The sequence below is a fragment of the Brachycentrus maculatus genome, unplaced genomic scaffold, assembly GCF_059751285.1.
Source record: "Brachycentrus maculatus isolate JH-2025_06_01 unplaced genomic scaffold, ASM5975128v1 h1tg000658l, whole genome shotgun sequence".
Lineage (NCBI taxonomy): Eukaryota > Metazoa > Arthropoda > Insecta > Trichoptera > Brachycentridae > Brachycentrus > Brachycentrus maculatus.
Window position 1 is genome coordinate 1 of NW_028281393.1, and position 115000 is coordinate 115000.

Here is a 115000-nt window from a genome sequence, read left to right on the forward strand (position 1 = left end):
TGATAAGGAGAGTGTTAAACAAAAATCCACGTGGTCTATAAACCTTGTACAAAATAAGCAAGGTAAATATGAAATGAAATTTTCATCTAAACAATAAACTCCTAGCGGGCGAAAAAGGCGCATAGCGGATACGGAGAAATGTCAAAACCCAATATGATCTTATCACAAAAATGAGAGTAGCTCATAATGGACCAGTGTTGCTACTGAAATCGCTGATGGCTATTTTTTACAACCTCAAACTGGTTCTGTACACTTTGCTTCTGTTCTCGCTAAGGTAGGCACCTTATAATGCTTAGATAAGTAGGTACTGTGGCATTATTAGGTACATAGCGACCTGCTTGTGAGTAATTTTATGAAATTTATTCACGGCACGAGGGATTGATGTTTTTTTTCCTCGATGTAATGCAGATATTACATCTGAAAACGTGAGCAAAAAAAAAAGTACTATTTTTAATGAATGATAAAGATGAATGATAAGGAGAGTATTACAAAAGACTTCGTGATTTATTCAACTAGGTATAAGTGTGTTTTGTAGAAAAAAAGCATTAAATAACCATCACGCCGCTTCCATCAGATCACGCCACATCGATCTGTCTTTGCGAACAATCTTCGCCTATTCCACATTCATGCGTCTCCTAATTTTTTAACACTCATTTACACCCGATGGTGCATAGGGTACTGCATCATATAAACGTAGGGTAATCTTGATCGTTAACACACGAAGGAAAGGTGAAAAGCCCTCTGCTTCAGGTACCAGTCCTGGGTAATATTGAATAAATATTAAATTGGAAAAATCACTTAAATTTATTTGACACCCCGCCCCCGGGAACCGAACCTGGGACCTCCAGAACGGTAGCCGAGCGTGCTAACCATTACACTAAGGAGGCGGACAGCAAAACATATTATTACCTGTAAAAATATATTAACGAATATTTGGTAGAGGTAACAGATCCTATATTTTAATAGCTTTTGATTCAGTATTAACTTTGTGGAGTAACACGATGAAAAATTGATGAGAGAAATCTATATGAATGTTACAGTATCGAACAGATTAATTAAAATAAAACATTTTTTCTTTTTTTTTCGATTTTATTTGCAACACAGCTGTCATTTTGACGTTTTTCAGAACGACAGCCGTACGTGCTGACCATTACACTACGGAGGCGGACAAAATATATTGAAAATTAGTTGCACTATTTTTTTGAGTATTTATTTATTATGTTTTTGTATTCTTTTTATCAAGGTTTGGTTACCATAGACTTATACAATACACCTGACAAATGTTTTAATAAATTGTACATGTAGATATTGCCGACATATATACACGTATGTATATGAGATACAAGTTTCACAATATCTCCATATTGTAAATTGTAAGCGAGAGACAGAACAATATTATTCTTACTTACGCAATATGTAAATGTTTGACATCGCACTTGCGTTATATTTTAACTAATTATTTCACACAAACAACCATGTGTTAGAATCGTATGTTACTTCCAAGTATCAATAACGTATTATTATGTATATGGAGTGGCGTGCATAGAGTTTTTAATTAGGGAAGGCAGTGGGAAAAACAGCGCTATGTTTTTTTTAATGTTTTATATGTATGTATATATATATATATATATATATATATATATATATATATATATATATATATATATATATATATATATATATATATATATATATATATATATATATATATATATATATATATAAATATATATATATATATATATATATATATATATATATATTTATATATATATATATATATATATATATATATACATATATATATATATATATATATATATATATATATATATATATATATATATATATATATATATATATATATATATATATATATATATATATATATATATATATATATATATATATATATATATATATATATATAAATAAATATATATATATATAACGTGGTAATATTTTCTTTGTAAATTGGGTGTAAATAATATGTAAAGTAGGTGTATAATAATAAAATAAACAATGTGTTGCTTTGTAATTAAAGTTTATTCTTAATTTATCTTTACAATAATTTTCTATCTATCTATCTGATTCTGACAGTTCAGAATATTATATTGTTTCTATCGGATGTCTTTTGTTTTATTCTGTGCGACGCATGCGACATCTGGTGGTAGAACTGTTTTATGTAGGTACTATTTGTAAGTACTTAATAAAATGTATAGGTAGGTACCCAGGTATTTTATTACACATATATATATATATATATATATATATATATATATATATATATATATATATATATATATATATATATATATATGTGTGTGTGTGTGTGTTTATGTGTGTGTATGTATATGTGACTATATGTGATAGTAATATACTAAACTAAAATAGTTGAATAAATAATTTATTCAACTCTTTATAATATAATAGTCAAACGCACATTTTTTCAGTTTTCCATATTATTTCAATTAAACTGGGGTAGGCACTGCTAACGTGCCTATATGAAATGCACGCCACTGGGTATATGTATATATGAACTCGAGTTATGAGTAGGTGTGAGAATTAAATTCTATTTTGTATTTTTTATTCATCTTTTACCTGGTAAATACACTGTTTCTTAAAATCCGTTGTAACACGTGTTTCGTTGGATTAATAATCAATTTCAAACACCGGAGTGAAGCTAAGTCAAAATTTTAGAGTTGTGTCCTTGAGACGTTGAAACATGGAGATAGGTACGAGTACTAGCTGTATATTGGAGAAAGCGAAGATTGTTTGTAAAGATAGATTAATGTGGCGTTCTATTCCTTTGCCTACGTCTGCGGAGAACCAACGTGATGTTTATTTAATTCAATAAAGTCTCTAAAATAAATTAAAAAGTAAAGGGTACGTATGTCCAGTATTGATTTTTAATGTGTATATTTTTTTATTCTTCAGTAAATTGTAACAAATCATGTCGGTGTTGCTATAGCAATTATCAAAATGTGATAAATTAAAAAATCAGAGATAAAATTTACCACTACTCCATCCTACAAAGATAAAAGATAGACACTGATTTATTGATTGCTTTATCTATCAACGAGTTATTATTTCGCAGAAAGAACTAGAAAAAATCCTAACATACATGTATATTTGATATTATCTCAAAAGGCGAAGCAAGTATTGAAAGTAGACATGGAATAAACAACTAAATATTCGTATGATTTTTTTCATCTCAAAATAGATGAATAAGAATATGGAAGTCTGGGGATTTACAGGGCTTACGACCGTCATAGGGTGGTTTAAGTTATCACTTTATACAGTTGTAACATTCACTAATTCTACCCATGACTAATACAACCACACTACTCAAATTCTTGGAAGTTCTATACACATGATCCAATTTTGAAACATTGTACAATAATTACTTAAATTTTACTAGAGATACATATTGGTGAGGTGAAAGGAGCTTTTTATTGAGCAGAAACTCTTTTATTTGTATGTGAGGCCGAATTCTGGATTATAATCACATACATGAGAAACGATAAAAATATTTTATTTTTTATTTTTACATATTTTAGGTCCGCCTCCGTAGTGTAATGGTCAGCACGCTCGGCTACCGTTCTTGAGGTCCCGGGTTCGATTCCCAAGGGGGGTAAAATAAATATAAGTGATTTTTTCACTGTAATATTTATTCAATATTACCATGGACTGGTACCTGAAGCGGAGGGCTGATCACCTTTCCTTCATGTGTTAATATGACACAGCGCCCTATGCACCATTGGGGTGCGGATAAGGGTTTTATTATTATTATTATTATTTTAGGTTACAATAAATCAGTTAATTAATTTACAACATTTATGTAAAGATGTTAAAAAATAATATGAAAAATTGCTCCTATAATTGGAGATAATCCAGATTTGTGAACAAGTATTTTGACACACTCAAAATGTTGTATTTAATTTTAGTCTATTTAAAAAAAGGATTATATTTCAAATAATACTATTATCCTAATCAGTGAAAAGTAAAACTTAAATTAAAAATGGATGGACGTTGCCACAAAGTGACCGCTGAATCAATTAATGAAATTAAAAAAAAAACATGGTTTAAAAGTTCGTCATGTAAAAAACGTCTTGCATATATTAGACGCATTATATAAATTTTATAAATTTCGTCTACGAAGAACTCGTTTATTAACATACCACAGATTTCCAAATTGCTTTGAAATTTAACAAAGTATCTGTGGAATTCAATAAATTACAGTATGCACAATTTGATAAAGGAATTCAAATACACTTAATTCATTTAGGTCACCAGTCATTAACATTTTTTATACTTGGGAGATAAATATGTAAATAACGTTAGGAAATATGCTATACTTAACCCTCTCGTACATATTATAAACAAGTTCACTCCGGCTTCGTATAACACGGTTATATGGTTCCACAAAAACCCGTGTTATACAAGGTTTGAAGTTCGTACAAAATTAGGGTTTGCGCCCCAAAAAAAAATCTATGACAGTTTATATGAATATGTACTTATACGAACATATTGTTTAATTAATTTATTTTATTTATTTATTTTATTTATTCGGGAATTGTACAACTTTCATATAAAAAAATATAAAAAACAAAAGTTACATCAACAATAATAAACATTACATTACACTAACAAAAAATAGTTACGTTAAAAAAAATAAGCCAATTAAAAAAAAAACATTCAGAGAATAAACAAAAAACAAAAAACAAAAAAGGGTATTATATAAAATAATAGATTTAGCAGGAAGGAGAAAGAAAGGAGACGAATTAATAAGGGTGGTTAAAGGGGTTTTTTTTCTAAGTAAGAAGCTTAAAAATATATTTATAAATATATATACATACATATACATACGCATACATACATACATATATATATACATAAACATATTCATTATATAAACAGAAAAAAAATTGTCATGCACCGTTCACCCCCCACCCATAACATAACTAGGTTATTGGTGGAGAGTAAACAGAGTATGAGAACTTTCTACTAACCTCTTTTTTTATTATAGCTATACTTTTCCCGAAAATATCAATGTCATTAAATTAAGTGTCTTTTTCTGAAACAGTGTTATAAAAAGCGTGTACAATAATGTGTATACAAAAAATATGCCACAATTTATACATCCGCGTTATATAAAACCGCGTTATACGAGGCCTAAGTGTTTTTAATAATCTATAGTGGGAAACTTATGTAAGTAATTAGACTTAATTTTTTCAGGAATTAAATTTTTATTAATATCAGAAGGATCTCTCATATGAGGCTTATTTATATTTGATGGAGCATATCTGATTTGATCTATATTGATTGATTCAAAACAAAAATACAATTTTTCTGTTATGTGGCATTTTAATCAAACAAATCTTAAGGGGGTACTCGCAAAAATGCAACTCAGCAAGCGAATACCTGTGGGAGGAGCCAGACGTGTCTCCACGTATATTTTTTTTAAAAATAATATTAATTGGTATTTTTTTTACATATTCTCTGTTATTGTAAAAACCATTTATTTATTTCAAAAAAAAATTTTTAGTACAAAAACAGTGTTTTTAGCACAATAAATTAGAAAAATGACATTAAATGTTACCCGAGTTAAAAAAAAAGTCACGATTATCTTATATTGGGCCTTAAAGTAATTTTCTGCAAACAAATTTATAAGACAAGCACTTTTTCAAACAATTTCTTGGCACTTTTAAATAAGCAATTTTTAACACTTATGAAGGCAGTGTGCAGGAGAGGGTTAAATACACTGATAGTGCTATTATTATTATAGAGGCGATGACAGCATTGGAAGTGGTATTTAGAATTTAGAGAGCCGGTTTTTAAGATAAGAGAAAAACTAAACTCAAATTAATTTTGTTGTTCTCCGAATCTCAATAAAATGTTATCAGTTTAAATTAATTTTATTAATCTTATATTTAAAAGAACAAAGTTGGATTGTTCATATTTTATGCGGTGCTATACCTACACGGCTGTCCAAACTCAAAACACAGTAAGGGACATTTTTTTGTAGTATGTTTTGTTTATTTTGTAGTATGTCGTTTTTGGACTAAGTAGATTCTACTTAGTCCAAAAATAAAAAAAACGTACTACAAAAAATGTCCCTTACTGTGTTTTAAGTTGAACGAACTGAGATAAATCTTTTCAACGTATTTCTTGTACGTGCACTAAGGTTGTATGTATAGTAAAATAAAGTAGGTCGCAGGGATAGGCAGAGAGAATAAATCGCCAAACGAATCTGTCATTGCACACAATCTTCGCCTCTACCACATTCATACGTCTTCTCATACATGCACGTCGATTATTCCGAGTCTTGACCTGACCTCTTTCAAGTATTTGAAACAGTTGATCATGCCATGTTTTCCTCGGTCTTCCCCTACTACTAACCACATTCGCCTCATAAATGTGTTTAACTACATATTTCTTTCTGCACTCATTTGATTCATATGCCCAAACCATCTCAACACACCAAACCATCTCAACACACCTTTCTTAATTTTATCTCAGCCTTGCATTCAACAGCAGTTTTCAGAACGCTAAAACTATATTAAGAATATGTTATAATATGATAAAAACATGTAGATACTATTATACACTATTCTCTTTGTGTGTAGCATTCGTGCGCAGCGCATGTTTATACTCGCTTTGAGACAAGCGAGTATAAACAGGAGTCGCCAAAGGAACTAAAGCTGAGTTACACTAGCAAATTATACATGAATACTCGTACATGAAATCAAATGATTTATTTGTGTAATTTTTTATGCACTATGCATTTGCATAAAGGGTTGTGTCAAGACTGTAAGGGTACCTTTTGTCACTTTTATTTGTTTTGATCTCCCAAGAATCGATCCATGAATCTCTCGATAAACAATTGGATTTAATAAAAATATATAACAAAATAGTCATTTGACAAATTTTAGTCTATTATACAGTAGTTTCATGTATGTACTGATTTTAAAAGTTACGTGAGACTTGCCTCAAGGTATTTAAGTAATAGTTCACTGAATGGAGTTGGAGTATCTAGCAAAGTTCTTGAACAATCCTCTGCTTTCTCGAGCTTTCTGAAGCGCATTTAAAAGCGCTTATTTTTTTCAGTCAGTTAGCTCACTTTTCCCCATTAAAAGTTCTGTTTTATCCTGTGTCTGGAACATACCTCGAGGCGCAAATTAGATATCCCTCCAAGATGCATTTATCAAGAGAATTGAGCGTATGAAAAAAGGCGGTAATGAAGAGATAGGATTACAGGGAATGGAGTTTTAGAGATGTTGGTTAACGATTATGATTTTTTTTGACATCTCAACAAAGCTGATATGAAACGATATGGAAGTCTCGGCCTTTACGGGGCTTACGACCTATCATAAGCTAATAAGTGATCACTTCACACACGTGGAACATTCACCAATTCTACCCATGATTGACAACCGCGCCTCTCAAATTTTTGAAACACAAACATCATAAATCTTTATGTTCGAGTTTATGACGCTTTATGTTTGAGCGCACAGGAGACATCAATGGTTGGTTTGAGAAAGTTTTTATTCAGAATATACCCTTTTATTTATCTAAATTTTAGATGTATGCAAGATCGAACCCCGAATTATTTTACATACCCTTTTACAGGCCTTTCAACCTATCGTAGGCTGGTTTAAGTGATCACTTAACACACATGTTAAATTCATCATTTTCCCCATGATTGACAATTCCAACCCTTATTCGCACCCTATGGTGCATAGGGTACTGCATCATATAAACGCAGTGTTATATTGATCATTCGCTTGATGATTGACAATTACACGTCTCAAATTTTGTAAATCTAGCTCCTATATGTATATATGCTTTGATGTATACTTTACTTCATGAGTGAGTTCGCGGTTGTGGTTTTCAAACATAGGTAGAAGTGTCAATGTCACACGTGTATAAAGTGATCATCTAAACCAGCCTATGAGAGGTCGTACGTGGCGTTCAAACGCCGTTGAAAATGATGCGGAATGCATTAAAACACGTGTCGCAAAGTAAACTTTAAATTAAAAATGAATTTTTCAATTTAAATGTCAGCATTAATATATTACATATTACCAATTTGTCTTTTGAATCTGAAATATATTACTGATTATTGGGATATACTATATTATACGAATGTAAATCTTCTGCCTACATAACTACATGTATTAAATGTTAACAATATTTCTTTATGTGACAGAAAATAATGAATAAATCAGGTTTTACAGCTAACGAGAGTGCGTGGATGTCATCAATGGCAAATGAAGCTGTAAGCTTCGCCGGCATGTTTGTGAGTAGGTAGGATGATGGTAGCTTTACTTATTGGTACGCAGAACTCTACAATATATGAATATTATTTATGGATTAATTTGTACAAAACCCATTCCCCAATTATAGGAGTTATTTTTCATACATTAAAAAAAAAATAATATGAAAAATAACTCTAAATATAATTGGGAATAATCCAGAGTTGTGAATAAGTATTTCAACACACTCGAAATATTGTTAGTACATTATCTGGTCAAATAATAAGCTGAAATAATAGTATGAATTGCGTATAATTTTTTTGACATCTCATCAAAGGTGAAGAAGAAAATGGAAGTCTGGGCATTGACGGGGCTGACGAACGTCATAGGCTGGTTTAAGTGATCACTTTACACACGTGTAATATTCACCAATTCTACTCATTATTTACAACCACACTTCTCAAATTCTTAAAATTCTTATATTCTTCTTCATCTTTGATGAGATGTCAAAAAAATAATATGAAAAATTAATTCCTATAATTGGAGATAATCCAGATTTGTGAACAAGTATTTGGACACACTCAAAATGTTGTAAATGAATTAGATATTGTCTGGCGTTTTTCATGTATGTGACTACAATCCAGGATTCGGACCTCACAAACAAAAATAAGAATTTCTGCTCAATAAAAAAAGCTTCTCCATCTCACCGATAGATGTTTCTAGTGAAAATTCTAGTGATTCATCTACACTGTTTCGAAATTGGTTCTATATATATATATATATATATATATATATATATATATATATATATATATATATATATATATATATATATATATATATATATATATATATATATATATATATATATATATATATATATATATATATATATATATATATATATATATATATATATATATATATATATATATATATATATATATATATATATATATATATATATATATATATATATATATATATATATATATATATATATATATATATATATATATATATATATATATATATATATATATATATATATATATATATATATATATATATATATATATATATAAATATATATAGAACTTCCAAGAATTTGAGTAGTGTGGTTGTCAATCATTTTTAGAATTGGTGAATGTTACAATGCGTAAAGTGATCACTTATACCAGCCTATAACGGCCGTAAGCTCCGTAATTGCCCAGACTTCCATATTCTTATTCATCTATGTTGAGATGTCAAAAAAAATAATACTGTAGGATTGATAAAGCTATGTTTTGATATGTCTTCCTAAGCTTTTCGTTATTAAGTAAATTTCTTAATTTAAAAATACATAAGTTACGTAAAATAAATATCCTGGGAGGTTAAATTGAATATTTAAGGACTTTAACCGTAAATTTAAACACTCCCATAAAATATTCGCGTGCAATTCCCGAGAGTGTAGCAAATTTTATGTAAGTTATAAGCGTAATCATTCTCAAGATATGCCTCTGTATCCCTTGAGAACATTATTTTACTTAACTTACTAGCTAACCATCGCACCGCTACTTTAAGGACGATCTGAAAACATACAGCCCATCATTGGAGGAGGACTACCAAGGACAGATAGTAACGAAAAGAGAAGAGGAGACCTCTGTCTAACACTGCAGAAGATGAAGAAGAGAAAATACATAAATACATTCAAAATTATCCTGTGATTCAAAACAAATAATATAACAAAACGACTTATGTAAAGAAGCAATGAAGTTTGGCGTGACGCTTGCCAACTAACTTACCAATTAACCATCACACCGCTTCCCCAAAGGGGTAGGCAGAGAGAATAGAACGCCATGCCAATCTGTCTTTGAAAATAATCTTTACCTCTTCCATATTCATGCATCTCCTATACTCCTGACTCCTGTCCTGATCACCTTCAAGTATTTAAAACACTTGATCGTGCCAAGTTTGTCTTGGTCTTCTTCTGTTTCTATTCCCAACTACATTCACAATTTTTTAAATCTTGTTTTTATACTCGTATATCATAATGTAAGTTTAAAAAAATATAAGCTGCATAAATTTTTTAAACCATGTTTATATTCGTCTTCCGTAGTATGTAAAATCATCAAATTAGGATCTTACATACGTTTGAATAAAAGCGTCTCTTCTAAATAAAAGATTTCTCAAAATAACCATAGATGGCTCTTGTGAACTTAAAAAGATTTATGATAAATATAAGATGAATAAAATCACAACTTTGTAATTTTTCCACATTAATTTTATTTAACCAGCAGCAGGGTTTCTTTGTAACCGACATTATCAGACTGGTTATGTCGGTCACGACGAAACCGGGTTGCTGGTTAAATAAAATTCATGAGGAAAATATTATGTAGTTGTTATTTTATTAATTTTATTAATGTTTTACTTAATAAATACCACTATTTCACACCCTATACGGTGTTTGAAAATGACGCGGAATGCATAGAAACACGTGTCACAGTAGATTTCAAGAAATTGTCTAAATAAAACATTTAAATTTCAAGATATTTACTAAATAAAACATTAAAATTTCAAGAAATTTACTAAATAAAACATTAATTAAAAATGGATATATTTTACCACAAAGTGACTGCCGAATCAATAAATGAATTTATTTCATTCTATTAAATGCAGTTCCACCAAAAAATGTAAGTAGTTTCGCTAAAAATTATCTATTATGGGTAGCATGACATATCTCTGTAAATACCCAGACTGTCGTATTCTTCTTCATCTATGTTGAGATGTTAAAAAGGAAAATGTTAGCTGAAGAAAATAATGTTGCGGGCAATTGATTATTCTGCCTTAACGAAGGTTATATTCGTATGAATCTTTCGGCGGTAGGAACTCCCACTCTCGACACCGACGTTCCAAATTACAGTACCTACTTCTGCATCTTCGAGGAATTCGTGTAGGTAAACGAAGGTTGATAAGGCAATATTGATAAATGCACACGTGTGATATTTCCAAAACGTGTTTCTAATTACGATCCCAAAACGCACAATTACGCCTTTAACCTTTTCTTTTCTGATTATCTAAAAAATATCCGTGATCCGAAAGGGGGTACCGAAAGACCCCAGTTCATATTTGTATGGAAATCGTAGTACGCAGCTCGCAGTATCAACTCGCCGCCTACTGAGTTATAGGGATATCATGTCCGTTCCAACGTGCCGTCATGCGGAGATTGAGTGCGGGTAAGGGGACACTAGATCAAACGAAAGCTAAGTAGTTTAGCTGTCTCGCTCGTTCGTTATGGCAGTACCAAATGTATTAAGGTGAAATAAATAAAATCAGCTAATCATTTTATTATTGTTGCCTACTACGTTATGTCAATTTCTCACTGTATTAAACTGTACTTATCTTGTTAATATAACTTTATTTTATGTTTTAATATTTTTTAATTACGAAATAATCTTTTTTTAATAATGTAAATGAACGTCTCGTCACGGGTTCTGCCTAGTGAGATGTTAATATAAAAATAAAATATGGATTGTTAAAAGTAATAATAAAAAAAAAAAAAAAATACATGTGGCTAGATCACTCAGCACTCACTGATTGTGGTTTTCATTTGAAACATTTAACGATTTGAAATTGTACAAATAAAAAAGGGAAAATTTTCCTTAATACTATTGTAAAGATAACAAAAAATATGGAGTAAGCCGCTCTTTTATACTCAAGTTATCGAATTAGAATTTATATATAGGGGAATTTCGATCCCCTTGTTAGATCCGGCCAGGTTAAAAACAAGTTACTGATCACACGCACCGCGAAGCTCGGATAGCGGCCCGTTTCAGAGGCATCGGTTCGGCTCCTCGTCTTCCAAGATCTTGATCACGGTAAATAAATGAATCTGCGTTTATTAAACGGTAATGCAGTGAACTTCGTTTTCAGGGGCGGCCAGTGACTGAAATTGTCCGAAGTGCATGACACTTAAAAAAATGTATAAAATAGGTCCGCTTCAAAATTTTGCTACAATTTTACTCGCGATAAACAAGAAAATGTCTCAGACGTTTCTTAAAAATTATCAGAGAAGGTGTTTTCCTTTTTACAAGGAGAGGTAATTTATTTCATAGTTGCTTGGACAGAGATGGAATTACCGAAGAATGATGTGTTATGTTAGAATAAATTGATAGACCATGATCTGAGAAGTATGTAAAGTTTTCAGCACGATATTTCGGTGCATTGGTGTTGTGAAGAATATTATAAAATAGCGTGAGAGATTGAAGATTTACGCGCTAGTTGAAGTGAAGCCATTTTAGTTCTGTGCTAGAAGGTTATACATGGTCATATTTTTTTTAATTGAAAATGAAACGAATGCTATGATTTTGTAGACGATCAACGTTCACGTCAGTGTAGCAAATGTTAGCAAAGCATATGAAAGACAGAAGTAAAGATAGATGTACGGATGAGTCCGAAAGGAAACCAAGAGCTTCTATATCGGTTCTGGGAATGTGGCAGGAGCTTTCTAACTTTACACACGCATAAACTGAGGAACAGCGCGCGCTTGTTATGCAAATGGATCGATGCACTGATAAGCCTTCTTCATAAACACCTGCGGAGGAAATGCCTGTAGTATGCGGGCAGCAGCCGCGCCTTGGGGGACGCCTTTTGTGTGTCGCACTCGATAATTTGTTACACTTGTCACTCTGAGGGCGGTTCTAAAGGGTGAATTTGTCCCGCTGTCTGTGGGCTGGAACAGCATAGAGGCTGTATGTGATGCACCGTTAGATACTACAGTTGAAAGATGATCGCTATTTAAGTTACGACAGATATGATATTACCATTCCCCTTTTAGGGTAATGTAAGGATGCAATAAGGATCTCAAAAGGATAATAATAACACCTTATGTTTATGTATTATATTATTCACATTTCGAAACGCGGTTCGTGGGAATGTCGTGCAATAAAATTGATATATCATCACTCTCTTATCATTCATCTTTCACTGAGTAAAAACACAATTTTTGAAGTGGTATTTATTACACAGTACCTACGATGAATGACACTCCGATATGATGAATGATCGATAAGGAGACTCCTGACCCAGCCGCTTTTATCTATTTGACATGCTTGATCATGCTAAGTTTTCCTCGGTCTTCTTCTGCTCCTTTTTCCAACTATATTCACCTCATAAATTTGTTTTGCCCTTCTTTCATAACTCATTCATTCCACATGTCCAAACCGTCTCAATGCACCTCTTAACTTTATCAAAATTATTTATTTTAGTTTTGCATTCTTTTCTCATTTCACAAACTAAGTAAAATGGACAATATATATGTAATATAATAAAATAACAAGTACCTATATAGTTTTTCTCACATTTTTAGTTTTTCTCACATACCAGTGAACGGGTTTTATCGTTACCGACATCACCAGATCGGTGTCGTCATCATCAGATGTCAGTAGCGATGAAACCCGGTCACTGATCAAATAAAATAAATGTGGAAAAAACTATATAGTAATTACTTTATCATAAAAAATGCAGTTCCACTAAGAAAAACTTAAATCGAATAACTTTGAAAACTTTTTTAAAAGCTCTGAGTTTGCCGTGAATAATTTTACAAAGAAGATAAAGGAAGCTTTATTTAGTCACTCAGCAGAGATTAAAAGAAAATACACTCAGGATTTAAAGCTCCGAAATAACAAGACTAATTCTTATTTATCCAAGTCCCCTTCAGAGGTGGCACCGTAATACGACATCTGACATTATGAGCTTTTAACGCCGCATTGTTCCTCGACTCTTTTTGTTTCAACACATCGTGCGGTCCGACTGCGGACGAGTGGGTGTCTAAGGCCAGATGGGGCTACCTGCCATCCTTTATATCAGGCTTGGCCAACCCAAATTTGCTCCTCGGGACGCATAAATAACCTGAAATTTTCCCAAGGGCCGCACATAGACATTAGATCTTTTTTTTATAACAACGAATTTCATATTATTTTTTGACATCTCATCAAAGATGAAGAAGAAATGGAAGTCTTGGCATTTATGGGACGACCGTCGTAGGCTGGTTTAAGTGTACACTTTACACACGTGTGATATTCACCAATTGTACCCATTATTGACAACCACACTACTAAATTCTTGGAAGTTCTATAGATATATATGAACCAATTTAGAAACCTTGTTCTTGAATCACTAGAACTTCGCTAGAGACATCTATTGGTGAGATGTAAAGAAGCTTTTTATATTAGTATGTGAGGTCCGAATCCTGGATTACAATCACACACATTAATGTAGTAACGTAGTAACGCCAAAATATCATTTTCATTTTTATTATTTTAGCTCATAATTTGACCAGTTACTTTATTTACAACATTTTGAGTGTGTCCAAATACTTGTTCACAAATCTAAATTATCTCCAATTATAGGACTTATTTTTCATATATTTTTTTTAACATCTCATCAAAGATGAAGAAGAATATGGAAGTATTACATTTTCTTCATCTTCTTTGATGAGATGTCAAAAAAATAATATGAAAAATTACTCCTATAATTGGGTTTAATCCAGATTTGTGAACAAGTATTGGGACACATTTAAAGTGTTGTGAATTTCATACTCATTAATTTTTTGTAAGTGTAATAAATTATTTGAATGCAGAGGTAAACAGAAAGTTCAATCAGTGTAATTGTGAAAAAAAACATTGCTTTGACCAGATGTGAGAAGAAAATACACATTGAACCAACAAAAATTGTATTTGTATGGTAATAAACATTTTGAAAAATTTAATTAAAAATTGTTGATTAAGACACATAAATCAAACAATATTACCAATTTTATTTTAAATAAAACCAATTTATCAATGGCCACTCAGAGCGAGATTTGAGTTTCTTTTCGCTTACCTTATTTTTCTACATCTATTTCAATAGTTGAAGTCGCACACCTTAACTGGTTTTCGAGATTTTTCGAGATCTCCTTAAATTGGCAATGCTGAAGAGCGTGAGAACGGATATAGTTCACTGTTTTAATAACAACGTCCGTGACTTGGCTTACAGATAATACTTGATCGCACAAATTTTGTTAATGTAACAAACCTTGTATCACAAATATATCACTGGTTTAAAATTACATTCTTTAAACATGACCGCGGGCCCCACGTATGGGCGTCGCGGGCCGCATACAGCCCGCGGGTCGCAGGTTGGCCACCCTTGCTTTATACCATATATTGTTTCAAGGATTTTTTGTCCGACCCAAATGGTTGGGTCCTTCTTAGGTCTCCTTTTGTATACCTGCTAAATACCTCAGATCGTCGAGGATCTCTCAATTTATGACTTGGTTTTTTTTTGCGGAATCCTCCCGGCTTCATCATTGGACAAACTGGGTATAATTAATTAAAATCACGAACAGAGTCCTTTGTTAGATATGATAATTAGAAGACATTATTCTTCTTAAGAATGCTTGGGTCCATTTCTGGAGCGGCTCTTGAATGTTTATTTGCAAAAACTTAGGTGGACCGAATGGAACTTTTATAAAGCTCTCTGCATACTTGCGAGAAAGCTTCGCATAGCCAAATAATTTGAGTAGAGGAGCATATTGTTTCAAATGACAGGTGCGGTAGCGTAGTTGGGAAGACGCTCGACTACGAATCTGGCGTCGTGGGTTCGATTCCCGCCAAGTGCAAAATAAATTCAAGAAATATTTATTTTCAATCGGTCTGGGTGTTTGTGATGTATTTTTTACATATACCTTCCCTATCCTTACTATCCTACCTGCAGAAAAGGCTCTTATAGAGACTTTGTGGGTTTTTCCTTTTAAAAAAATTGTAATAAATTGGTTATAAATTTGTAATATTCCATTATAACAGAACAGTGTCCGTCGATGGTTACTTAACATTGGAAGGGACAAGGTGGAAAGTGAATTAATTAAAGTCCAGGTGTAATTATCACACTAAAAAACCTTAAAACATAAATTATTTTTGTATCTCCTGTATGTTATGTTTATAATCTAATCATTAAAAAAAATACATGTATATTAAAAATTTAAAAAAAATACATATAAACTTGTATTACCATGTTAGTATTCGGCTCAACACAGGCCATGCCTAAAGAGCCGTAATACGTATAATAAATGTGTATATGAAATGAATATGTATATTGAATGTATCTATGTATTATGAAAAAAAAAAAATAAAAAAAAAAAAAAAAATAATAATAATAATAATAATAAAATCATTTAATGATTAGGCAGTCACTTTATGGTAAAACCTATCCATTTTAAATTTAAATTATAAAGAAACAAAGAGTAAATAAAAATAAGAAACAGCTCGTACCTCTTGTTCATTGATTAAATTTAACATTTAGTGAAAATTCTAGAGATTCATGTACAATATTGTTCATGGTTCATATATATGTATATAGAATTTTTAAGAATTTGAGTAGTGTCGTTGTCAATCATGTTTAGAATTGGTGATTTTTACAGTGTGTAAAGTGATCACTTATACCAGCCTATGACTTCTTCTTCTTCTCTATACCAGAGAACTTCACTAGAGACATCTATTGGCGAGATGTAAAGAAGCTTTTTATTAAGCAGAAACTCTTATATTAGATTCTAGTGATTCATGAACAAGGTTTCTAAATTGGTTCATATATATAGAACTTCCAAGAATTTGAGTAGTGTGGTTGTCAATAATGGGTAGAATTGGTGAATGTTACACGCGTGTAAGGTGATCACTTAAACCAGCCTATGACGGTCGTAAGCCCCGTAAATGCCCAGACTTCCATATTCTTCTTCATCTTTGAAGAGATGTCAAAAAAAAATTTGATTACATTCTGCTAAGCTTTTGTAAATTAAGTCTCCACCATGACGGAGAATTCGATTACTACATTTTTATTTATGTATTATTTTTTGACATCTCATCAAAGATGAAGAAGAATATGGAAGTCTGGGCGTTTACGGGGCTGACGACCGTCATAGGCTGGTTTAAGTGATCACTTTACACACGTGTAACATTCACCAATTCTACCCATTATTGACAACCACACTACTCAAATTCTTGGAAGTTCTATATATATGAACCAATTTAGAAACCTTGTTCTTGAATCACTAGAACTTCACTAGAGACATCTATTGGTGAGATGTAAAGAAGCTTTTTATTAAGCAGAAAATAGTAGTATGTGAGGTCCGAATCCTGGATTGTAATCACACACATGAGAAACGCCAGAAAATACCATTTTCATTTTTATTATTTAAGCTTATAATTTGACCAGATAATTTATTTACAACATTTTGAATGTGTCCAAATACTTGTTCACAAAATCTGGTTTATCTCCAATTACAGGAGTTATTTTCATATTATTTTTATATTATCTTTGATGAGATGTCAAAAAATAATATGAAAATAACTCCTGTAATTGGAGATAATCCAGATTTTATTCATGTACATGTGAGTTATTTATTAGTTTAATATACCTGCATATGATTAAAGTGTACATTTATTTTGACTAATTAACCGAGTGATTAAACCGGTGAATAATTATCCCCGCTCTAAGGTACAGCATTTCGAAGAAAAGAAATAAAACACACACTTGTTTGTATAATATTAAGACGTGCACCGACTTTGCGTCTTGTATTCTTTGTGTTGGGATAAAATCTCGGCCATTAATTAACTTCCAAGTTATGCTTTCAAGTTTAATTAAAAATCCGCCCCGGTTTGGTCGTTTCGCATTCATCTCATCATCCTGTTTATAAAAAAAGTTCGTAAAATATTTAAGATATACTGTATACCTCCGCCGATAAGGAGCAGGGTGAATGAATTCCAGGATTCGTGATTCAGGACTTTAGCTTGAAATTGTACATCTTTATCTTCTTACCTGTAACGTATATCATTCCTGTGTTGTGTTATAATTTATTTAAAAATATTACATGTAAGTCACATATCGCTCACTCCTTTCAACAACGCCTTATATAAAAAAAAACTAAATTTTTCAGGAGATCGGTTTTAAAGTTTAAGAATATAATAAAATGTATTAAAAATAATTATTAAGGCATTTATTGAACTTTTTAAGTGAGTGAGCGATATATAATATTCCCGATAAGTGATTTACATCACTCATTTTGGGATACGGGATTGAGGTTAACAAAACTATAACTAGAAAATAATGCATGACATAATACATTATAAAAATAAATTAACGAATATTTTGTCATAGGTAACAAATTTTACATTTTAATAGCTATTGATTCAGTATAAAATTTGTGGAAAAACATAATGAAAATTTGTGAAATTTGGTGACAAAAACCTCAAGAATATTATATGAGATGAAATGTTATTTATTTTTTTAAACATATCACATACATAAGTCACATGTATAATATTTCCGATGAGTGATTACCATTACTCATTTTGGGACATGGGATTAAGGTTAACAAGACTGAAAAACAAATAAGAAAACACAAGGCAAAATGTAAAATACAAATCAATAAAAGGTGCAGTAAATATGTTTTGTCCGCCTCCGTAGTGTAATGGTCAGCATGCTCGGCTACCGTTCTGGAGGTCCCGGGTTCGATTCCCAAGGGGGGTAAAATAAATATAAGTGATTTTTTCACAGTAATATTTATTCAATATCACCATGGACTGGTACCTGAAGCGGAGGGCTGATCACCCTTCCTTCATGTGTAAACGATCAAGATAACACTGCGTTTATATGACACAGTGCCCTATGCACCATTGGGGTGCGGATAAGGGTTTTATTATTATTATATTATTAAATATGTAGGCATATAAAATAAACATAAGATAAGAAGCATATTTAAAGGAGAATATAAATAATCACCAACATAAATACCATTTTTTTATAGATTTGGCGTTTAATTTGTAGAACTCCATTTTATTACTGCACATGTTACAACTATCACTTGAACCTAGAATTGTATAGCTATATAAGGACCCTCAGTCCATTTAATTTTCACATTAGTTTGAAAATGCCTTAACAAGGCAATTTTTTTTTAATAATAAAAAAGACAAGTTTGTTTTTAAAATACTTTTCCATAGAGTATTTTTTCAATAAATTTTCGTCCGCCTCCGTGGTGTAATGGTCAGCATGTTTAGCTACCGTGCTGGAGGTCCCGGGTTCGAATCCCAGGGGGGGAGGTGAAAATAAATATTAGTGATTTAACACTGTAATATTTATTTAATATTACCCTGGACTGGTTCCTGAAGCGCAAGAGTGATCACCTTGCCTTCATGTAAGTAATGATCAAGATAACACTGCGTCAATTTGATGCAGTGCCCTATGCACCATTAGGTGCGGATAAGGGTTACAAAAAACATTTTTTCAATAAATTTATTTTGAATCCCTGACTGTAAAAAGTAAGGTAGCTGATTTCTTTTGGTTACAGGCAATATATTGCAAGGACCTTACTCCAAATTTAGTGCTGCTTATCCGCTCCACGTGTATTTTAATATGTAATCAATGAATCATGTTTATAATGATGAATTTATCTGTTACAAATCGGTTTGGTGTTGCTGTGAGTCGTTATAAATATTATTTAAATAATTGTATTTTTTCTCATATGTTGGGAGTATTTCTAAATTCGAAATGAATTCCAGGACTCAGGATGCAGGACCTTTGCTTGAAATAATACTTTTTTTTATCATCCTACCTGTAAAGATTATCTTTCTTCAAATGGACTTTTGTTGTATTATAAAATTAACCCGACATAAGTCATTACCTTCTTGGTTTTAAAAATGCCTTCTGTCTTTGACTACCCTTCGTTATCGGGGCGCAATCTTTATCGACGAACATTACTTTTAAAGGCCTAAGACCATTTACATGAAAAAAAAGGTTTTGTTAAAATATTTTTTGGAGATATTCATGAAACATTTTTTAATGCATAAGCAAACCTTATTTTTTAAACCTTGACCATATAAGATAAAATCTCATTGTTTATATGCATTCACAATATTGTCAAAACTGAAAAATAATGCATACCGTATTCTTCTTCTTCAAACCCTTATCCGCACCCTAATGGTGATAGGGAACTGCACATATAAACGCAGTGTTACCTTGATCGTTAACACATCAAGGAAAGGAGAAAATGCTAAGGAGAGTATTACAAAAGACTACGTTCGTGATTTATCTAACTACATAGGTATAAGTGTGTTTTGTAGAACAAAAGCATTAAATAACCATCACGCCGCTTCCAGCAGGGGTGGGCAGAGAGAATATAAAACCACATCGATCTGTCTTTGCAAACAATCTTCGCCTTTTCCACATTTATGCGTCTCCTCTTTTTTTAACACTCATCTGCACCCGATGGTGCATAGGGTACTGCATCATATAAACGCAGTGTTATCTTGATCGTTAACATATGAAGGAAAGGTGATGAGTCCTCCACTTCAGGTACTAAGGTCCAGGGTAATAATGTATAAATATTGAAGTAAAAAAATTACATTTATTTATTTGACCCCCCCTTGGGATTCGAACCCGTACCTCCAGAACGGTAGCCGAGCGTGCTGTATACCTGTAAAAATATATTTATGAATATTTGTAATAGGTAACAGATCTTATATTTTAATAGCTATTGATTCAGAATTAACTTAAAATTGAAAAATTTTATGAGAAAAACCTAGAAAATGTTTCAGTATCGAACAGATTAATTGAAATAAAACATTTTTTGTTCTTGGTATTTTCAACTTTTTTTGAGATTTTATTAACAACACAGTTATCATTTTGACGTTTACTTTTTATTGGCATATATTACAGTTTATGTTAACACGTTTTTTGAGATTGTTTAAGATATTCAACTCCCTTTTTTGTCATTTTAATAAAAGTTGTTAAGTTCTGATATTTTGAAGGTCCTTCAAAGATACAAGTAGATAAGCGGACATTTAAAGCGATAATGTCAAATATGTATGTATTTCAAAGTAACCATATAAAAACAAATATAAAAGGTCAATTTGGGTATAGCTATATATAATATCCGCCTTTATATTGTCAATATTGTCCGCCTCCGTAGTGTAATGGTCAGCACGCTCGGCTATCGTTCTGGAGGACCCGGGTTCGATTCCCAGGGGGGGTAAGAATAAATACGAGTGATTTTCTCACTGTAATATTTATTCAATATTACCCTGGACTGGTACTTGAAGCGGAGGGCTGATCACCTTTCCTTCATGTGTAAACGATCAAGATAACACTGCGTTTATATGACGCAGTGCCCTATGCACCATTGGGGTGCGGATAAGGGTTTTATTATTATTTATATATAATATTAAATGTCAGCATCATATTCCACACAAATATAAAAGTAGCTTTAAAAAATGCGACGCATGAAAGCAGATGTCCTGGAAAGGAAATAGTTCGGTTCACATCCTGCGATATCCTCAAATCGTTAATAAGGGATGAAATTCCAGCGTAATGGGGGATGAAACCTAATTCCTGCCGAACAATTTTAATTACAGTAATCGTTCGTAACTGTCGCGGCAGAGTGTAGAGTACCTACCTCTAATATAGTACCTAAGCCTCTTAAAGTGGCGTCAATGAGTCCGTGTGAAATTTTTCGTCTATTTTTTTGTTGTCGATGTTGGCGCCAAATAGATGCACCAAGTTGGTTTTCAGTATTATTATACACGAACCGATACGATCGGGGACTGCAGTATCTTGCTCCTGCGGCAGTTTTAGTACAGCCTATGGTCACATTATTATAACTAGTCATCGTTTGTTTTCTCGACGTTGCTAAATTGACTGTCCGATTATATGGTCATAAATATTATGCTGTTTACATAAAGTTAAAGGAATTAAATTTTAAACAAATGTGATTTTAGTGCACCATTCACCGTGTTCTCGGCATTCACTGTCCATAATAAGATATTTTAAGGAAAATAAGTACACTTTGAATTACTAAATGCTTTATCAAAGATGGACAAGGAATATGCGTTGATTAATAGTTTTTTTTGACATATATAATGAAGAATATGGATGTCTGGAGAATAATATAGAGGTCGTTTTCATCTACATATGTTGAGAGGGTTTTCAGGCATTTCTCAGAATGTAAAATATTCCGGGTTCGCGTCTTGCATCTAAATAAAGGTCTCAGCTAAATAAAAGCTTGCTAAATCTAATCATTGATGGCTGTTGTGAACTAAATTACAGAATTTCATGAGATGATTATAAAAATGACCATATAATAATGAATTTAAAAAATTGCATAATGTAGTTATCAATCAAAGTGATTTCTTAACCAGCCCATGACAGGTCGTAATCCTTGTAAATACCCTGATTTCTATATCATTCTTCATCTATGTTGAGATATCAAAAATTAAAAATAACTCCTTAGTGGAAAAACTCAGATTTGTAAACGAGTATTTGGACACACTTAAAATGTTTATGTTTACAATCTGAAAATAATATAAAAAGGTAAAAAATTATTTCAATAAAAATTAATCGTCTAATTGAGTTATGCCTTTTAAATATGCCTTTTTTGTCTTTATTTTTGTCTTTTTATGTCTTTTTGTTTTTTTTTAGCCTTTTAAATTTTTATCATAATGATGAATATCAAATATGTATAGCGTGTTTCCAATATAAGGGGTCACTACTGTACCATTTCTAGATCTGAACGGATGTAACGACAAACCCGACTCGTGAGAATTTATAGTGGGACTTACTGTAACTTATAAATTTATGATTGCAACCCTATTTCGGTAGTTCACGAGATCGAATCGAAATTCAAGCACTAATGGATTGAAATCTACGACCATTACGATAAATAATATCTTCAACAAGATATTTTTCGAATTGGATGCAGTTGGCAGTCAATATAGAGTAGGTTTTATCTTTAAAAGTAGCTCGTAGCTTGCCGATTTAATACGTTGCATTTTTGTTCAATTGGTTTTATACACTAGCCAGGAAAAATGAAAACCTTATTTGTACGAATTAAAATAGAACATATGTGTTTTATATTCCTTCTTCTTCTTATTCTTCCTGGCTCCATCCCAACTTATTGTCTTCGTGGACTATTGGGGTCAGCTCTCCTCGTCTTCAGATTGTAGGTCCTTATATCATGGACAAGGTCACCTAGGCCATGCCTTTCATGGATGATATAACGAAACACGTTATATGTCTGTTGCATCCATGAATTTTTCGGTCTTTATCTAGATGTCTTTCATTAAATATGTGTTCGAGTCCTTTGCGTCCTATGTACCCACATCATCTCAAATGCCTTTCAGAGGAAAAACCTTACTATTGATATTTGTTACACTCACGAATGCGTGTAAGCCTGGTTTTATATTCTTTATATAAATATATATGTATATATATTTATATATATATATATATATATATATATATATATATATATATATATATATATATATATCTATATATATATATATATATATATATATATATATATATATATATATATATATATATATATAAATATAAATATAATTTTAATTAATTAAACCCTTATCCGCACCCCAATGGTGCATAAGGCACTGCGTCATATAAACGCAGTGTTATCTTGATCGTTTACACATGAAGGAGAGGTGATCAGGCCTCCGCTTCAAGTACCAGTCCAGGGTAGTATTGAATAAATATTACAGTGAAAAATCACTTATATTTATTTGACCCCCCCTGGAAATCGAACCCGGGACCTCCAGAACGGTAGCCGAGCGTGCTGACCATTACACTACGGAGGCGGACAAATAAATATAATGTTTGAAATTTAATTATACATATATATATATATATATATATATATTTTTATATATATATACATATATATTTATACATATATATATATATATATATATATATATATATATATATATATATATATATATATATATATATATATATATATATATATATATATATATATATATATATATATATATATATATATATATATATATATATATATATATATATATATATATATATATATATATATATATATATATATATATATATATATATATATATTTATATATATAAAAGAAGTAGGAATCGAAATTAAATTTCAACAGCTGTCATTAATTTAAAAATATCACTGAATAAATTGTATGTTTATAGTTTTAGAAGCGTATTTAAATGAATTATTGCGTTGACCCAGAAACATGAGTTATTGGAAAATAAACGCGTTCGAACGTTGATTTCTTTTTTTTCCTCTAGAATTTAGACCTTAACATATGTGTGTTTCAATTACTGGACTAGTTCTGTTCAGTTGCTAGTTTTTTTTTTAGTTATTATTCATTAAAAACCGAAATCGCGCCCGAAGCAATATCGTGTAAATAAATATAATCATGTTGCAAGGTGGCTATTCTCATCCATTATCGATCCATAAAAGGATTGATGAGGTTAGTGCTCATCAATTTGTGGGACTCACATAATGATTGTATTTGGATATTTGTTACTACAGTACCTGACGAAGTCGTACCACTCAAATACCAGTCACACAGTGGTATGACTTCGTTAGAAATGAAACGTGGGGAGAAGAACCCAACAGCCCTTCATACTAGATGTCCTGAAGAGGAGTATATGGACATGGTTGGGACACGTCCTCAAAATGCCACCTGAGATCATTAAACTGTCATCTCTCTTCTTCCAACCCGCTAATTCCGGCGCTCCGGATAACCGCTGACGACCATTCACCTACAGTGTCAGAAATGAAGACTCTAAGGAGTATATCTGGTAAAAGTCTACGAGATAGATTAAAGAAAACCGTCATAAGAGAAAGTTGCAATAAAGGAGATGTCGTTAGGTGGGGAAGGCAACGAAGAAAACAATGATATGCGCATATGAAGAGATTGGTAGAAAATGAAGACTCTAAGCAGGATATCTGGCGTGAGTCTACCAGATAGAATAAGGAAAATCAGGATTAGAGAAATATGTGAAATCGAAGATGTCATTAGATGAGGAAAGTGACAAAGTAGACAATGGTATGCGCATATGAGGAGAATAGAACCATCCTGATATCCCATATTGCACTGTAACGCCGACTCAAGAAAGACCACCAAAGAGATGGATGGACAGCTGGGAATTGACATCGCAGAAGGCTAATCCCTCTTCAAAATAAGCCGCACAACGGAGAAGAAGAATAAGTGATAGTAAGAATAATAATATCAGTGATCTCTTAAATGGGGAGAATACAGTATCATATTATTTATTTGGTAATAATGACTGTGCCAGACGCCATTAACCCCTATTACAAACTATTATAACACACATGAGCCGGAACGTTCACAGCAAGTTTCCCCGACTTCACACATCGTTTCCCACTCTCGGGGGTGAAACCCGGAATACAATGACTTCTAATTAATTCTTCGCGGAGGAAGTGGGGGAATTAGTTCTAGATTCGGCAGGTGAACTTGTTGCCAGAGAGGTAGCAGCTAATTGCATTTTATGATATGAATTATGTCTTACGCTTTTCCCACAGCCGAATATCATTATTTATGTACCTTGTTCACCAATCTCTCTCCACTTAGTTAGGAGTTATTTTTAAATTTTACATCTCAACATAGAAAAAGCAGGATATCACTAATAACCTATCGTAGGCTTGTTTAATTGATCAATTTATACATTTAGCTCACTCCTTTCAACAACGTCACATCAAAATACTTGATTTTTCTGGAGATCGTTTTTAAAGGTTAAAAACATAATGAAATGTATTCAAAATAAATATCAAGCCACTTTTTGAACTTTTTACTATGCAACAGATCTTTTTAGGTAAAAGCTGAATGTTTTTTCTCCATTTGAAAAATATTTAGTATGTTTAAAAAAATAATTGAACAATACCTTTTCTTCAAAATGCAAAAACACCTTCTGCCCTGTAGCAGGTAAATATTGGGTTTAATATATGCCGCTTTTGCTGGGATATGGTACATTTTCTGGGCATTTCGAAAACATGCATAACTGAAAATTGACGTTATTGAAATATGACGTTCTTGAAAGGAGTGAGCGATTTGTGTAACATTCATTATTCTGCCCATTATTGAACATAAAAATTTTAACCCCTAAAATCCTCAGTCTTCCATCTTCTTTAGTGTAAAAAGATAAATGTTTCATCTTAATTTGATACACCTATTATAAAAATAACAATATTTTAATATAATTCAGCTATGTAGTTTTTTCTATATATATTTTATTTGACCATTGATTGGGTTTGATCGTTATCAGACTGGTGTGAGGCTAGAAAAATTTCTATGTTATATACACAACGAGGCAGGGTTTGAAAACCATTTAATTTTTTATGACGAAATGAAGTCAAATTGAGCGAATTTAAGTAATATTTTTTTGTGATAATTACATATAAATTATAAATAAATAAATAATCCTACACTGTAGAATAAACTAATATAAAGTTTTTTTTTGGACATCACTATTATTTTAATGGGAATATCCTCGAAACACTGTATTCTGTAGTACCTACAGGTAATGATGCCCTTTTATGATTGGACCAGGTTATGCAGAAACTATCCAACCCGCGATTTAGAAAAATCTTTTCGATGAATGCATTTAATCAATGGTTATTTTTTGATCTGTTGAAGACCCAAAAGATCAAACAACTTTTTTGTACCAAAAAGATTTTGGTACAACATTCAGGTTGTACCAAAAAGATCTGTTGTACAGTAAACAGTTCAATAAGTGGCTTGATATTTATTTTTAAATTTTAAAAATGATCACCTGAAAAATCTAGTTTCTTTTATATGTTCTACTCGATATTATCTGCACTGAGATCGCGTATACAGTATGTCGATATTCATATCGTGGTGTGTCCCAATTGTCACATAATTTGTCTGTGACTTGACCTTTTTATCTTTACCTTTTCCCCTTTTCCTTCCTCCCGTCCCCCTTCCAGGTATTTTCACTAACTTACAATTGTGAATTTTTGTAACTGGAATGGTACAAATACCTGTTTTGTGTTACTCGTCAATGTTTATGTAACTGTTCTGTTCGATTTCCAAGTAAAATAAAATAAAATAAAAAAATACCGAGCGATGTATGAAAACATGTTTTACAATTGTAGTGGCAGTAGAAGCTAATTTGTGGGTTGGAAGGTTTCTGCACAACGCGGTCCGATTTCATGTATTACCTATCACAAAGTGCTTAGTCATTTTTAGATGCCTCGGATAGCAGTATAGTATTAAGCCGGTGTCCGTAATGACGACTTCCTCTGGCATTACAACTGATAATAATTATTTTTATGTTCTTACCATTACTGGCTGTAACTTTAACCAATAGCTAAAAGCCCTATGGCGATGTTCGCCTATACACATATTCCTGAGCAGTCCCGGCTTAAGACGAGATAATCGATAGCCCGAAACTTAATTTTCTATAAACCCATTTAACATTTGACAAAATAAGTTTTTCTTCGAAATAATTATAAGGTTTTGAAAAAAAAAAGAATTATTGAAAGGTAAGGAGTTGAAAATTCGCCTCCTTCACATCCACACATCTAGTCATACATGCCCTCCGATTACGCAGACTTTTGACACCGCCAGATTTTAGGTTCCGATTGAACTGACCGTGCCTTTTTCGGTCTTTTTCGGTCGTTCTCGTCCTGTTTTCCCTCTCACATTCGCCACATATATTTTCTTAGTCATTCTCTTGTTATCCATTCGCTCTATATGTCCATACCACCGTAAAGAACTCTTCTTAATCTCTTCAATTATTCCTCGTTCAGCCTTACATACTTTTCTATATCTTCGTTTTTAATTATGTCATACAATGATTTTCCACATATCGTCTAAGGGAGCGCATTTCAAGAGCGTATGTATTTTATATGCTTGATCATGCCAAGTTCTCTTCGGTCTTCCTGTCCTCAAATAAACCGGTTAGGATATTGAATACACCCAAACCAAAGGGTTTCCGCTAAATAAAAGCTTTCTCAATCCAATATACTCGTAGATGGGTGTTGTGAACTCATATGTACCTACTGTGTCATGAGGTTGATCATAATACATCTAGGAGTTCCAAAAACTTGACCAGTGTAGCTGTCAATCTTGGGTATAGTGGTTAATGTTGCACGTGTGTAAAGTGATCACTTCACCAGCCTTAATTTAATTTACTTCACCCATGTTGGTTGCGTCTTACGAAATTAGAACATAAGCAGCCTATGACGGACCATAAGCACTGTAAATACCCATACTTTTCTATTCTTCTTTATCTATGTTGAGATCTCATAACAACTCCTATATGTAGTAAACCCTAAATTTAGACACACTCAAAATGTTGTGGATTTATATTTTGTATACTATAGCATTGTTAACTTTGTGGTATGGTAATAACAGAAACGCTCTTCTTATCGTTCACCATTCACTTGTGTAATACAACTTAAAAAAACACTAATTCGTGACTTCCGGTTTTGCAATAATCATTCCACCATAAGATCATTAAAATTAAATTGTTACGGTCTGACATTTAAAAATAAAAATACAGACACCCCAAAATAGTTGAAAGAGAGAAAGAAGACAAATGAATTACAATAGGAACGTTTTTTAAAGGGATTTTTTGAGGTTTAGTTAATGATTTTTTTTAAAATTGTACGTTCCTGTCTGGGCGTTTTTAGTCCTAGGTAGACTCTGCACCGAAGCTTGCCCCAACCGCAGAGAGACATCTCTAGGAATGTGAATACTCCCCGTAAAACAGTCTAAAGCTCCGACGACGCGGAACAAGTTGGAGAGTGCACTACGTAAATCCTGTTTGGTCCAGTGCGGCGTTTGGCCCGCGTGAAGTGCACTTGATGCGCCTCTAATCGCCCCGCACAGTGACCACACGCCACACATGCAGAGACTGATGTGTTCTCGAGTGTGTGTTCATTATTCGGCTTGCCTCATTGTGTCAACCGCATGCTGGATGCTCCTACTCCACATTCGTCGACATACGATGCTATTTTATACAAATATGTGTACAAAAAAAATTAAACACTTGTATAATATCATTCCGCTACCGTAGTGCAATGGTAAGTGTGTTTAGCTACCGCGCTGGAGGTCCCAGGTTCGATTCGAGGGGAGGTTGAATATGTATAATTGATTTTTTCACTCTAATATTTATTCAATACTACCCTGGACTGGTACCTGAAGCGGAGGGCTGAACATCTTTCCTTCATGTGTTAATGATCAAGATTAACACTGCGTTTATATGATGCAGTGCCCTATGCACCATCGGGTGCGGATAAGGGTTAAAAATAGTAATAATACCACTTCATCAGTTTTATTTCATCTACAGGTGAAAAGTAAAACTTTTACTTTTTACCTGTAGATGAAAACATCTTTAAGTTTTCGAAATAAGTAGTTTGTAATGAAATAAAACTGATTAAGTGGAAACTTAGATTAGTCCACCTTAATTCATTTTAGCTGGTATTTTTTACACCTGTGGAGACGGATAGAAATATCTTTCGCGTCTGATAATGATCGTATGTTTTTAGATACGTCCGCCTAGTGTAAGCCTAGTGTAATGGTCAGCACGTTCGGCTACCGTACTGGAGGTCTCAGGTTTGATTCCCTGGGGAGGGGGGTCAAATAAATTTAAATGATTTTTTAACTCAAATATTTTTTTAATACTACCACGGACTGGTAGTTGAAGTGGAAAAATAAATAAATTGAACATTCTTATATTTAGTATGATTTATTTTTGTTGGATGGTGTTAAATTCTGAAATTACAGATTTGTCAAAATGGAATTTCTTAGTGAAATTGGTGGTATGAGAAGCAATTATTGAGTCGTATTCGTGGGAAAAATCTATATTTTTTCTTTGTATCCACATTATACAATTCTTTGTCATTTTCACAGTGCTGATTAGGTACTCTAAATTGATTACATATTTGTAATTTCGGTTTTATTTTGTACTCGAGTATTCGTTCCGGAGATTGTTAATATTTTAACGAAGAGCGAGGAAAATGTATGAAGTGTATTTTAATTATTATTTTTGATTTGGAAATCTATTTTGACTAATTACATAAATTGAGGTCTGAGAAAATTTCATTAAACATTGTTACCAATTTTGTTTTAAATAAAACAATTATGAAAGATCCTGCAAAATGATGAACGTAACAAGGTGTGTTACATTCATCATTTTGCATGTTATTATTTATTTGGTTTTGTATATTATTATTTATTCTATTACACTGGATTATTCACCCTGCGGATGATATATCAACGTTGTAGGTGACTCAACATGAGATAAAATATCTATTGTTTAAATACGAATGAAGATGGAAGTCTGAACATCCTTGCGTATTTCAGATAGCATTTGGCTGGTTTAAATACTTTTAAAAAAATAGAGGCCTCTCTGCTTGATATGCTACATGTATCGTTCTTCCCTTTCTCATTTTTAATTTATTAATATTGTTATTTAATCAATTGGTCGAATAGATGGTATGTTTACAAAATTATGTTATTTTGTCTCCTAAAAAATAAAGTGAAATAATTCAGAATAATCTCACCTATGTTTAAAAGTAGTTACCTTAATAAATACTTCACCAATTTCTCAACTAATGGGAAAACCATCATTCATTATTCGAAAATGTATAGAAAACCTAGCCGGTATGCGGAGGGATCTATGACCATTGATACTCGTAAAAAAGATTTCAAGAAATAATGCAATATGGATGTTCAATAATGGGCAGAGTGGTGAACGTTACCCAAACGCACAAAGTGATCGCTTAAGCCATCCAAATGCTAGGTCGTAAGCCCTGGGATGCTCGGACTTTTAAATTCTTGATACGTTAGCTTAGATGCTTACGTATCAGATCCGGTATTGTAGTCAGAATTGTTTCAATGTAAGATACTGTCAACCATCCTCTTATTGAAATAAGAACTAGCATGTGAAAGAAATCTAGTTCCATGGACATATTTAAAATATAAATGTACAATATATCCTTCTCCTTCCTGTAAAATCTTTTTTTTTTTACCATGCCCTTTTTTAAATCTCTATTTTTTAATAGTTATTATAACATAATAGTCGGTTGAATGTTTTTTAATAGTTATTATAACATAAATGTGGAATTGTTTAATTGGCTTTGTTTTTATTAATATAACTGTCTTTTGTTAATGTAATGTAATGTTTATTATTGTAAATGTAAAATTTGTTTTTTACTTAGTTTTTTAAATGTAAAATTGTACAATTCCTTCATTATCTTCATTATTTTCATCACATTTTGTAGCTGAGTCAGTCAGGGGTGTAGTTTGTTTGCGTGAGGTTTCTATCAATGTATGTAGTTTCTCATTCCTGCCCGATGTTTTTGTCTGTCTGACCAAGTAATGGGCTGTAAAAGGATTCGTCGTGTAGCGGAGATGCTCGGTCGGTCTGACCTGCCTTGTAATTTACATTCTTAAAAGCACTTGCTAATAACATGTTTCGAGCGACTATTAACTCCGAACGGGATACACAGTCCGAAAGGATCAAGATTTTATAGGTCCTTTGCTAGTTTGGGGTCCTTCGTATTACGTTTTTAACATCTCAAAAGAGAACGACAAAGCCCGGTAACTGGACAAATTAAATATATGTGAAAAAAATATATATAAAGGCGTTTCTCATATCGCTCACTCCTTTCAAGAACGTCATAAATCAAAATACTTGATTTTTCAGGAGAACGTTTTTAAAGTTTAAAAATATAACACAATGTATTAAAAATAAATATCAAGCCACTTATTGCACTTTTTACTATGCAACAGATCTTTTTAGGTTAAACCTGAAGGTTTTTTCTCCATTTGAAAAATTACTACTTTATTTAAAAAAAATAATTAAACAATACCTTTTCTTCAAAATGCAAAAACAATAGTTTCTGCCCTGTAGCGGGTAAATATTAAGTTAAAAATATGCCTATTTGCTGGGATATAGTACATTTTCTGGGCATTACAAAAACACGCACAACTGAAAATTGACGATTTTTGATTTATGACGTTCTTGAAAGGAGTGAGCGATATATGTGATTATAATCCAGGATTTGGACCTCACATACTAATATAAGGGTTTCTGCTCAATTTAAAAAGCTTCTTTTCATCTCACCAATAGATGTCTCTAGTAAAGTTCTAGTGATTCAAGAACAAGGTTTTTAAATTAATTCATATATACCTATAGAACTTCCAAGAATTTGAGTAGTGTGGTTATCAATAATAGGTAGAATTGGTGAATGTTACACGCATGTTAAGTGGTCACTTAAACCAGCCTATGACTGTCGTCAGCCCCGTAAATGCCCAGACTTCCATATTCTTCTTCATCTTTGATGAGATGTCAAAAAAACATATGAGAAATAACTCCTAAAATTTGAGATAATCCAGATTTGTGAACAAGTATTTGGACACACTCAAAATGTTGTACACCTTTTATTTTATTTGCAAGATCCTAACTGGATTATTTAACATACAAGGAAATGACAGGATTTAAAATGTTTATGCAGCATATACCTACATTGACAGCATATACAGTTATTTTATTTACAACATTTTAAATGTGAACAAATACTTAAATAATTTAAAATAATCTGGGTTTCTTGACTTAATGAGTTATTTTACATTTTTGACATCTCAACGTCGATGATGAAGGTAATGGAAGTCTGGATACTTACGACCTGTCGTGGGCTGGTTAATTTATCCTTCGTATTACTTTTAAGTTGACAGGAAATATTTAATGTGGTTAGGACGACTCTACTTGACAATTGACAACGCGTGTTGCGTAGGGACTAATTGGGCAGTGCAACATTAAATGTGAAATATGAAACTAAATGTCCTGTGTTCATTTTAAGTGGTATGTCATTAAGAAAAATGTACAACATTTTGAGTGTGTCCAAATACTTGTTCACAAAATCTGGATTATCTCCAATACAGGAGTTATTTTCATATTATTTTTTGACATCTCATCAAAGATGAAGAAGAATATGGAAGTCTGGGCATTTACGGGGCTGACGACCGTCATCGGCTGGTTTAAGTGATCACTTTACACACGTGTAACATTCACCAATTCTACCCATTATTGACAACCACACTACTCAAATTCTTGGAAGTTCTATATAAATGAACCAATTTTGAAACCTTGTTCTTGAATCACTAGAAATTCAGTAGAGACATCTATTGGTGAGATGTAAAAAAATAAATAATAATGATAATAATAATAAGAAAAACGTAAATTCTCATTATTGTTTTAAATATCTATGTAATAAACCATTAACTAAATAATCAACTATAACGCCACTTCTCAACAGGGGTAGGCAAAAAGAATAGAATGCCACACCACATTGTCTTTGTAAATATTCTTTACCTTTTTACATTCAAGTATCTCCTTATACATACCTGCCGAATATTCCGACTCCTGACCTGATTAAATTAAAGTGTATCAAATACATGCTTAATTTCTCTCGGTTGTCCTCTGATTCTATTTTTTATAAGATTCGCCTCAAATACATAAATTTGTTTTACCATTGCTTCCTCACTCATTCGTTCCACATGTCAAAATCATCTCTACACACGCTTCTTAATTTTATCGATAATGCTTATCTGAGCCTTGAATTCCTTGCATGTCGACTGCATCCAGTCTTCTTTCATCCTTCTTTTGCAAACTCCACGTCTAGTGAAGGAAATTGGAATTATAAGCCAAGCTAGGACACAAAATGCCGAATCTTCTTCTAGTGGAACGGAAGGTCCGATGACGACTGCCACCAGTCCGGCTTCTCCTAAGGAGTTTTACGTGATTTCCTCCCAGCAATGAGCAAATACTAATAAATTCCTGATTGGCCCACACTATATTATCCCTCCTGTTCCCAACACAGATAAAATAAAATACGTTTTTTTAGCTAAAAGAAATAAAAATCCACTTATGGATCTATATAAACCCTTATCCGCACCCGAATGGTGCATAGGGCACTGTGTTATATAAACGCAGTGTTATCTTGATCGTTTTTACACATGAAGGAAAGATGATCAGCCCTCCGCTTCAGTTATGGTTCACCAATCCATGGTAATATTGAATAAATATTACAGTGAAAAAATCACTTATATTTATTTTACCCCCCTTGGGAATCGAACCCGGGACCTCCAGAACGGTAGCCAAGCGTGCTGACCATTACACTACGGAGGCGGACAAAAGGATCTATATAAACCTTTATATCTACTTAATAAAAAAGATAAATTATAAATGCTACTCCTATCTACGTAAATATACCGAGCTGTGTCTTGAAATTAATTTCCCGCCAGCGTATTTTTTTCTAGGAATTATCTGTTTTTTTTTTCTTCAGTAGAATTGTATAGGGTTTCCTGAAACCATAAAAAATGAACCGCAAGCATAATAAATAAGCTCAATGAATTATAAAAATATAAAATTTTATCGTGTTTGAAAATTCGTCTTAGAGGAAAATCACCAACAAGAAAACTTTGAGATTAAGGGTTAGTCTTGTGCCAGTATTACATTCAATCTCATTAAACTCCATCAACAAAAGCTAAACTGGATGTACACAATTCAATTTCAATTTCAACTGAAAGCCAAACGCTTTGATCGAAAGTTTTACTATTCAACTTTTGATAAATGTCATAAGTAATGAAATAAAATTCAAGTGTTATACATTAAACAAGTGTTTAATAGGGTATTATCACTCGGGAGGAATATCCAATTTAACATAACAAACCTATAAAGGATTGCGTAAGACTCGTTTTGTATTTATAACAGCCAATATAAACAAGATTTCATTCATCATTTTATTTTGCAAAATTCGCCTTCGTAAAAAAGTTGTTTTCGTAAGTTGGTAATGAATGACGTCACAGAAACGAATCCACACTACTACTATTACAGCTCTATAAAGCAGATACATAAAGGGATACGCCCATTAACACGTTACATTTGATGACGTATAGCGGTGTACGTTTTTCGTTTAATTAAAATATCTAAAGTTTAAACCTTCATATCTCCCTTATTTCTCTTCAAATTTCAATAAGAATGTTATCGATTGTCTTTTGATATTTCACATTAATTTATTACCAGATAATAACACATCATGATAATGATCCATTTAAAAATATAAATATACATATTTATTTATTGTAGGTGAAAGCTTCTCCCATCAAATCGATTGTTTGAGGCGCAACAATGGAAAGCTCGCATCTCGACTTGCTATGTACTGGCTGACAGATTTTTAATTAACCTTTTTTTTAATTTCACCACGTTTTCAATCTCCCAGAGCGATCATGGTATCCACCATATCCCCAGTACACACGTCCCAGCCGAAGGACCCCTCTCCCTTCATTTTTAATGGTGAAACGCGCGCCATAAAGTCATTAATAACAACGCTGTTAAACTTTATTACTGAGGTACATCTTTTGCGTTTAATTATAACGACGTCGGAACGAAATCAATTAACAGACAGACCGTTTTAAGCTGACACTTTATAATTTTCGACATCTCAACATAGATGAAGAAGAATAAAATAACCACTATGTAATTTTTTCCACATAAATTTTATTTGACCAGCAATCGGGCTTCGTCGTAACTGACATCATCAGACTGGTTATATACACAACAAGGCAGGAGTTGAAAACCATGATTGATGAAGAAGAATATGGATGGCTTGGCATTAATACGGCTTACAGTCTGTTCACAGTTATTAAGTAGTTCCTCTAGTTTTTTAAAAATTATTTATACTGCCAAATAAATAATATAAAAACAAAACTGGAGCTTAAATAACTGTGAACAGACTGTACGTTAAGTGGTTAGTGATCACTTTACACACGTGTAACATTCACCAATTCTACCCATGATTGACAACCACACTACTCAAATTCTTGAAACTTCTAGATGTGTTGATCGAACTCGAAACACAGTACACGAGAGTTCACTTGTATTCAAGTATTATACAAACATATAATAAATATATATATATATATATATATATATATATATATATATATATATATATATATATATATATATATATATATATATATATATATATATATATATATATATTGATGTATATATACATATAAATAAATGTATATATATATATATATATATATATATATATATATATATATATATATATATATATATATATATATATATATATATATATATATATATATATATATATATATATATATATATATATATATATATATATATATATATATATATATATATATATATATATATATATATATATATATATATATATATATATATATATATATATATATATATATATATATATATATATATATATATATATATATATATATATATATATATATATATATAAATATATATATATATATAAATATATATATATATATATATATATATATATATATATATATATATATATATATATATATATATATATATATATATATATATATATATATATATATATGTATTTATATATATATATATATATATATATACATATATATATATATATATATATATATATATATATATATATATATATATATATATATATATATATATATATATGTATATATATATGTAAATATTTATGTGTATGCGTGTGTGTTTGTGTGTTCATTATGCTGTGTTTAATATATCTGTATTTATTTGCTCATAAATGTTATAAAGCCATAATACCGCAGCCCCTTGTAGTCTCTGCTATCCCGGTACTTGAGTCATCACAGCTATTAACCGAACTCCACAGATAAACTGGGAATCGTCTATAAAAACGCAACGATAAAGAAATAATCGAGGGGGACCGTTTTAAGTTTCACGAAATTTCGTTCATCCAACGCCCATTCGATTTCGCGCGATGCTGTAACGACTGGCGGCTCTTGTATGGCACTCATAAATGCTTCGGATATGAATTAACATTCCGCCCGTGTCATTTATGTTATATCTTTAGCGATTCGCAAGCATTTAATGCTCCGTAATAACACGTCAGCGCAAGAATCGCATCCAAGATGGACCAAAAGACCGCATCGTAATCTGTGCCAATCCACGAGACAATGTAAATAGTATGAAGAAAGATGGAACTCAACTCTGCCGAATGATAAATTAATCCTCAATTATCCCATGAATATTTCAGTCATTTATTTTTAAAAACATATTATATACATAAGTCCAGGGCTTTTAAAACAAAAAAGGTACCAAAACTCTTTAAAAAAATCTATTATTGTTTTAATATTTATTGTTATACGATATTTTATCAATTTGACGAATTATATAAATATGAATTGTAATTAAGTAATCACAAACAAACATTGTTTTGTCTAATTGAAAATTAAAAACATATATATCCGTAAAAAAAGCCGCGTTACATGGAAAAAAAGCCCTGCATAAGTTTTGTCACATATTTTGGGTGCTTTGCCAAAAAAAAAAGGATGTATAATTTTCCCGATGAGTAATTTCCATTACTCATTATGGGACATGGGACATGGAGTTAACAAGACTGAAACACAAATAAGAATATAACAATTAAGAAAACACAGTGAAAAATGTAAAATGTAAAACAATAAATGGTACAGTGAATAGAAATATAAAAAAAAACATAAGGTAAGAATCATGTTTAAAAGAAAAAAATTAAAAAATACTGCTACTCGCTAACGCAAGTATCTTTGAAAAAAGTATTCTTCAGTTCATTAATTTTTTAAGAAGAGAAATATTTGTGTTTTTATTATTTGCAAAAATACTTCACTTTCATACTGTTTCTGTGAGCCTAAGCGGCTCATTATTATTAATTGGTATAGAATTGTGGAAGAGTGGGTTCGAGCCAAGAAACTCTGACTCAAGAGTCCGCGACACTAACCACGGGACCACAACCCGACACGAATTTTTGGATCCCTGACTGGGTTCTATTTTATATACTCGTATATCAGGCAGCTAGTTAATTTGGGTGAAGGCAATATATTGCAAGGACCTTACTCCAAAATTATTTGTTTTTATCGGTTCCGTATGTATTTTATTATGTCCTCGTGTATTATAATGATGAATTTCTCTGTTATTTTTTTATCTTTAGAGAAAGGCCGCCTCGTAATCTGCGCCAATCGACAAGACAATGTAAATAGTATGAAGAAAGATGGAACACCTCGCGTGCCTCGACTCTGTCGAATGATAAATTAATCCTCAATTATCCCGAGACAATCGTTAAATCCTCTCGGGGTATTTGTAAAATATGCCGACGTCATCTCTCGAAACATCGGACGCTGGTATAATTGAAGAGCGTATTAAAATGCAATCATAAAAGGCACCGGATGGAATCATTATTTACGACAATAATTGTGTCGACGAAGAATATAGCAGTTTTATTAAAAAAAAACTCAACAATCGGAATCTCAGAAATTCTTGAAACTTCTAGAACAATAGCCCTTAAAATTATTATTTTATTTAAACCATATCCGCTCCAGTCCAGAAACTGTTTTCAAGTTTTTCTGTCAGCTGCCAGCTCCTTTGCATCCTCCCCAGTCAGATCCGCTTCCCGAAGTTCTGACGAGAACTGCAGACGAATTGTCAGCAGTGGTCGTCCTGGGCGGTGGGAACCTGATGCTTTGTAAAAGAGGCAAGCTTGATGGCGGCTCTCGGGAGACATGCGGAGTACATGGCCAAGCCAACTGAATCACAATTTCTTGACGACAGTTGTGACCATGATTTGTTGCGTCCTACGCCTTATCTCTTCATTCCTCAGAAAATCAGACCATCGCACGCCTAAAATTCTCCGCAGACACCTTTTTTCAAAGCTAATTACACGGCTGCTCTGGGCCCTTGTAAGAAGCCATGTTTCACAGCCGTATAAAAGAATATGCAGGCATTGTGTAGGCAAAAAATACTTCCACGCACTCCGTACACCATGTGAAAATATGATTTAAAAATATGATTTAAAAAACGGGAAAAAACTCCTAAATGTTGTTTTTACTGAGCATCGCGCTACGAATACGTCAACTCCGGACGACAACTTGTTAGCTACTTGTACCAATAAAAAAGTGGTTAAAACAACGTTGTTTTATTTTATTAAGTTTATAAAATGTTCCACAAAGTATATGCGAAAAACATTCAAGAAAATATACATTTGATACACCCACAGCGGAGAAATTGATTAATAATTTATATCTTAATGATATTTCTTTATGTGAAATTCATTCAAGAATTTATCTTGTCATTAAAACCACCCACTGCCAGAAAAGATATCACAATATCGAATACATAATTATACCCATCTAAGTCTCGAATTTATCAGTAAGAGATGAGAAATTTAGCAAATTGCGAGTAATTTAAGAAAAAGTGCATAATAAGACAATAAACAAACAAACAAACCATCTCGCCGTTTGTCTACTTGGGTAGGCAGAGAGAATGGAACGCCATACCACTTTGTCTAATATAACTGTCGAATCTAACTGTCTATCTGTCCAAGTAAAAATGCCTAATGTTATGTTTTATTTTTATTTTATTTTATTTTTTAAAACCCTTATCCGCACCCCAATGGTGCATAGAGCACTGCGTCATATAAACGCAGTGTTATCTTGATGGTTTACACATGAAGGAAAGGTGATCAGCCCTCCGCTTCAGGTACCAACCAGTCCAGGGTAATATTGAATAAATATGACAGTGAAAAAATCACTTCTATTTATTTTACCCCCCTTGGGAATCGAACCCGGGACCTCCAGAACGGTAGCCGAGCGCGCTGACCATTACACTACGGAGGCGGACAAAAGCTACTTTTTATTTTTATTTACTGGTCGTAAATAAAAATAAAACTCATTAAAGTAGTAAAATTATTCAAGTGTTTAATTTTCATAAAAAAAACAATAGTAGACTTAAAAATCGCATATATTTATTTTGACCCTCTTGGGAATTGTTTCCGGGACCTCCAGCATGGTAGCCTAGCGCGCTAACCACTATACTATGGAGTCGGAGATAATAAGCAATGATAAATTTATATTTTCTGTACTGGAGAAAAAATACACACTGAAAAGGGATAATTTTATGTTTTTTTTTAGTTTTCATATCGGTTTTAGTGAATTTTTCGGCGGTGTTAAGGCCGAGAGAGAATTGAGGAAAGATAAAAATGCAATAAGAGGAGAAAACTGCCCGGTCGGCACTAAACACAGTCCTAAAAAACCGCCTGCTCATCGTAAAATGGACCAATTGCCCCCTCCTGCCAGACAACGGAAGCGGAAATGGCTTCTTCTCATTTCGCCGGAAGTTTCCGCAAAACTTTACGGAGGTGATAAATATTTAAGGAAATTCCTTTCAATTCCCCCAACGCCCACATGTTTAAATTCCCAATTTAACTAAATATGTATGTAAGATATTTTGTAAATTTAAAGCACTGTTTACTTTGTGATATGGTAATATAACGCTCTCCTTATCATTCATCGTTCATTTTGTGTAATTCCACTTTAAAGTGGTATTACACAAAGTAAACGATGAATGATAGGGAGAGTGTTAAATATGTTAGAGTAATAATAGATTCACAACATTTTTAGATGTGTCGAAATCCTTATTTACAAGTCTTTATCATATTTTAAGGTGTCAAATGTGAAAGGCGAAAATCATGTTTTGAGACGTCTCACAGTATGTAAAATAATCCGGTTAGGATATTGCATACATAATCCAAATAAAGGGCTGTGTTTTGAATATTGAAAGCATTAACTTTGTGGATCATCTTGATATATTATTTCGAGAAATAAAAATACTTTGTGTTCTGATCCACTCACATTTTTATTTAACCAACTAGTTTCGGCAACAACCTGTTGCCCTCTTCAGGGTTAGTAATAAATGTAACCCTGAAGAGGGCAACAGGTTGTTGCCGAAACTAGTTGGTTAAATAAAAATGTGAGTGGATCAGAACACAAAGTATTTTTATTTCTCGAAATAATATACAAATAAAGGGCTTTTGAAAAAAATAAAAGCTATCTTAAGCCAACCATAGATGCTCCCTTGAACTCCTCTGAAACATAAAGCGTCATGAGATTTATAATATATATGTGTTTCAAAAATATGAGTAGCGTGGTTGTCAATCATGTGTAAATATTATGAATGTTACACGTGTATTAAGTGATCATTTAAACCAGCCTTTGAAGGGCCTTTAACCCTGTAAATACCTAGATACTTTTAAATTCTTGTCTATCTTTGTTGAGATTTTACTAAAAGTGTCTAAATTACTCCCTTATTTTTTAAAAGTGGAGCGACCCTGGTTTGTGAACACACCAAAGATGTTGTAACCATGTTTTGTTTTCACGTATCGATGAGAGAGTCTGTAGTTCTTGAAACTAGTCATGTTTACATTAATATACTAAGAAGTGTTACATTATTTCTAATCTTCTGTGTTAGTTTTATTATCGACGATTTTTAAGAAAGGTGTGTTGAGATAGTTTGGACATGTGGAAATGAGCGAGGAAAGAACAGAAAAACAAATTTATGAGGCGAATGTAGTTGAAAAAACGAGCTGACGAAGACCGAGGAAAAATTGTCATTATCAAGTATGTCAAATACTTGAAAGCGAGACGAAATTTTAGGCGGGAACGTATAAGGAAATACATTAATGTGGAAGAGAATAATAATTTTTGCAAATATAGATTGGTGTGGCGTTTATTCTCTCTGCCTACCCCCTCGGAAAGCAGCGTTATGGTTAGTCGGTTAGTTAGTTAATTTTCGACATGATGTTTTCCAGTTTTAAAATTTTACTGTTATTTTTCACAGAAATATGTGTGTAATAAAATATAAATCAGGATGTATCTCTGTAATTTTATACAATAAAAGTAAACAATTAAAATTTCGCTGCAAATTAAACAGGTTTGGAATATTTTCGATGGTTTTTTTATTCGTTCACAAGAAATCAAGCATTAGTTGTGCTTCATATTATAATTACATAGCATAATAATGGATTCAAGGTGTGGTTTCAAGATTTATTACTCGGTATTAAACCGAGCAATAAAGAAGAATTTTAATTATTTTAAAAACACGGTTATTCTTATAATCAATCGATTTCTGTTCATATCTGGGTTGCCATAATATACAATTACACAGAAAACTAATCAACATGTTTTTTTTTATGCAGGAACTCACCACAAAAGTATTGCAGATTAAAAAAAAGCTTGGGATCTTTAGATCTGCCACTAACTACCCTCCTTCTAAGGTAAGCAGTCTATTTTTTATTTCTTCATCTTCTTTTCGTATCATGTCAGGTCCCCCTGATGTCAACTATCACTTGAGAGTAATTGTCCTTGACTTGGGCAGCTCTAAACAGCGCATCGACGGTTCATATATATTTTTTCACTTATTCTACATTTAATTGTTCCTGATGGGACACGAGTTTACACTTTGGAGTAATTAAGCTTTTTATGTGAATGTTACACTTGTATAAAGTGATCACTTATAACAGACAACAACGGATCGTAATCCTTGTACCTAAATGTCTTATATTCATATTCTTCTTTGTCTATGTTGTGAAATCATTTTTTTTATCCACATTTTAGTTTATATAGATATCGCAATGTTTATGGCAAAAGCCATAGATAATTTTCGCAGTCAGTGTCATTCTCTTTTCCCTATAATTTTTTGGAAAGATATTTGTACCTTTTCATGTTTCTTTGAGTATCAGGAATATACCTTTTTTCTTACGCTTTTAAAAAAACTTTAAAAAAAATTTTTTTTTTTGAAATACCTTCAGCAATACCTCGCCAAACTATAGATTTCCATGAATTTATGAAAATTAAAATAATATACAACATTTTGAGTGTGTTCAAATACTTGTTCACAAAATCTGGATTATCTCTAATTGCAGGTTTATATTATCCACTGACACTTCGTGATGGAATTGCATTTTAATACATTATTAGATTAAAACTAATATTTTTAACTTTTCCACTTTGTTTTAATCTAATAATATATCTAATTACAGGAGTTTTTTTACTATTTTTTGACATCTCATCAAAGATGAAGAAGAATATGATAGTCTGGGCATTTACGGGGCTGACGACCGTCATAGGCTGGTTTAAGTGATCACTTTAAACACGTGTAACATTCACCAATTCTACCCATTATTGACAACCACACTACTAAAATTCTTGGAAGTTCTAAAAATATGAACCAATTTTGAAACATTATTTTTGAATCACTAGAACTTCACTAGAGACATCTATTGGTGAGATGAAAAAAAGCTTTTTATTAAGCAGAAACTCTTTTATTATACTTTTATACCATATTCTTCTTCATCTTTGATGATATGTCAAAAAATAATATAAAATAATATAATGTTATTATAATTTTTACGCCTAACAAATATTGAAGCAGATATAATTGGAGTTGGTACACAGCACGTCGGGCATAAGGCAGGATTACTTTCAGTCTGGACCTGTGTAGAATTATGTTGGAACACTGCGGAGGGCACTGAAGGGATTCTCGCTTCTCGGTCCGCTGCATTCACCCACTTTGCCGCTAATAAATAAATACTCGAGGAGATTGGGCAGGCGGGCCGAGGGATCTGGGAAGATTTAATAGCGGGAAGGGTCGGCCATGTTGCGTTGCAGATAGCGCCGGATGAATTGTTCTCGCCTCAGCTGTTCATTGTTGAATTCCAAAATATTTTTCTAAATATACAGAAGTGACGAGATATGAAAAGTTTCGAAAAATCAAAAATGGTCAAATAAGTTTTCTTCTTCTTAGCCTTATGGCCATTTGAAGGGGGTTATCCCTTCAAAAACATTCTATTAGCCTCCTGCGATGTCGATTTTCAGCTGCCAATCCATCTCTTTGGTGTTATGCCTAGAAGTAGTCCAATTTGGGGTTGGTCGTGCAGTGCAATCTAGGATAGTCTGGATGGTTCCATTCTCCTCACATGCTCTTACCATTATCTTTTTCATTTCCCTTCCCCTCGTAATGAAATCTTCGATCTCGCATGTTTCTCTTATCCTGATGTTTCTTATTCTATCTCGTAGTCTCTTGCCATATATGCTCCTTGCAGCCTTCATTCTGACACACTTTTTTTGTTACTGCGGTGTCCGCTCTGCATTTGATCCAATATGTCATGATGGATGTGCACAAAATAGTTATATTTATCTTCATGTCAGGGTTTTTCCATATAAAATTTATATTTAAAAACCCTGACAGCCTGCAGTCATCTCAGGCATCCTGAAATGTCTGCAGGCTGACGTCTCTAATTAGTCAAAAAGTAAAAATAAAGTCAGAATATACAAGACATGAATAAGATTAATCAAAATATATGCGATGGGGACAAGAGCTGACAAAACCAGAACCAAAAACCTACTCGGAAGATCGGAAATGAAAGCCTAAAGTGAGGACGCTCAAAAACAGAATTCGAAGCAAAAATATCAGGTGGACCCGTGAGACCGAAAACGTCGTACGGTAGAATAGAGAAATAAGAAGGTTTTGGAGAGACCTTGTCAACAGGCTGGATGAATCAAGGATCTCATACATTGCAGTTAACGCGATACCACTGATCACCAGCTTCCCGGAAGACTACCAAAGAGATGGGAGGATAACTGGGCGTCGACATCGCAAGAGTCACTTTGTTTGAGTATTTTCCTCTTCGGGTATGTTTGAGGATTTTAGGACATTTGATAATTTACCAAATGCAGCCCATCTTTAAGCACTTCACCTTTTCAGTTTGGCTTCCATATTAAAACAAAACAACATAAAACAGATCAAACGGTTATAATACCATGAAGGCAAAATTCGTTACAGAGCGGTTCTATGCTCTTTGATTAATTCGGTAAATCTCAATGTAAAAATGATTTCTTTATTAATTATATTGGCGAATATTATAACTGGATAGCTAAGCTAGATAACACGTTATTTATTACACATCGTTTCCGGTGAATTTGAGATAAAACTAGCGATAGTCGTTTTATGTTCGTAATCAATCCATATTTAAATATTTAAAAAAATGTTTGATAAGTGAAATCATTCCACATTTTTTGGCTTACATATATATATATATATATATATATATATATATATATATATATATATATATATATATATATATATATATACAGTGGGTGGCCAAATTATTAGGGACACTTGTACTTTTTTGTAATTTTCAAGTTTAAATGAATTTTTTGGTCAAATTAATTAATTATAATTATTTTTTCTTTTGTATTTTTGTTGCTGGTATCATAATTATTGTTAAGAAGATGTATCAATACTGTGAAATATCAAATAAGTAAGTTTTTTTTCATTTAAATGTTGATTAGTGAAAAATGATATTAGTGTGAGCTCAGTTAATATTTTTTTAAACCATTTTGTGTAAGTTTTTTGAGTTCATGTTGTTTAATAATTTATTAGTTTTGCTAATTCAATAAGTTAATTTCAATTAATTTTTTAATAAAATTCAATTTAGTTTGAACTGAACCATAATATTCTCAATTTAAGTATGGGCAAGTCTTCAAACATATCTCCGAGAAAATGTAGGAAAGTTATAACCTTACTACTTCATTCCACATATTTCCAGAGAGAAATAGCAGCACTTGCAGATGTTTTGAAGTCAGGAGTCCATCGGGTACAAAGAAAAATTGATAAAAACCTGCGTCTAGAATTAGCCCGCGTCGGAAAAAAAGGCAGAAAAAGCATCACAATTCCGCGTGGTGCCCATAAAATCAGGGACATCTATTTCCAAAATCGTAAAAAGTCTGTTGATTGTCTAATTATTGTTGATTTCTGTTGATAAACGATGAAGGAATCAACATATCCAAAAGGATAGTTGAGAGACGGTTAGTTGAAGTAAATCTAATGGGTCGACGTCCAACCAAAAAACTACGCCTGACTGAGGCATGAAGAAAAAACGACTCCTATGGGCCAAAGAACACCGGAATATGACTGTTTTGGACTGGAATCGAGTATTTATGAATTGTATTCACATAATAAATTAAGAAGATAAAAATATATGTATTTTTGCAACTATGGTAATACATTATAGGTCAGCTTCTTGGACGAGTCAACATTTAAAATTTTGGTGGGAAAAACTTCATTTGTCCGACGTGGCCCAGGAGAAAAATTCCACCCAGACTGCCTTGTGGAGAGGGTTAAAAACACCCTGTTAGTATATTGTTGTGGTCTTTGATCTCATTTAAGGGTATGGGATGCCTCTTTATCATGGAAGGGACCATAAGGCAAGACCAGTACCAGCGAGTACTGAAAAGTCGACTCCAGCCGAGGCTCAAGAATGGTTCCCTGGCGATGAAGAGTATGTGTTAATGCATGATTCGGTATCGTGTCATAAAGTCAGGAGTGTTATCACATTCTTGGCTGAAAAAAACCTCTGTGTTTTGCCTTACCCGGGGAATTAGCTGGATATGAACCCTATTGAAAACCTTTGGGAACTAACGAAACGTGAGATTGCTAAAGAAGTCATCACCACCAAGCGGCAAATGATAGAAACTCTTATCAGAGTATGGCATAATAACCCTAATCTCTGGCACAATGCAAAAATCTGCATTAAAAAGTATGCCCTGACGTTTGGAGGTTGTAATCGCAACAAAGGGTGTTATTACTAAAAATTAAGATTTTTTTGAAATTGTAGAATAATCACTTTTTATGATAAAAATAAATTGGTATTTTTAAATCCATGATAATACAGTTTCTTAATTCTAATTAAAGCACCCCAATCAAAAAAAAAATATTCAAAAAACCAAATTATTTGCTCATTAAATTCATTTAATAATGAAAATTGCAGGGAATTCGAAGTGTCCCTAATAATATGGCCACCCACTGTATATATATATATATATATATATATATATATATATATATATATATATATATATATATATATATATATATATATATATATATATATATATATATATATATATATATATATATATATATATATATATATATATTTATATAAATATATATATATATATATATATATATATATATATATATATATATATATATATATATATATATATATATATATATATATATATATATATATATATATATATATATATATATATATATATATATATATATTTATATATATATGTATACATGATGGACTGTAATTATCACTATCCGATGTTTATATTTAAGGCTTTTTACTGAGTTTTATTTTTTAATTATTATAAGAAAAAATTATTAAAAAAAGTATATTTATATTATTTTTTCTCGTATATTGAATTATAACTCCCCTTCAGGTTATATATTACGAAAACGCCTCTTAATCATCCAATAAATAATAATAATATACTATATATACGAATTAAACGAACAACGCAGTATGGTCAAAAAAATAGTAATTCATAAAGGATCAAGTTTTGATTAAAAATAATGTTTTCAGGTTCTCAATACCAAATTACCTTACGTGTCAAGAATCAGTTTTTTCATTAAAATCGAAAATGTGTAATTGCTTTTAGTAATTTGGTATAAAGGATATGTGTTAAATAAGTAAGTTGGGACATTTTACACCTTGCGTTGTCAGTTAAACTTGCGTTCGTCTTTCACCTGTCATGTCACATGTTTTACCATATAATAACGAAATATTATTTTACAATATCGAATACTCAACCCGACACTCGCTTCTCCAGTTTCAGCATTTCATGTGTGTATGGAATATCGCATTTTACTGGCCATATTATAGCAGATATTACGGAATTACTCAATATTCCCAAACATATTTCTTCATTTTACCTTGATAGAATGACATGATATAAAATATTCATTTGCAAGACACGCCTATCGAATTATTGTTCATACAATGTTTTTCACATCTGAAATAAAAGATGTTATCTTATTTTGTTACTGGTATTTTTTAAGTAAGACATAAATAAAAAAAAAGATCAAATCTTTATTCATTATTTATTTTTGAAGATAGGGAAGGAAATTATTAAATATTGTGCTACAACTACAGCTATTGTGCTGCATGACAGCTGTAAAGTCATCAAATAAATATATAAAAATACGACGTTTTTATAATTCGCAGATTTGGACTATTTTTCACCGCGGCCTTTACTTACCCTTTGATGAACTTATGCACAAGGGAACTTGTAGAATCGCTACCATTGTACCGTACCTATGCATAATGATGCTATATATATATATATATATATATATATATATATATATATATATATATATATATATATATATATATATATATATATATATATACATATAAATACATATAAATATATATATATATATATATATATATATATATATATATATATATATATATATATATATATATATATATATATATATATGTATATATATATATAAATATATATATACATATATATATATATATATATATATATATATATATATATATATATATATATATATATATATATATATATATATATGTATATATATATATATATACATATATATATATATATATATATATATATATATATATATATATATATATATATATATATATATATGTATATATATATATATATATATATATATATATATATATAATATACATATATATGTATATATATATATATATTTATATATATATATATATATATATATATATATATATATATATATATATATATATATATATATATATATATATATATATAATATATATATATATATATATATATATATATATATATATATATATATATATATATATATATATATATATATATATATATTTATACATGAACATTTTGATTATTAAAAGCATTGATAACTTTGTGGTATGGTAATAAAACACTCTCCTTATCATTCATCGTTTACTTTGTGTAATGCCACCTTAAAAAAAGTGGTATTACATAAACAGAACAATGGATGATAAGGAGAGTGTTTCAATTTACATATATACATTTATAAATAATTATGTAATGTATTTTGCATATTCAAAGCATTGTTAATTTTGTAGTATTGTAAAGAGGTATTACACAAAGTGTATTATAAGGAGAAAGATGAATTATAAGGAGAGTTTTAATTATCAAATTGTTTAATTTTTGTCGTTTGAATTCTTATACATGGTTTATTATATAATAAACGGATATGAATTTTAATCATCGAGCACTGCACACTTTACTTAGGAACAAAAATAAAATAAAAGCTGATAAAACCAAAAGTAAAAAAAGTATCTAGGAATATTGCGAAATACCCTTGGCTCACAGCCCAACCTGTATTTTACATTCCGCTGTTTCGTCGGAAGTCGTAAAACCAATCAAGGGTCAAACATGGCAAACCACCCCTCCCTATGGTTTCTTTCATTGGTGAATTTAAGTGCGGACACTTCCTGTAAAATGGTAATTTATTATTTTTGTCTGTTCTTGCAGTGCGGCGCGTCACGCTTCGCTCCCCTATCCGCGGTCTCCGCTTCGACTGGAACGATTATTCCCCCCGCCCCACCCTTCGATAAACTTTTATTTCAGTAAAGCCTGATATCAACCCCCTTTTCCGATGCTATGATCCGCGGTTGTATGAAACTACCCGCGGTACTAATCCGAAATTGAAAATCGACCAAGCACAATAATCCTCAAAAATCCAAAAATACTTTTATGTCTACGAATAATTTATCTGATATTCGCTTCTTCAGTTCTCGAATCTAGTATTTGCACAGATTTTTCACTACCAATTGGACGTTTTAAAAAACAAATTGAGCGTTATATGTATTAAATTTAAAAAAAAAGATACATTTATTAAACTGTATTCCTATTATGTTTTATAACCTGTTAATGTGTATACTTGCCCACATATTTTATTCTTAAGACTATCAAGAGCATAAGTCGTCAAGTAAGCAAGCCTGCGCGGCGCGCCGTCATAGTATATGCGCGCGATGTGAACTGAAGTTTTCAGACAAGATTTTCATTACTACTTTAAATCATGAGTACTATCATGAATAAATTTAAATTTTTATATTATACACTGTCCGCCTCCGCAGTGTAATTGTCAGTACGCTCGGCTACCGTTCTGGAGGTCCTGGGTTCGATTCCCAGGGGAGGTCTAATAAATATAAGTGATTTTTTCACTGTAATATTTATTCAATATTACCCTGGACTGGTACCTGAAGCGAAGGGGTGATCACCTTTCCTTCATGTGTAAACGATCAAAATAACACTGCGTTGATATGACGCAGTGCCCTATGCACCATTGCGACGCGGATAAGGGTTTTATTATTATTGTTATTTTACAATAGAACGTCCAATTTTATATGTAAGGCGTGTGAATTTTACCGATGGCATACGATTCCTGATACCTTTTTAATGCATCTGTAGTTTTCGAAACTTGTCGTGTGTTATGAAATAAAACTCAATAAGTGGTTTTATGCAAGTGTTCAATTTTTCAAATAGTCAACAGTTCATTCTACAAAGTTAATGCCGAATCAATAAATAATATAGATTTTCCTTATACTGTCCGTGAAGGAATATTCTAGCTACTAGACAAAAACGTTATTCTCTCGTAAGACCACGTTTAATTACACCCAATCGCTTTTATAGTGGAGATAAGCAGTTAAGTTACGACCTTACATGGGAACGAGTGTTTTCTGAATGAAATGTTTGTAACAAAGTGCTGCCATTGTTTCGATTCATAATAGAGTGAACTCTTATTTTAAAAAATACCACCCTCATTTAAAAAAAATAACACCACATATTGTGTTTTATTTAATTACACACGACTAGTTTCAAAAACTACATGTTTTCATCAACAGGTCATAACAAAAACCAAATATAAAAAAAATCAGGTATATGTAGTACTTGAACAATTCCCAGTCATTATAGGTTATATTCAAGTGTTTCTTATTAATAAAAAACCCCGAACCCCAAGAATGTACGAATTGCCTAAATAAGTCAAAATAAATCATCGAGATTCTCAAACGATTTTTCTACTCCAAAATGCAACACCAAGCAATTTCAGCAAAACTTCAAATATTTGGCAATCAAACATTTCAATAAACTCCCTAAAGAAATAAACAAAATATATGAAAAAAAAATACTTGAGAAAAAAATTAAAGCTCTATACATTTAAATCTTAAAAAAACATACATTAAACTATTATATATTTTATTCTATAACATTAAACCACGAGTGTAAGTCCCTCTCTAAGCACAAGAGCACAGCCTCTTTTATGGAGAGGCACAGCGAATCGATATATAAAAGTTCTCCATAAGTATAAATGATTCAAATGTATTATGTTATAAATAAAAATGTAAATATATTAAATGAATAAAAAAAAAATGTTCCTATTAGACCAGTTGTATCATATGTGAGTACACCAAAATATAAACTATACTTAATAATTTAATTTTCTCTCCTAAAAAAATCACAAATTTATGGTATAAAGAATACCTTACAATTTATTGATAAAATTAAACAAATATATAAACTTTCCTTCTAATGCTGAAATTACTTCTTTTGATATTGTATTTTTTTTAAATGCCCCAATAGAAGATGCCAATAATGTTTTCTTTTTTAATTTACTACAAAGTGACTTTCGAATCAATTAATGAAAAATATTTTCACCAAACTACAATGGGATTTGGAATTAGACGACATATATGTTAAAGAGATGACTAGAATTTATGATATCGCTCACTCCTTTCAACAACGTCATATATCAAATAAACTTGATTTTTCAGGAGATCGATTTTAAAGTTTAAAAATATAAAAAAATGTATGAAAAATAAATATCAAGCCACTTATTGAACTTTTTACTGTGCAACATTTTTTTTAGGTAAAACTTAAATGTTTTTTCTCAATTTGAAAAATATTTAGTAAAATTAAAAAAATATATATTAAACGATGCCTTTTCTTCAAAATGCAAAAACAACACTTTCTGCCCTGTAGCGGGTAAAAAATAAGTTAAAAATATGCTGCTTTTGCTGGGATGTAATACATTTATTTCCGAAAACATGCACAACTGAAAATTGACGATTTTCGACGTTGTTGAAAGGAGTGAGCGATATGTGTTCGTCACAAAATTATTTGGAATTCAATGGCTTAATTTACATACAACGAGACGGAATAAATAATATGAGTGAACCCTTTTCTTATTAACACTCACCTTATCATTAATCGTTCATTCATCTTTTTGTTATCATCCTTATCATTCATCTGTTTCTTATTTTCTATCACTCGTCCGCCTGTCGAGGGCAGAAGTAGGTCGTAAATAAACTAAGGATAAAAACACCGAACCAGGAAACCAATTTAAATCAGCACTTACACAACCTTTAGCGTTTGTTATCCGATCCAGAAATTTAATGAATGTCTGAACATTGATTTTACACGAGATTACGCCCTGGCACGCATTACGTTCGCTCGCCAGAAGATCACTTAGATAACTTAGCACGCAGTATCATTTATAAAGTGTTAGGTACCCACGAACTCGAGTACTACGTTCTTAATGGTGTTTTGGCGCTTTCTACCAATAGACACGGTAAAATAATGGCTCCTGACTTCTATCTGAGGTGTAAATTTTCCACTACATTCTGCTGTGTCTGGGAAAAACAACATTTTGAGTGTGTCCAAATACTTGTTCACAAAATCTGGATTATCTCCAATTACAGCAGTTATTTTCATATTATTTTTTGACATCTCATCAAAAATGAAGAAGAATGTTCTTCTTCTTTTTTGATGAAATGTCAAAAAATAATATGAAAATAACTCTTGTAATTGGAGATAATCCAGATTTTGTGAACAAGTATTTGTACACTCAAAATGTTGTAAATAAATTATCTTGTCATATGATAAGCTTAAATAATATGAAAATATTATTAAGCTTATTAATCAAATAATAAGCTTAAATAATAAAAAATGAAAATGATATTTTCTGGCGTTTCTCATGTGTGTGATTATAATCCAGGATTCGGACGTCACATACTAATAAAAGAGTTACTGCTCAATAAAAAGCTTCTTTTCATCTCACCAATAGATGTCTCTAGTGAAGTTCAAGTGATTAAAGAATAATGTTTCGAAATTAGCTCATATATATAGAACTTCCAAGAATTTGAGTAGTGTGGTTGTCAATAATGGGTAGAATTGGTGAATGGGTAGAATTGGTGAATGAATACGAATGTAAAATGATCACTTAAACCAGCCTATGACGGTCGTCAGCCCCGTAAATGCCTAGATTTCCATATTTTTCTTCATCTTTGATGAGATGTCAAAAAATAATCTGGGAAAAACATTCAAAGAAAACTCACTCATACTTTTTAACATGAAACTTTTTGGGCGGTGATTCGATGATTGATGAACTGGTGAAAACTGAGAGTTAGGGGCCGTTGCGTAGTCGGGTAGACGATCGACTGCGAAACTAGCGTTGCGGGTTCGATTTTTGCGAGTTGCAAAATGAATTCAAGAAATAATCATTTTTAATGACAAGACGAATAAGACGAATAAATGAGCTATGTGACAAATCTCGATTGATATAAGATATTGAATGGATTGTGTACATTTGTATTGTTGTATCGTTTGTATTGATTCGAGGTATCAACCTTATCCATTTATTATGAAATATACTCATTCACTATAATTTCTAAGGCATAAAAACTATATATGCCATAAATCCTTGTATTTAATATAGGCGAGGAGAATTTTCTAAGGCAATTAATAAATATATATATATATATATATATATATATATATATATATATATATATATATATATATATATATATATATATATATATATATATATATATATATATATATATATATATATATATATATATATATATATATATATATATATTTATATATATATATATATATATATTTATATATATATATATATATATATATATATATATATATATATATATATATATATATATATATATATATAAATATATATATATATATATATATATATATATATATATATATATATATATATATATATATATATATATATATATATATATATATATTTTTAAATCTTTCTTCCGTCTTTCGTTCATGTTATTTTATAATACATACCCTCCGTATTTATGAATTTTTAAATATCATTGTCGTATACCAGAAAATGCTTTTGTCTTAACGTACGTTTTAAAAATGACATGTACATTAATATTCTAGACTTTTCCTTTCAGACTCGTAATTTTAGGGGCGGGTGTATTTCCATTTCTCCACTCCTGCTGTGATTATTTTAAGTACTGAGAATATGCATTTAATTTTTATGCTATTAACAGTCGATACCGGCAATGCCCTGCAATTTGATGCCAGAAAACGGACCAACCCCCTTGTCCCATCGCCTAATGAAAGGGAGACGGTTCCTTTGTATCGATGAGCGTGTCTAATAAGGTAATCACAGGTTAGAAGCACTATACAGACATCACGGTGTTAATATTTTATTATGTACATATACACTTATGATTCCCTGGTACCACTATTCAAGATACCGAAGCTAAAATATTATTTTATATTATTATTTTAACAAATTAACATAGATGAAGAAGAATATGGATGTCTGAAGCAGATTGGCTGGTTTAAGTGATCACTTTACATAGGTATGTCAAACGATTGATATAAGGAAATAATGCAAGGCTGAGATGAGCATTATCGGTAAAATTATGATAAGTGTGTTGAGATGGTTTCGGCAAGCGAATCAAATAAGTGGAGAAAAAACAGTAAAACAAATTTATAAGGCAAATGTGCTTAAAAATAGTAGCAGAGGAAGACGGATGAAAATTTAGCACGATCAAGTATTTTAAATATTTGTAAGTAGAAAGATCAGGAGTCGGAATAATCGGCGGCTATATATGAGCAGATGCATGAATGTGGAACAAGCGAAGTTTGAAGCAAAGACAGACTGTTTGGCCTACCCTTGTGGAATACGACATGATAGTTAGTTAGTAAATATGGATCGCCAAACTTTATGGCTTATTTTACTATTTCAAAAATAAAATTGTTTGTTGATTCAAACGGTAACTTTCGATGTATTTATGTTCTTTTCTCTTGTTCATGCACTTCAGTGTTGGACATAGGTCTCCTCTTCATTTTTCATTACAATATGTACTAAGTAGTCCTCATTCAACGAAGGGTGAAATGTTTTAGGATGCCTTTCGAGTATCGTCCTAGGGTCGTTTAGGGTCTGGGTACCTGTCAACCCAGCTCTGATAGAGAATGCTTCTAATCCAGCTTCCGTTTGACCTCTTGGCCATGTGTCCACCTCAGGTCTACTTCTTATAGCTACTCATTCAATGACATCTGTGAAATATAAGTATCATTAATTTATTTTTCAGTCTCTTTATGTTTATATCCACAATTTTTATTTAAATATTAATATCATTTATTTTATCAGATTCTGGATTATTCACCCTACGAAACACGTAATACAGTAGAATTTAAGTAATAGTAGTATTTACCAAGTAAAACTAATATTGAAAGTCACAAGCAGTAGGTTTATAGAGCTTTTGGTATATTATTGATTTTTGCTTACTTTTTCCTGGGTGCCCCATTTTAGTTTTCTCGAAGGTACCTGATCCACTATAACGCTAGGAGAGCGATATCACTCGCTTTGAGATTCACTGGAATTTATATGAGAGTAATATATTTAGAGATTATATTTTTTATTTTTACTTACTTCTTAAGGGAAATATGTGAAATCTAAGTTGTCGTTAGGTGGAGAAGGTAACGAAGGAGACAATGGTATGCGCATCTGAGGAGCCATCCATAAGGTATACAACTCCCGGGCAGACCACCAAAGAGATGGATCGACAGCTGGGAATCTACATCTCAGGAGGCTAATCCCTCTAAAAAAACTGGCCACAAGGCCTACACACCAAGAACAAGAAGAAAAAGAAGACTAACTTCTTCCTGGGCGCCTTATTTTAGTTTCCATGTAGGTACCAGATCCACGCTAACGCTAGAAGAGCTATATCACTTAGTTTGAGAATAACTGGAATTTAATAGCTAATATTCCCAAGTTCTACGCTCCGTTTCAGACAGCCGTACAAAGTTTTAATGTGGATGACGAGTTACACACATATTGCATTCCGCAAAGTTTCATTTAAGTAGGCTAACGATTAAAGTTTAAATAAATACCTTCGCGTGCTTCGTCACGTCGCTTCGCTAGTGGCCCATCTGCGACATTTCACAAAAGTATCAATTATAAGAAGAGAACGCTTTATAGCGGACGTTTAATCTCGTCAACGGATAGGGGTGGATCATTCCGGCTGTAGTACCTACATCAGGATAATATATCGTCGAGTCGGTGCTTAGGGAAGAGTGAAAAGCTTGAAGGGTGAACATATGTACCATACGTACTATACATGTACTCACTTACATACTTACAGGTCTTATACTCGTTTGTATATATCATTTAGAGCAGATATACAGCTGTCCGCCTCCGTAGTGTAATGGCCAGCACGCTCGGTCGCCGTTCTGGAGGTCCCGGGTTCGATTCCAGGGGGATCAAATGATTACAAGTGATGTATATTTTTCCATTTTTTTTTTTTTATAAAATACAATTCGGAACACTCTAAAAATCAGTGTTTGATTTTTAACATTTAATTTAAAAGATATTAAGAATTAACATCACACACACACACACACACACACACCCTCTTACACACTTCACACATGCACATTTCTCTCATGGATACGTGTTTATTTGCTAGATCTACACTAAATATTTTGTATTAATCTTTTTTATTTTCTGTGGTTATATACTATAATTGGCTTTGTTTAATGTATATTCTTTTAATGTTTTTTTTTTATATTCGTTGCTTTTGTCAATCTATATAATAAAAAAAACCCTTATCCGTACCCCAATGGTGCATAGGGCACTGCTTCATATAAATGCAGTGTTATTTTGATCGTTTCACACATGAAGGAAAGGTGATCAGCCCTCCGCTTCAGACCAGTCCAGGGTAATATTGAATAAATATTACATTGAAAAAATCACTTTTATTTATTCGCCCCCCCTTGGGAATCGAACCCGGGACCTCCAGAACGGTAGCCGAGCGTGCTGACCATTACACTACGGAGGCGGACAAATCAATCTATATAAATTAATAAAATAAAATAAATTGTGCATGGGTATGTAATATTGTATATTTCGGTGGCACAGCAGACAATGAACTTTTCAAAGCTGAAACCACTGTTAGAATTTTCTGTTATATGTCCAGTACATGAACAAGTTCTGCTAATGATAATTATTTTCTCTGTGCCGTTTGCATGCTAAACACGACACTTGCTTGTCCGAGTAGCCGGCCATTAAATAATGCTCACTTCATTATTTACAAATGCGGACATAGAAAGGCATGTTAATGAGCTGTTTTTTAATGTTTCTTTGGAAAAATTTCGCAAAACAAGTGTTGGACAAATGTTGTGTTGTTTGGTAACGACAGAACGGGATTGTAACGTGAATCCTTTGTATTTGCTGTACAGAGAATTGCGGCCTTTGTAAGCAGGTAATTAAGACAGGTGACTCTTTTCTCCAAAAGCACAAACATTTCTATACCTATATAGATAACTCTTTGAAATAAATCAGAGGATAAACTTTTTTACATACCTACATTGATGAAGGAGAAGTCTGGGAAAAAATTGGTTGGTTTATGTGGTCACTTTATACACTTTTTTTTTTAAAAAACAAAAAAAATATCCAAGATTCTTTAAAAACGTCGATGATTAATGGGGTTTACGACTTGTCATATGCTGGTTAAGTGATCACTCTACACACGTGTAACATTCACTATTCTACCCATGATTGACAACCACACCACTCAAATTTTTAGATATCATATATCCATCATATCGCTCACTCCTTTCAATAACGTCAAAAAATTCATTTTTCAGGAGTTTTTAAAGTTTAAGAATACGATAAAATGTATTAAAAATAAATATCAAGCCACTTATTGAACTTTTTACTGTGCAACAGATCTTTTTAAGTAAAACCTGAAAGTTTTTTCTCCATTTGAAAAATAGTAGGTAGGTATATTTAAAAAATAATTGAACAATACCTTTTCTTCGAAATGCAAAAACAACACTTTCTGCTCTGTAGCGAGTAAATATTAAGTTAAAAATATGCCGCTTTTGCTGGGATATAGTACATTTTCTGGGCATACTGAAAACATGCACAACTGAAAATTTACGATTTTTGTTATTTGACGTTGTTGAAAGGAGTGAGCGATGTAGTATTATTTGTATGGTGAATAGTCCAGTTTGTGATCTGTAATTAGTATTAGAAGGAATAATACAATATATTTCACAATTTTCACGATTCGAAATAAATTGCTATCAATCGAATATTATTTATAGACTTCTAAATATACCTGCCGAATTTTACTTGTGAAATCGTTACTCGGTTCTCCGAAGCAGCAGTAGCAATCTTTGAATAAGGCTAATCATTTTTGTCCAAAAATGGCTCTCTATCAATCTCGCAATCTAGCCGTGCGGCTGTGCGCGAATCGGCATAAAAATCTCCCATAGTAATGAAACGTTTCCATATTAGGTGTCGCGGTCATTAGCTCCTATTGTCGGCGGACTTTCAGTTCCCATCAATGTTAGGTATGGAGTGTGGCTATCAGCTGATCGAGTGTGAGTGTGCTGATAGCTAGGCTTACCATACGTCCCGGTTTGACCACATCGATTTAATCTGATTAAATTAAACAATATATTTTGTGCCTACCCGGGACTTCAGCACCTTTGGAGCGTGCTTTCTCAATAATGAAATCATTTGGTCGGATAACCGCGGCCGCATGCTGGAGTTTACCGTACGAGCTTTGGCATTACATGCAATGACTTTCATGAAAAAAAAAATGACAGAATATTAAAAACAATTAAATACAGTTGGCACAATTACTAATTTCTTAACTTTAAATAAACAACTTTAGGTATTCGATTTTTTTCCTATATGTCTCTCTTGTCCCGGTTTAGAGTTCCATAATTATGGTAAGCCTACTGATAGCCATTGTGGATACTAGCCAAGGTGTGACGTGGCGGCGACTCTTTGATAAGCGTCAGCTGATTAATATGCACGCTTAGTTTTGTTTGTGTCAAATAAAATACGGCTAGTACAGGGTTATTGAAAAATAATGCCAAAATAACTGTTTACAATATTTTGAGTGTATCCAAATACTTGTTCTCATATCGGGATTATCACCAATTAGGAGCTATTTTTTATATTATTTTTTGACATCTCAACATACATGTTGAGTTGACAAAAAATAATGTAACAAAATAACTCCTGATAATAGTTGAGATAATGATAACTCCTGATATAGAGTAAAAAAAAATAATAAAACAAAATAACCAAATTTAACAAAACAACCAGTCTGATGATGTCGATTACGACGAAACCCGGTTTTGGATTTCTAAATTTTGTAAATAATTTTTAATTTGGCCTATGTGTGGTACTAGGTGTTATAATTTTAGTTTATGAGAGTGGAATGAATGATTTGTAACTATTATATAATTTGCAAATTCCGAAAAATAATTACTAACAAGACCGCTACGATGTTATTTAATTCTAGTCTTTAAATTTCTCGCGGTTTAGCCTATATATTTTCTATAAAAATCTCTACACGAATTTTAATAACTACCAAATTTTTTGTTATATATCTATTTTTGATTTTGAGCTATCGAGGATTTTATTTAAATTATTATTTGTAAAAGGAATTGTAATTTTTAGTTAAGAGGACTTTTCATTTTATTAAAAGCTACACAAGCTGCATACTTATATATATTTTTAATGTTCGCAATATTTTTCGATAACCTGTATAGTGTCGACTGGTTGTAGAGAAAAGTGGATTGACAGTCGACAAGTGAACACAATTATTTAGCGCGTTCTATCAAGAAAAATAAAACTTCCAATGAACATATTAATTAGTAAAAATGTTTTTATTTGAATTTAATGCAGTTACAAAAAAATGTTACAATTTAATTCATTAACTATACATTTTTACTTAAAACTTGTATTACAGTCACTCCAATTAATTGGAGTAAATCCAGAATTTTAAACAAGCATTTGGACTCTCTAAAAATGTTTAAATAAATAAACTGGTCAAATTATACGCTAAACAGAAAAAAGAAAATCATGCCACGTTTACAAATGTCAAATACGATTGACGTACGACGCCATTTGCAAAAATTATAATACTTCGCGACAGGTGATTAATTTTGTATTATTTTGAGGAAAAAAAGACTTTTATTTTTGATCTATTTACATATTTATTAAAAACCAACTAGTTTCGGCAACAACCTGATGCCCTCTTCAGGGTTCATTTTATGACTACACATATCGCTCACTCCTTTCAAGAACGTCATAAATCTAAAATCGTCAATTTTCAGTTGTGCGTGTTTTCGGAATGCCCAAAAAATGTACTATAACCCAGCAAAAGCGGCATATTTTTAACTTAATATTTACCCGCTACAGGGCAAAAAGTGTTGTTTTTGCATTTTGAAAAAAAGGTATTGTTTAATTATTTTTTAAATATACTATATATTTTTCAAATGGAGAAAAAACCTTCAGGTTTTACCTAAAAAGATCTGTTGCACACTAAAAAGTTCAATAAGTTGCTTGACATTTATTTTTAATACAGTGTATTATATTTTTAAACTTTAAAAACGTTCACCTGAAAAATCAAGTTTTTTGATTTATGACGTTCTTGAAAGGAGTGAGCGATATGTGTCGCCTACTTTCAAAATCCGCCAGTTCCATGTAAGTCGATTTTACAGAAAATGCAAAATTCTCCGGGGAACATTTATGTTTCAAAGATTTGTCTATCTTTAGATAAAATATTATGAAAAAGAGAATTTTTTTTTAGTATTTAAAAAAAAACATGAGACACAAACCGATAATGACGTCATCTTACTTTTTGACCTACCCCCGCTCTCTGATTGGCCGATATGGGTCATAAGGCAAGATTCATGAATATAACGGAATTCGAAATACAACGCTTGTTTTAAGTATTTTTAGCAGGGTTTTCAAGTATTTAAATATTTTAAACATTTAAACCCACAATTGACATTCTGATAGAGTATATATTTTAAAATATTTTAAAATTGGATCCGGCGGTTTTTGAAAGTAGGCGACAAATATATAAAAAAGACAGTGAACAAATTATTGAGTTTCGATAAGGATAGGGGTGAAGGTTATTGTGTTTAAGGTGGGGTTTGATTTTAAAGGAAAAATATTGAAAATGTTTTTCAATAAATATGTGAGTGGATCAAAAAACAAAGTAATTTACAATGATTAAAGAAAACACTTCGTTTTTTACCACTTGAGTTTTATTATAGACTACATGTTTCCGATGTTAAACTTCCATCATTCAGGTCTGTATAATAACCATAACATGTCAACATTAACATGTCTTACCACAAAGTTAATGCCGAAACAATAAATAAAATACAAAGTAATTTATTTTTCAAAATAACATATCATAATGATTCACAATGTTAATGCTTTCAATATTCAAAGTGTGAATATTCAATTTTGCGCCACCGATTGAAGACAAACCAATGAACCCTTAAACAACCTAATTATTGCAGAATCTCTCTGCAAATACAAAGAGCGCTGAAGTGGATTGTATCTAGTTTATAAAATTATAATATGTATATTATGTTTCAGCCATTTTGATTTACCATATAAAACTGTGCTAAGTAATACATGTAATCAATACTCATAATAATATTCAATAAACAATCGTAGGAAGTATTGTTCGTAATTATAGTAAACTAGAAATGTATTGAACGTCAACATTTTGATTGTCCAAATACTTGTTCACAAATCTGGATTATCTCCAAGTATAGGAGTTTTTCATATTATTTTTTTTACATCTCATCAAAGATGAAGAAGAATATGGAATCTGGAATGTGGAACGCATTTTCTTCTTAATCTTCTATGAGATATCAAAAAAAATATGTAAAAAATAACTCCTATAATTGGAGATAATCCAGATTTGTGAAAAAGTATTTGGACACACTCAAAATGTTGTAAATAATTTAACTGGTCAAATTATAAGCTAAAATTATAAAAATGAATGTGATATTTTCTGGCGTTTCTCATGTATGTGACTATAATCCAGGATTCGGACCTCATATACTAATAAAAGAATTTCTGCTAAATAAATAGCTTATTTTTATCTCTAAAATAGATGTCTCTAATGAAGCTCTAGTGATTCAAGAACAATGTTTCAAAATTTATTTATATATATATATATATATATATATATATATATATATATATATATATATATATATATATATATATATATATATATATATATATATATATATATATATATATATATATATATATATATATATATATATATATATGTATAGAATTTTAATGTCAATAATGTCAAGAATTAGTGAATGTCAAACGTGTATAAAGTGATACCAGCCTATGACGGACGTCAGCCCTTTAAATGCCCAGACTTCCATATTCTTTTTCATCTTTGATGAAATGTCAAAAAAATAATATGTAATGAACGAGTTCACAAACCTAAGAAATAACTTATATAACTTAAACTGAAGAAAATAATAGTAGATATTATATAAAATGAATACATAAATTTATAATTTTCAAAAAACAGCAATTCTTTAAGTATACGGTGAACTATATAAGGGTGAAAAATACTTAAATGTAAAGAAAAGTTCATCTTCCAGTTTCTTTACAATACCAAAATGCAATAATACAATACCAAACAATTCCAACAGAACTTTAAACATCTATATATGTAAAAAAATTAAAGACATTAAATTGTTATTTATTTTTAAAATTATGGATACATACATGGCAATCTAAGAAATAAAAAAAAACACAAAAAAAAATACTTAAATATTAAAAAACAAATTATATTACTAACAAACATAAACAATAAATAATAAGTGCTCTCCAAGCACAAAAGTTTAGTCTCTTTATTGGAGAGAACTGCAATATTAATTTCAAGTTTGTAAAAGTAGAAATGTCAAGAAAATTACAAAAATAAACTTTTATAAATTAAAAAAAAGTGTGTATGTATTTTTATTTTCTTTTAAATTCTTTTGCTTTTCACAATACAATACAATTACAAGTACAAAAAAATATTAACACAAAAAAAAGATCCCACAAAGGCATGTCCTGTGTGTGTGCATACATTATATTTTAGGACATAGTAAAAGGGAATGGCAAGAATATTATCAGAAATAAAATTAGATTAAAAGTGCTAATATAAACTACAAATATTTGATCTTAATTGAAAACAAAATATAAAAAAGATGAAAATGCAAAAAAGTTAGCAAATATGTATTTCATGAGTTTTTGAACTTAGATCTGTTTTTTCAATAAGTAATTTAAACAAAATTTGAATAAATAGGTATCTTTCCTTATACCACCATTTAATCAAGGTTAGTTTTCGTAATAATAATAAGTACTTCTTGTTGTAAGTGTCCCAGCGTGATACACTACCAAATATGTACTTCTGAAAATTTAATGCGAGATCTATGTACGATGCTGCTAGTCTGGGGTCCGTAGTCTGGCTTTAGCTTGATAACCAGACCGATTGCAATTTCTAATTTCTATTATACCCATCGTAACGGAAATTGTAGACCAACTGCGAATGATATTATACGTACGAATATCATGATGTGAGTATGTGTATATGTACATTTAATGGGCAAAGGAAGGATGAAAGCAGTCTGAATGCAGTTGAAATGCGTTCTCTCAGACGAATGTGTTTAAAAATCGTTGTGCGAAAGGAATAAAGGCTTAATTAGGAATAATTGAATAGGTTCAGAAAAGTTCTTAAAGGTGGTATCGACATGTAGAACAAAGGGTTAACGAGAGAATGTCTGAAAAGTATATTTGGCAAATGTGAACTAAAACTTTCATTAATTTATTTAACATTCATTAAAATTAATGTTTTAATTAGTTAATACGACTATTTCTTAAAGTCTATTGTGTCATGTGTTTCAAAGTATTCCGCATCATTTTCAAACACCGCACAGTGTTTGAAAATAACGCGGAATGCATCGAAACACGTGTCACATTAGATGTTAAGAAATAATGATATTTACGAAGTAAATCTTATATTTAAAATCTATAGACGACTGCCAAATCAACTAATAAAATAAAATTTCATTAATTTATGTGGCAGTCATTTTTTATTTAGTTTTACTTAGTAAATACCACTTTTTCTTAAAATCTATTATGATACTTGTTTCGATGTATTCCGTATCATGTTGTGCATGAATGCATTGAAACACTTGTCATTTTAAGAAATATTGGTAGTTACTGAGTAAAATTTAAATTAGAAACTAAAACTGTTAATTATGGTGACATGTTCCGATATATGAGGATGAATACCAACTCTAATAATAGTAGTATTTACTGAGTAAAACTTAAATTAGAAACTAAAACTGTTAATTATGGTGACATGTTCCGATATATGAGGATGAATACCAACTCTAATAATAGTAGTATTTACTGAGTAAAACTTAAATTAGAAACTAAAACTGTTAATTATGGTGACATGTTCCGATATATGAGGATGAATACCAACTCTAATAATAGTAGTATTTACTGAGTAAAACTTAAATTAGAAACTAAAACTGTTAATTATGGTGACATGTTCCGATATATGAGGATGAATACCAACTCTAATAATAGTAGTATTTACTGAGTAAAACTTAAATTAGAAACTAAAACTGTTAATTATGGTGACATGTTCCGATATATGAGGATGAATACCAACTCTAATAATAGTAGTATTTACTGAGTAAAACTTAAATTAGAAACTAAAACTGTTAATTATGGTGACATGTTCCGATATATGAGGATGAATACCAACTCTAATAATAGTAGTATTTACTGAGTAAAACTTAAATTAGAAACTAAAACTGTTAATTATGGTGACATGTTCCGATATATGAGGATGAATACCAACTCTAATAATAGTAGTATTTACTGAGTAAAACTTAAATTAGAAACTAAAACTGTTAATTATGGTGACATGTTCCGATATATGAGGATGAATACCAACTCTAATAATAGTAGTATTTACTGAGTAAAACTTAAATTAGAAACTAAAACTGTTAATTATGGTGACATGTTCCGATATATGAGGATGAATACCAACTCTAATAATAGTAGTATTTACTGAGTAAAACTTAAATTAGAAACTAAAACTGTTAATTATGGTGACATGTTCCGATATATGAGGATGAATACCAACTCTAATAATAGTAGTATTTACTGAGTAAAACTTAAATTAGAAACTAAAACTGTTAATTATGGTGACATGTTCCGATATATGAGGATGAATACCAACTCTAATAATAGTAGTATTTACTGAGTAAAACTTAAATTAGAAACTAAAACTGTTAATTATGGTGACATGTTCCGATATATGAGGATGAATACCAACTCTAATAATAGTAGTATTTACTGAGTAAAACTTAAATTAGAAACTAAAACTGTTAATTATGGTGACATGTTCCGATATATGAGGATGAATACCAACTCTAATAATAGTAGTATTTACTGAGTAAAACTTAAATTAGAAACTAAAACTGTTAATTATGGTGACATGTTCCGATATATGAGGATGAATACCAACTCTAATAATAGTAGTATTTACTGAGTAAAACTTAAATTAGAAACTAAAACTGTTAATTATGGTGACATGTTCCGATATATGAGGATGAATACCAACTCTAATAATAGTAGTATTTACTGAGTAAAACTTAAATTAGAAACTAAAACTGTTAATAGTGGTGACATGTCCCGATATATGAGAATGAATGGCAACCCTAATGTGGGTACATACACAGTTGCATAAGTTCATTCAGGTTTTATGAAATGTCGCGTCGTGTAGCGCGTCATGTCACGGATTTAATAAATACTACTAACGCGCATCAACTGCCTATTTTTTGTACAGAAAAAGCGCCGTCAAAGTGAATCTCCAGTGAGGTAAAAATGTCGTGAGCAAAACCGGATATAAAATTTGAAAAATGTCTCCTCTCGTAATGCGTTCCTACTTCCGTACAAAGAGCTCGGCATCGGACAAAGACACTGGTCTCAGGATACAGTATCTACTTTATCGTGAAGTTGTCTAGTAAAAAGTCAAGTTTCACAAGTAAAACGCTAGACAATGGCGAAGTTAGCCGCAAAACACACGTGACGCTAAGGCGGTGCGCTTTTCATTCCAATTGCAACTTCCGACCACCATACATCCGGCCGTAGATCCTCCGCTAAGGAATCTTTATCTCTTACGAGAAAAGTTTTAAAGTACATACGTCCTACGAGACTATAATTGTGGAGGTCCTCTTCAAAAAGGTACATTTCCAATATTGCACAAAAAATTGTTTAAATACAAATCTATTCAGTTAACTGTATTCTATCGAAAACTTAATGAAAGTTGCGACAAAACGTGACCAATCCTGTTTCAAACCAATTAAAAATCATAAAATCGCATCAAAACGTAACAATTTTACAAGCTAGAATTCCTGATTACCTACAATCATTTAAATTTGAAATGTAACGTTTGGGTGAGGACCTCCACAATTACACAACGTTTCGAATGTATCAGTTTTTTTTATACATTTTTATTTATTTAATATAGTTAAATTTTTAAGTACAATATAAAACAATTTCTAAACATTTATACATATGGTAAACTCATAGTTTTAGATTCGCAGTGCCTCTCCAAAAAAGAGACTGAGCTCTCGTGCTTGGAGAGGGACTCACACTCAAGGTTTAATGTTTTGTATAATTAATGATATAATAGTTTTTTTTTTCAAGATTTGTATGTAATGGGCATTAATTTTTTTCTTAAGAATTTTTATATCTTCTATTTTTTAAAATTTCTTAATAGGGAGTTTATTGAAATATTTTATTCCCAAATATATGAAGTTTTGTTGAAATTGTTTAGTATTACATTTTGGAGTTGAAAAATCATTTAAGTATCTCGAAGATAAACTTTTTTGTTAAATTAAAATATTTGTCACCCTTTAGTAATTGAAAAATTGCGGTTTTTTTAAAAATAGTTTCTATGTTTAGGACTTGAAATTTTATAAACAATAATTTTGTTGGATATAAGTATATATATATATTTTTTCCAAATAATTAAAAATTTTGTTTTTCTGTACTATTTGCACAGAGTTCAGTATGTTATTTTAGGTACCTCCCCATCCAACAATGCCACACTGTAGTAAATATTTGCTAATAAATCTGGGTTTTTACTATTTTTACATTTTTGACATCTCAACATAGAAGATGAAAAATATGAAATATTTTGTATATTGAAAGCAATGTTAACTTTGCGGTATGGTAAAATAAATATTTATCTTTCGAATTATGCAGTATTTTTAAGCGGTATTACACAAAGTGAAAGATGAATTATAAGAAGAGAATATTATTTTTTGACATCTCAACATGCTGGTTTAAGACTTAAACCAGTATGACGCTCGTAAGCCCCGTAAATGCCCAGACTTCCATATTCTTCTTCACCTAGGTTGAGATGTCAAAAAAATGTAAAAATAACCCCTAATTGGAGATAATCCAGATTTGCAAATGCAAATGCAAAATGAATTCCAGAAAAAAATATTTTCAATTGGTCTGGGTGTTTGTGATGTATTTTTCACATTTACCTTCTCTATCCTTACTATCCTACCTGCAGACAAGCATCTAAAATAGACGCTTTGCAGGTTACACCTTTAAATAAAAAAAGTGATCACCTGATTCTACCTATGATTGACAACCACACTACTCATTTTTTTAAACTCCTACATATATCATTCATCTCATGATAACTGTACACGTGAGTCATCTGTGGTTGGATCAAGAAAGCTTTTATTTAGTGGAGTCTGTTTTATTTGGGATGTTTCCTTAGGTACGTAATGTGATAATATAACTGAGGACGATGTAATAATATCACTGTATAATTACCTATTAATTGAGTGGGTTTTGATAGAGGTGGGTGGGTCGTTTTCAAAACTTAACGATCAGTTTATCATTATAATTATTCACCATTTATGATTACGTACAATAACAATTCTCGTTCGAGGATACTAATGGCGCCTTTGGACCGTGAAAGACTGTCGAACAATGGAAATTAATATCTTATCGTAAATTAATAGTGTCGTGACCATACCATCTTAATTTATTTTGTATATTCGGTATCTGTGATCAAAACACAATATGTTTAAAATTTAAAACAATCAAATCGTGCTTTGGACAGGTTTATATATATATACATATATATATATATATATATATATATATATATATATATATATATATATATATATATATATATATATATATATATATATATATATATATATATTTATATATATATAAATATATATATATATATATATATATATATATATATATATATATATATATATATATATATATATATATATTTGCATAACCCTTATCCGCACACAATGGGCAAAGGGCACTCACTACATCTTATTGACGTAGTGTTATTTTGATCGTTACTTACATGAAGGCAAGGTGATTAAACCTGCGCTTCTGGGACCAGTCAAGAGTAAAGTTAAATAAATATTACAATGTAAAATCACATATTTATTTATTTTCACCCCCTCCTGGGAATAGACCCCGAGACCTCCAGCACGGCAGAACACGCTAACCATTACACTATGTAGGCGGAAAAAGTCGTGTGTAATGAAATAAAACTCATTCATGTGTTTTTTTTTTAAAGATTATTTTTTGTCTATTTATATTATATGTGGCATTATTACCCCCGGGCTGATGTTTTGATAGTTATATCAAGTTTGTAACGACCTTGTCAACATGTTAAAGCATTGCGGTGATGTTGTTCCATCTCTCAAGCAGACAGTCGACCGCCCCGAGGTGCTGACGTCGATCAGTCGATGGTCTGCCCGTGAGTGCGGTACCTCCATAGGTACTCGCCCAGTACCTACCCATCACCTACACAGGTACTCGCTCAGTACCCATCCATCACCTACACAAGTACTCGCCCAGTACCTAACCATCACCTGCGTAGGTACTTGCCCAGTACCTACCAATCACCTACACAGGTACTTGCTCAGTACCTATCCATCACCTACATAGGTACTTGCCCAGTACCTATCCATCACCTACACAGGTACTTGCCCAGTACCTACCTATCACCTGCATCAGTACTTGCCCAGTACCTACCCATCACCCGCATAGGTACTCGGCCAGTACCTACCCATCATCTACATAGGAACTTGCCCAGTACCTACCCATCACCAACATTGCCGCCGAGGGTCTGGACGGATTATTATGGAAATTCGAGTTCATGTATGCGGGTACTTTGAGGAATTTTAAAACGGTGAGCGCTAAAATCCGTGTTATGGTAATTTCGGAATCCCATCTCTCATTCCCCAAATCCCGACCAGGAATACAAATATTATGATTAGCGGTAAGTGTCAGCGCTATCCAATATATTTAAAAAAAAATCATATAATTCAATAAAATATTAAATAAAAAGTCAACCTACCAAAAATACCCGATTTTTCTTATTTTTTTTTGGTTTACACACATACCTCACTCCTTTCAACAACGTCATAAATAAAAAAATCGTCAATTTTCAGTTGTGCATGTTTTCGGAATGCCCCAAAAATTTACTATATCCCAGCAAAAGAGGCATATTTTTAACTTAATATTTACTCGCTACAGGACAGAAAATGTTGTTTTTGCATTTTGAAGAAAAGGTATTGTTTAATTATTTTTTTTTATACAATAAATATTTTCAAATGGAGAAAAAAACATTCAGGTTTTACCTAAAATATGTGTTGCACAGTAAAAAGTTCAATAAATGGCTTGATATTTATTTTTAATACATTTTTTTTTAACTTTAAAAACGATCTTTTGAAAAATCAAGTTTTGTTGATATATGACGTTGTTGAAAGGAGTGAACGATATGTAACATTCAACATTCTATCCATGATTGAAAACAACAATACTCCAATTTGTTAATTCCTAAATACATCATAAATAACATGACGCTTTATGTTTGGGTTCACGGAGCCATCCATGGTTGGTTTGAGAAAGCTTTTATTTAGCACCCTTATATTATACATTTTATTTTTATTTTATTAAGATGCATGCAAGATTCAAACCCGATTATTTTACATACTGACAGACTCCTGAAAACATGATTTTCAATTTCTATCTTCTTCTTCTTCGTGGTGGCCTTGTGGCCTGTTTTTAAGAGTGCTTAGCCTCCTGCGATGTCGATTCCCAGCTATCAATCCATCTCTTTGTTGATCTACTACGGAGTCTCTTTGGGGTTGGTGATATAATTAAGCGTCAAGAACGATATATGTACATATTGTTTTTTGACATCTCATAAAAGATGAAGAAGAATATGAAAGTCTGGGCATTTAATTGGAGACAATCCAGATTTGCGAACAAGTATTTGGACACACTCAAAATGTTGTAGATATATGTACAATTTTTTCACAAAAGTCTATGCTAAAATAAAAATTATAACTTACTCAACTTAACTGTAGATGGTGCCGAAAACTCACAGTGAAATGAGATGTCAACTGAAGGATAAATACTACTTCCGAAATTTTAGTAGTGTGATTGTCAATCACTAGTCAAATTCATAAACCCATGTATTTAGAGTTGAATTGTGCATATACTCTGAATGTTACATGCGTACAAAGTTATCAGTTAAACCAGCTCATGACAGGCGTTAGCCCTGTTAATACCAAGTCTTTCATATTCTTCACCTATGTTAACTACTACTACTACTACCATCACGCCGTTTCCCCGCAGGGGTAGGCAGAGAGGATGGAACGCCACACTCTTCTGTCCTGACATACACTCCTCGCCTCCTTCACATCCATACATCTAGTCATACACGCCCTCCGATCACGCAGACTTTTGACACCGCCAGATTTTAGGTTCTGATTGATCTGATCGTGCCAAGTCTTTTTCGGTCGTCCACGTTCTGTTTTCCCTCTCACATTCGCCACATATATTTTCTTAGTCATTCTCTCGCTATCCATTCGCTCCACATGTCCATACCACCGCAAAGAGCTCTTCCTAACCTATGTTAAAATATCGACACATAAAAAATAAAACTCTGAAGTGAACGAAGCCGAGTTTTTTGCTGAGCAAGGTATTTGTGAACAAAGATTTGGACATATTCAAAATATCGAATCTAAAAATGAATTAAATAACAAACAAACAAATAAACGTCATTATATATTATCAGATCATCCATGCCTATTTTCTACATTTAGTAAAATTACGTTTTATATAATTGAATTTCACTATCTAAATTATGATTATATCAGTAATTTAGATTGTAGCATAATGAATTATGGATGAAAATGATATTACTTTTTATTGATTCCTAATTTCTAATGGCACAAACCGATTTAAGTAATGACCTCCTTTAAATAAGTCATTATTTAATTCGGTTTCTGATTAGATTGCCCATCACTAATTTCCCAAGACTATTTAGGGATAAAAGGATGGCTAGAAAGACCTGTGAAAACCTGATCGATTTTTTTTGGATTCAAAATATTTTTAGCGTGACCACATTTTTTTCCCCAGAAATACCTTATTTCATGATTGGGGTAATTAATGTAATTTTTTTTTGTTGGTATCTAAATATGGATGAAGAAGAATATGGGAGGGCATTTACAGGGCTTACGACCTATTATTATAGGTGGGTTTAAGTGATCTCTTTAACCACACTACTCAAATTTCGGAAGTTATATTTATACTTCGATTAAACCTTTTTTTACATACTAGTACCTCGACACTCTCTATTGCTGGAGTAAATAAGTTTTATTATAAGAAGAGACCTTCATTAAATGTATTCAAGGTTGTCCCGAATTGTTTTAGATACTAGGAGACGCCTGAAACTACATTTTAAAACAATGTCACACTTATATTATGAATATATTTTTATTCTTAATATTTTGAGGGTGCCCAAATCATTGTTCATAATTTCTGGGATTGTCTCCACTAAGGAGTTATTTACATCAAGATTATTGATATCGCAATAAAGATGAAGAAAAATATGGAATTCTGGTCATTTATAGAGCTTAAGACCTGTTATAGGCTGGTTTGAGTTATGGTTTTACAAGTAGATGAAGCAAATAAGGCGTACGCGCCTTGATATTAAATTTTAACCGCATATTTTATTAATTTAATGTTCCTCATAGTTGGAACTTAAGAGTTATAATGTAAAGTGTTTTTTCAAACTCGAATACCTTGGAAATGGGCTTATGGAAACGTGAGAATTACGGCTTAAGCCTTTCTGAGCTCACTTCGAGACTTGCTTTGAAAGTTTTAACTTAGAACAAACAGTATTACACGAATTGTGCTGCGTTGGTAAGATTGTGGGGTGGCAGCTTGGAGACATTTACTTTTTCTTGGAATTAGTAGCATAAATATTTTATTTGTTTATTTGAAATAATCAAAGCCATAATTATAAATTACCGTGCCAAGGGCATATTTTACAAAACGTATTTACAGGGCTTTTTTTCATATAATGAAACCCAGATTTATGAGCAAGGATTTGGACACACTCAAAATTTCGTTAGTAGAATAGCGAGTTAAATGTGCTCCATAATTTTATTTTTATTTTTTTATTTTATTTTTATTATTATTTATTTTTAAATTTTAAAATCAATTAGGCGAAACAATTTTTGATTTTTTCACTCCACTGTTTATTCAATATTACCCTGGACTGGTACCTGAAGTGGAGGGCTGATCACTTTTCGTATTAACGCACCATTGGGTGCGGATAATGGTTTTATTTTTACTTAGTCCAAAAAAGCAAAAAAAAACGTACTTAAAAAAAAATCCAGTACTGTGTTTTGAGTATGGACAGCTGAGTAGGTACCCATTGTTTTAAACCCCTTAAATAAACGATCTCTACCAGTCGAAGCCAGTCAATCCTGGTCCAAAGAATAAAAAATACATAACTGTGGTAAAAATTCTTTCAACAATGATTTCGCGTTGATTTAATATGTGTATTAATAAAATTACAATTTATTTTCTCTCATAGACAAATCCAAAATTTTGAAAAAAAAATCAAATTTTATTTTTACATTCTTAACATCTTAGCATAGATGAAGAGGATGTGAATGTTTGGGTATTTACCGGGTTTATAACCTGTCGAATGCTGGTTAAGTGATCACTTTACGGACATTGAGGACTTGGGATTCGAACTCGGGAACTCCAGTATGGTTGACGAGCGCGCTGGTCATTACACTACGGAGGGGGACGAGTTAATATTTAATGATTATTTTCATATATTTTTCAAATATTTCTCTCATACAAACTTTCTATAAAAACAAAATTTAAATGAAAGATTTTTCTCGTATATAAAATGTATCGAAGCGAAATATTCGATTCCTCCTCGTAAATTGTATGCTGTGAGCATAAAATAAAGAAAATCCACATCGTTAACTAATATTATAGAGTGTAGTATCAAATAAAATGTGTGCATTTTATTTCTCTGTTACATGTAGCGAAAAATGTACCATTTGGCATGTTAACCCTAGAATAGTAAACAATCGTAAAAATTACGGCGTCAAAATAACGATTCCTGGATAAAATGTCTGCCTCGTTTCCGCGCCCCTTGCTTCACAGTAAAGTTATAATTTACGTTATATCCTCGATATAACGGACCTCTATTCAACAAACTTTCGATCAAATGTAATAAAATTAAAAACATGCCGTTAATATTATGTTAAATCCATGCTTAAATTCAAGTGTCACCGCATGGAAAAAAATTGCGGCCATGATAATCACGCCATACGTCTAGCACTAGAATTTGAGAACAAATTTCATCCTGTTCGTAAACTGCACTTAGCCGGAGCAATGACAACACTGCCAAAAATGCAGTTATCAGCGGTAAGATCACATCTCGACGATCTAATAACGTTTACTGACCAGGTAACGAAGTTTAACTATACTATACACGTTTTCATAATTTTAGAGAGTTCAAAAGTGCAAACAAAACATGATTGCTTTTTCAAAGCAGGATTACCTGAAAGCTATTACGTCAATATCAAACAGCAACGTCACTTCACGAAGAGTGTCTGAAGACAATAAATACATTATTATCGTGTTTTGTATTGTTTATTATTTCTTAATAAAATATTAATATTTTAAATTTTTTATTATTTATTTTTAACATATTTTTAAACAACAGACTATTAACTTTAACGGACACCAGCTCCCCCAATTAGCTTGTCATATCGAGGTTTTACTGTACCTTGTAAATGTACCATTTTTTCATCATTGAGTAATTTCTTAAGAAATTCCCAAATAAAGTTAAGATTATTACTTCTAAAATAATAAAAATTTTTCACTATCTTACATATTAATTCCCGTTTTATTTACTTGTCGCATTTTTTACGAATGTTTAGTAACAACGTCACTTGTAGGATAGTTTAGTAATCTAGGGTTGAACAAATACGGTAATAATATCTGTAAGTTAGTGTATTCTTGTGTAGATTCGAGTATTCTAACTACATTGTACATTTATCATTGCGTATAAATTTGTCCTTAGTACTGTGGGCGCCTTACACCAATCTCCAGTAAACCACGATACACCGCTGTTACTCGAGTCATTAAATGATACAACATATTTGCAAAAGTAATAAATATGGACAATATAATAGCGGGATATCTCAATTTTGATCTTTTCCAATATGGACACGAACAACGTAACAACTTTTACTGATTTTTATTTTATTTTTTACTTTTTTTTTATTATTCATATATCTAACTAACTAACTATCACGCAGATCCCCGCAGGAGTAGGCAGAGATAATAGCACGCTAGACCAATCTATATTTGCAAAAAATCGTCGATTCTTTCAGATTAATCGATTTTTTCATATATACCCGCCGATTTTCCGACTTTTGACCACTCGCAAGTATTTGAAATATTTGATCAAGCTAAGTTTTACTCGATCTTCATTTGCTTCTATTTCCCACCACATTCGCCTCATAAATTTGTCAACTGTTTTTTTTTCGTTGCTCACTCATTCGTTCCACGTACCCAAAACATCTCAACTCACATTTATTAATTTTATCGATAATGTTATCCTAAGCCTTATTATTATTTCTTTATCACCCTTCGAATATCTGTCATACATCGTTTTTATCATATTTTTATCTCATTTGACTGCATTCAGCTCTCCTCGTCCTCTGTCATGGGCAAAGTCACTTAGCCATGACTTCAAATCATGTTATCATAAATTATGAATTTTTTGGTCTTCTAGATGCCTTTCGAGGAAGATTCATGGTGATTGCCTGGTTCACTATATGTTCATACATATACATAAAAAGATAATAAAAACATATAAAATAATGTATGAAAGAAACGAAAAAGACTATTATACCATTAATCAAATAAAACAATAAATATTATTGTTTGACATCTCATCAAAGATGAAGGAGAATACGGAAGTCTGGGAATTTACGGGGCTGACGACAGTCTTAGGCGAGCTTAAGTGATCACTTTACACACGTGTGACATTCACCAATTCTACCCATTATTGACAACCACACTACTCAATTTCTTGGAAGTTCTATACCTATATATGAATCAATTTTGAAACATTGTACTTGAATCACTAGAACTTCATTAGAGATATCTATTGGTGAGGTGAAAAGAAGCTTTTTATTGAGCAGAAACTCTTTTATAAAAATATGTGAGGTGTGATCACTTAAACCAGTCTATGACGGTCGTCAGCCCCTTTAATGCCCAGACTTCCATAATCTTCTTCATCTCTGATGAGATGTCGAAAAATAATATGAAAAATACTCCTATAATTGGAGATAATCCAGATTTGTGAACAAGTATTAGGACACACTCAAAACGTTGTAAAACAATAAACCTTGAGTAAGTCCCTCTCCAAGCACAAGAACTCAGTGTCTTTTTTGAAGAGGCACAGCGAAACTAAATTTATAAGATTGCCATGTGCAAAAATGAATAGAAATTGTATTAAATATAATTATATTTAATAAAAAAAAAATGTTTATGTTTATGGATGTTTTTATTTTAGAAGCTATGCCTCGTTATAAAATCCAAACAATCGTGATATGATATTTAATATTAGTCGGAATGTTAGAGATATGTGGTAGTCAGGCCCGTCTGGTCAAGGTATTCGACTCAGCTTGGGTTCTGCCAAATGTGGAACGGAAATTCTCAAGATTTATTTTATCACACAAACCAATCAGATTGAATTTATAGTGGAACACGACCGCTAATCTCATATACGTGATTACAGGCAAATCAATTAGATAAAAAAAAATATATATATATATATATATATATATATATATATATATATATATATATAAATATATATATATATATATATATATATATATATATATATATATATATATATATATATATATATATATATATATATATATATATATATATATATATATATATATACATATATATATATATTTATATATATATATATATATATATATATATATATATATATATATATATATATATATATATATATATATATATATATATATATATATATATATATATATATATATATATTCTGCAGTAGGGAGTTTTTTATCGGCATTTTAACGACATCTCAAATCAGATGGAGGATGATTAAATATAACGTGTTGATTGTCCCAAATACCTGTAAACAAATTTAAATTACTCCATTTATAATTGAAAACCAATATTTGTACAGTAATACAATGTAATATTTGCACTCAGTCACATAAAAAGGATAAGTCATGAACAATTTCGATTGTTTATATTTTTTTTATATTAAAAGAGAAATATTTGTGTTTTTATTATTTACAAAAATACTTTATTTTAAAGTATTTCTGTGAGCCTAAGCTGCTCATTATTAGAAAGAGGTATCAAATTGTGGGTTCGAACCGTGAAACTCTGACTCAAAAGTCCGCGACACTAACCACGGGACCACAACCCGAAACATCTAGAAATACATAAGAATTTAATTTCTTATAAAACATTAATTAATAATATGTTTTTCCAAAATCCATCACCATTATTATCTATGTATGTTCCCATTACAAAAAGTCTCGTCCCTCAGAACCCCCCCTCTATTTATAACTGTACCAACCTCTATATATATTTGTACATGAATTATTTTTTGCAATTTAGTTTTAGCAATCACCTGTCGATGAAAACAACTAGGTATAGTTTTCAAAACTAGTCGTGTGTAGTGAAATAAAACTCCTTGATTGGTATTATACAAGTATTTAATTTTTTAAATAATTAAAAAATACTTTGTTATACTTGTTTCTTTATAATTACGGTGACGTTTTTACATACATATCTTAGACATACAGGGGAAAGTGACCAAGTGCATTTTTTTTACAAAAATGTGATTATTAACTATTTGATATCTTACTGGTTTAATATTGCCCTTCCAAGTTTAAAATCCCAAAGCGATTTTAAACTTGGAAGTATAATATCGACGGCCCCTACGTAAAGTACTCTATCTGTAAATCTGTTATTTTACAGGAGAGAGCATAGAAGATTTTTTCTATGTAATTTATTTTATTAATTTTTAATTTTATCTGAAATTCTAAACTAGTACTTATTTTACATTCAAAAACTCGATACAATAATGTATTAAATCATTTTAAAACTTTATGCTTTGTCAAAATTAAGCAGTAAGCGTTTTAGGAGTTCAGTTCATTTCGAAAATTCGATGTAGATAGCGTCTTATACGCCTGAAAACTAGGCGTAATTGATTTTTTATATTTTTTTGTTTGTTTTTATTTGTAGATAACGGTCAGTTGATAACATACACCAGATATCTCAAAATTGACAAAAATGTAGTTAGAGCACTTTACGTAGGGCACGTCGATATGTTGACTTGTTAAAAATGACTAACTGCATAGTTGGTTACTTTCTCCTGTATGACTACGATATATTCTTAATGTTTAAGTATTTTTTTTAAGCAGGAGTTATTATTTATAATGTAAAAAATATTTTAAAATGCGCCCTCGCCACGGGAAAACTCAGTGAGGGCACATTATTGTCAATTGTAATTATGTATATGATAAAAAATTAAATAAATTAATCATATTTGTGCAATACACTTTTATTTCTGTTATAATTACTTCATGCGTAAATTTTTAATGTCGCATATGATATTTCACGCTCGGTTCGAGAATAGGGACCCGCCGCGACTTGCGGTAGTGCGGTCGCAATGATTTAGTGCTTTTATAACTGTGGAACTATTTTCAAGCAATTTATTTATGCAGCCATAAAGAGGACGTATTTATGAAAATGCTCGACGTAAATCATCCTACCTTCCTATGCACATACGACAAGCTATTTACATACGAATCTTATTTGTTATATTGTAAATTGAATTTGTGTAAGCGGATAAGAGGACGGATATGCGAGTAAGACATGATATGTGGGCGCAAATTACTGCGGATATATTGACAAAGGCGAATGCAACAAGTTTTAAGTTTATTACAATCGAATTTGAAGTCACTCTGTGGTGATATCTATAAATTTTAAATGTAAATTTCACTTACTAAAATCTAAATTTCATTAAAAACCTTTGTGACAAGTGTTTCGATGGATTCCGCGTCATTTTCAAACACCGTTTTACCCCTTTGTAGCGTCTGATGTGAGGTCAAAATAATAATTAGCGATTAGTAGTGATCAATTGAATACATGAAATATGGGTGAGTCAAACATTGTTTGCAAAGACTTATTGGTGTGGCGTTCTATTCTCTCTGCCTATCCCTGCGGTAACGTGGCGTGATGGTAACTTACAACATGTTGAATGTGTCCAAATACTTGTTCACAAAATCTGGATTATCTCCAATTACAAGAGTTATTTTCATATTATTTTTTGACATCTCATCAAAGATGAAGAAGAATATGGAAGTCTGGGCATTTACGTGGCTGACGACCGTCAAAGGCTGGTTTAAGTGATATATGTCTCCAATGAATAGATGTCTATACATGAAAATTGATAACCAATAGATGTCTCTAGTGAAGTTCTAGTGATTCAAGAACAAGGTTTCTAAATTGGTTCATATATATAGAACTTCCAAGAATTTGAGTAGTGTGGTTGTCAATAATGGGTAGAATTGGTGAATGTTACATGTGTGCAAAGTGATCACTTAAACCAGCCTCTGACGGTCGTCAGCCCCGTAAATGCCCAGACTTCCATATTCTTCTTCATCTTTGATGAGATGTCAAAAAATAATATGAAAAATACTCCTTTATAACTTAGTTCTAGTTTTATATATTACCTTATATATGTCTGCGAAATATTGAATTGATAAGTGAAAAGACATAAGTATGTGGTTTTTGCCTTCTTTGCTCCTGTTAAAAATTTATTGAAAACGACATACGTTGAAATTTTAATAGATTCATGAAAAAAATACAAAATGTTTTATTTATTATTATTATTATTACAATGATGGAAGTCTGGGCATTTAAGGGTCTGGTTTGAGTGATCACTTTACACAAGTGTAACATTCACCAATTCTACCCATGATTGACAACTACACTACTCAAAGTCTTGGAAGTTCTATCTTTCAACTGTATAAAAATCAACTTTTTATTGAGCAGAAACTCTTTTATTTGTATGTGATATCGGAACAATAATATGAAAAATATCTCCTATAATTGGAGATAATCCAGATTTATCAAAGAGTATTTGGACACCCTCAAAAAAAATGTATGCGAGTCTTTTTTAAGAAAAAAATACTCAGACTTCTAAATATGTCTTTTTCAAAATTATTATCATTATTTTTACAAGGATGGAAGATTGAAGACATGGCGCGTCAGAAGATAAGTGGGACAACAAAACTAATCCCAAAAGAGGAGTGAAAAGGAATTGAAAGAGAGTGAATGAAGCAATTAATTGGAGTGTAAAGTTGTCTAAGATGCTGCCTGTACAGCAGATAGGGTGGCAAGATAGAAGATCGTATCTCACCAGTTGTAGGGAGGGCAGCGGACCAGTAAACACAGTATTAATGTTGAGTTAAAGACCAAGATGCAGTGGTCCAGACGAGGAGATAAATCACCTTACAGCACTGACAAGACGCGATTATGATTTACGACTTTTCCGCGAAAGAGTGCTTTGCGGGTCCGAGTTGTGTCATGGTTTTTACAAATTAAACATTTCTCGACATGTTTAAAATGCAATTTTTCAAAGCGGCCAAAGATCAATGGGAGAAGTTTAATTTGCATCTCCGAACGTGACTTTCTGCGTACGCCATGTGTGCGCAGAGACCAACAACGTTTATGGACGAAATTAATTGTACATTTTTACTTCTTTATAAAAATGAAGAAGAATATCATATGAAAGTCTGAATGTTTTTTTTATTTATTTATTATTTTATTGAAATATTTTTTTTTTACAAATTACATATTTAGATATACAAAATTATAATGTTTCTACCTCTCTAATAAAGTAGATACTTGTGTTTTGAGAGGGAGTTCGTTTTGCAATTTTTTTTATAAACTAAGCAAATTATAAAGTAAATTAAATGAATAAAAAAAAAATATTCCCCGGTAAGGAGTTTAGGTTGGGGTGAAATGGTAAAATAACAGGTAAAATGATAAAACAATGGCTGGTTTGACTGACCACTTTATGTACGTGTAACATTCACCATTCTACCCATGATTGAACCCATGAAAAATTAGTTAATTAGATGCGGAATATTTAGGAATACATGTCACAATAGATTTTAAGAAGTAGTGGTATTACTACTACAACTACTATCATCACTGTAGGGATAGGCAGAGATAATATAACGCCACACCAATCTGTCTTTGCAATTAATCTTCGCCTATTCCACATTCATGCATCTCCTCACACATTATTATTTCACCGATTATTCCAAATCCTGATTTGATCACTTTTGATTCTTTGAAATATTTGATCATGCCAAGTTATCCTCAATCTTTCTCTGCTTCTATTTCCAACTATATTCGACTCATAAATATCCTCAACAGTTCTTAAACACGATTTTAAGAAAACCGTGGTAACAATAGGTGGTATTTACCAGGTAAAACTTAAATAAAAGATGGATGGATTAGATATTATCACAAAGTGACTGCCGAATTAATTAATGAAAAAATATATTCACCCGATGTATACAAATTGTATCACCTGGAGCATGTGTGGATCGACGCTTTGCAAGTACACTGAGTCAAAATGATATTCGTATGTGGTGTGTATAAATTTAGATCGCAGACAAAATACACAGACGATTTAGGTGCCTTAAAAGCAGGGCGTTTGCAATAAATTATTTTTAAATGTTCAACCTTCTCATTAGCTGGCTTTTATAATTGCGCTCTGTCTTTTTTTTGCCTACACACTCGTCTTGTACTGAAATAAATTCGAGATAAAGAAACGCTTCCGACACTAATATCCGGTCGGAATTGTTTTTGCTGCAATTTTAAGGCAGCAATTTTAAGCGTAGGTAATTGGGATTCGTGTATGTGTCAATTATTTACAAGCAAGCTGCTTTAATGATGTAAAAAAAAATGTGTCTAACAGTTATAGAACTACCAAAAAATTTGAAATACCGCTTACGCCTGTTTAAGTGGTTATTTTTTCCCGCTAAAATACGAGTTTAATACGAAACGTTCAAAGGTGTCTCAACTCGATATTGAAACCTGTGTTGTTTGTCCCTTTATATGAAAGAAGATTACGACCTGGCATTTGGCTGGCTTAAGTAATCACAAGAATCCATTATTATTATTGTAATCATGATAATACATTTTGCTGTCCTGAATAAACTTCTTTATTATATCTTCGTTTTTAAGTCTGTCATACACACAGTTTGATTTTGCACAGTTTAGTCTGAGGGAGTGTATTTCAACAACAGTATTCATAACATATATCGCTCAAGAACGTCAAGAACGCTCCTTTCAAGAACGTCATAAATCAAAAATTGACAATTTTCAGTTGGGCATGTTTTTGGAATGTCCAGAAAATTTACTATATCCTAGAAAAAGCGGCATATTTTTAACTTAATATTTACCCGCTACAGGGCAGAAAGTGTTGTTTTTGCATTTTGAAGAAAAGGTATTGTTTATTTTTTTTTTTAGATATACTAAATGTTTTTCAAATGGAGAAAAAACCTTCAGGTTTTACCTAAAAAGATCCGTTGCACAGTAAAAAGTTCAGTAAGTAGCTTGATATTTATTTTTAATACATTGTATTATATTTTTAAACTTTAAAAACGTTCTCCTGAAAAATCAAGTTTTTTGATTTATGACGTTCTTGAAAGGAGTGAGCGATATGTTGAATTATTTAATTGAATGTTATCATTGTCAATTAATTTTTTATACTTTTTTTATCTACAAGCTGTATAATTCCCAACTTAATAAATATTTTAACATTTTGCGTGTGTCCGAAATTAAAGTTTTTATTTAAATTATTTTTTTGACATTTCAACATAGATGAAGAAGAATAACTTGCCATTCGAGGGGCTTACGGCTCTCATAGGCTGGAGAGAGAATAGAACGCCACATATATATATATATATATATATATATATATATATATATATATATATATATATATATATATATATATATATATATATATATATATATATATATATATATATATATATATATATATATATATATTGTTAAATATCGAAACAAAGTGCTTGAATTCACTAGAATTTCTCTATAGACGTCTATGGTGAGATGAAAAAACCTTTTTATGGAGCAGAAACTCTTTAATTTGTATGTGAGGTCCAAATCCTTGTCCTATTATATGATTCCTAATTATAATCACAAACATGAGAAACGCTACAATGTATCCTATTTAAAAAAATGTATTTTAGCTTATAATTCGAACAGTCAATTTATTTACAACATTTTGTCAATAAATAAATCAATGAATACTTATTAGTTTCTTTAAAAAAAACGCAACAAAATAATTTAATATCAGTTAACCTTCTTGCCTGGCATCGCAGCAAAATTACCCGTGGAGACTTGAATATAATTTCCGTTGTTTAAGCTTTAAGATTAAAACCCGCGATAATGTGAAAATGAATATGGACGAGTATAGTTTTAATAAACCGAGCATTCAGGTTTTGAATTCCTTCGATAATCGGATAGTAAATGGTTAGACGTGGAATTTGCGCCAAGAAAAGCATTCGCGGCGGAGATTTGCGCACAGTTTGCGCGCAGTTTGCGCTGCGAATGGCCCATCTGCGGGCTTTGCGTATGAAAATTTGCCGTTCGGTGAGTCGCAGTAGTACCGTAAATGGAATCGGTAATGTTTGCAATAAAGTTTGACAATATAGCGTACAGAGGCAGCGGGTGTTCCGGAAAAAATCGACGTTATCAAATACAGTATTGAAAAAAATGTTTTTGACATTGAAAGCTGTCCCACCGCTTTCCCAGATCTGATACAGAAGCATCTAGGCTTCCTGACAGATCTTCTCTTGCCAGGCAATTTTTTAAAAACTATGTTGTTAAATTTATTGAAAATGTAAAACAAAATTGTATCCCGATTTTACAGTGAAGCACACATTAAAATTTTTCCCATTTAAAAGTTTTCAATATTTCTGTCACTGCCAATCAAAATAAATACAAGTATGTTTATACAAAATACATTAATGTGTGTGTGTACTCACACGTACCATGCTGGAGTAGGCAGAGAGGAAAGATCACCAAAGATCAAAGAACCAATCTGTATTTGCAAATATTCGTGGCCTCTTCCACAATCATCTCCTCATACATCCCGCAGATTATTTCGACTCCTGATCTGTTCGCTTTCAAGTATTTGACATATATTTATCATTTCACAGTTTCCTCGGTCTATCTCTCCTACTATTTTCAATTACAATCACCTCATTTTTTTACTGTCCTTTCCTCAGTAATTCGTTCCATATATCAAAACCATTTCCCCACACCTTTCTTAATTTTATCTACAATGCTTATCTTTTTCCTTATTTCACCCTTAAAACATCTACCATACATCGTTTTGTCGCACTGAGAGATCGCATTTTTATACCATTCAGTCTTCTTTCATCGACAGGCGCCGTGGCGTAGTTGGGTAGGCACTCGACTGCGAAACCAGTGTCGTGGGTTCGTTTCCCGCCAACTGCAATAAAAGTTCAAGTAGGATTTATTTTCAATTGGTTTGTGTGATTGTGATATATTTTTCACATTTACCTTCCTTATCTGTGGACAAGCCTCTCAAATAGAGGCATTGTGGATTATTCCTTTGGTAAAAAATCCTTCATTTGCCAAATCGACGCCTTCATTTCCATTAGAATTGGTACCTAGATTCCAATGTGCATGCCAGTTTAGCTTTCGCTGAAAGGTTTTTATTTGCTAAAATAAACATGACAATAAAAAGATCAGAATTTGATGACAGCTATTGTGGATATATGTACGTAAAAAGCTTATAAAAACTGTGTTTTCGTATAAAATGCAATAAATTTAATAATAAAATGCAATACCTGTCGTATAAATAAGGGAAATATATATTCAACATTAAAAAAAAATGACGTACCTCCCTATTCATAGATATCAAGATTGTGAATAACAGCTTGTCAATGTTATTTTTTATGTGAAACAGATGTCACTGAAACATGGCAGAAACCTAAATAAATTTTATTGTTGTTAACGATGTCGATTGATCCCCTTAAAAAATATGTTTTTTTTTCGAAAAACGACAGTCTCTTCCGGTTAACCCTGTACAAGACGGTGTGCTGCTGTTGCCGCGGGAGCGCATGCGCTGATTGGTCAGTTATTTATCGCCGACTCCATTACGCGTCGGACCGGTTAGGGGTTAAATAATGCATTATTTTATAATATTTCATCGCCAGTATTACATTGAAAATAAAAATGTCAACACCCACGCGCCAATATCGCTGCACCCAACTCACTAACCCACTGGAAACTCTAACACACTCACACATGTGTATTATGTCTCTTTTTATATCCAACATTTTGAGTGTGTCCAAATACCTCTTCACAAATCTGGATTATCTACAATTACAGGAGTTATTTTTCGTATTATTTTTTTGACATCTCAATATAGATGAAGAAGAATATGGAAGTCTGGTTTCATTTGATTTATGTGGTTGTCAATTATAGGTAGAATTGGTGAATATACTAATGAAAAAGTTTCTGCTCAATAAAAACCTTCTTTCATCTCATCAATAGATGTCTCTAGTGAAATTCAAGTGATTCAAGCACTTTGTTTCGAAATTGAACTATATATATATTGATGTTCTAAGAATTTGAGTAGTTTGGTTGTCAACATTGATCACATAAACTAGCCGATGACGATCGTAAGCTCGTAGACTTCCATATTCTTCTGCACGTTGAGATGTCAAAAAAACTCCTATAATTTTATTGATTGATTCGACAGTCACATTGTGATAAAATCTATCCATTTATTATTTTAGTTTTACTTAGTAAATACCACTATTTCTTAAAATCTACTGTGACACGTGTTTCGATGCATTTCGCATCAGTTTCAAACACCGTCATACGGTGTTTGAGATAATCCAGTTTTGTGAACAAGTATTTAGACCCACTTAAATTGATATTAATATTTTTTGTTATTGTTGAGGTATCCACCCTTAAATTCACTTTATAGCTTTGAAAAAGCTCGTTATCCTTTAATTTTGAAAAGTAACAGTAAAAGAAATTTCATTACAACATTTTGAGTGTATCCAAATACTCGTTCACAAAATCTGGATTATCTCCAATTACAGGAGTTATTTTCAAAAAATATTTTTTGAAATCTCATCAAAGATGAAGAAAAATATGGACTTCAATACTCTTATTTATCTTTGATGAGATGTCAAAAAATAATATAGAAATTTATTTAATCAAAATGAACTTGTTTCAAGAGTACTATTTCAATGGCTTTCATATTTTTACGATTTTACATGGAAAGTCCAATGATTAAACCATTCTCATTTCACCGAGAACCTAGGGCTATATATAGCTTGCTTCGGATCCGCCGGATAGTATCGGGTTTCTTGTATCCCATAATTATTCCTGTAAATAAGTTATGGGTTCTGATATTGGTTTCCTATGAATCTAGCCGCGTGATTGCTCGCATCTGTAATACCGGAGTCCGTTACTACAAGTACAAGTTTATGGCTACAGTCTGGAATCCGGCGTGTAATTATAATTTATCACTTTGAAGGCATCCATCTTTGGGAAACGCTACAATTAATAGCTTCAAAAAAGCTGAACGCAATTAAAAAATGAAAAAAATTATATAATATTAATTATTACTTTGTTTAATAAAAATATTTGATAATCAACTCACTAGGTGACTGCCAAATAATAAAATAGCTTCAAAAAGCTCATTTTACTTGCTTTAACATACAAAGATATTTGGGACTATAAAACACGTATTTTTTATATTTTTCTCCAAACTTACTAACTAACCACCACGCCGCTTCCCCGCACGGGTAAGTAGAGAGGATAGAACGGCACACTAATCTGTCTTTGCAACCTATTTTCGCCTCTTCCATATATTCATGCATCTCCTCAAACATACTTATAACCCTTATCCGCACCCAATGGTGCACAGGGCATTGCATCGAATTGACGCTGTGTTTTCTTGATCATTATTTACATGAAGGCAAGGTGACCACTCTTGCGCTTCAGGAACCAGTCTAGGGTAATATTAAATAAATATTGCAGTGTAAAATCACTAATATTTATTTTCACCCCCCATGGGAATCGGAACCTCCAGCGCGGTAGCTAAACACGCTGACCATAAACCATGACCTCAAACATACCCGCCGATTATTCTGACTCCTGATCTGACCACTTTCAAGTATTTGAAATACTTGATCATGTTAGGTTTTTTTCAGCTTTCCTCTGGTTTTATTTTCAACCACATTCGCTTCATAAACTTGTTTTATCATTATTTCTTCATTCGTTTGATATACACGTCTAAACTATCTCAACGCTCCTTACTTAATTTTGTCGATAACGCTTACCTTAGCCTTGCGTTCTTTCCTTATATCACCATTTGTACTCCTATCATACATCGTTTTGACGCACTAAGAGATCGCATTTATTCTACTTTCATACTCCTTTTGCCAACTCCATGGTTCACTTCCATACATTTTTGCTATGTAAAAATAATCGATGACAAATGTTATAGAATGGACTCGATAATGCGACATTTCGCTACTAAATGTACATCCTTTGTGTAAAGTAAAGTTATTCGATCATTACATTAATTGAACGATTAATAGTAGCCGGTTCTATACCCTTGTCATTTAAGGCTTTGCTGAATTGATTTAGTTCATTTGCAGCATAAGGAAGCACGAGCGGGCAGGAGCTTCACATTTTAACGAGCTTAAAGCGCCCCAGGACACAGAGGATCGAATAAGTCAGTTACTACAGAAGGGTACTATAACTAACCGACGCATAGAAAGTAGGTGTTTACATATGTACATATATCAAGATAATAATGGACCGTACTGGTACGATAGACATGTGAGAGTATGTATGAGGCTTCATTTCCCGATATGCAACTTGTTATTACATGTATTTATTGTGAGAGTGAAGATTAACCTTATGCATGATGTCATATCGCTCACTCCTTTCCACAGCGTCATACTATATATCAAAAAACTTTATTTTTCTGGAGAATATATTTATAATATCGCGATATAAGTATATGTAAGTGGAAATATTACTTTGTAGTACTTAATTATAAAAAGCTTTGTTTGTGTGCACATATTGTGAAAAAATGTTTCATATAAAATGAACGTACTCAAGTGGATAATCGTTTCAATTTGCCTTCGATGCAAAACGCCGTTCCGATAAGCTTTTGCATCAAAGGCAAGTTCTGGAGTCTACAGAATTTAAATTAGCATTTCAAGATTGCAAATCGAGACAAATTGGTTCCCCGCCAGAAGCCAGCTTTGTGTTTACTTAAACTTGTACCATATTGCACCCATCATCCATCAGAGATGTGTGGCGATTGCTTTGAGAAGGAGTGAGGACTTTTGTAATAAAATAAGTAATTGATATTATTTTAACTTGAGATTTACTTTATTTTTCTTCCAACCTTTATCCGTCCAATATGGTGCATAGGGTACTGCATCGTATTAATCTTCAATTGCACGAAACGGTCAGTCCATCGTTGTTTGTGCCAGGAGTGATGTTATAAATATAACTATAATTGGCTTGTTTCATGTATATCTTTTAATGTTTTGTTTTACCTATGTTGCTGTTGTTGACACAAATAATAAAAAAAACATATTTATCATTTGTGAATTAAACAGCTGAAAAAAACAAACAGTTTGATAAAACGGTCACAAATATGTATCAACACTGGCGGCAGCCACATGACGGATTAACAGAAAAAATGCAACGTTCAAATAAAGCTTTTCATCAAACAAAATCTATTTTTTTTTATTTAGTAAAAAAGTTATTGAAAACAAAATCGAGTGACTAATCTTGCACCACCCTTAATGTGTTTGTATACTGCAGCTGTCTTGTATGCAAATGTCAAATTTTATTGACGTATGACGCCATTTACAAAAATATAAGGTGATTAATTTTTCGCCACCCTGTGTAATAACATCTATTATTTTTTGACATCTCATCAAAGATGAAGAAGAATATAGAAATCTGGGCATTCACGGGGCTGACGACCGTCGTAGGCTGGTTTAAGTGATCACTTTACACACGTGTAACATTCACCAATTCTACCCATTATTGACAACCACACTACTGAAATTCTTGGAAGTTCTATATATATGAACCAATTTTGAAACCTTGTTCTTGAATCACTAGAACTTCACTAGAGACATCTATTGGTGAGATGAAAACACTTAAACCAGCCTATGACAGTCGTCAGCCCCGTAAATGCCCAGACTTCCATATTCTTCTTCATCTTTGATGAGTTGTCGAAAAATAATATGAAAATAACTCCTGTAAGTGGAGATAATCCAGATTTTGTGAACAAGTATTTGGACACACTCAAAATGTTGTAAATAACATCTATGTTTAGATGACAAAAAAATGATATAATATTTCTATTTTTCTTGTTTCAGATAGCTGTGATTCGCGACAAGCTTTATGGGAGTATGTTTGGAAAATACTAAAAGCATTGAAGTGTTTGCGGTAAAATGTGAAGATTTGTTTAGTCTGTGAAAGTGGTGTTTATTTTCAAGTGCAGTGGAAAGTATCATTCAATGATTCGCCTTGAATGATTCGGTTAAAGTTTGTTTGTTTAAAATCGTGAAATCATTATGTGGATGCTTCAGATTTTTTTGTTGATATTCATCGTGTTCCCGACAGCCAACAACGGATTGCCGACAACGGAAGATGACGAAGGTAAAATATTTAAAAATTGTTTTCATCAAAATTGTTTAAAATAATTTAACAAATTTTTCTTTAATGTTTTTCGCAGATACTTTGTGGTATATTTTATACAATATAACTTCATGACAACTTTGTTTTTAACCACTTTTTCATCGGTACATTTTTTCTCCAACCGGTTTCGACATGTGTAACCCTGATGATGACAAGGTTCTTGTCGAAACCGGTTGGAGAAAAAATGTACCAATAAAAAAGCGGTTGAAAACAAAGTTGTTTTAATTAATAGTATAACATGTTTTTATATGACACCTCAACATAGATGAAGATGAATATGGATGTCTGGGTATTTACAGGGCTTATGACCAATCATAGGCTAGTTTAGTGATCACTTTACACGCGTGCAAATTGACCATTCTACCCGTGGTGACAACCACAATACTCACATTTTTAAACAGTTTAAATTTTTTTTCTCCTTACGTTTTTAATGTCAAATAGGAGTTAGAAGAAGGTGCGCAACACACAACTATATTTGTACTTATTTGTGATAAGCATAAACTGCTATAATCCTACTACTACCACTACTACTAACGTTTCCCTACAGGGGTAGGCAGAGAGGATGGAACTCCACACTCTTCTGTCCTGACATACACTCTCATCACTTGATCGACATATTCATTACAATTCACTAACAATCATTGTACGCCAAATTTTCTGGTTTTGTCCACATTTTCATTAATATTGCTCTACGTATCCACTGGAGATAATATTGATATCTTAATAAAGATGAAGAAGACAATGAAAGTCTTGGTATTAAAGTCTGAGTTAGTTTTTTTTTAAATGTCCGCCTCCATTGTGTAATGGTTAGCTTGTTAAGCTACCGTGCTGAAGGGGTACCGTACCCGGGTTCGATTCCCAGGAGGGTGGGACAAAAAAATATGAGTGATTTTTTCACTCTAATATTTACTTAATATCACCCTGGACTGGTATTTGAAGCGGGGGGTTGATCATCTTTCCTTCACGTATTAACAATATGATCAAGATAACACTGCGTTTATATATGATGCAGTACCCTATGCACCATTGGGTGAGGATAAGGATACTCTTAGACCGTGAGAAAAGCATTTTTATGATTCTTAATTTTCTCGTCAAATTATGCACATACCGTGAAATTAACGGAGAAAGGCATTCAACACAATCCTTTAAGAAAATGTTGTTAATGAATTCCGATCTAACCGGAGCGAATGGGTAGTCACGCATTATGTTGGACTGGTACCATTACATGCCATATGTTCCAAGTTTATGTTCAAGGCGGTCTTTGGACTGGTAGGCCTTTCTTGGAAGGAATTATAATGGATTGAATTTTAATACAACTTCTCCCTAATGGGTTTTGAGATGAACCAATCCGAGAACAATTTAAGCTTGCATATATTTCAAGTGCCCACCGCAAAACTCAATTAAAACTAATATATCGCGAATAATTATCGCATTATTCCAAAACCGGTTTTTTAATATCACATCGAAAAACCTGATAACATTATTGCCTACATTCTTTCGTAATTAATACATTTATAAACTAACCTCTTTCTTTATTGTTATAACTTTAAAAAAAATAACCCGTAAAGCTTCTATTTTAGAGTCTGATCCAAAGAATACACAACAAAATTAGCAACTATATTCGAGGCCATTTTTTCTCCTTATCTAGAAAATATCGAATCACAGACATATAATATATCTCAAATTTTAGTCATCGCAAACCATTAATATCGGTATTACCAATTAAAGCACCAATCAATGACAGTGTAAATATTAAATAAACAAAATATTTTCACATTATTTTTTGACATCTCATCAAAGATGAAGAAGAATATGGAAGTCTGGGCATTTACGGGGCTGACGACCGTCATAGGCTGGTTTGAGTGATCACTGTACACACGTGTAACATTCACCAATTCTACCCATTATTGACAACCACACTACTCAAATTCTTGGATGTTCTATATATATGAACCAATTTCATTAATTGATTTGGCAGTCACTTTGTGGTAAAATCTATCCATTTTTAATCAATGTTTTACAAGGTAAATACCACTATTTCTTAAATCTACTGTGACACGTGTTTCGATGCATTACATACGGTGTTTGAAAATGATGCGGAATGCATCGAAACACGTGTCACAGTAGATTTTAAGAAATAGTGGTATTTACTAAGTAAAATATTAATTAAAAATATATGAACCAATTTAGAAACCTTGTTCTTGAATCACTAGAGCTTCACTAGAGACATCTATTGGTGAGGTGAAAAGAAGCTTTTTATTGAGCAGAAACTCTTATATTAGTCTTGTATACCCCTTCGGGAAGTGGCATGATGATAAGGTAGTTATTTTAATTTTTCTTTTAAAGATTGCATAATATGCCACGTTTACGTGCAACGTATGTCGGAACGCGGAGAGGAATTTCACACGTGTCTCACAGATGTTTCGATACACGGAAAATTTACTCCACTTCGCTTCCGTACGTGACTTATCATAATTCGAATCCCGGGCAACCCTTCCGCCATGAGCAGGGGGTGGCTTATGCCGAGAAGTTCGTAAAGAGGTGAGCTTTTAAGTTCAAAGTTTAAAGAGAAAAACTCAACAGTATCTGAGTGGGTACTACTCACTTCTCCTGTACTCCTGTTCAATGTACCGCGCCGTAAAGTTAGCCAAATTTAAATTAACATATCTTAACTAACTAAGTACAACATTTTGAGGGTGTCCAAATACTTGTTCACAAAATCTGAATTATCTCTATTAACAAAGCTTTTTATAATTAAGTACTTAAAAGTAATATTCCCACTAACATATACTTATATCAGAAAATGACCTTTTATTGACTGGAATCCAGAATAGTTCAAAAATTAACTTTCAGTCTGGGCATATTCTTCTTCATCTTTGATGAGATGTCAAAAAATAACATGAAAATAACTCCTGTTATTGGAGATAATCCAAATTTGTTAACATTTGTATTTGGATACACACAAAATGTTGTACATAAATTATCTGGTCAAATTATAAGCTTTATGATAATGAAAATGACATTTTCTGGCGTTTCTCATGTGTGTGATTATAATCCAGGATTCGGACATCACATACTAATAAAAGAGTTTCTGCTCAATAAAAAGCTTCTTCTCATCTCACCAATAGATGTCTCTAGTGAGATTCTAGTGATTCAAGAACAATGTTTCAAAATTGGTTCATATATATAGAAATTCCAAGAATTTGAGTAGTGTGGTTGTCAATAATGGGTAGAATTGGTGAATGTTACACGTGTGCACAGTGATCACTTAAATCAGCCTATAACGGTCGTTAGCCCCGTAAATGCCTAGACTTCATCTTTCCATATTCTTCTTCATCTTAGATGAGATGTCAAAAAATAATTTATTAGTATATTATTATTAGTTTTCTGCTGGTCGCCCCTGCGACAGTTTGTCTTCTACCTCCAAGGAACGGATTCCGAGAATAACAGGACAGACTTCTAGCTAAAGAAGAAGAAGAAGAAGAAGTAGGCTTATACTAGGTAGATGAGGGTGGGTTCCCTCAATGTGTAAGTACAACTCTCAGTTAAGGGGTGAGCCGCCCGGAAGTGGTTCTACTACGTCACACAGTGGACGTTTTAATATCCGGTTGGTTATACACCATAACCTGTATTGAATTCAAATGATACGACAATCCTGTGACGCAATCGGTGCCGACTGTAATTAAATTCTATAGGTGAAATTTAATGGTCACCTTTGGGTCTCACCACGACACCGATTGTATAAAAGCGACATCACAACTTCCTGTTGCAACGCCAATAAATTACACATATTAAAAACAATAAATGAAATTTGTGGAAATTAAACGAATACACTTCATGGGGTCCTCGCAATGTACAATTCAGTACGCAACCGGCTGCGCGAGGAGGCAGATGTGTCACCGCCAACATTTTTTTTCTATCTTGGACAACGTCACGTAGGCCATGCCTCTGAATCATGTTATCTTTCTGTCGAATCCATGAATTATTTGGTCTTACTCTAGATGTCATTTTAAGAAGATCCTTGGCAAACGCCTGGTTCATAATTTGATCGAGTTTTCTTGGTATTATGTGCCCATACCATCTCAATTTTCTTTCATCTTACTTATTATTGATGTCTGTTACATCCAGGATTACGTGAATACGCAAATTCTTAATTTTGTCTCTAAGGAACATTGAAAGCTGTCCCACCGCATTCCCAGATCTGATACAGAAGCATCTAGGCTTCTTGACAGACCTCTTGCAATGCAATTGCTAATTCTAAGGGATACTCAGTTGCCCATCTAAGCATTCGCAGTTTCTAGTTGCCTAAAGTAGATTTGTTTACTTCCATAGTGTATTTTGAAGGTACTGGGTTCGATTTTTAAGAGGGTTAAAATTATTGTTAGTGATTTTTCAGTCTAACATTTATATATTATTTTGAGAAATAAAAAGACTTTGCGTTTTGATCAACTCACATATGTGAGTGGATCAAAACACAAAGTCTTTTTATTTCTCAAAATAATATATCAATATGATCCACAAAGTTAATGCTTTCAATATTCAAAACATAAAATGTATCACCCATATCTGTAGCGCTAGGTTGACTACCTTTCCGTCGTGTATTTAACGATCAAGATAACTCTGATTCTATACGATGCAGTGCCTTATGCACCATTGGGTGCGGATAAGGGTTGAAAAAAAGAAGATGTTATACATTGTCCAGCATTCAGAGCCACAGAGGAGGATATATAAGTTATATTCAAACAAATATACAGTAGTAAATTGTTTTTCTTCTTTTTTTTACAGGAGATGTTCTTCCTCATCATTTTCCATCGATGGATCCGGACAAGGAAAAAAGCAAAGATCAGGATCCAAAGCTCAAACCAAACTCCACAAACGTCGAGAGCAGTTTGAACCAGCATCCTCACTTGCTGGACCCCCTCATCCCCGAGCCGTACGACCCATACAACCCAAAGCACAAGATTCCCACTCCCGACAGTGACGAAGAGTCAGAGTACGACAGCTACGACATGAAGAATCCCAGGGGCCATGCTGGTCACCATGACGTCGACACGGACGACTTGAGCGCCGTGGACACGGATCACCTCCTCCAGCCGAATGCAGATAACCTTCCGATATTCCTCACAGAGCCGAAAAATGCTTTCGTTATCAAAAATAAACCAGCAACGCTAGAATGCAAGGCAGCACACGCACTACAGGTAAAATATTTTCTTTTTAATCCCAAATATTTTAATTGTTATATTGTGTAATTGTTCGCCTCCAAAGTGTAGTGGTCAGCATACCGTACTGGAGGTTCCGGGTTCGATTCCCAGGGGGGGTTGAATAAATATCGTATCACGGACATGTAATTTTTTAGCTATCACAAACCATTAATAAATTACAGAAGTATTTTAAGGATGAAATATTTTTAAACAAAAATTGTCATGAACATATTACTAGAAATAAGGATAAAATAAGACAGAGAACAGAAAAAATTCTAGTCGCAAAATTGTTTAATGTATAAGGGTTTGAAAATGTATGATGAGATGCCTGAATGTATGAAGAATGAAAAAAGTTTTGTTTACTGTAAGGAAATATAAATATATAAATGCAGATGTAGTAAATTAAGTATGTATAATAGTTTATATTAGTTGTAATATAAGCTAACTTAAGAAATAAAATAAAAATATCAGTCTTACCAATTGAAGCACCAATCAATGACAGTGTAAATATTGACTGAACAGAATATTTTTTATGCAAATTCTTTCTCTCTATTTCTCTCTCTCTCCCTCTCTCTCTCAGTTTCTTGCAGAATAACTAGTTATAAATATAATTAAATGCTAAAATATAAATATAAAAAAAATTAGCAAGAATAGGAAATCACTAATCAATATGTATTTCTTTAAGAAAGTAATTCATATATGTAGATACTAGACTTTTCATCCGGCCAACGACTTTCTCCAGCGAACCAAAAACTGCCAAATCGATAAGATAATTGACCAATGAATCAATTATCTCATCAACTCATCGACTCGCAATCTATCTGCGAGAAGAAATCACATGTCATTCATCCGGTGTGTATTATAACCAAAAGCGGCTAAAATAGCCGAGACGTATATATGTATATATATATAACTGGCCTGACATTAATTTATTTGATATAAACCCTTTGGCTACCAAAATCTGATATACAGGCTTTCGATACTCTAGCGAGAAATACCGAATCCGTCGGATCTGACGTCATGATCAATACAACAGGTGGAACAAAATTAATCACCCTATTGGAAAATGTTATAATTTTTGCAAATGGTGTCGTACGTCAATTACATTTGGCAAATATGAATAAGACAGTTATAGTATACAAACAGATTAAGGGTGGCGCAAAATAAATAATCCGATTTTGTTTTCGAATAACTTTTCTACTAAATAAAAAAAAATTGAGTGTTGGAAATCTTTATTTAAACCTTAATTTTGTTTCCATCAAGTAAAAAATATGATATCCATCCAGTGGCTGCCGCCAGTATTGATCCACATTTGTAACCTTTTTATTGATCTCTTTGCATACTGCAGCTGTCTAGTTTACAAATGTCAAATATGATGGACGTACGATGCCAATTGTGCAAATTCCGATAAGGTGATAAGTTTTGCGCCACCTTTTACAAGATTGCAAACATTTAGTTGACTGGACTAGATGTATTTTAGAAATTTATAAGATATCTGTTTCAACAATGAGAGTGTTTATAAATTATCCAACACATTTTCGTCGGGTCGTGTGTCGGATTGTGGTCCCGTGGTTAGAGTCGCGGATTCTTGAGTCAGAGTTTCTCGGTTCGAATCCACTTTAACACAATTCGATACCTACATATTTGTAATAATGAGCAGTCCAGGGCTATATTTAAAAAAAATAGACAGTCAAAATCACTCATATTTATTTTGACCCTTTTGGGAATTGAACCTCGTATATTATATCGGGTTGTGGTCCCGTGGTTAATGTCGCGAACTCTTGAGTCAGAGTTTCTCGGTTTGAACCCACTCTACCATAATTTGATACCTATTTCTAATAATGAGCTACTTAGTAGGGTCAATGAAATAGTATGAAATTTAAGTTTTTTTGAACAAAAGACACGAATATTTCTCTTTTAAATAAATAAATTGAATTTTAATTTTGAATTATTTTTGTTGATATCGCAATATTTCTAACTTATTATCCCCAAAATTCTTGGTAGCCAAAGGGTTCACACATTATGAGATGATTATGACCGCGTATAATAAAACTAAATTAACCTTATCTCTCTTTACGGACAGATATATCTATTCATAAGTCTATTAAGCCGGATTAATTGGCTGTAATGGACATGATACGTAAATGGATTTAAGGCACAAACTCCAAACAACTTCATTCGGCCTGTTGACGGTCTCTCGAACTCTGATAAGATCTGGTAATGAATGATCCCGAGGACTGCTGTAAATGTTCCTTGCGAAATGTCGTGATAGGATCTGGCGGAACGCTTTTGGCTCGGGTTGTAACATATTTACTAAACCAAGAACGTTAAATGTAATAATAAAAATAAAACCTCTGTAAGAGACCACTTTTGAGTTGATTAATGTAAATACGACTAGTTTTGAGAACTACAGATGTTCTCATCAGCATACAAACCAATCGTATGTAAACACAGTAATATGTACAATGATTAAAGAAAACACTTGTTTTTTACCACTTGAGTTTTATTATAGACTACATGTTTCAGAAGTTAAACTTCCATCATTCAGGTCTGTGTAATAACTAAAATATAAAATATAAAATTGTTCTATAAATAAGGAGAAGGGAGAGTAAGGGGAAGGGGTTAGTCAAGGGGCGGAGTTTGAAAACAAAGGAAAAATGGAAAGCAAAGGTGAAGAATTTTGAAACAATATATTATTTAATAAATTATTATTAGAATTTAGGTTTTCCATTTTTCCTTTTTTTTAAACTGCGCTCCTTGACTAACCCCTTCCCCTTACTTTCCCCTCTCCTTATTTATAGAACAATTTTATATTTTATATTTTAGTTATTATACAGACCTGAATGATGGAAGTTTAACTTCTGAAACATGTAGTCTATAATAAAACACAAGTGGTAAAAAACAAATGTTTTCTTTAATCATTGTTACATGTCTTACCATAAAGTTAATGCCGAAATAATAAATAAAATATCAGTTATACGTAAATTAATAAGCTCAAGAAGTGGTTTACATTTTGATATTTCAATATACTTATGTTTACATGTCTTACCATAAAGTTAATGCCGAAATAATAAATAAAATATCAGTTATATGTAAATTAATAAGCTCAAGAAGTGGTTTACATTTTGATATTTCAATATACTTATGTTTAAGAACATTTTGAGTGTGCCTAAATACATGTTCAAAAATCAGGAATACCCCTTATTATAAGAGTTATTTTTCCTTTTTTTATTGATTTTGCGTTTAATTTGTAGAACTCCCTTTTTATTTAACTGACTAACTAACTAACCATTACGCCGCTTCCCCGCAGGGGTAGGCAGAGCAGGCACTCTGTCCTTGCAAACATTCTTCGCCTCTTCCACGTTCATGCATCTCCTCATACATACCCGCCGATTGTTACGACTCCTAACCTGACCACTTTCAAGTATTTGGCATACCTGATCGTGCCATGTTTTTTTCGGTCTTCCTCTGCTTCTTTTCCCGCTAACATTCGCCTCATAAATTTGTTTTACCGTTCTTTCCTCACTCATTCGTTCTACATGTCCAAACCATCTAAACACACCTTTCTTAATTTTATCGATAATGCTTATCTCAGCTTTGCATTCCTTCCTTATTTATGGTTTAATGTATTAATTTTTAAATCAAATTTATGTATTAATTTTTAAATCAAACACAGATTTTTTGAGTCTACTAAGTTGAATTCAATTAACAAAAACAAATAAAAAAATAATATTGTAATAATAACATTTTCAAACGAATGTCGTTTGAAAATGCCAAACATTCGTTCGAAAATGCCATAATTAGGCGTAACAATTGTCACAATATTAATTTTTTATGTGTTTTTGTTAATAAAATACAACTTAGTAGACTGAAAAAATCTGTGTTTGAAATAAAAATTAATACATGTGTGTATTATGTGATTGACAACCACGCTTATAAAATTTTGGTTATTTTATAGTATTTTTGCTTCAATTGACGCCTTTTCGCACATGCTTCTTCATTGTTAATATCTTTGGTTATATTTAGTATTTTTTTAATTAGAAGAAATTCTTTCCAATTGAAAAATGGTGATTAATATCATAAAATCAACGCCAGTCCATTCCATAAGAAATGTTTGTTTTTATTACCTCATCAATTAATTAATTTTTAATCATTAAGCTCCAATTTCATTAAATACTACCTCAAGAGCTCTTTGATTAAGCTTAGAAATTTTAATGTATGATTAAAACAAGAGGGAAATTAAACAGTTATGAGGATTTTGTGAATAAAATCTTTCTATTTTTTAAAGAAAATTTCAAAAATATCGGAATTAAAAGAATCATCTCTCTTTTTTTCTCAAGAATTTTTAACTGGTGGGTGCTACCTAACGTTCAAGTGAAATTTAGCTACAGCTTACGCAACATCGCTTATTATTACTAAGGTTTCATTATATTTTTTATAGCTTATACCTCGTGAGTGGATTTTTTACTCCTAATGTTTTTTGGAGTTATTTTTCATATTCCACTATAACAATAACTCCAATAATTGGAATTAAACCAGATTTGTGGACAAGTGTTAAGACACACTCAAAATTTCGTACCCAAGAACTAAATGATATTACAAATGAATAAAATCGTATAATTTATATTTGAATCACAAACATTGTGATTTTCCATTTGATAATTAAAATGTTACTTTGTTTGAAAATCACTATAAATATTTTTATTATAACTTAATTATAATGTCTACCGGTTTCGAAGCTAACCGCTTCTCTATCAAGACTGATAAATACTCAGTCTTGATAAAGAAGCGATTAGCTTCGAAACCGGTAGACATTATAATTAAGTTATAATAGTGATTTTAAAACAAAGGTACATTTTAATCATTAAAAGAAATCGTCTTAATAAATTTCAAATTAATGCAGGGAGCAGGAGCAAATAATACTCATATAACTTAAATGTTCATAGTACTTTACTTGGGTAATTAAATTTTAGATTTAGCTCGATCTTGAACATTATTCGGCCGTAATTATTAACGTGAAACGTCTGAGAATTGAACCAATTAGCGAGACCTAAACTGGTAATTACCGAGCGTCCTGACCCCCACATAGAGAGCAGTCGCTACCCCGCGCTGGATATGAGACTTGCTCCCACAGGAATTGCTGGATACACTAAGTATCCTATATCCAATTACACTTCCCTAAACTGGATACACCTTGCTACAATAAACTTTGTCGCATGTTAATTTTGTCGTCTTCACGTGTAAGCAGTTTGTTTTTAATCTGAATACCTTTGAGAAATGTAATGATTTAAATTAAATGACATATCGCTCACTCCAACAACGTCATATTTAAAAAAAAAACTTTATTTTTCAGGAGATCGGTTTTAAGGTTTAAGAATATAATAAAATGTATTTAAAATAAATATCGAGCCACTTATTGAACTTTTTACTGTGCAACAGATCTTTTTAGGTAAAACCTGAATGTTTTTTCTCCATTTGAAAAATATTTAGTTTATTTAAAAAAAAATAACATTACCTTTTCTTTAAAATGCAAAAACAACACTTTCCGTCCTGTAACAGGTAAATATCAAGTTAAAATTATGCGGCTTTTGCTGGGATATAGTACATTTTCTGGGTATTCCGAAAACATGCACAACTGAAAATTGACGATTTTTGATAAATGACGTTGTTGAAAGGAGTGAGCGTTATGTGAACAATTGCTGTCCAGTTATTTCAATCAGTGAATAAGTGCATTTTTTCTGTACTTTTCATTTAAGCCTTTATTGTATGTAATTTTGTAATTTTCTATTATTTGCAATTTCCAGGCAACAGCTGTGACCACGAATTGCTGCACCATGATCTTTCTACTAAAATATGCATTTCTTTCGTTTTAAGGTATACTTCAAATGCAACGGAGTGCGGTGGCCCGGCTCTAGGCAAATGGAATTTGTGGACCCCCAGTCCGGAGTGAGGATAGTGGAGGCTGAGTGTGACGTCACCAGGAACCAGGTCGAGGAGTACTTCGGCAAGGAGCGCTTCCACTGCGACTGCATTGCCTGGACGGGCGGCGGCCAAATCAAGAGCCAACCTGCCTATATAGAAGTTGCCTGTAAGTGATTTTAAATTCTTACCTGAAAAGTTTCTCTATGAAGAATATATTGCTTAGTAATTTGCATAGTTCGTATACGATCCCAAAGCATAATTTTCCTTTTTTTTTATCCTCAATAATCATTTTATAAATAGAAATGTAATATATACATATGTACTATAAAGTGAAACTTCATATTTATTTATAGATTAAGCGTTAATTTGTAGAACTCCATTTAAATTTATTTATTAAATGTAAAAATCAAACACTGATATTTTGAGTCTTTTAATTTGTATTTTATTGTTAAAGAACATACGAAAATAAATTTTGTGACAGTTATTTCGTCTTGTTATGGCGTGTTTTAATGTTTTTTTTACAACAAAATACAATTTAGTATACTCAAAAGCCCACGTAATCGAAGGTCATGTATGACGAGATGTATGGAGTTGAAGGAAGCTAAGAGTGTATGCATCTACCATTTCCCTGCAGATCTAGCATTGCCAATGCATTCGGTTTACTTTCAATTTTCTTTTGCCAACACCTTGCTGAGTTTTACAAGTTATAAAATAAAAAATAGAAAGTCAGTTCTTCAAATATTGATAATATGATAAGTACTTATTTTCGAAAAATATTCTGGGTATGGTATATAAAATAAAAAAAAATATCGCGAATATAATAAAACACGATAAATTTTTCGTATTGTTTTATTTCTCTTTTGTTAAAACCGTTATCTTCACGTGGGGAGGAAAAATACGCTTAAATTCTTTTCGGAAAATGCGTTTCTATCTTCTTTACATCGCTTCAGACAAAATTCAGTCACATTTTCAGTATTTTCTCGCATCTTTTTGTGCGGAATTTCACCTTAGTCCTTATTTTGTGCAAGGAGGGGTGGTCTGGGAGGACGACGGGGGTAGGTCTCTTGTAAGGCTGTAACATTCTTCACGTCCCCTAGATTAATATCTCACTCCCCTCCGCATTGTGTGGAGAGAAGAACGACGAAGAAACGTTTTTAACATCGGGTCCCGCGAGCTGTATATCTTCGCAAACAAAAATAGCCTACACAATACGATATTTCCCATTTTTTCATTAAAAAGAATATAATCCCGATACTCATTTTTCATCGCTACCTTATTTTGTGTTTATTGTTATTACTTGTCATTTGAATGTGTTAAAATATCGGTGTATGACATAATTTGAAATAAAGATTTTTGACATCTCGACATTGATGATGTGGAATATGGATGTCTGGGTATTTTCCCAGATATCATTTTACACACGTGTATCATTCACAATTCTACCCATGATTGACAACCACACTACTCAAATTTTGGAAGTAATGCATACATACATACATGCGTGAAAAATAACCTATAGTGAAGAAACCCACACTCGTGAACAAGTATTTGGACCAACCCAATATGGTGTAAAAATGAATATCATCCCCTATGTCTAATATATAATCGATGTTGAGTGCATTGTAACAATAAAGTAGAAAAATTAGTGGTATCTCTTTTACTATCTGGTAAATCTAGGTTTTCTCCACTGAGTTATTTTTTTACATTTTTTTGTCATCTCAACATAGATGAAGATACATATGTAATTCTGGGTATTTACAGAGCTTATAACTTATCATAAGCTGGTTAAGTGATCACTTTATACACTTGTGACACTCACCTTTCTTTCCATGATTGACAACCACACTACTCAAATTTCTGTAACTCCTAGATATATGATAAATCTCATGACAAAGTACATATAAATTCACTACAGTCATCTATGTATTAAATATTGGATTGAGAAAGCTTTTATTTAGCACAGACCCTTTTGTTACTGGCCATATTTTTATCATTTTTACCGCATACGAAAAAGTAATAGATTATTTTTTTAAATAGGTATACCTTATTCTCACTGACTCCATCCTAACTTCTTTGTAGAGTGTTAGAGCCAGATTTTTTTATGGACAACATCACCAGGCTAGCCTTCAAATCATGTTATGTAGTATCCACGAATGCTTTGGTATTCCTCTAGATGTCTTTCGAAGAAGATCTATGGCGATTGCCTGGTTGACAATATGTTCAGGTTTTCTGGGTCCTATGTCCCCATACCTTCTCAATTGCTTTTCTCTACCTTACTATTGATGCCTGTTACACCCAGCCTTCCATTAATGCCTGTACTTTTTATTTTGTCTCTTTGGACACTCCTGCTGACCATCTAAGAATTCGCATTTTAGCAGTTTCTAGTTGCCTAGAGTAGGTGTTTTACATTTTCCAGCTTTCAGAGCCATATATCATCCACAATCATGCCTTTGAATCATGTCTTCAAATATCTTTCTCTAGCATCCATGAATTTTCTCTTAATGTCTTTCGAAGAAGATCTATGGAGATTGCTTGAATCACAATACGTTCAGGTTCCCTGCATTCTATGTGCCTATCCCATCTCATTTGCTCATCTTCTATCTTACTATTAATGTGTCCATAAATCCATAATCCTTTACCATCTTATTTGCTTTTCCTCTATGTAACTATTAATGTCTCTTACACACTAGCTTCCATAAATGATCATAGAGGTACTCCTTGATCTACGTAAATTGAATTGTTTGAGAAACCTTTGATGGAAAGCATCTTTCTCAAAAAAACCTTTGGCCGCCTTGTTATCGTCATAAAATCCAGCGTACATAATAGTTTACGCCATGCACACCCATACACGTTTTACGTGAAAAGACCTTACTTGACACGGAATCGCGTGAAAAATATCCTTAGCGCTGTGTGAGGGGGCGCGTTATTCCGTCGATACAAGAAATGATTTGTTTTCCATTTCCCTCGTGAACGGGGGTAATTTATTATTTGGCATCAGTCCCTGGCCGACTGTTGTCTATGGGGTACAGAAAACGCGCCAGAATTCGCACATGATCGCTGAATTTTTCCACCAAAGATAAATACCACGTTATTAGAAATATCAGCAATAAACTGTTTCTTGTGGATATTTATAATAACGTGACATATGTTCTTGTAACAAAAGGAAAATCGTTGCATTTTTTTTGGGGAACGCCAGAAAATATCATTTTTATTTTTCAAGAATTTGAGTAGTGTGGTTGTCAATAATGCATAGAATTGGTGTATGTTACACGTGTGTTAAGTGATCACTTAAACCAGCCTATAACGGTCGTCAGCCCCGTAAATGCCAGACTTCCATATTTTTCTTCATCTTTGATGAGATGTCAAAAAATAATATGTAAATTTGGTCATACTGGTTTTGCTCTATTATTGCAAATTGTATGAACTGTTTGATGTATGAGCATTCTGGTACTTATAGGACACTTTCTTTATAGTCCTTATATTTGTACCCACCTAGACATCGAGAAGCTTCGAGTCTCGTCGCAGATTGCTAAAAAGGCAGTATGCGGCATCGGCAGTCGGCAGTCTAGCCGGAGATTTCATGACTCAGCGGGTAATCAGTTTTGCGGCAATCCATTGCACTGCAAGATCTAGAAGTAATGGCAGGCAATACGGGTACTCGGACCAAAGAAGCTAAACCCTTAAAACTAACTAGCTAACCATCACGCCGCTTACCGAAGGAGCAGGCAGTGAGAATGGAACGCTACGTCATCTGTAAACAATCTTTGCCTATTATTTTTTGACATCTCAACATAGATGAAAAAGAATATGGAAGTCTGGGCAATTACAGGGCTTACGACCGTAAGTAATCACTTAACACACGTGCAGCATTCACCAATTCTACCCATGATTGAAAACCACACTAATCAAATTCTTGGAAGTTCTATATATATATGATCCAATATCGAAACTTTTCCACTATCCCTAGTTCAGCCTTATGTATATTCTACAATTTATATTTGATGCACTAACTTTGTGATTTTTCATTTTATGATTAAATTGTAACTTTGTTTTAAAATCACTGGAAATATTTTACTTTAACTTAATAATCATGTCTACCGGTTTTGAAGCTTATCGATTTTTTTATCAAGACTGATTAATACAATTAATACTAGCTTCGAGGCATTATAATTAAGTTATAATCAAAACTTTTATAGTGATTTTAAAACGAAGTAATATTTTAATTATATTATGTTTATTCCTTTCATACATCTTCATCTTCAATTCTATCATACAACGATTGAATATTTTCTTATAAACTTTGGTCATAAACTTTGGTCATAATTAAAACTGAAAGCGGAAACGATCCTTCAAGTATTTAGTTGAAACTTCCCCATTGCCGGATTACATAAACATATTCGAAGAGTTGGTTGGAAAACTCATATTGATTATGGTTTACCGATAGTAGGCACGAGCTAGGGTTTTAGCGGAGTTCTTTGAGGAAGTCTTATCAGTGTGCGGGTCGCCCTTAAGTAAGTAAGGGCTCGTCGCCCCCCCCGTTATCTTGAGGTCTTCTGATCGATAACGTCTTTCCTTTGGATGTTTTTTGGCTTCCCTTAACGCAGTAACTGAGTCACTTGCACGTCACACAACATATGCTTATCCGGTGCGTCATCTAAAAAAATTATAAAAATATATATATATATATATATATATATATATATATATATATATATATATATATATATATATATATATATAAATATATATATATATATATATATATATATATATAATATATATATATATATATATATATATATATATATTTATATATATATAAATATAAATATATATATAAATATAAATATATATATATATATATATATATATATATATATATATATATATATATATATATATATATATATATATATATATATATATATATATATATGTATATATATATATATATATATATATATATATATATATATATATATATATATATATATATATATATATATATATATATATAAACATATATATATATATATATATATATATATATATATATATATATATATATATATATATATATATATATATATATATATATATATATATTTATATATATATATATATATATATATATATATATATATATATATATATATATATATATATATATATATATATTTATATGTGGCGTTCTGTCTCTGTCTACCCCTGCGAGGAAGTCGTGTGATTGTAAGATAGTTAGTCAATGAGGGATTTTATTTTGACAACACAAGTCACAATAGATTTTAAAAAGTGTTAAAAAATAAACCAAGTGAAACCTTCATTAAAAATATATTGATATAAATAAGTGATTGCCGAATCAATTAGTGTAAAAACAATTAATAATTTAACCATAAGTTTAACTTGATAAATACCACTATTTCTTGAAATCTATTGTCACACGTGTTTCGATAAAATTGATGCAGAACGCATCGAAAAACGTTTCACAATAGTTTAAAAAAATGGTAATTATCAAGTAAATCTTATAAGAAATAATTATCAATTGCATTTAGTTTTACTTCTTCATATCAGTATGATTTTCTGTGTAAAAAAATATATAATAATTTGTTTTTCAATTAATAAAAAGACACATCATTTTTTATCACCCATTTTTCCTGTTTGATTCAATAAAGTTTATATTTAATTCGTTTCTTGTGTAGTATTTCTATCACGAATGTTGCGATATAAAAATGGCTGAATTTTTATGTTTGCTTCAGAGGATAAAACTGGCGCAATAAAAAGAAAACTCCCGTTTCCTCGTAATATTTCCGACAAAATTTCAGCAATGTTTTGAAAGTTCCTGGCACAATAAATTTGCGACTAGACAGAAAATAGTCAGGGTATGTGATTGAAGCCCTCGCGTTATATATAGGGTGATTAGTGAAAAGTTCTAATGGAATTTAGTAGTAAATACAGACATAAATTACGTTTTATTTTTTTTTCTTTTAATTTTGTTTTCATGCGATGATATCGAATTCTTCTTTTATGGCCATTTCGACGATCGGTTAGATGTTATATGAATTTATCGATGTATTATTACAACTGTATTTCAACATTGTGAGTGTTTTCAAAAACTTGTTCACAAATCTGGGTTTTCGCCATTTATTTTACATTTATTTTTTATTTATTTTTTTGTAATAAGAGAAATATTTGTGTTTTTATTATTCACACAAATATTTCGATTTCATACTATTTCTGTGAGCCTAAGCGGCTCATTATTAGAAATAGGTGTCAAATTGTGGTAGAGTGGGCTCGAACCGAGAAACTCTGACTTAAGAGTCCGCGACACTAACTACGGGACCACAACCCGACACAGGCATAGACACTTTGACACCTATACATAGATGAAGAAAAATACAGAAGGTTGGTTAAAGTGATCACTTTATACACGTGCAACATTTACCATTCTATCCACTATATACTCAAATTTTTGAAACTCCTACAGTGTATATGTTGGATTCTGAAACCCTTTTGAAGAGACACTTAAGTATGCGAACCCCGGATTGTAAAAATATTTTTGACATATCAACATAAAAGAAGAAGAATATAGAAGTCTGGGTATTTACCCGGCTTATGACCTGTCATAGGCTGGTTAAGTGATCACTTTACACACGTGCAACATTCAACATTCTTCCAATGAATGACAACCACACTACTTAATTTTTTGAAATTCCTTTGAGTACATATATCATTAATCTTACAACACTGTACATGTGTGTTCACTGGAGCCATCTATGATTGAAGTGGGAAAGCTTTTATTAAGTTGATACTCAAATTACTCTAAATGCAGAGAACCCAGATTTGTGAACTAGTATTTGAGCACACTTAAATTGATATGAATATATAGTTGTAAAAGATAGAAATTTATCTCATCCACAAAAAAATACTTATATCGATGTTAGCTCTCGAAGAGTACTAAAGTATAAGTTGATAATTTCAAATCCATTTGATGTTTTCTCGCAACTTATCATAAATTTAATAGGCTGCCATAATTTTTCGCGAAGGACTCAAATCCATCCTTGAGACAGATGGACCTGTCATAAACTTTTAGATTTTCCGTAGGTAACTTAATATTTGATGGACGAAGTTACGAAGGAGATGCTTAAGCGACAGTTTATATATGGGGCACATCGAGTCCGACCTGGTTAATGCTTGGGAAGGGGTTGATTTTAGCTAGGGGTGGTAATGGGGGATGGGAGTCGGTGAGCTCTTTGAGGAAAACCGTTGCATCTATTTCAGAAAACATTTTCATATTATTTCTTTATAATATATGTATTTTTACATTTTATTTAAATATCTGTTTATTGTTTGTTTTGTTTTTGTTTATTTCAATATGTATGAAGAAAAAAATGGAAGTCTGGGCAGTTACGGGATTTATGAATCATCTATGTAAGAGTTCTAACAATTTGAGTATTGCGGTTATCAATAATGGGTTGAATGGTGAATGTCACACGTGTGTAAAGTGATCACTTAATCTATGATAGCTCATAAAGCCCTGTAAATACCCAGACCTCCTTATTTTACTATATCCATGTTGAGATGTGTAAATTTAAATAATTCTTGTTCATATTATATAAAATGCCGTTTCGCTAACAAATGACGTTAAATCTAGTGCATATATATGAAGCTTCTTTTATCTCACCAATAGATATCTCTAGTGAAATTCTAGGGATTCAAGAACAATTGTTTCGAAATTGGATCATACATATAGAACTTCTAAGAATTTGAGTAGTGTGGTTGTCAATCATGGGTAGAATTGGTGAATGTCACACGTGAGTAAAGTAATCTTAACGGTTGTAAGCCCCGTAAATGCCCAGACATCCATATTCTTCTTCATCTATGAGATGTCAAATAGTAATACGAATATAAAGCGATGTATGAATCATAACGTATGGAGTATATCAAGTCCGACCTGGTTAGGGCTTGGGAAGGGGTTGATTTCGGCTAGGGGCGGAATGGGGGATGGGGGTCGGTGGTACCGAGAATACTAACAGGCGATTTCCAAACTTTTATAGCCCGCAGTAGAAACGTGTCGCTCCTGAATTTGGACTAAATTACGCAACTGTACTAAAAAGGGAAAACTAATGCCTTGGAATTTATGTGCGGAACATAATAATCAAACTGAATACTAAATAATGTACGATAACTGTTCTTACCTTTGTGAAACGAATCATGAATGTCCATTTTTAATTTAAATTTTACCTGGAAATATCAATATTTCCTATAATTTTTTAACATTTCAACAAAGATGAAGAAGAATATGGAAGTCTAAGCATTTCCAGGGCTTACGAACGTCATAAAATATCTCCTATAATTAGAGATAATCCAGATTTGTGATTTTTTTGTGAAGTATTTGAACACACTCAAAATGTTGCTAATATTTCTTAATAACATAAATGTTTTTAAGAAAAAAATTAAATGGCGTCGTACGTAAATTATATTTGACATTTGTGAACTTGACAGCTGATTAATACAAACAGATTGATATGATAAAACGAGCACAAATGTGTATCAACTCTGGGGGCAGCCATTTGATAGATATTTTTTTTTCACTTAACAGAAAAAAAATTCATGGTTCAAAAAACCATTTTCATCAAACCAATATCTAATTTTTTTGTTTAGTGAATAAAGTTATTGAAAACAAAATTGAATGATTAATCTTGCGCCACCCTTAATTTGTTTGTATATTGCGGCTATTTTATTCACAAATGTAAAATATGATTGACGTACGACGCCATTTGCAAAAATTATAACATCTTCCGATACGATGATTAGTTTTGCGCCACCCTGTAAAATCGTAATATTTTGTTTGACGATTTTTTCTACATGATAACCAATGCAGTACGCTAGATACAAATATTATTATTATGGTAACACTGATAAAGACACTATCTTACTATAGTATAAGTGACATATATTAGTATTGAAACTGACAGATTTCTCACTTATAGATAAAAATAAGTCGCTAGATAACAAATTTTCAATTTGGTTATAGTATGAATTGAAAATAATAAAAATAAATACGGATTCTGTTTAAAAATAAATTTTAAATATTTGATGTAGTTTGGAAGAGTCTTGTAAATTGAAATAAATTTATAACTAATATCTGAATTTTTAAAAAAATATATTGATTTTTCGTAAAAAAATCTTTGAAAAATATATATACCCGCTTGCACGTCACTATTCCTTACAGACATATAAAAACGCGTAGGGACATTCGAAAAACATATATGTGATTATTCACGCTTATAACATTAATGTGATTATTCACGGTTATAACTTATATTTAATTAAAATAACACTGCTTCTATACAATGCAGTGCCTATGCACTATTGCGTGCACTTTTAAAATTACTCTGGACTGGTACCTGTAACGAAAGGGTGATCACCTTTCCTTCATGTATATAACGATCAAGATAACGCTGCTTCTATACAACGCAGTGCCCTATGCACCATTGTGTACAAATAAGGGGTAGAAGAAGAAGAAGAAGAATACTTCACTGTGAAACACTTTTAACTCGAGTTTTGGATACTTGAATGAAAATATGTAAATACATTTTTATTGTCTACTCTGATCTAAAACTCTGAATCAAATCATCGATCTAAAAAAACCGAAAATTTGATTTTTTTTATCACGTGTAACATAATATATTTGTACATTTTCGTTATTCAGGCTTCACAGTACGCACTGGAGGAAAGAAAAAAGCTCTCAGCTTTCGAAGCTCCGACGCGCTGCCCATTTATTCAGCAAAGGGATGTTCGTGGGGGCATAGGTCCCTGAAAGCGCTATAAAATCCTCAGCCTACACTCATTGTCTACTGAATTATTCCACGAGCCCAATAAAAAGGCTATATATTTTATTTATTGTTGGAATGCGAGAGTCAGTTCAAGGAATGAAAGGTCGTATGCGAAATATCAAATTAAAGACCCCTTTCAAATCACTTATAATTGATAAGAAGGAGAATAAGTCTATTTTACTTTATATATAATTTTCATCAAAGATGAAGAAGAATATGGATATCTGTAACATTCACCAATTCTACCCATTATTGACAGATCACACTACTCAAATTCTTGGAAGTTCTATATATATGAACCAATTTTGGAACATTGTTCTTGAATCACTAGAACATCACTAGAGACTATTGGTGAGATGAAAAGAAGCTTTTTATTGAGCAGAAACTTTTTTATTAGTATGTGAGGTTTGAATCCTGGACTATAATCACACACATGAGAAACGCCAGAATATATCGTTTTCATTTTTATCATGTTAGCTTATAATTCGACCAGATAATTTGTTTACAACATTATGAGTGTGTACAAATACTTGTTCGTAAATCTGGATTATCTCCAATTATAGGAATATATAATTAAACTCCTATAATTGGAGATAAAACTGATTTATGAAAAAGTAATCGGACACACTTAAAATGTTGTAAGTCTATTTTACTTTCTTTATTCATACAAAATATGTATATTTTGTTTGAATATTGAAAAAAGTAAAAATATATGAGGTAAGTACGACCGATTGACATAATCTATAATGACACATTGTAAATTCAATAATACCCTCGTTCACCCTTAATGTTGAGTATTTTTGCCTAGAATTTTCACTTTTAAATGACATAAAATTATCTTCAAACCCTCATCTACACCTGATGGTGCACAGGGCATTGCATCATATAAACATTTCATATAAACGCAGTGTTATCTTGATCGTCGTCATCACATTAAGAAAAGGTAGCACTTCAGTTTTTTTTCTGTAAAAGTTTGTAAGATAGAGGCTTTATTAAAAATGTCTTCAATTGTTGGTACATTAAGTTCTTCAAATACTAATTTAGAAGGGTAAGTTCTGGGCATTTTAATAATTATTTTTGCAATCTTCTTTTGAGTAATAGAGAGTGATTTCAAATTTGTCCTATAAGCTCCTCCCCAGCCTATAATTCCATTCTGCAGAATCGAAGAAACTATACTAGTTGAAGTGTCTATTTGGCTCGTCTGCTTATAAGATTGCCGACCACTGGTGTAGACTGTAGACTGTAGACGCAGAATGGAGACATAGTCACTTCAAGACTGGTGTAATCGCAGAGCTAGGTAGGTACTGTGTAGGAGCCGACTGGCGCGGGATTAAGAAGCAACTTGGCAACCCTTTCCGATTGTTGTTTTATCACGATTGAACTCCGCCAAAGGCCACAGGCCGCGCGGGTCGCACTGTATTCAATAAATATGGAAATCATAAACACTCGCCGTGATTTACTGCGCCTGATTCTCTGTCTCGCTATTCTCTCTCGGCTGTCTCCTTCTCGCCACGAACGGAATGAGTCTTTCCTTATCTCTTGCTGAAATTGTTTTGTATGCTGTAAGTGGCATTATCCGAATGCGTTCATCTCTCTGATGCATTGTGTTTTGAATTACTTTTAGCCAGTGTTTCAGGTGGCATCAATTGAAATAAATGTGTGATAACTACAGACGTATCACTGCCTTTACCACTATTACTTCTACTACCATTTAACCGTGTCTCCGCAGGGGTAGGCAGAGAGGATGGAACGCTACACTCTTCTGTCCTGACATACACTCCTTGCTTCCTTCACATCCATACATCTAGTCATACATGCCCTCAGATTACGCAGACTTTTGACAAAACAGATTTTATTTCAAGATTGTGTTTCAAATAATTTTTAGCTAGTGTTCTCAGAAATTTACAATGTGAAATAGTACTGTGAAATAGTATTCTTGTAATTACTCGCAGGGTAGGCAGAGAGGATGGAACGCCACTCTGTTCTGCCCTGAAATACACTCCTGGCTTCCTTCACAATCATACATCTGGTGATACATGCCCTCCAATTGCGCAGACTTTTGACACCACTAGATTTTAGGTTCTGATTGATCTTATCGCGCCAAGTCTTTTACGGTTGTCCTCGTTCTGTTCTCCCGCATATATTTCCCAAATATCATGTTTTAGTCATTTCCTCCACATGTCCATACCACCTTAAATAACCCTTCTCAATCTTTTCAATCTTTTCTAGTTCAGCCGTACATTCCCTTCCTCACTTACTGAAATTAATAATAAATTATTTATTTTTACATGACAAGATGGCTTTCTTTTTAATATCGATTTACTAAGTATAGAGTTCCCTTGAGATTTTAAACATAATGTAAGCAATGTTGGTAGACGCATTTTGAATCTCTCGATTACAAAAATGATGATTTATTATAAATGCGTAAGTATTGTCCGCCTCTGTAGTGTAATGGTCAGCACGCTCGGCTACCGTTCTGGAGGTCCCGGGTTCGATTCCCAGGGGGGATGAAATAAATATAAGTGATTTTTTCACTGTAATATTTATTCAATATTAACCTGGACTGGTACCTGAAGCGGAGGGCTGATCACCTTTCCTTCAAGCGTAACCGATCAAGATAACACTGCGTTTATATGAAGCAGTGCCCTATGCACCATTGGGGTGCGTATAAGGGTTTTATTATTATTATTACTGTTATTAAGACATATTTGGAAAAAAAAACAAAACAATTTTTACCAATTTTAAAAATAGTAACTCAAAGGTAAGGTGCTTAATTTGTTGAAACTCTCGATTCTAAATACATAAGTATTGTATTAAGTTTTCTTTCACTTTAATATTTATTCAATATTACCCTGGACTGATACCTGAAGCGGAGGGCTGATCACCGTCCCTTCATATGTTAACGATCAATATAACATTGCGTTTATATGATGCAGTACCTTATGCACCTTTGGGGTGCGGATAAGGGTTTAAAGAAAGAATAATTGTATTAATAAATCTTTAAACGAAACTTGATTATTTTTTAAACTTGATATTTCTTGAATGTTTTTCCCAGATAATTAGTGGCACATTTTATAAATTCTTTAAAATTAAACAACTTTGTTTAAACATTTTTTTTTATTATTTATATAGTACACTTTAACCTACCGGTTTCGAAAAGAACCTTGTCATTATCAGGGTTTATTTAATTCTAAAACATTAAAATTCTCATAGTTAATAACATTCCCTTACCATAAACTTCTACACACACCGTATACCATATGAAAAAATATATTTTTAAAAGTATGTGAACGAAAATTGTTTTATATGATGCAGTACCTTATGCACCATTGGGGTGCGGATAAGGGTTTAAAGAAAGAAATTGTATTAAGAAATCTTCAAACAAAACTTGATGACTTTTTACCTATTTTTACCTTTTTACTTTTAATAATACCTCAAAGGTTGGGTGATGTATTTGCTTGGGGTTTTTCAAACAAAACATAGGCAATATTGATGGACGCTTTGTTTAATATAATAAGTCTGGTAAACACCATTTTCACTCCTCGTCTTCAGTATGTGGATAGTGTAGTGATTTCATCGCGCGCTGGTCTCGTATACCTAGCTAATGATGACTAGTCCTTTTATCGCCGACCAATGTTGAATGTTTGATGTGTGTTATAGTGTGTACACATCGTGAGAGTGATGTGATAGACGTTAAACATGCTTTGATTTTGTTACCAGAGAAAAACAGAGCACTTCATTCAGGTATTTTCACACTCAAAGCTACATCACTTACCAACAAAATTACATATATAAAAATAACATCTTTGTAAAATAGATTTTTCGCAATTATTTAATTTGACCAGTGACCGGGTTTCATGGTTTTCGGCATTACCAGACTAGTGGGAGGCTAGTCAAATTTCTTGTGTGTTGTATGTTATAGGTATTTTTTTACGAAAATGGCGCTATATAAGTTATCCAATTTTATTATTATTATTATTATTAACACAACAAGGCAGGGGTTGAAAACCACGAGTAGCGTACTGTAATAATTACATATAAGTAATGATAATTTTGTTTTGAATATTGAAATCATTAACTTTGTGGATCATATTGATATATTATTTTGAGAAATAAAAAGACTACGTTTTTTGATCCTCTCACTTTTTTATAACAATCAACTAGTTTCGGCAACAACCTGTTGCCTTCTTCAGGGTTTAATATATGACTCAAGTCATAAATTAAACCCTGAAGAGGGCAACAGGCTGTTGCCAAAACTAGTTGGTTGTTAATAAAATGTGAGTGGATAAAAAAAAGGTCTTTTTATTTCTCAAAATAATATAATGACAATTTTCTTAACGAAATGGATTTTTGTATGAAAATATAAATAATAAATAATTTGTACACAATATTTTATCACTTTGAAATATAATCACAGATTGTAATTACGTAAGCGCAAACATTGTTTCGTCTAACTGATTTAGAAAATTAAAAAGGAAAAAAATATATCAGTGGTAAAAGGTGCCGGAACTCTGTTCCGTCGCGAAAAAAAACCCTGCTCATTTTAGACCAGTTATTTTTTTAAAGGTATTAAATAGTTACCTGTATACAATCACGTATCACCCCTCGATATAATTTA

General features: G+C 31.9%; 1 protein-coding gene across 1 annotated transcript; it reads left to right on the forward strand.

The window, feature by feature from the left end:
• The first annotated feature begins 42206 nt into the window (after window positions 1-42206).
• Window positions 42207-100720, forward strand: LOC148300759 (netrin receptor UNC5B-like). Its single transcript, XM_088274344.1, has 4 exons — window positions 42207-42285; window positions 89102-89384; window positions 94209-94621; window positions 100499-100720. The coding sequence occupies exons 2-4, from the start codon at window positions 89300-89302 to the stop codon at window positions 100718-100720; spliced, it is 720 nt and encodes a 239-aa protein (XP_088130470.1). The 5' UTR covers window positions 42207-42285; window positions 89102-89299.
• Window positions 100721-115000: the final 14280 nt, after the last annotated feature.

Excerpts from the sequence above, each read along its gene's own strand:
- LOC148300759 (XM_088274344.1), top strand. The coding sequence starts at position 89,300 with ATGTGGATGCTTCAGATTTTTTTGTTGATATTCATCGTGTTCCCGACA. Across the intron at positions 89,385-94,208 it reads GACAACGGAAGATGACGAAG|GAGATGTTCTTCCTCATCAT; the intron begins GTAAAATATTTA and ends TTTTTTTTACAG. Across the intron at positions 94,622-100,498 it reads AGGCAGCACACGCACTACAG|GTATACTTCAAATGCAACGG; the intron begins GTAAAATATTTT and ends TTTCGTTTTAAG.